This window comes from Eschscholzia californica, unplaced genomic scaffold (assembly GCF_041429995.1).
Source record: "Eschscholzia californica isolate CP2 unplaced genomic scaffold, dmEscCali1.0.p SCAF_2, whole genome shotgun sequence".
Taxonomy (NCBI): Eukaryota; Viridiplantae; Streptophyta; class Magnoliopsida; order Ranunculales; family Papaveraceae; genus Eschscholzia; species Eschscholzia californica.
Window position 1 is genome coordinate 64987463 of NW_028238309.1, and position 120159 is coordinate 65107621.

The 120159-nt window shown below is 36.6% G+C and overlaps 13 protein-coding genes, 4 long non-coding RNA genes, 2 other non-coding genes and 1 pseudogene across 22 annotated transcripts in view; 9 read left to right on the top strand and 11 right to left on the bottom strand.

Moving 5' to 3' along the window:
• LOC147560347 (cysteine-rich receptor-like protein kinase 10) overlaps window positions 1–4175 on the top strand; it is a 101518-nt gene extending 97343 nt beyond the window's left edge. For both annotated transcript variants that reach the window (XM_086662530.1, XM_086662534.1), the window contains exon 9: window positions 4136–4175. The gene's annotated coding sequence lies outside the window, so the exon portion shown is untranslated. The remainder of the gene's footprint in view (window positions 1–4135) is intronic.
• Window positions 4176–8851: 4676 nt separating this feature from the next.
• Window positions 8852–10094, bottom strand: LOC147560357 (uncharacterized). Its single transcript, XR_015234797.1, has 2 exons — window positions 9371–10094; window positions 8852–9188 (listed from the first exon to the last, which is right to left on the bottom strand). It is a non-coding gene; the product is annotated as an uncharacterized LOC147560357 (long non-coding RNA).
• A 1470-nt stretch (window positions 10095–11564) lies between these two features.
• CRR41 (potassium/sodium hyperpolarization-activated cyclic nucleotide-gated channel protein) lies at window positions 11565–14091 on the bottom strand. 2 transcript variants are annotated; one of them, XM_086662542.1, is made up of 3 exons: window positions 13366–14076; window positions 11869–11955; window positions 11565–11770 (listed from the first exon to the last, which is right to left on the bottom strand). In XM_086662542.1, the coding sequence occupies exons 1-3, from the start codon at window positions 14007–14009 to the stop codon at window positions 11764–11766; spliced, it is 738 nt and encodes a 245-aa protein (XP_086518668.1). In that variant the 5' UTR covers window positions 14010–14076; the 3' UTR covers window positions 11565–11763. The 2 variants fall into 2 exon arrangements, with proteins under 2 accessions (XP_086518668.1, XP_086518669.1); XM_086662543.1 differs by lacking the exon at window positions 11869–11955 and having other exon boundaries at window positions 13366–14091.
• Window positions 14092–14989: 898 nt separating this feature from the next.
• On the top strand, window positions 14990–22884 carry LOC147560359 (cysteine-rich receptor-like protein kinase 25). Its single transcript, XM_086659259.1, has 8 exons — window positions 14990–15872; window positions 15970–16098; window positions 16184–16305; window positions 16386–16474; window positions 21861–21931; window positions 22026–22263; window positions 22374–22524; window positions 22597–22884. The coding sequence occupies exons 1-8, from the start codon at window positions 14993–14995 to the stop codon at window positions 22882–22884; spliced, it is 1968 nt and encodes a 655-aa protein (XP_086515385.1). The 5' UTR covers window positions 14990–14992.
• Window positions 22679–25665, bottom strand: LOC147560360 (cysteine-rich receptor-like protein kinase 25). The gene is made up of 7 exons (XM_086662527.1): window positions 24747–25665; window positions 24544–24675; window positions 24323–24450; window positions 24007–24217; window positions 23665–23902; window positions 23424–23574; window positions 22679–23331 (listed from the first exon to the last, which is right to left on the bottom strand). Exons 1-7 carry the CDS (start codon window positions 25582–25584, stop codon window positions 23050–23052), a joined length of 1980 nt encoding a protein of 659 aa, XP_086518653.1. The 5' UTR covers window positions 25585–25665; the 3' UTR covers window positions 22679–23049.
• Window positions 25666–31493: 5828 nt separating this feature from the next.
• LOC147560361 (uncharacterized) lies at window positions 31494–32424 on the top strand. Its single transcript, XR_015234799.1, has 2 exons — window positions 31494–31889; window positions 32075–32424. It is a non-coding gene; the product is annotated as an uncharacterized LOC147560361 (long non-coding RNA).
• A 5522-nt stretch (window positions 32425–37946) lies between these two features.
• LOC147560362 (uncharacterized) lies at window positions 37947–38930 on the top strand. The gene is made up of 2 exons (XR_015233700.1): window positions 37947–38405; window positions 38582–38930. It is a non-coding gene; the product is annotated as an uncharacterized LOC147560362 (long non-coding RNA).
• Window positions 38931–39596: 666 nt separating this feature from the next.
• LOC147560363 (peroxidase 3-like) lies at window positions 39597–42062 on the bottom strand (annotated as a pseudogene).
• Window positions 42063–46556: 4494 nt separating this feature from the next.
• LOC147560364 (uncharacterized) lies at window positions 46557–103858 on the top strand. 2 transcript variants are annotated; one of them, XM_086662507.1, is made up of 9 exons: window positions 46557–47289; window positions 47566–47613; window positions 47705–47764; window positions 48417–48503; window positions 48581–48685; window positions 49310–49423; window positions 49567–49667; window positions 49850–49961; window positions 50089–50360. In XM_086662507.1, exons 1-9 carry the CDS (start codon window positions 46783–46785, stop codon window positions 50209–50211), a joined length of 1257 nt encoding a protein of 418 aa, XP_086518633.1. In that variant the 5' UTR covers window positions 46557–46782; the 3' UTR covers window positions 50212–50360. The 2 variants fall into 2 exon arrangements, with proteins under 2 accessions (XP_086518633.1, XP_086518632.1); XM_086662506.1 differs by lacking the exon at window positions 50089–50360 and adding an exon at window positions 103602–103858 and having other exon boundaries at window positions 46653–47289.
• On the bottom strand, window positions 51381–54902 carry LOC147560365 (putative UDP-3-O-acylglucosamine N-acyltransferase 2, mitochondrial). Its single transcript, XM_086662509.1, has 10 exons — window positions 54678–54902; window positions 54310–54508; window positions 53561–53637; window positions 53246–53295; window positions 52733–52797; window positions 52437–52488; window positions 52275–52345; window positions 52119–52185; window positions 51833–51904; window positions 51381–51753 (listed from the first exon to the last, which is right to left on the bottom strand). Exons 1-10 carry the CDS (start codon window positions 54856–54858, stop codon window positions 51685–51687), a joined length of 903 nt encoding a protein of 300 aa, XP_086518635.1. The 5' UTR covers window positions 54859–54902; the 3' UTR covers window positions 51381–51684.
• Window positions 55543–59875, top strand: LOC147560366 (glycerol-3-phosphate acyltransferase 9-like). The gene is made up of 12 exons (XM_086662508.1): window positions 55543–55925; window positions 56156–56213; window positions 57550–57668; window positions 57751–57850; window positions 57946–58041; window positions 58143–58239; window positions 58334–58421; window positions 58506–58602; window positions 58790–58875; window positions 59024–59143; window positions 59269–59367; window positions 59549–59875. The coding sequence occupies exons 1-12, from the start codon at window positions 55810–55812 to the stop codon at window positions 59595–59597; spliced, it is 1125 nt and encodes a 374-aa protein (XP_086518634.1). The 5' UTR covers window positions 55543–55809; the 3' UTR covers window positions 59598–59875.
• LOC147560367 (small nucleolar RNA snoR80) lies at window positions 60487–60618 on the bottom strand. The gene has a single exon (XR_015235484.1). It is a non-coding gene; the product is annotated as a small nucleolar RNA snoR80 (small nucleolar RNA).
• LOC147560368 (small nucleolar RNA Z157/R69/R10) lies at window positions 60790–60885 on the bottom strand. The gene has a single exon (XR_015235489.1). It is a non-coding gene; the product is annotated as a small nucleolar RNA Z157/R69/R10 (small nucleolar RNA).
• Window positions 63639–64477, bottom strand: LOC147560369 (protein NDR1-like). Its single transcript, XM_086662510.1, has one exon. It carries the CDS (start codon window positions 64351–64353, stop codon window positions 63739–63741), a length of 615 nt encoding a protein of 204 aa, XP_086518636.1. The 5' UTR covers window positions 64354–64477; the 3' UTR covers window positions 63639–63738.
• On the bottom strand, window positions 65425–66615 carry LOC147560370 (protein NDR1-like). Its single transcript, XM_086657990.1, has one exon. It carries the CDS (start codon window positions 66188–66190, stop codon window positions 65591–65593), a length of 600 nt encoding a protein of 199 aa, XP_086514116.1. The 5' UTR covers window positions 66191–66615; the 3' UTR covers window positions 65425–65590.
• LOC147560371 (NDR1/HIN1-like protein 26) lies at window positions 78645–79736 on the bottom strand. The gene has a single exon (XM_086657991.1). The coding sequence runs from the start codon at window positions 79625–79627 to the stop codon at window positions 78938–78940; it is 690 nt and encodes a 229-aa protein (XP_086514117.1). The 5' UTR covers window positions 79628–79736; the 3' UTR covers window positions 78645–78937.
• Window positions 84375–85993, top strand: LOC147560372 (peroxidase 57-like). The gene is made up of 3 exons (XM_086662504.1): window positions 84375–84783; window positions 84966–85314; window positions 85427–85993. Exons 1-3 carry the CDS (start codon window positions 84574–84576, stop codon window positions 85858–85860), a joined length of 993 nt encoding a protein of 330 aa, XP_086518630.1. The 5' UTR covers window positions 84375–84573; the 3' UTR covers window positions 85861–85993.
• LOC147560373 (peroxidase 3-like) lies at window positions 86605–88271 on the bottom strand. Its single transcript, XM_086662505.1, has 4 exons — window positions 87780–88271; window positions 87466–87654; window positions 87223–87385; window positions 86605–87141 (listed from the first exon to the last, which is right to left on the bottom strand). Exons 1-4 carry the CDS (start codon window positions 87978–87980, stop codon window positions 86726–86728), a joined length of 969 nt encoding a protein of 322 aa, XP_086518631.1. The 5' UTR covers window positions 87981–88271; the 3' UTR covers window positions 86605–86725.
• Window positions 92283–109819, top strand: LOC147560374 (uncharacterized). Its single transcript, XR_015234794.1, has 13 exons — window positions 92283–92784; window positions 92950–92999; window positions 98022–98402; window positions 98490–98560; window positions 98746–98877; window positions 99346–100953; window positions 101055–101151; window positions 101812–101982; window positions 102143–102229; window positions 102314–102417; window positions 103075–103188; window positions 103365–103476; window positions 109602–109819. It is a non-coding gene; the product is annotated as an uncharacterized LOC147560374 (long non-coding RNA).
• A 5968-nt stretch (window positions 109820–115787) lies between these two features.
• LOC147560375 (peroxidase 1-like) lies at window positions 115788–117289 on the top strand. Its single transcript, XM_086657992.1, has 4 exons — window positions 115788–116009; window positions 116107–116298; window positions 116514–116679; window positions 116845–117289. The coding sequence occupies exons 1-4, from the start codon at window positions 115791–115793 to the stop codon at window positions 117255–117257; spliced, it is 990 nt and encodes a 329-aa protein (XP_086514118.1). The 5' UTR covers window positions 115788–115790; the 3' UTR covers window positions 117258–117289.
• The last annotated feature ends 2870 nt before the right edge of the window (window positions 117290–120159 follow it).

Consider the following 120159-nt stretch of genomic DNA (forward strand, 5'->3'; position numbering starts at 1 on the left):
GCTAAATCACCTTTGATTCTCAATTCTATGTGCAAAAGGTTTTATTTTTACACATTATCATTGCAGTTTTTTTTCTTTTTTCAGATCAAGAACTTAATTGTTCCCTTCAACAAAAAAAAAACATGGGTAGTTTTTTGTTTTTTATTATCACCATTATCGTTCAGTTATGCAGTTTTACCATGACTGCACAAGATTCAGAGAAAATTATATTGATAACAGTATATCTGAGCCTAACATAAATTTCCTTCTTAGTGGTCTATCTTTAAACCAGAATCCGAGCAAACTGCAGGTAAAGGATACAACTAATTCACAACTGTAGGGCAGACGCCAGATACAACTTAAGGGTCCGTGCAGTGTAGAAGCTTTAGAATGAACGAAATGTGCAAGAATTGTGTACTGTTGAAAAATAATGTCTTTGAGATGAAAACTTTATCTTTGAAATGTATACTTTTATTCCACTCAAAACTAGTTTACAAACACTTCGCTTATATAGTTATGACTCACAACTCAAGCACTTTTTTTTTTTATTTCAACAAAAAAAAAACTCAAACACTTTTTCAAACACACTAACACGCACTCTTTATATACTCTCACTTAGACACAACTTCTCAAGTTGCTAGATCTTGTGATTTAAAATGAGAGGGGGTATATTGCTATTTGTACTAAACTTGGGATATCTTGAGTTGTAAGACTCTTTGTTAGGAATTAAGAGAAGGGTCTCTCCGATCCCCTATTCTCTTCTCTCCTTCACTCTTTGATGTATTTTCCTTCTTCCTCTATTCAATCTAAAGTTATTCCTGCTTTAGCTTGAGGGAGGATGTTAGGAATCAAGAGAAATTAAGAGTGTTAGTTGAGTGTATTCGAAGTGTAATAGGAGTGTAAGAATAACTGAGAGGAGGAGTGGTTTTTAAAGTTTGTTATAGTTGTTAAGACAGGATAACAAACTTTCCCAATCTCTTTGCCTTAACCATATTCTCACTCTCTCTCTATTCAGATAAATGGGCTATATATAGCCTTGTAATCGTGATGATCAAGTAATGAGAATACTATCACTTGATTCATTTTCTCTCTCTAGAAACATCTCTCTCGATCCCTATTTCGTTTTCTCACACAAGGCTAGATGGCCCAAAATAGGGGTCGGGCCACTTCCAGAAGCAGATGTGGGTGGCCCTTATTGGTTGAGCAACTTCCGGTTGTTAGTCAGGGTCGAACACGTTAGTCTGACGTGTCGGTCCACCACTCTTTTCGTGTCATTTAGCATTTGTTTCATGTTTACCCATGATTTGTAAGCAACCCAATAAATTCGCCAACTAGAAGAAGTTAATCCATATTCTGTACGAAGAGTCAGCATTGTCCTTCATGAGCATTAATTTTAACGGGAATGCTATGTTCACGGATAAATATGACGGATAGAAATTATGAGGTGGCATGGAAAATTTGAAAGTTTGACCACATCTTAGCCGTCAAATCCGAACGGTCCAGATTTAATTGTCATTTAGTTTTCCCACGTCACCCAATTCTTTCCCACCTCATTCAATGTTTTCCCATTCACACTTTAGAGAGAGAATACGAGAGGGAGAATACTGAGCTTCAAATTCTTCTTCTCCTTCTTCATTCGATCTAATAAGGGGGAAGACGGAAGAGTACCGAGCTTCAAATTCGGACACCATGAAAGGCTGAAGTCTTTGCAAAAGCTATAATTCCATTAAATTGAGAGAGAGAGAGAGAGAGAAAAACTCCAAACTTTAGAGAGAGACAGAGAGAGAGAGAGTACTAGCACTTGCCCTAACTCTAACTTGGGCATTTTTTTTCTCTCCTTCTTAACTCTAACTTGGGCATTTTTTTCCTCTCCTTCTTCATCAAATCAAATAGGAGAGGTTACCAAATCTGGGTGATGATTATGAGAAGGAAGACTGATTACTTTGCTAGAAGATGGATTTGATTAACATCTTAGCACTTGCCCTAATTCTAGCTTGGGTGATTATGGTGAGGCTGCATGAGGACCAGACTTCAATTTAATTTCTTTTCTAATTAAAAGTTCATAAAAACATGGAGATTCAGTCTTCTTACTAAGTTGAGATTCAATCTCTGTTGGGACTTAATTTGCTCAGCTGTGTGAACCTAATAAAGTGTGAATGGGAAGGAATTGGGTGACGTGGGAAAGCTAAATGACAATTAAATCTGGACCGTTCGGATTTGACGGCTAAGATGTGGTCAAACTTTCAAATTTTCCATGCCACCTCATTCCGTAATTTCTATCCGTCATTTTTTGTCCGTGAACATAGCATTCCCGTAATTTTAATTCATGCATCTTGTTGTTTTTCATTTTACATAGGCTTGCAGTGGATATATGGCCCCAGAGTACACAATGCACGGGCACTTCTCTGTAAAATCGGATCCTTCTAAGCTATCAATTTTACACCCACGTCAATTCCCAACGTTGCGGGGTTTTGTTCTTCACGAGGACTCCAATAGCCCACCTAAAAGGCCTCGACACCTGATAAGCATGAGCTCACATCCCACATTGTTTGGGAAAGTGTATACAGGCTGGGCTACATGTAAGAGTTCAAACTTAGTAAGTGTCGAGGCCGTCTGGGTGGGCTCGTGGAACCTTCACCCAAAATAAAACTTTGTATCCGTAGATCAAGGTGTCAACGGTGTGGACAACATCGGTAACTGCTAAAGATTGAGTAGTCCTATAATTAATTGAAATGAGTTCACAATAACAACCGCAAGCAAACAAAAAAATTATTTGCAGGCTTGGAGACATTGGGAGGAAGGGACAGCAACAGACTTGTTAGACTCAAGGCTGAGGGAGAATTGTTCGACAGTGAAAGTGATAAGGTGCATCCACATTGGGTTATTATGTGTCAATACCTTCACCACCACCTACTCTGTTTATGCATAACTCAGAGGAAGTTAACACCAATTAATCAATATTGACGAGAAACTAACCTTTCATTTCATTATTTGGGATGCACATGAAGAAAGTCGAACCCGACCACCTGTGTTAGAGGTGCCCATTTGCCAATCAGCATCACCATCTTTGTCGTCAGATTGGGACAAGATCTATTAGGAAACTACAGACGACTTATCCTTCGTTACAGTCCTGCTCATGAAACTTCTATATCACAACGGTTGCAGAAGACGAACTGGATGGTAAGAACTAAATAGTAGGAAAATTGCTAATCATTTCATTTTGTTTCATAATGATACTCCAAAACCCTCATTACTCACAAAACTCTATTGTTTTTTCTTCTACTAAAGGTGTTGATAAGATTCAAAGTGATGGATATTTGTAGCGGAACTTTGTTACATAAGAGCTGCAACAAATAACTTCTCCAACGATAATAAGCTTGGACAAGGTGGATTTGGTCTTTTGACAGCGATCGGTACTCTACCTGACCGTCAGGAAATAGCAGTGAAAAAGCTCTCTGAGAATTCCTGTCAAGGTGAACAAGAGTTCAAGATGAATCTATTTTAGTTGTGAAACTTCAGCACCGGAATCTTGTGCGGCTTTTAGGTTTTTGCTTAGAGCGAGAAGAACGATTACTGATCTACGAACTCATGCCAAACGCAAGCCTCAACCACTTCATCTCGTACCTAAGGAAACAACTAGGCCGACTAATTCTTGCAACTTGTTTCCCAAAAGAACAACTGCAGTCAGTGGATGATATATCTGGTGTGCAGAGTACTAGACCATGTACTCTTATAAGATCGTTCATTGTCCCACCTAAACTTTGATTGAACTGATTTGGGTTGCTAATGATTGTCAGATTCCACGTATAAAATTTTCTTCGTTTTCTTCAACTCCACTATACGAACACAATTCCTGCACATTTCAACCGTTATGTTGCCTCTATATTCCCGTAAATGAAATTTGGGGTCTGACCAATGCCTTCGAATGCGGTTGATGGGTATATGCCATTAATTATCTCCTAATGGGTGGTTGCGAAGCTACATTCTTAATCTAAGGAAACCCACATCACATAATTAAGTTTGAAAATGGTATCACTGAATACTAGTGCAAGTGAAAAAGAAAGCGATAACTTGACAATTCAATTAAGAAGATAATGAATTGAGTAACTTGCAAATCCAATTTCATTATTTCATAAGCTACCCCTTACATTTCAAGATTGGGAAACCCTAGAAAGAACAACAAAAAGAAGGAAAAACAATCAAAGCAAACCCTAAAACTACTAAAGAAAGACAGAAAGACTGACAGACAAATCAGTGAGCAAGTCTTGACTTCTACTTCTTCTTCCATCATTTCGGCGATGAACTCAATCGTCTGTCTTCAACTTCTGCAATAGACCTAAGAACAACAAAAAGAAGGAAAAACAATCAAAGCAAACCCTAAAACTACTAAAGAAAGACAGAAAGACTGACAGACAAATTTGTGAGCCTTGCCTTCTTCTTCTTCTTCTTCCATCATTTCTGTTAAGAACTCATCGTCCTTCTGCAAATGGTGAAAATGGTGGTGAAGGTATTGAAAATGGTGATGTTGGTGGTGAATGGTGATGTTTGTGGTGATGTTGGTGATGATGTTGGTGATGATTGTGGTGTTGGAGGTGGTGCAACTGGTGTTGGTGGTGATGTTTGTGGTGATGTTGGTGATGATGTTGGTGATGATTGTGGTGTTGGAGGTGGTGCAACTGGTGTTGGTGGTGATGTTTGTGGTGATGTTGGTGATGATGTTGGTGATGATGTTGGTGATGATGTTGGTGATGATTGTGGTGTTGGAGGTGGTGCAACTGGTGTTGGTGGTGATGGGTTCCTCCGTTGAGGGCGGGATAGCATCGGCAATGTAAAGGTTGAGGTGGGTCCATTGGTGGTGACCGTGACTACTATCTTGAGGTTGTTAACAGTAGTGGTGGCGGTGGAGGCAGTTGGGACAGCAGTGGCGGCAGTTGGGGTGGTTTGATGTGTTGTAGTGATAGTGAAGGTTGTGGTCGGTCTATTGGTGGTGATCGTGACAACTATCTTGAGGTTGTTAACAGTAGTGGTGGTGGTGATGGTGGTGGCGGGGCTTCTGAGGGGAAGGAAGCCATTGTTGTCGGTGAGGGTGATGGTGGCGGTGATGGACGTTGGGGTGGTGGTGGTGGGATTTGGAACCTGGTTGTTGTTCTCCATTTCTTTCTCTTTCTCTCTTCTTGATTTTGTTTTGAGCAAGAGAAAATGGAGGATTGAAGTAGAAAATGGATGTTATCTTTTATAGAGGAAGGAGAATTTGTAAACCTAATTTTGGTTAGTTATTTGAGTGTAGTTTCAAGAATCTCAACTGCCTCTAACTAATAACTAACTTAGTTAGTTATTTGAATTAGTTTTCAGGAATCTCAACTGCCTCTAACTAACTGTCATTATGACAACTATATGTAGGAGTATTTCTTTTTAGAGCAAAACCACGAGTCAGATATCAGATCTGACTTGTGAAAAAAACAATCATATGTGAATTTTAATGCAATTAGATGGCACTTAACTTAATTACCCTTTATAAGCTTGTACTTAGGTCTTCTCAAAGTGAAGGAATTAATTTTCTAACTAAGCCAAGTCTCAGACTTCACTAGACTTGAAAAATTCGCGTGTCTTCAATATTCAGGACCTCATTCAATTATTTGTAGAAGAGGAACCGTCTCCAACTTGCCAACACTCATCAGTCTTGACTAATGTTAGAAGACTTTGATTAAGTGACCAAAGTTAAGACATTGTCGTTATAGTTTTTACTTTCTTTTCTCAGATCAACAACTTAATCATTCATTCTAATGGGTAACTTTTTGTTTTTGATTATCACCATTATCATACAATTATGCAACTTTACCATGACTGCACAAGAAATTGTATCAACAACAAATGATAATTACTTCTGTTTCGGAAAAAATTATATCGATAACAGTTTGTCTGAGTCTAACATAAATTTACTCCTCAGTGGTCTATATCACTACAAAAATACGGCCTATTGGCGACGGGATGTGCCGCCGGCATATAAAAAACCGTCGGCGATAAGAGCAGGGCTGACGGTTTTCAAAAAAACCGTCAGCATAGGTGATCATTGCCGACGGTTTTATAATAAAACCGTCGACACATGACCCCAAGGTGGCCTCCATCCTCTTCTTTTCACCGACGACATGGCCGACGACCTTAATAACCTTCGATGGTAGGACTTCTTAAAGGCCGACAGAAAAAAAGTTTCCCATGATGGTAGGAAAAAATTCTGGAAATTCATTTGCCGACGGAAAAAGTTTTCTCGAAGGTGAGAAATGGTTTGGCGGAAATATTTTCCGCAAAACGATTTGGCCGTCGGACCATACCCCTTTTATGCCCTAGCTAACCCGTTAACTGTTGTTCCTTCTCTACTCACGTATCTCTCTTTTCCCCTCTTGCTCGATGGTGTTCCTTCATTAAACGCAAGGTATGAATGCTTAATTGTTCTTGCCCTGTCGAAATTCTTCATTACCAACTCCATTATCTACAGCATTATCTGAAATTGTTCCTCTTTCTCAGTACCCAGGAAATCGAAGGTGATGATTTTTATAGTTCTTATTAGTAATTTATCTTAATCTAATTCGTATAAGTCTGGCTTGTTTAACTAACCCAAGGGAATAATAGCTGCTTCAGAGTATTATATGTCATTTCAGTATCTTCATCCAGACTTATTTTATGTCGGACCCAGAATCAGATTGAGTATAAGCCATTTAGACGAGTCATATGCACAATCTAGAAATCCCAAAACAGAAAACAAATATTATGAAATTTGATTCGAGCCATCAAGATGTTTTTCGTAACTTTATTTTGTTGTTTGTAGTAAACTGTGACGACCGAAGCCTTAGCAATTATTGATATTTTACACGACGCCAACACCTAACATTACGGCTTTTTGTTTCAAAAAGACTCCACTAGCCCACATGATAGGGAAGCTGGTTTTCAATGCCTTTGTATCACATTTGGCTAGAGAGAAACAGGAGGATCTTCATAAGCAAAGTATTGACGCCCCAAGCCTCAGGCAGTTAACGATATTGTCCCCCCTTTTTACACCACACACGGGTAGAGGGTTTTGTTCTTCGTGAAGACTCCACGAGTCCCCCCAAAAGGCCTCGCCACTTACCAAGCTTGAGCGTACACCTATAGCCCAGGCTCCGAACACTCTCGTGAGCGATGTGGGACTATCACAATCCCCCACCCTCAGTGAAGAGCCGTCCTCGGCTCTGATACCACTTGTGACGCCCCAAGCCTCCAGGCAGTTAACGATATTGTCCCCCCTTTTTGCACCACACACGGGTAGAGGGTTTTGTTCTTGGCGAAGACTCCACGAGTCCCCCCAAAAGGCCTCGTCACTTACCAAGCTTGAGCGTACACCTATAGCCCAGGCTCCGGACACTCTCGTGAACGATATGGGACTATCACAAAAGTTGAACTTGAAAGAGAGATTCTTAAAAGAATTGTGGAAGATGTTAGAATGAGAGTTGTTGGGCTACATGTTAAGGCTAAAGATTCTTTCAGGAGCAGATGTGTTGCCAAGAATTTCAATATTCAGTTTGAGTTTAGAGCAACAAAGGTGGTCTTTTGTTCTATGCAAAAAACCAGACTTTGAGTTTGTGATGATGAATGTTGATGGTTCTTATTGTGTGAGTCAGCAGGGTATGGTTGTATCCTAAGGGATCATAGAGGGCATGCCATTGTTGCTACTAGAGGGGCTGCTAAGCCTATTTTTGTGGTGCATCATGAGATGCAAGGAATTGAAAAGGGGTCGGAGCTTTCTTTGAGGCATGGTTTTACCAAGATCATTGTTGCCATTGATTCTAAATTGGCATGCTCTTTATTATCTAGCAGTTGCACTCTTCCTCCTTGGCAATCCAAGTTTTTGTTGCTTAATATAAAGAAGTTGTTGGTGCAGTTTGCTGAATACAAGGTTATTCATGTGATCAGATAGATTAATAGATTAGTTGATCTGTTGGCAGCTACAAGACCTGTTAGTGGTGAGGAGCAGCTCGGGCCTGGAGATTTGGGTGTTGAATTTCAAAGAATCTTACATGAAGAACAGCAAGGAGTAGTTCAACAAAGGGTTAAATAGAGATTGTGTGTATGGTTTGTTGTTTTAGTTTTTTTTTGTTCTTTCTTGGGTTGTTAGGTTTTCTTAATGACATGTTGGTGTTGGGACTGGCTGTTTAGCCTTTTGTGTTCTTGTTTTTGTTGTTTTTGGGTTCGGCTCCCCTTAAACCCGTTGATTTATGCAAGAGAAAAAACGACACAACCTGTGCATATTTCATGTGTTATCGTGTCTCTGCATTACGATATCACTTCTCTGAGTTTGGTATTACTAGTATCCTTTATCTATTGGAATTCTAATGTGGTATTACGTAGAGAACTGAAAAAGGATATAAGTCAAACCTAAGAAACAACTAGGTCAAATAATTCTTGCAAATTGTTTCCCAGAACCACAAGTCGGAAATTCAGCCGTCGCCCCAGTAATATACATAGTGCAGTCCGTGGATGATATATTTGGTGTGCACAGTACTAGACCATATACTCTAGTAAGATCATTCCAAATTTTGATTAAACTGATTTGCTTTGCTAATGATTGCCAGATTCCACATATACAATCTTTCCATTGCCTTGAACTCCTATATGAACACAATTCCTGCACATTTCGAAAGTTATGTTGCCTCTATTTGATTAAACAAATTTGCATCATTAATGGTCTGCCCGTTTGATGCGGTTGATGGGTAGAAAAGCCAGGAAAGGGTCTAGGAAGCTCCTAATCGGTGGTAGCGAAGCTACATACTTGATCTAAGAAAACCCACATTACATAATTAAGTTTGAAAAGAAAAGGAAAAACAATTGAGAAGATGGTCAATTGAGTAACTTGTAATCCAATTTCGCTATTTCATAAGCTACCCCTTACATTTCAATATTTAGAATGCCCTAGAAAAGAACAACAAAACGAAGGAAAACAATCAAAGTAAACCCTAAAACTACTAAAGATAAAGAAAGAGAAAGACTGACTGACACATCAGTGACCAATTCTTTATTAGGGTATGAGTGGTAAGAGGTATAATCTTCCACCTGAGGTCGAGGGTTCGAGGCACACGCTTAACAATTAAAAAAAAATCCTTATTAGGGTATACTCAATACTCAGTCTTGCCTTCTTTTTCCATCATTTCTGCTGAGAACTCATCATCAGTCTTCAACTTCTGCAATTGACCCCAAGAACAAAATTAAACATTTCCATTAGACTATGTTAATTAACAAATAATAAATATTTAATCTTTCATCTTTTTTGTGGTTTCAGAATCAGGATTTGTTGAATTAGCAGAATCAAGATTGTCTTTGTCTACATTAGAATTGGTCAAGAATGTCTGTGGAGTAGTAGTACCTGGTGAAAATGATGGTGTTGGTGGTGAAGATGGTGGTGAAGATGGTGGTGAAGATGGTGGTGTTGAAGGTGGTGCAAGTGGTGATGTTGGTGGTGATGGTGGTGTTAGAGGAGAACCGAAGCCTTCGGAAATCATCTCATCAAAGTGAGCCGGTAATTGGTTCATCCTCCGTTGAGGAAGGGATATCATCTGAATTAATTCTTCATTATTAATGGGGAGGTTAGAATCAACCCCATTGGTGGTGGTGGTGGTGGTGGTGGTAGTAGTGGTGGTGGTGGTAGTGGTGGTGGTGGTGGTAGTGGTGGTGATGATGGTGGTGGTGGTGGTGGTGGTAGTGGTGGTGATGATGGTCGTAGTGGTGGTGGTGGTGGTGGTGGTAGTGGTGGTGGTAGTGGTGGTGGTGGTAGTGGTGGTGACAGGGCTTCTGACGGGAAGGCCGACATTGTTGGTGGTGATGGAGGCGGTGGAGGACCTTGGGGTAGTGGTGGGATTTGGAACCTGGTTGTTGTTCTCCATTTCCTTCTCTCTTTTTGATTCTTTCTTTCTCTCTCACTTCTTGATTTTGTATTGAGCAAGAGAAAATGGAGGATTGAAGTAGAAAATGGTTGTTATCTTTTATAGAAGAAGGAATTGGTACACCCTAATTTGTATTAGTTATTTGAATCGGTCCTCAACTGTCTCTAACTAACTATCTTGATTTATTCACACAAAGTGGCATGCCACATTTTCAGTATCACAACTAGATGTAGTAACTTGATTTGTTCTCTTAAGAACAGGGCTAGAAGGCCCACAAAAAAGGTAGCGGGCCACTGCCCCAAATAGATGTGGCTGGCCCTTGTTGGTTGAGCCACTTCTTTCTTAATAGTGGTTGTTAGTCGGGGTTCTTGTACAAGTTCTACAAGAACTATCTATTGGCATCACTATTTAGGAGCTAATGAATTCAAAAAATGAGATAAGTAGACACACCAAAAAATATTTCGAAAATGATGGACATATTGATTTTACATCCTTCGACATAAAAAAGTGTAAACCCTGAAATAGAAATATTTCAAAATGAATTAGCAACAAGAATGGCTTGCCTGCATCTAGCTTTAGCTTGCCCAAGTCTCTCCTCAAGAGTTTCTTCTTCCACAGAAGCTTTAACCATTGCTAAATCCATCTCCATTAATCTCAAAACCCTAAAAAGCTCAGTAATCAATCTCTCTTCCACTTCCCCATCTTCTCTTAACACTTCTGCTTCTTCTCTTGCTCTCTCTGCAACTATCTCCCCTGTTTTCGCCAATAATTCAGTCGACCCAATTATACATACACAACATTTCATCGTAATTGACATATAGACTGAATCGACGTGTGCGAGATCGTTCAATGATATGAGCTGGGTGTTGTGGTGTCAGTGGCATTCGAACAAAAAAACTACAAGCTAGTTTTCTGAGTTGATAATGAATATGGACTTACCCCAGTGCCTTTTCTGTGATGGGTAAACGGTGGTGGAGGTGGTGGTGTGTAGCTAGAAACCTAGTAAGTTTAGAAGTAACATAGAGCTGTTAAAAAAGCAAACTTAAACTGCAAAGACTAGTTGCTTGTAGTATAACATATTGCTTAAAGAATACATATTGGTTACGGTTGGGCATTGTGGTGGTAGCCGTCGTTGGTGCAGTGCAAGCTGCTGGTGGTGTAATCATGTTATTATTATAGAAAGGATGGACTAACCTCGGTACCATTTCTCAGGTGGTGGGTAAACAGGGGTGAAGGTGGTGTTGGGTACGCTAGAAACTTAGTAAGTTTACAAGTAACATAGGCGGACATGTGGTGAAATTTCCATGTAGAGCTGTTAGAAAACTGCAAAGTCTAATTACCTTGTATCTTATCGGCACCTTTGGTAGAATAACAAGCGAGAGAGTAGTATTGTGTGCTAGCCGTTGGTGGTGCAGTGCAACCCGTTGGTGGTGCAATGCTACCGTTAGTGGTATAATCATGTTATGTTATTATTATAGAAAGGATATAAGTCATACCTAAGAAACAACTAGGTCAAATAATTCTTGCAAATTGTGTATTACTGGGGCAATTCAGCCGTCGCCCCAGTAATACACAGTGCAGTCAGATTCCACATATACACTTTTTTTTTTCGTTTTCTTCAACTCATCTATACAAACACAAGTCCTGCACATTTCGACCGTTATTCTCGGGAAAAGGTTTGGGCCAATGGTCTGCCAGTTTGATGTGGTTGATGGGTAGAAAACCCACATTACATAATTGAGTTCGAAAAGAAAACGACAACTTGTTAAATTAAAAAAACAACAACTTCTTCAATTCGAAAAGAAAACGACCCTTATTCAGTCTTGACTTCTACTTCTTCTTCCATCATTTCTGCTAAGAACTCAATCGTCGGTCTTCAACTTCTGCAATAGACCCAAGAACCAAATTAAACATTGCAATTAGAATTGTTTAATGTTAATTAACAAATAATAAAGATTTAATCTTTCCTTTTTTTTCTTACCTTATCAGTATGATCATTTGTGATTTCAGAATCAGGATTTGTTCGAATTGTTCCACCAGAGTTAGACAATGATGATGTGGGTATTGCCTGATTAGCAGATTCAAGATTGTTTTCGTCGTTGACATTAGAATTGGGCAAGATCGTCGGTGGAATAGTAATAGTAGTAGTATCTGGTGAAGATGGTGGTGTTGAAGGTGGTGCAAATGGTGATGTTGGTGGTGATGGTGGTGTTAGATTAGAATCGGAGCCGCCTGAAATCAATTCATGGATGTAAGCCGGTGATGGGTTCCTCTGTCGAGGACGGGGTAGTATCTGCATTAATTCTTCACTAGAATCAACCCCATTGGTGGCAGCAGCGGTGGCGGCAGTTGGGGCAGTGGAGATGGGTTCCTGTGTTGTAGTGAGAGTGAAGGTTGTTGTGGGTACATATGCGGTGGCCCTGACTACTATCTTGCGGTTGTTAACAGTAGTGGTGGTGGTGATGGTGGCAGGGCTTCTGAGGGGAAGGCCGCCATTGTTGGTGGTGATGGAGCCGGTGGTGATGGTGGACATTGTGTTTGTGGTGGGCTTCTTTCTCTCTATCTTCTTGATTCTTTCTTTCTTTCTCTCTCTTCTTGATTGTGTCTTGAGCAAGAGAAAATGGAGGATTTAAGTAGAATGTGGTTGTTATCTTTTATGGAGGAGGGAATTGGTAAACCCTAATTTTAGTTAGTTATTTCAATCGATCCTCAAGAATCTCAACTAACTATCTTGATTTATTCACAGATAGTGGCATGCCACGTTATCAATATCACAACTAGATGTATTCCTCTTTAGAACAGGGCTACATGGCCCAAAAAAAAAAAAAGTAGTGGGCCACGGCCCGAAGCAGATGTGGTCGGCTTCCATCGATTGAGCCACTTCTCTCGAAATCAAGTTGTTCCTCACTAATGAACATGATAGGAATGTCATCTATCGCTTTTTATTTGTACAAGTACTACAAGAACTATCTATTGGCATCACTAGATGCATTTAGGAGCTAATGAAATCAAGCTATAATGATTTGCAAATAAAAAAGTGAGATAAGTAGACACACCAAAAATATTTCGAAAATGATGGACATATTGATTTTACATGGTTCGACAAAAAAAAACATTTATCTACAAACGGTTTGGCGTAAAATCTTTGAGCGCACTTGATTAAGATGAGGTACGTTTTAATGTTTTTCTTTGTGGGTCGTATGTTTACACCATTGCCCTCAAGATCAGTTTGGAAACTTCTTTTTTTGTCAAAATTCTTTGTGATTCTAGCACCTCGGAATAGAAAATTATTCAACCGCTTCTATCCTATCGCGATTCATATGATTCATCGTAATTTGTATTTTAAACACTTTTGCCAATATATTTGTTGAAATTTGCACAAGAAAAAAATGAAGATAATTCACAAGAAAAAAATGAAGATAATGTAAAGCCTGAAAAGGAAATATTTCAAAATGAATTAGCAACAAGAATGGCTTGCCTGCATCTAGCTTTAGCTTGCCCAAGTCTCTCCTCAAGAGTTTCTTCTTTCACAGAAGCTTTAACCATTGCCAAATCCATCTCCATTAATCTCAAAACCCTAAAAAGCTCAGTAATCAATCTCTCTTCCACTTCCCCATCTTCTCTTAACACTTCTGCTTCTTCTCTTGCTCTCTCTGCAACTATCTCCCCTGTTTTCGCCAATAATTCAGTAGACCCAAAACCTCCTCTCTCCATTAAACCTTCTAACTTCTCCAAGAAATCAGCAATCACATACCCTTTTGGCTTTTCCAATTTTATCTCCTTTGTTCTTTTCCATCCTATTTCAAAATTCTTCGGTTCGGGTTTTACTAAACCCACCTTGGATTTCCTGTCCCTGATTATTTCAGATTTTCGACGTTTCACTATTTCGGCAAATTCATCTGGTTGATTATTTGGTTGGGGTTCTGAGATTGGTTCTGTGAAATTGAGTTGAGGATTTGGATTTGAAGTGCAGTTAGTAGTAGTTAGTTTCAAGTGTTTTGAATGGAAATATAAATGGATGAGAGAATTTAATTGGATTGAAGAACAGGGTTTTGAGATTAGGGTTTTGGATAGATTGAGAGGTTTTGGGTGAGAGAGGAAGTGAAGAGATGTAGAAGCCATTACTTGAGAAGAAAACCTCTCAGACTAATCTTAGTTCAAAGGAAGAAGATAAGGTTTGGTAGTTGGTCCCTTCTTGTGGTTGGATTCAATCTGGTTTTGGTGTAGCTGAGCCTTTTAATGTTCGGTCCAGCCACAACGAGAACTCTCGAATTGGACCAGTCCGAAAGTATGCTTACCTTCTTGGATTGTCCAGAGTGACTATAGGTACACCGCTCCATTACAAATGCAATATTGTCTTTAGAATAATACAAGTTGTATACATATTCATGAAAAATATATAAGTTGTTGGAAAAGGAAAATGCATAAACGAAAACAAATACAAGTTGACGTTTACTTGACAAAATCTTAGGTTAGTTCAATTAAAATTTAATTTCAGTCCATGATTTATAGATTCAAATTAGAAAAGATAAATAAAAAAAATGTATAAACAAAGACAAAAAGGAATAATATGATAAGGTTAAAAAAATAAGACAATCATATAAATTTTCTGTCATCTGACATATGACCATATGTGCTTGTTGCCATAGTAGCCAGGATTAGGAACATGCTAATATTCTTTTTGAAATTCCAAGTAAACCCTAATATAACACTTAAAAACTACAAAAGTACAGGCTAAATCATGTCGGATAGTTGATTTGAACATTGAGATCCAATACGAAAAAGAACATTGAATCTGTAGTCTAAAAAGTGTTTGTTCATTATTAGAGTATCTATGATAATTCTATGTTGTTTGGGAGAACGTCATGAAGTCTAAGTTCTAATTGCTTTCTCAAATTTAGTAAGTGTCGGAGTTTCTCAGATAAACCTGTGGAGTATCTGCAAAACTTTGTATAATTTGAGTTTTGGTATCAGAAGCTGAGACAATATTGATAACTGTTAAGGCTTTGAGAGTAACACTGCGCCAGTTGATTTATTGTCAAGTTGATCGTTTAGTACTTATACTACAAAAGAATTTGATGCTCACATAAGGTAAGGAAGAATTCATGAATAACTTCTTTGATCTTCTCTCTATATTCCTTACTACTATTTTAATCACTCAAATCTACCATAACCATGGCACAACTGCACAATCCACCTCTCTTTACCATATCTGTTATGGAGAAAACTACACTTCCAACAGTCTATATCACTCCAACCTCGTCAATCTTCTTCTCCCTTCTCTCTCCTCATCCCACGAAAACACTAGTCTCTCCTCATCCGACGAAAACTATACTTATCGATATCGTAGTGTCACAGTCGGACGATACCCAAACACAATTTTCGGGGCTTTTCAGTGTAGAGGTGATATTTCATTAGAATCATGTAAAGTTTGTGTTGATAATGCAGCAAGAGATATCTTACAGTCTAGTATGTGTTTAAACTCAAAACAAGCTATTATTTGCTATGATGAGTGTATGTTAAGGTACTCAAATCTACCCTTTTTCTCAACTCTAGAACTAAATCCTGCAGTTTTTGATGTAGCAAGTTTTAACAATATTAGCAACCCAGATCAGTTTTTTCCTGTTTTGACTAAGTTGCTTAATGATCTTTCAACCAAAGCTATTGTTTCTAATGGTTTTTCGAAGAATTTTGCTACTGGGGAGAGAGATTTTATGCATCATTTGAAAGTATATGGATTAGTTCAATGCAACTCTGATATATCAATGAGTGATTGCAAGATTTGTCTTCGAAAATCGATTGAGAATTTACCAAGATGTTGTTATGGGAAACAAGGTGGAAGAGTAATCTACCCAAGTTGCTATTTTAGATATGAGATGTATCATTTCTATGAATCTAATATGACCATGATGACTACACCAAATGTTGTACCTCCTCTAGCACTATCTCATCCCGAGCCACCATTATCGAAAACAATCACAAGAAGTAAGTCCGATATATATGCAGAAGTACTAATGTTATTTGTCTAAGATATTCATATTAAGCGATATGGATTACTTATAGAAGCTCTCATTTCGTGCAGAAACAGGGAAGATTTTGTCAAAAGTTGTTATTATGGTAGTTGTTGTTATGTCGATTATCGTACTTATAATCGTAAACATTTGGTTCTTCTTTTTAACAAGAAGGAGAAAGAACTTGAGGACCTTTACGGGTAAGTAGCATCTGATTTCAGTCTTGGGTTAATACCACTTGATTGTTCAATCTTAAACTTGTTGTGTTGTTTTGTTTTGGTGAAGATGTAGAAGAGATTCAAACTGGTGATTCTATACAATTCAATTTTAGTACAATAAGAGCTGCCACAAATAACTTCTCTGATGCAAATAAGCTTGGGGAAGGTGGATTTGGTTATGTTTACAAGGTACTAAAAACATGAATTATCGAAGCAATTTGGGTTTTTTGCTAAAATAAGAGTTTAATTTTGATTTGATATGTCGATAGGGTACCCTTTCTAATGGACAAGAAATAGCGGTGAAAAGACTCTCTAAGAATTCGGGTCAAGGTGAAGAAGAATTCAAGAACGAAGTTCGGTTAATAGCAAAACTTCAACATAAAAATCTTGTGAGGCTTTTAGGGTTTTGTTTAGATGGACATGAAAGACTACTCATATACGAATTCATGTTGAACGGTGTTATAACTAAAAGTCGCGGAAGCTATCGAACCTATCCTAGAAATTGATCCGATTATGAAGATTAATCGAAAAGCTAAGCCAAAATCAAATATGCGAACAGAATTTAACGAGGTTCGGCTTTAAAGCCTACGTCCTCGGGCGAACAAGAAATCTTTATTGAAGGATAGATGAAGACGACTAACACAATCCGCAAGTTCGTCCCAAGATGGTACCGTATAGTAATAACCTTCTATACTAAATCTTCGACGACCGAGAAATTTAACACCGCTCAAAACTATGAAAAATTTCTCTCACTCTTGCTCTCTCTCTAGCTCTCTAAAGAAGAGTTGTTGTTTGTGTTGGTGTTGATTAGATTGGACCCAAGACCCCCTATTTATATTATAATATATAAGCCGGTGGGGGACAAATTTTGGAAACCTTTCAATTTTGGAAAATTGAATCCAAAACCGCCTATTGCTTAAACCGCCTATTGAGTTTTGGAAACTGCCAACTAAACCCAACTAAACCGCCTCTCACAATTCTCCACCTCGTACACAATTTGATATACTTCAAATTTTGGACGAACACCCGGATACTCCTTGTAAGATATATCTGCTTCTTGTAGCTTCATCCGACTGCACCATATGACCATGGTTGCCTACGTACCTTTTTACAGGATCAAGCCTACCGTAGTTCTACTAACCCTTCACATAAAGTTTACCTTGTCGCCATTACGCCCTTTCGGGCAACTTAACACGAGCCGATTTGTAGCAATTCCAAGCAATGCTGAAACTTGCTACACGTCACCACTTTAGTCAACATGTCTGCGGGATTCTCATCTGTGTGTACCTTCATGAGAGAAACATCACCTTCCTCTATGACATCTCGTACAAAGTGATACCTGACATCGATATGCTTAGTACGAGCATGATGGACCTGATTCTTCGCCAAGTGGATCGCACTTTGACTATCACACCATACATCCACGCACTCCTGCTTAATCCCTAGATCATCCAGAAGACCCCACAACCACAATGCTTCCTTCACACCCTCGGCCATAGCCATATACTCGGCCTCCGTAGTAGATAACGCAACTGTAGATTGTAACATCGATCGCCAACTAACTGGAGCACCATGTACCCTAAATACATAACCAGTAGTAGATCGTCTTCTATCTAGATCGCCAGCATAATCCGAGTCAACATAACCGCTTACCTGACATGTGTCTCCACCAAAGCACAAACCCGTATCAACAGTACCCTTCAAGTACCTCAAGACCCACTTCACAGCTTCCCAATGTGTCTTCCCCGGGTTTGCCATAAACCTACTAACCACACTGACCGCCTGTGAAATATCCGGACGAGTACACACCATAGCGTACATCAAACTGCCAACTGCACTAGCATACGGTATACGATCCATATGATCCTTCTCCACCGTAGTAGTGGGAGATTGTTTTCCCGAGAGCCTGAAGTGTGGTGCCAAAGGTGTTGACACCACCTTCGCATTCTGCATCCCGAACCGAGAAACTACTCGTTCGATGTAACCTTTCTGATTCAAGTACAGTTTCTTACTTGACCGATCTCTCTTAATCTCCATTCCCAGTATCTTCTTTGCAGCGCCCATGTCTTTCATCTCAAACTCTTGACTGAGTTGAGATTTCAACTTATCTATCTCCACCATGCTTCGAGAAGCAATAAGCATGTCATCCACATACAAAAGGAGATAAATAAAGTCACCTTCGCGAAGTTTCTTGATGTATACACAACAATCATAGTCACTTCTGCGAAAACCATGCTTTAGCATGAAAAAATCAAATCGTTTGTACCATTGGCGAGGGGATTGTTTCAATCCGTAAAGAGATTTCCTCAAACGACATACTTGATTTTCTTTGCCCTCAACCTTGTATCCCTCAGGTTGAGCCATATAAATTTCTTCTTCCAAATCTCCGTGCAAGAAGGCGGTTTTAACATCGAGTTGTTCCAGCTCAAGATCCCTGTGAGCAACAATACTCAATAGCACCCGAATAGAAGTATGTTTCACGACCGGTGAGAAAATCTCATTGTAGTCGACCCCTTCTTTCTGTGCATAACCCTTGGCCACTAGTCTTGCCTTATACCTTGTACCTTTGATTTCGGAAGAATCCTCTTTCTTCTTGTACACCCATTTACAACCAATAACAGACTTACCTTCGGGCAATGGGACAACCTCCCATGTCTTGTTCTTGTGAAGAGACTCCATCTCTTCTTGCATAGCAACCAACCAACTCTCTCTATCCTCCGCGGTAATAGCTTGTTTGAAGGTGACCGGCTCGTCGTCTTCCACCGAGAGTGCATATTCAACAAGATTTGCCTGCCCATAATGCCTAAGAGGTTTGTCTGACCCTAACCTCTGTACCGGCTTATATAACCGTTTCGGCCTAGTGTGTACCGAAACATCCTGCTGTTGTTGTTGTAAAACTTGTGTACCTTCCCCTTGAACCTCCTCATGATCGGGTTCATCAATTTTCTCATCCTGAGTATTATCCTGATGCTCCACCTGATCATGATTCCTAGAAACCCGTTGGTCTTCGGCTTCTACTTCCACTACTTGAGCTTTAGTAGACCCAACATCACCACAACTAGGCACCGTAGCTTTCGCCATAGCTACAATAGACGACTCATCAAAAACCACATCTCTGCTGATTACAAACTTCTTGTCTTCCGTACACCATAGCCGATAACCCTTGACTCCTGTAGCATATCCTAAGAAAATTGCCTTCTTTGCTCTATTGTCAAGTTTGTTACCTTTAACATGGTAATAGGCCGTACAACCGAAAACCTTAAGTCTCCCGTAATCTGCATGTTCGCCTGACCACACCTCGTATGGTATGCCGCCATCTAAAGAAGAATGTGGAGACCTGTTCACAATATAACAAGCTGTAGCAACAGATTCTGCCCACCATTCTACGCCTAATTCCGAATTGGAGCGCATACATCTAGCCTTCTCAAGTAGTGTACGGTTCAATCTCTCTGCGACTCCATTCTGTTGAGGTGTGTTTACTACTGTCCAGTGCCTCACAATGCCTTCCTGATTACAAAACTCCTTGAATGCCCCATCCGTGTACTCGGTCCCATTATCCGATCTTAACGTCTTCAGCTTTCGACCAGTTTTGTTCTCAACCATTGCTTTCCACACCAGGAACGTGTTGAATACCTCATTCTTATGCTTTAGAAAATAAAGCCAGACAAATCTCGAATGATCATCAACGAATGTAACAAAATACCTGGAACCACCCTTGGAAGGTAACTTTGCCGGTCCCCAGACATCGGTGTGTACGTAGTCTAACACCTCTTTGCTCCTGTGCTTGCTTGTAGAGAACGTCACCCTGTGTGCCTTCCCGAACACACAATGCTCACAAAACTCCATGCAAGGCTTCTTCATGTCCTTCAATAAGCCTTTCCCGCACATCAAAGATAGACCCTTTTCTGACATATGCCCAAGGCGCATATGCCAAAGCCTCGTACTAGCCGTTGGATCCCTTCCACTGATTCCTACTGCTACATCTCCCGTAATTGTTGTCCCCAAAAGTTTGTATAAATTACCGTAACGAGTACCTCTCATTACCACCAAAGAACCCTTAACGACTCTTATGGAGCCATTCTCTATAATTATCTTACAGCCGTTCCGCTCCAACACACCAAGGGAAATTAGATTTTTCCGCAAATCGGGTATGTGTCTTACGTCCGTCAATGTTCTCACCACTCCATCGTGCATCTTGATCCGTATTGTTCCGAGTCCCACAGTTTTACATATACTATCATCACCCAGTATAACTGTACCACCATCTATACTCCTATAGGTAGTAAACAACTCCCTATTTGGGCACATATGGTGTGACGCCCCTGAATCAAGCATCCACTTATCGAAGATCTTCTCAGACACCTCTGTCACCGAGAAACATTCGTCCGCCTCTTCTGACACATATCCCGCCTCTTGCATCTCTTGTTTCTCCTTGTAGCCTTCGTTCTTTTGCTTCAACTTTCTCTTTGGACAAGCCGCTTTAAAGTGGCCAAGCTCACCACAACTAAAGCACGTTTTCTTGAAAGAGCCTCTAGATTTGGATCTAGATTTCCCGCCCTTTCCCTTTCCTCTTTCATTACTCCTCCCCCTTGTTACAAACAACCCTTGTGCTTGTTCCTTGTCTACTCCACCCGACGCCATACTGCTAGTAGCAACCTTACGAAGGTCATCCGCTAATAGCGAATTTCTCGTCTCTTCCATGCTTAGACTATCACCAACAAGCATCAAAGTTTGAACAAGGTTTTCATAGGATTTAGGTAATGAAAGTAACAATATGAGGGCTTGGTCCTCATCCTCAACCTTAACATCAATATCCTTCAAATCTGAGATAATCCTGTCAAACCTATTCACATATTCCTGAATAGAAGAACCCTCTTCCATTCTACATGTGAATAATTTGGATTTTAAGTAGACCCGATTCGTTAAAGTTTTCGTCATGAAACTGCTTTCTAGCTTTAACCACACACCCGCCGCCGTTGTTTCTCCGTCTACTAGGAACGCCACGTCCCTCTCAAGACACAACATAATGGTAGCCCGTGCTTCGAGATCTAACTCTTCCCAATCCTCATCTGACATATCTCCTGGTTTCTTTCCCGTCAACGTCTTGTGTAATTTCTGCGAGATTAACAGATTCTTCATCTGCATCCGCCAATAAGAAAAATCGTTTTTCCCATTGAACTTCTCTATCTCATATTTCCCTGCTTTGACCGTACCACTTCTCGATCCCATCTTCTCTTCGTTCAATCTCAACAAGGCTCTGATACCAATTGTTATAACTAAAAGTCGCGGAAGCTATCGAACCTATCCTAGAAATTGATCCGATTATGAAGATTAATCGAAAAGCTAAGCCAAAATCAAATATGCGAACAGAATTTAACGAGGTTCGGCTTTAAAGCCTACGTCCTCGGGCGAACAAGAAATCTTTATTGAAGGATAGATGAAGACGACTAACACAATCCGCAAGTTCGTCCCAAGATGGTACCGTATAGTAATAACCTTCTATACTAAATCTTCGACGACCGAGAAATTTAACACCGCTCAAAACTATGAAAAATTTCTCTCACTCTTGCTCTCTCTCTAGCTCTCTAAAGAAGAGTTGTTGTTTGTGTTGGTGTTGATTAGATTGGACCCAAGACCCCCTATTTATATTATAATATATAAGCCGGTGGGGGACAAATTTTGGAAACCTTTCAATTTTGGAAAATTGAATCCAAAACCGCCTATTGCTTAAACCGCCTATTGAGTTTTGGAAACTGCCAACTAAACCCAACTAAACCGCCTCTCACAAACGGGAGCCTTGATCAATTTATATTCGGTTTGACTTTAATGCTTTATTTTTCATTATTCATTCACAGCCCACAGGTAAATCTCAGTTTCTAACATTTTCATTCGATTAATTGAATTTGTAGATCCGAGTAAACGTGTAAATATAAACTGGGAAACACTATACAATATTATCAGAGGAATTGCTCGAGGTATCTCCTATCTTCATGAGGAATCTCGACTTAAGATTATTCATCGAGATCTTAAAGCAAGCAATATACTATTGGGAGCAAATATGAACCCCAAAATATCAGATTTTGGCATTGCTAGGATTGTTATGATGGACCAAGCTCAAGCCAGTACAAATAAAATCGTCGGGACATAGTAAGCAATTAGAGATCATAAGAAGGATTACTAGTTCGTAAAAACATATCGAACAATTAGATTACTACTCGAAAAGAATCTTTTTATTTGAAACTTGTACATCTTTGCAGTGGATATATGGCTCCAGAGTATGCTATGCATGGGCACTTCTCCGTGAAGTCAGACATATTTAGTTATGGTGTCTTAGTTCTTGAGATCCTTAGCGGACGAAAAATCAATTCCTTGTATGAAGCAAACGGCGTTCATGACCTTTTAAGCTATGTGAGTATAAGATGATTTTAACTTCTTGTTTTCGTTCTTTTTTTTCTTATCGCTAAACGGTAGTTTTTGCAGGCATGGAAGCAATGGATGGAAGGGACAGCTTTAGAATTGTTAGATCCAAATTTGAAGGAGAATTGTTCGATACACGAAGTTATGAGATGCATTCATATTGGATTATTATGTGTTCAAAAAGACATAGATGATAGGCCAACAATGGAGTCTGTCATTCATGAGCTCAATAATGGTACTATAACTCTGCCATTACCTTCATCTCCACCTGCATTTTTTGTGCAAACTAGAACACAGCCCATCATGAGCCCTATGGAAGGGACTGAAACACAAGTACCCTTGATAGCATAATTTTAGACAACATTTCCATATACAGTTTCGATTAAAGAATAGAGACTATTGTTTGGTAATTATTTCTTCTATGCTTATATATATTGTCTTGCGCGTTAGTGTAGCCACGGTGTAAATATCTAGGCACGATTGATAACTTTATAAACCGTTAAAGTCATTGTTCATCTAATGTTCGTAGTGATTGTATCCTACCCTCTCCTGATGGGAAGTCGACGCGTTCTCAGTATGCTCAAAAAATGGTGGTGGCAATGATGGTGTCGCAAGAGTCAAAGAGTAGTCATTGAGCATATGAACCACTAACGTCATTGTGGGTCTCTCGGAAACATCTTCTTGAACACATAATAACCCAATGTGGATACATTTCATCACTTCACTACTCGAATAACAGTCCCTCAATACAGGATCCAAAACCTCTAAAGATGTCCCTTTCTTCCATTGTCTCCATGTCTGCAACAAAATATTCACTAGTTTGTTAGTATAAAGAATTTAACTTAGTAATTTCTTGTTTGCGAAAAGTACCCGAAAAATTGGTTACTCACATAGCTGAGAAGATCTTCAGAAAATCCCGGTCTATGGAAAGAGTTGTTCTTTTGTCCACTGAGGATCTCCAGAACTAAGACACCGAAACTAAAGACGTCTGATTTCACAGAGAAGTGTCCTTGCATTGCATACTCTGGTGCCATATATCCACTGCAGGCAAAACGAACCAATTCTTGTTAGAAAAAAAATGAAGAATCTTCGAGTTCTTATTGCTCATAGATTAAACAGACACAGACTTACTATGTTCCGACAACTTTGCTTGTACTAGCTTGAGTTTGATCGACCGTAAAAATCCTAGCCATACCAAAATCCGAGATCTTGGGATTCATATCTGTATCTAGTAATATGTTACTGGCTTTGAGGTCTCGATGAATAATCTTAAGGCGAGAATCCTCATGAAGATAAACAAGACCTCTTGCTATCCCACCTATAATGTTGTACCTTCGGTTCCAATCCAGATGTGTGTGCTCGCTTGGATCTGCACCGTTTATCCAACCAAATGGTTAGATAACTAATATGATGCATATCTTAACTCTGTCTTTGTGTGATATAAAGAAATAGAAGAGAATATAGAATACAAACTGAATATGAATCGATCGAGGCTTGCATTTGAAACAAATTCATAAATTAGTAGTTTTTCTTCTCCATGTAAGCAAAATCCAAGAAGCCTCACAAGATTCTTGTGTTGAAGTTTGACTAATAATAAGATTTCGTTCTTGAATTCTTGTTCACCTTGGCCTGAATATCTACATAGCCTCTTCACAGCTATATCTTGCCCGTCCGAAAATTTTCCCTGAGATCGAATTAAAAAGCTTTAAAATATACAACACGAATTTCTAACAATTCTAGCTCAAATATAATGAAATTTTCTGCTTTACTACCATAGTTTTTATAGTACCTTGTAAACAGGACCGAAACCACCTTGGCCGAGCTTATTATCGTCGGAGAAGTTATTTGTGGCAGCTCTTATTCTACTGAATTTGAATCGTAAAGATTCAGCACTTTGAATCTCTTGAACATCATTAGCTTCCAAAGAACAATAACAAAAGAAATGTAAATCAATTAACTAAGTCTTTCTATGTAGTATAGTACTTGGCGAATTTCAGATGTCATACTTACAATCAAATTTCTTCATTGCTTTTTTTCTTCTTTTTCGTAAGTAAAGAAACGAGATGATTAAGGTGGATAAGAATGTAGTCGTGGGAACAACAACTATAATAACGAAAACTTTTGTCGATCTCTTTCCCTTTGCTGCAATAAAAGGGTATTAGCAATGCACTTAAGTTTTCGAAAAGCAGTGCTTCAAGATCAAAATAACTTACATTTTGTTATAATAGTATTAGTCAATGGTGATTGCGGACGAGATGGTTCTAGTTCATCAATCACCTTAGATTGAAAAAATGGGTATGTTTCATACCGAAAATTACAACTCGGTCGAAGAACTCTCCCACCTTCCCTCACATCACAACATCTTGGTATAACGGCGATCGCTTTCCGGAGACACAAATTGCAATTACTCAAGGATATATCAGGAATACATTGTACTAACCCATATACCTTATCAATAGAGTTTGTTAAATTTCTTTCGCCCATTGCAAACTTAGTAGAAGAAGAACCATTAGAAATAGATTCTCTCACAAGATCATTCATTAACCCACCTAATACCTTAAGAAACTTGTCTGTGTTATTTGAGAATTTATAAATACTTGAGATATAAATTTGAGGATCTTCTTCCATGATAGAGAAATATGGTTGATTTGAATATCTTAACATACATTCATCATACCATATTATTGCTTTCTTAGAGTTTGGACATCTATAATCTTGTGTGATCTCTTTTGATGCTATTTCGACATATTCTTGACATTTTTCTTCTGTAATGTCACCTCTACACTGAAATGACCCGTAAACGGTATCTGGGCCTCGACCGGCTATGGCTTTTCCATACCCATTCTTGATAATTGTCTTGTTGTTTGATGTAGATAGAGAAGGAAGAAGGATGTTTATGAGATTGGTTTGATATGTACTGTTAGAAGTGTAATTAGCTCCATAACATGTATGATGATTGTAGATGGGCTGTCCAGTAACAGAAATACACCCGTAATTCAGTATGATCATCGATATAGTACTGAAATATAAGAAAAACCCCATACAACCCATCAATGAAGAACTTCTTTCTGCAACTTTTGGAGCTTGGTTAAGTTATTCAACATGGGTTTTTGTTGAAAATGATGCCATCTTATTGTGGAAATGAATGAAAGGTCCATTTAAAAGCAATGGGACTAGTTACTACTAATGGGGCCTAGTTGAAAGTCAATTTTAGACAACAATTTTTCGAATTTTTGCTCTGATTGTGAACTCAAATGATGGAAACATTGAAGATGACTTTTATGGGGTCAAGATTTCTAGTTTTGATATTTAGGGCAATTTTCAAAGTTAGCTCCACCACTTATAGTGTTAGAATTCAAATTTGTATGGTTGACGGTTGACTGAAGGAGATGGATGTTATATCGGCCGCTTTTTAGAAGCAAATAATTCAACTAGGATGGGCCCGTTGATATCCTTCCTACGGACCATGTAAAAAGAGAGAATAGGACGGCCCGATTAGGACGGCCCGTTCATATCCTTCCTAAAGGAGTATTATAGACCACATCCACTTGCATAATAAAACTGTAAATGGATTATTCTAAAGTTGGTCGTTTTTCTGTGTTACAATCATTTCTGTATTTTTTTTTTTTTTGTTGAGAGACAATCATTTCTGTATAATTTTCAGTAATTTTAGCCTGTTTTTATTTTTGGTCATGAGATTGTTTTCGTAGTCAGTATGACTATCCGCATGCCAGGGGTGGTCCTGGGCCAAAGCGAACAAAACGTCGTTTCGGCCCAACGGCTTTTAGGGGTCACCAAAATATTAGTGATTTCTTTATATATAAGAAGTCTAACTCTCTGAGAAAATTATAAGGCTTTATTTAACAAATGTTAAGTCAAAAGGGGCACCAAATTTGATGATCTTTAAATGAATGGCGGGCGCAACTGTTTGTTTGACTTATGGAAGTACAGTAGAAAGTGTGAAGGTTAGGTTTCAAGCTCCACAACTACGAAAAGTTTTAGAAGAATTGGTGGACACAAGTGATAATTCAAAAATAGTTCATGATGCCGAAAATATATAAAAGGTGTTGTAGCGTCTTTTACCAAATGAGATTAAAAGACCAATTGAAGTGCTAGATTTTTTGAAAGATATGAAAGGTTGTTACCCGAACGCATGGGTTTCTTATGGAATTATGTTAACGATACCAGTAACGATACCAGTTACTGTTGCCTCTGCAGAAATAAGTTTTTTTAAGTTTAAGTTGATTAAGTCATATATTCGATCTACTTAGGGGTGGGAATCAGTTCGGGTCGGTCGATACCGATATGTAACTTCATCGGATCGGTCGACTCGGACATAAAATGTTGGTGACCACCTATTTAATCTGGCGGTCCCGAGCGCTCACTTTCAAGAATTGTTTGTCTATTGACCGTCCAAGACCATTTATTTTATCGGGCTGGACACCAGACTGTCTCAGTCCGGACTTTTCAGTAAAATTTACGTAAGCTTGTAACTTTTTTTTTATTAACACAAATAAAATTACAATTGCAAATTACAAATGAAAATGAAATTGTTTAACTAAGAAAACACACTATTCATGAAAAAAATTGATCATCATTTGGCAAGATATAATGAAGACATACACTAATCATGGAATCTACCTTCATATTTCCGATAACATACATTGTCTGACACTACAAGGGCCAAGGAATAAAGTTAGCTCCACAACCATCATATGTCTACAAAATCTGACGGTCTATAACCTCTAAAAACGAAGACGGTTTATTCGGTCACTCGTACCGGTCGGTTAGCGGGCCACATTTATACGTTTTACGGTTTGATAGAAAATATTTTGCGGTACTTACAATTTTCATGTATACATTTATACGTTTTACAATTTGATAGAAAGAGCCACATTTTCAGACCTCGCTTCGGGACACCGAAAAGTCAGGGTCGGCCCTGCCTCATGCATAGGGGGTGGGGAATGGATCAGCCCCCGCCAGAGGGTACTAGTAGGTCGGGCAGGCAACAAGTTCAATTACGCATTAGGGTTATTGGGTGGGATAGGATTGAATAGAAGCTAAACCTATCCACCTATGAATACCATATTCACCGGGCTAGCCGGGATCGCTTATTGTTAGTCTGTCAAACCTACAATAACATCAGGTTTTCAATATTACACAAGAATAACTATAGTAACGGACATAGACTAAACATGCTTATTCAACATGCATCAAGACAAGCACTTAGGAGAGACTCAGATTCAGAGTTCATCACATAGCTAGTAGCTGGACAAGGTAGGGTATGCCTGAGTGCCCGACTAGGAGTTTGGTTACTCACATGTTCAGACCGGGTCTGAAATAACATGCTTTCTTCCCATGCCTACACCCCAAGTATTTCACGTGTGGGTTTAGTTTTAATACCATATTAATATTATTATTATTTTTATTGTTTTTTTTTATCGTACCACTTATCTCATTATATTATCCTTTTATTCTTAACTATACTCATCAACGAATCACATCTAATTCAATGAAAAGCAAGAAAACAAATGGAAAAAATTTACACTCTCAAAACAGCATTCGATCGAATCAGATTCTTATATGCGCAACAAACGGCCGTAGCAAGATGGAGTAGAAAGAATAATTGTAAACGGATTTGGAGTGAGGTGCTAGAGATTCAATGCGTTGTGTAATCTTTGTTTCTTTCTCAACACAAAAAAAAAAATGCTGTATAGAGCGAAATATGAAAAGTGAAGGAAAAGCGACCAAATCATTGCCAGACACGTGGCTCGTCACGTGAATCTTTTTGACAAATGCTAAACAAAGTTGCATAATTGCCTCACACAACTGTTTACTCGACACAACCTCTTTTTTTCTATTAAATTGCTAAATAAAACTAAAACGTGTTATGTTAGTTTTATTTAGCAAATACTGTCTTGAATCTCTTAAATTGCTAAAGACAGTTATCTTTTAATTCTATAAAACTATTTACTTGACATAACTTTTTATTTATTATTATTAAATTCCAAATAAAACTAAAATTTATTTTATTGGTATTTTCTAGCATATCATATTTTGATAATCTTAAAAAAATATTACTCCAAATTAAACCCGAAAAATAATAACTAAAGGGAAGATAAATATTTGTTCCACGAGCATTTGGGTGGTGATGATCAATATCGATATATTGTAGGAAGACTGAATCATTATGAAGAATAATGTTGCAAGGGTCATTGGTTCACATTATCTTATATGGGTTGTTTATTTGCTACTACTTTCGACTGTGTTTTATGCCTATTCTCAGATAAATATAATATAATTTATATACTTTTAAGAGAGTGTGTCCCAGTACAACTAAAAATTAGTCCACTTGTTGAATTTGAGAGGCCAAATCACCTTGTAAAGGAAATTTAATAGAAAATGTTCAAGTTCAACTTATATGTTGCAATCGATATTGTCAATCGTGTGCAATCGAAAGGGGCTATTGGGTTCTAGCTCTAATTACAACATTGGACGCTTATATTAGAATATAATTTGTTTCAATTTTTGTTAATATTTGGTTACCTTTTTAGCTTAACGTTCAATTAATTTTTTTTTATGAACAATTAATTGTAGCAATTTTGTTCAAAAGAGAAAATTGAATCCAAAATTATTTAGAGGAGAAATAAGGTTATGTTTGATTTTTTGCTTTTAGTGTTGGTTTAGCAATTTAAAATGTCAAATAAATTATGTTCAGTTATTTTTGTCCAGTAAATTTTTGAGTAAAATGTAGTGGTGTATAGCATGAAATAAAAACTCGGTTATACTTGATTTTTATTTTTGGTGTTGCTTAGCCATTTAGGACATTATTTTTATTAGTTTTATATAGTTATTTTTGTCCAATAGTTGTCTTTAGTAAAACCATAATTGCATATAGCAGCATCCATTTTTTTTTTACTTTCGAAAACTCTAAGTTCAGTCCGTCAAATTCAAACGTTTACAGTTAGGTCCACTGTGAAATTCATACCTGGACTGTTGCCTAAAAATCGATCAAATCCCCTCAAAACAACTTCCTCTCAACTGAAGCATCCCCCCTCTCTCTAGAAAACCTCTCCTTGCCAAAACCCACGGATCAACCATCCATACGGAAATCTGAGTGGAAAGATCATACCCAAGAAGGGCTTTTGGGTGAAGCTGATACTTCTTATCATCTTACCCAATACCCACCCAAGAAGGGTTTTTGGGTTTTTGGATTAATTCAGAGATTATTGTGAAAATCACAACGATCTTATTTACGTGAGAGAAGTAGGTCTGTATGTCTAATTTTTTTTCTCCTTATGGAAAAAAATTGGTACTTGTACGGTGGAGGAAGGGCTTTATACCACAACAAACAAATTTATTGGTACTTGTATGTCTTATTTACGTGAGAGAAGTAGGTCTGTATGTCTAATTCAAATATTGAAATTTCAGCTCGTAAAAGATTTATTGTTGCCCTAACAATGTTCTTTAAAAAATCAAGTCAAATAGATAAGTAAAACACCTAAAAATAAAAATCATTATAGCTTTTATACCACAACAAACAAATCAACAGAAGTTACAAAGAACCCAGATTAATAAACAACGATATAATGTAAAGGAGGAATTCAAGATTTGGGTTAAGCTTTGATTGGATCAAATGTCCCTTTAAAGGTTTCTAGAGAGAGAAAGAGTGTGAGGGAGATTTGTTTTGGGGGGATTTCAGAGATTATTAAATCTGGACCGTGTAAATAATAAACGGTCCAGATCTGAGTTGTTAGAGGACCTAATCGCAAACGTTTGAGTTTGACAGACTAAACTTTGAACTTCCAAAGGTCTGAATTTTTTTGCGTGATGAGCCACGTGTCCTCCACTGATTTGGTCGCTATTCCTTCGCTTTTGATATGTCGCACTATACAACACTTCTGAAATAAGTTGGTTGCGATTTACACACCTGAATAACCAGATACCACCGTCATCACCAAACCTTCCGACCAATTCTCACCAAACTCGGTTTCTCAACTCAGTAATCAATCACCAAAACCACCACAGATTCTCTACTTCTCCACAGGAAATTCAACAATTGAACAATTCAAACCTAGTAAGTTTCGAGGTCTTTTGGGAGTTCGTGGAGTCTTTGCCAAGAACAGAATCATGTACCTGTGTGAGGTGTCTAAAGCGAGGAAAGTAGCGATAAATACTAGGGTTTGGGGTGTCACAAGTGGAATCAGAGTTGAAGACTGCTCTTCGTTGAGGCTGGAGGAATTGTGATAGTCTCATATCGTTCACGAGAGTGTCCGGAGTCTGAGTTATAAGTGTACTACGTTCAAGATTAGTAACTGTCGAGGCATTTTTCGGGAGGCTCGTGGGTCTTTGTCAATAACAAAATCTCGTACCTGTGTGAGGCGTCTAAAGGGTAGACAGTATCGTTAATTGCTGGGGCTTAGAGTGTCACATAAAACGTAGAAGGATTCCTACTACCGCCAATCCTTTTCCGTAGAAAATATCTTCTTTATGAACGAAAGTGAAGATATTTCTTCATGATTCAAGTAAATCGGTTTGGAATCAAAATTAAATCAGTCAACTCAAACCGATTTAGGTTGCGATTTACACACCTGAACAACCAGATACCACCGTCATCACCAAACTTTCCGACCAATTCTCACCAAACTCAGTAATCAATCACCAAAACCACCACAGATTCTCTACTTCTCCACAGGAAATTCAACAATTGAACAATTCAATGGAGTCTGACACACTTGTAGTAAAGGCAGATCTTTTTCATAGAAATTACAATAGTACCATATAAAACTTAGTTTTAATGGGTTATTTTGTTTGCCTTAAAACTTGGAGGAATGAAAGGAAAGTGAGCCGTCAATAATTAGAAAGTTTATAAAACACAAAAAGGGAGATACTAATTAACGGCAGATTTAATTGACGGCAGAGAAAGTTTATAAATAAGGGAGATACTAATTACTCCACTAAAACACAAAAAGAAGAAAAACTAGGTCAAATATCAAACCCTAATGGACCCAATGGAAGGAATTGAGAATCAAGATGGTGATATAAACATGTCCTCGACTGGATCATGTTGCAGTGATGATGATGAAGAAGTAAACAGCACCATTAATCCTTCTCGTCCTCGAAAGAGAGTATCATGTTACACTGATGATGATGAAGAAGTAAACAGCACCATTAATCCTTCTCGTCCTCGAAAGAGACTCTTTCCGACTGGCCGGAGAGGGTTTCGACCGAAGTTGTTGATTTCGCATTCCAAGGACGATGATTTAGCCAAAGAGTACCTATTACAAGCTACTCTAGACAATACAGTATATCATCATGATCATGACCACAAAGTTCCTATTCCTTTAACTATTTCGGTGAGCTAGTTGGTCTTCACTTTCTTCTCTCTCTCTCTCTCTCTCTCTATATATATATATATATATATTTAAAACAATTATTTACAACCCTAATTTTCTCTTTATATGTTATTTACAATTATTATATATTTACAATTATTTAAATTTTGATATTAATATGACACTTTTGTATGGAAAAATTGCAGAAAAGGTCTTTTCGATGTAAACGTTGCCTGAAGAAATACATAATCGCCGAAGAAAAAGTAAAACCATACCATGTAATTATGGAAAGTTATGATTTAATGGAAGACATCATCTTTCATTGCACCACATGTGGTCTAAAATACCATTTTGAACCCTACATCAATTTTGATTCCTTACCATGTAATTATGGGTGACCCTACAAACATCTCTAGATTTCCATTTCAGTGCATACTTCTTCTACTTAATTTAATATTAGTTTTTTTTTTGTGGTCTTTTCTGCTTTGCCGTTTTTGGTATGGATTTATGTAACTCTCTATTAGAAATTTTTAATATGTCTACTTATTATCTGAAATCCAATTCTCGTTATTTGAATCATCTAACTTAGTTATTTGGCCGAGTCAGACATAAACAAACAACAACTCTAGAATTTGATTTCGAGCAAAATTTGAAACAATTACTTCTCTTTCTCTAAAACCGAAACCTCTATTCAACCTCCATTTTTGAGTCACGAAATCTGCTTCATCTTCATTAGACCAGCTGAAACGTCCATCGTTTAGTTGGATTTCCATCATCAAAGACTCGGTTCGTACCATTGTAACCACCAAAAGCTTCTTCTGAGGTTAAAGTAAGAAGTTTAATATTTCTTTTTAATGTTTTTCATCATCATCTTTAAAGATATTTATGATTTTCATTATAATTTGTTTCATCTCTTTATCATCTTTTCAAATATTCATCATTATTCATGATTTTCTCTTTCTAAGATCTTCATATTTATGATATTAATGTTAAAACGTTATTTATTAATTCATTATCTTTAATTATGTTATGTTTGTCTCCATGTATTAATTTATTTTTCATTAGATTTAGGTTACAGATGTTGATTTGTAGAACACTTCTTCATATCGGATCCAGTAACCATACCGTTTCTGAACCAGAGAAGATTTCGTACGTTTTTTTTGTAACAGAATGTAAACTATGTGTAATTTACATGAAAGTATGATTAATTTAAAAGAAATTATGTGTAATTTATTGAACATGACATATTTGAACTAGAGAAGATTCCGTACAATGTTATTGTAACAGAATGTAAACAATGTGTATTGTTCAAACAATTATATGTACTTTATTGCGCTTTACATATTTGAACCAGTGAAGATTCCGTACAATTTTATTGTAACAGAATGTAAACAATACATATACTTTTTCCTCATAACAAAAACAATAAATATACTTTATTAAACAGTATTGATAAATCTCTTGCCCTAGTGCATTACCCGAGTACATAGCCCGAAACTCGTTCCCGACTCATAAGGTCCGTTAGATTAGAGATGGATGGACATATATAGACTTCTAATCTTTGGGTTTTGTAGGTATAAAAACCTATTTTTTCCTTTTCAGTCTCAACTGGCCAAAGTGAGAAAGGAAAAGAGGAAAACCTATTTTTTTCCTTTTCAGTCTCAACTGGCTAAAGTGAGAAAGGAAAAGAGGGGCAGGCAGAGAGAGATAGAGAGAAAGAGAGAAAGAGAGAAAGAGAGAAAGAGAGAGAGAGAGAGAGAGAGAAAGAGAGGGGGAGAGAGAGAGAACTAGAGATCGAGAGAGGGAGAGAGAGAACAAGAGATCGAGAGAGGGAGAGAACAAGAGAGAGAGAGATCGAGTGAGAGAAAATGAGAGATCGATAGAAACAGGAAGAAATGAAGATTGAAGAAAGAAAATCAAAGATACTGAGTTGTTGGTTGAAAACAAGTTATGAAGAGTAAAGAGTACCATTATGGAAGATCTTCAAGAAATAGATTTTCTTTTTCTTTTTTCTGCAAATATTCTCTATATTCTTATCTTTTTCCTCCGTAAATATTTTATTTACAAGTAGATCTGTATATTTGTTTTTGGGTAAATCTAACTATCGAAGAAGAAACAACAAGTAAATTTTTTAGAAAGTTTTGACATAGATCTGTGAAAATAATTTCATGTATACAGATCTGATACATATCTATCTTGCTCTCTTTGTCTCTCTCTCTCAAGATAAAGTTGCAGAAGATTAATATCTTCGTTCATGTCTCATATGCGTTTAGATCTGTATTTTTTGTTCATGGTGATGTTAATCTATAAAATGTTTGGGATCTTCCTATGAATTAAGTTTAACAAACTTAGGGTTCATAGTGATATCTATGTTCTACCAAAAAAAATAACAATAAAAAAATTTGATATTTGAAGATGGTTAGCCCGTTACCCGGCCCGCCCGATGCCCGTTATGGGCTAGTACCCATGGTGGGCTTTGTGCAAGAATGCTTGACTTTTACCCGACCCAAGCCCGCCCGAGAAGTCAACTGTTTATTAGTATATGGTACCCGAAACGTCCGAGCCCGGAATAGAGGTGCCCACGGGTACCCGAGCCCGGCCCGTTTCCCACCCTTAGTTCTGGAGAGAGCTGAACGGATAGTCTCGCACTCACATCAAAGCCCTTCCGCCATGTGTCGTGGTTTAGTCAGTAAAGTAATGATCGAAAAAGAGAAAACCTGGTTCTTTCATATTCTTACTTATCTCTTACAGATCCATTGACCTTTTTGTTAAGTATTTGAAATAGGTACAACACAGTATAGTAATCAAATAGAGATTCATGGGTTGAAATGGTTCAATTGGTCCGTTTGTTACGTAGAAATGTCTGAGTAAGAAAATCCAACTTTTTCTAATGGGTAAGAAAATCAATTCCTTAACATGTCAAATCAAGTATTCAAGTGTTTGGTAGTGTTGGTAAGAAAACATGATACCTTTAGAAAATCGTGTTGGGTGCTTGTAGAAGGTTATATAATGTTAAGCATTTGAGGAGTGCCTTTAGAATTTCGGGTTCTTTTCTTCCCCAAATCCTATCGAATTTCAACAAATCCTAAAACCCCTTGTGTTGACAGAGATGAAGAGAGAGGGAGAGTTACGGTAGGAGAGAGAAATAGAGAGAAAGTGTGTGAGGTATCAACTTTCCCATCTAAAAGGTGGGAAAACAAAATCAGATCATTTGCACATTTTTTTTCTTAAGAAATAAAGAGAGATGGTTTGTCCCCACGCCTGGTCAGACCCACAATACGCGGGTCTGGCGCAGGCGGGGTTGGGTAGGCCGACCCACTTGCCACCACTACAGTATAGTGTTTTATAACTTTAGTTGTTAAGTAATTTTCACAATAATTTTTGGGCTTGTAGTCCAAAAAATGACCCTTAAACACACTTTTAATCCTCTCTAATCCTAAAATGGGTTTATAAACCAAAATATTAACATAAATGGAAATCTAGTCCATTTGTGTCTATCTCTAGACAAAACACAAATTCTTAGATTTCATATTAAAATATAATACCTAAACTAACCTTCTATATAAACAAAAATTTCATTTCTTTCAAAATCTCCAAATATCATATTTCTAGTTTTATCTCACACATTTTCTCTCCAATTACGATCCTATTAAGAGAAACCATTATCTTTATTCTTCTTCAAAACAGAAACAATTACTTCTCTTTCTCTAAAACCGAAACCTCTATTCAACCTCCATTTTTGAGTCACGAAATCTGCTTCATCTTCATTAGACCAGCTGAAACGTCCATCGTTTAGTTGGATTTCCATCATCAAAGACTCGGTTCGTACCATTGTAACCACCAAAAGCTTCTTCTGAGGTTAAAGTAAGAAGTTTAATATTTCTTTTTAATGTTTTTCATCATCATCTTTAAAGATATTTATGATTTTCATTATAATCTGTTTCATCTCTTTATCATCTTTTCAAATATTCATCATTATTCATGATTTTCTCTTTCTAAGATCTTCATAACCGATTTATGATATTAATGTTAAATCGTTATTTATTAATTCATTATCTTCAATTATGTTATGTTTGTCTCCATGTATTAATTTATTTTTCATTAGATTTAGGTTACAGATGTTGATTTGTAGAACACTTCTTCATATCGGATCCGGTAACCATACCGTTTATGAACCAGAGAAGATTTCGTACGTTTTTTTGTAACAAAATATAAACTATGTGTAATTTACATGAAAGTATGATTAATTTAAAAGAAATTATGTGTAATTTATTGAACATGACATATTTGAACCAGAGAAGATTCCGTACAATGTTATTGTAACAGAATGTAAACAATGTGTATTGTTCAAACAATTATATGTACTTTATTGCGCTTTACATATTTGAACCAGTGAAGATTCCGTACAATTTTATTGTAACAGAATGTAAACAATACATATACTTTTTCCTCATAAAAAAAAAACAATACATATACTTTATTAAACAGTATTGTGAAATTTATTAAACAATACATATACTTTATAACATTTTACATTGTAGTTTTTCATAAATGATACGTAATGTTGACAATTATTTACATTTTTGTTTTGTAGTTTAGCTGTTACTGACGGAAATTCCTACAGAATCATCCAACGTAGGGAAAAAGATAAAACTAAAGTATTTCGATTCGCCCTTCAACAGTATAGTATAAACACAGGACATGATTTCAAGTTTGTCAAGAATGATTTAAAGCGTGTAACTGTTGTTTGTCGAATGGTTCAGATAGTTGAGAAGATATTGTAGTGTACCTGTGCAAAAAAACATTAAGTTCTGGTACAAATAATGTGAACCATTCGATAAATTACGTTGTATACATGACAAATGATGGGTTCCTCGTCATAAATACCACATAATTTACGAACTTGTTTCATAAGTTGTATTTTGATGTGTGGTTATGTACGAGTAGAAACGAAAACAAATGTTGCTGTAATGTTCGTAAGTTGTACATAATTTAGGAACATGTTTAAATGAGAGAAAGTGATATATACGTCATGTATATTAACCCCCAAATCACGCTAAATTGATCCCAGAAAAATATACTCTTTCCAAATATGAAAGTTAAGTGAGAGAAAATGATATATACGTTTTGTATATTAACCTCCAAATTACGCTAAATTGATGCAAAAAATCGCGATACACAAATTTAATACATTTTTTTTTGAAATCTGACGGTCACGAGAGCTCGAACTCAAAAAGATATGTATGAGCTATTTGTTTGAGCTCGAGCTCATTAAATCACACCTTTCTTCTAAATAATTAGGATGCCAACCAGGGGCGGAACCAGAATTTTGACTCAGCCAGGGCAAACCTAGAGTTACAAGAAATAAACTTTACGCAGTATTTAAAATCACGATAGCTACACAGTTTCTGTTGATATAATATATAGTTAATTCCTATATGGTCCCCTACTTTGTGACCAGCTTCCTTTATGGCCCCCTTTTTTTCGTAAATTCAAATATGGCCCCCTATTTGAATTTACGAAAAAAAAAAAAAAAAAAGATAGATGGGTAAAAATAGATAAAGAAAAGAAATTTGGGGCGAAGAGACTTGAACCCTGGTCACACACGCGGCCGAGCATGTCCCAAACAAGAGAAGCTATTATACCACCATTGTTAAAGTCCATCTAATATTCTACTTAAATAAACTCCAGATCGGCCCCTGACGCCAACGGCCAAGCAATTTTATTTATAAATTTTTTTTTTATGAAATTAACCCTAAATTCAATTACTCTACTAAAAAATGTTTGGAAAAAAAAAATACTCTACTAATTAATGTAGGGATGTTTCCTAAGTGGGATGAAGGTGGGGACCAAGCCGAGGTAGTTGAAGGGTAAGCACTCGAGACCTAATAGTTAGGAAAGAGAGATAGGTTACTTGATCTCAAAGTTGGGTTGCCCTAATTATTAGGAAATAATTAGGGTATGTATAAGGAAACAGTCTTTGAAAAAATAATATTCACGTAACGAAAACCTAGGATGTAGTAGTGGTTTGGGTTTTATGGTACAAGTATATATATTTCCTAAAAAAAAACCCTAATCAGACATATAGTAATTGACGGCAGAGAAAGTTTATAAATAAGGGAGATACTAATTACTCCACTAAAACACAAAAAGAAGAAAAACTAGGTCAAATATCAAACCCTAATGGACCCAATGGAAGGAATTGAGAATCAAGATGGTGATATAAACATGTCCTCGACTGGATCATGTTGCAGTGATGATGATGAAGAAGTAAACAGCACCATTAATCCTTCTCGTCCTCGAAAGAGAGTATCATGTTACACTGATGATGATGAAGAAGTAAACAGCACCATTAATCCTTCTCGTCCTCGAAAGAGACTCTTTCCGACTGGCCGGAGAGGGCTTCGACCGAAGTTGTTGATTTCGGATCCCTTCAACGATGATTTAGCCAAAGAGTACCTATTACAAGCTACTCTAGACAATACAGTATATCATCGTGATCATGACCACAAAGATCCTATTCCTTTAACTATTTCGGTGAGCTAGTTGGTCTTCACTTTCTTCTCCCTCTCTCTCTCTCTCTCTCTATATATATATATATATATATATATATTTAAAACAATTATTTACAACCCTAATTTTCTCTTTATACGTTATTTACAATTATTTAAATTTTGATATTAATATGACACTTTTGTATGGAAAAATTGCAGAAAAGGTCTTTTCGATGTAAACGTTGCCTGAAGAAATACATAATCGCCGAAGAAAAAGTAAAACCTTACCATGTAATTATGGAAAGTTATGATTTAATGGAAGACATCATCTTTCATTGCACCATATGTGGTCTAAAATACCATTTTGAACCCTACGTCAATTTTGATTCCTTACCATGTAATTATGGGTGACGCTACAAACATCTCTAGATTTCCATTTCAGTGCATACTTCTTCTACTTAATTTAATATTAGTTTTTTTTTGTGGTCTTTTCTGCTTTGCCGTTTTTGGTATGGATTTATGTAACTCTCTTTTAGAAATTTTTAATATGTCTACTTATTATCTGAAATCCAATTCTCGTTATTTGAATCATCTAACTTAGTTATTTGGTCGAGTCAGACATAAACAAACAACAACTCCATAATTTGATTTCGAGCAAAATTTTAATGAAAGTAAAATGAGGCTCTAAGTACAGGTGTTTGGGTCGTTTGAACGCTAACAATAGAACCTGATAGTACATTGAGAACCCGATTTCTACCTCTATCTGAATCCTAGCATGTGTCTAATTCTTTGGAATGTCTAATGAATATATAGTATATTATGTCGAATGAACAATTCTTGTCATTATGAGAAAAAGTTTGGTTCTATTGTCACTTTTAACATGATCTTCCATTAAAAAATCCGCAATACATACCCTTGTGGCCAAGCAAGACTTAATTGGTTAAGAAAAATGATAGAAGAGGGCTAAAAGTTCTTTTCTAATTTGTGATGTCCCGTGCGTATGAACGATAGTCTGGGTTGTTTTTGGGCCTATGTAAGTCAGACAAAAGCAAACACCACGAAAAATAACTTTATTTGCTTTTAACCTTTGATAGATGTAAATCATTTGCTATTACAAACACCATTATATCGCCAGTGACAGTAGTGGTACAAAATATAAAAAGTAGTAGTAAAATAACTATGTTATGTACTCTTATTCGCTTCATGGTAAAAAGAAGAGAAAAAGAATCAAAATCTAGCTATTAACAATTGCACATCGCTTTCGAATCTCACCAGCCGATCCAATTTTAACCTCAATTCGACCCATTTTCTCCATGGATTTACCAAATTCTTCGATAAAGTTAGATAAATCTCCATTAACAAGTTTTTGAATGAAAGATCTTGAAGCTGAATCAGTGATTAGAGCTGCATTTGATTCGAATAAACCCCGTCTCTTAATTACTAATTTGTAGTAGCTAAGATCAAAAGTCCTAAAACTTCCAGGATCCATCTCAACTAATGTAGTATTATCACTCGGTATTTTACGCTTTCTTGCCTTCAAAATTGTATAGACGATTTGAAAACGAAGGGCAATGAGAGATCCCGATGGTATGAGCACCTTGTTTATAAATAATATGTGAAAAAGTTAGAGCTTATTATCATTCTTCGATAAACCACATGAAGTATAGTGGTTGAATTTCTTACCAGATAACAAAACAAGATCTTTCACATTTAGTCCTCTATTTGCAAAACTTGTTCTTAGGGTAGTGAAATTGTCGAATGGGGCAGGAATATCGCATAAAGCTTCGGCTAGGAGCCTAAGTTTTTCCATCTCTTCGCCCTGTAGGAACACTCCAAGATCGACCTCCCTGTTAATATTATGAAAGTAAGTACCATTTCCAATCTAAGAATCAAATGCGTTGAGTGGTTCTAGTGTTGAGGTTCTTACTGCAACGGAAACGGAGTCTCTTGATACTAAAGCAATAATATCGGCGCAAGAAATGATTCCAGGACATTCTGCTTCTACTAAGCTTTTAACTCCATCGATAAAATCGAAACCTTGGAATGATAGATTAGGAGCAGCATCTTTTTGGTGGCCAATACATGAACAATCAATTTTCTTATATGGACAACTATTTTATGTAGACAAATGAAAAAGTTACAAATCTTATATGGACAACAACTTTTAGGGGGACATTAATCTAATACGTTTCACTCCATGCTCACTAAATATTAGAGTTTTTACTTTTAGTCCTTCTCCTTTCTTCTTCCATAAACCTTACATATCCTCTTCATCCCCAACAACTAAACTTGTAGAGAAATTGTTTATCAAGTCCGAGATTATCAGAGTAAAAGTCGTCATTATAGACCAATGGATTTCTTATGTGGACAATAATTGTTGCTTTAAAAGTATTAAGGTTTTAATATGAAACCCTAACTGGTTCTTCTTCCTTGTCATCACGCCATCATTGCCTCCTGCATCTACATCCACATCCACCTTCTCCAACTACCTCCACTTTTTTGAGGCATCATATCCATCTTATATGTGTTCTCATTCTTAGGATGGTTTTTCAATATCAACAACTAAAAGATATATCAGATAAAATGGTAAAGATTGATAAAGATAATAAAATGTTCCATAATTTTTAACTGCAAAAAGATTAGAATCTAAATATGTCACACTATGGATACAGAGATGAGTATAGATAAGTAATCACTTGTGTATTGCGTATTTAATGAATTTTCAAGACCTTGACAAATTGAATATGAAATCATATTCTTAATTAGATCACCTCTGAAAGATAAACCTTAACTGAAGCTAAGAGAATGGCAGTAGATCAAACCAATTAATTGAGTTAGAGGCATTAATTTGGATGAGTAATTATGCAACAATGACATTAACACTCTGATGACCATTTTTCTCTTAACAAATTAATAGGTTCCTGATTTTGTTTTATGTTTTTGTTGTCTTAGAGAGAGAAATAAAAGAATGATATTGAATTCTGAAATTAAAGATTGAGAATGGTTGTTTGTTTGTGGTGGTCGGATAGGAGTATGTAGTGGTGAGTCTCGGGGAAGGTGAAGGTGGTGGTGGTGGTGGTGATTGATCGAAGAAGTGGTGTCTTGAAGAAGAGGAAGAAACAACTAGGGTTGGCAAACCCTAATTGTTAGGTTTTACCTATTGTATTCGTTAATGGTCCTTAGAATAATTACGGTTAATATTCAGATCCTTGTAGAGTTGTCCCCTTATTAAATTCAAGTCAATTATGTCAAACATAATTGACTTATACCGGATCCAAAAGTAGTTGTCCATATAAGAAAATTGGTTGTCCACGTATTGGCCACCATCTTTTTCTGCATTTCTTGATGTTCCATTCAAAAGAACAGAAGCATCACATCCCTTAATTAAGAAAAAAACAAGAAATATCACCAAAACAAAGCAAAAACAGAGAAAACAGAGGATAATAGGGGAACCTGGAAATCTCCATCAATTGCTATATGGAAGAAAGAAAAATTGTATCTTACCCTCACAAAACAGTCATGAAATTGCATTCTAATAAATGATCGGGGCATGAGGGACGTGTTCCTTCACGTAATCAAGAAGGATTTTCTCAGCCAATGTCGGGGCATGAGGTTCGATCATAATAGCCCATCTTTAATTCACCAAAGCAGATCCTAATGACCCAAAAACAAGCAAAATCAAAATACAAGAATAATCCATTTTATGAGAAATGAGAAGAAAACTTCAAGATGTAGTTTGAGTACAGTGTGAGCAAATGAGGGATATTGCTTTATGGTATTTGTTAAGTTTATGGACATCTAACTCAAAATCAATTGACAATGAGTGGAGGAACCTATACATTATATTCTTGGGTGTCAGAGCGCATTTCTCCCATGTGAAACTATTCTCACACACCTCCTTACGTGTGGCATTCTTTGAGCCTAACACACGTTTTATTTTTTTTCTTTTCAGATGATGTGGAGCACGTGTGGCTTTTAAACCTATCGCGTGTGGGCCTAACTCCGATATCATGTTAAGTTTGTGGTCATCAAATTCAAAACAAATTGACAATGAACAGAGATAACCTAGACATTATATTCTTCAATGCTAAACCGCCTGTCTCACAGTATTCTGAACTCTCACTCCAAAGTAAGGTGACGAAACATGAATAACTTGGGTCAAGGAGATCCGACGCAAAGATGAGGTCGTCCTCGGACATTGCACATTTTAACCAAGATTTCTTTTATTAGTGAATACAAACTATTGGATGTGGGATTGAATTATTGTGCTTGGGTATTTATTTTAATGGATTAATGTGGCATAATTAGTAGAGAATGCACCTAACTGTTTTTATTTATGAGTATGCTTCTGCCATAGAAACTATAATTCAAGTGTAAATGAGTTTCTTTTAAAATCAGGATTCAAATTTTTCTATGCTTGTGCTGCTGTGCATAATGTACATACATGTTTGTAATTTAGTAATTATATAAGAATCAGTGTTCGAAAAAAAAAAGATTGTGTTGCCAACAACCCTTGGTTGGAGTGGTAAGAAGTATAATCTTCCACCTAGAGGTCAAGGGTTCGAGGCACACGCTGGATAATTTAAAAAAAAAACAAAAAACTTTTGTGAATTTTATTTGTATAAAAATGTGAAATTACTGTATCATGTGTATTTTTGGAAATCAGTAGTGTATTAGCGTGTAGCTGTGTAGTATGTACAAAATATAGTTTTTTTTCATATTTGTGTGATTCTTTTTGGTATTTCCTCGACCTATTCCGACACCTAGACCCACATCTCCATAGTTACCAGTAGCTTACCCAAAGAAAACAAAACCTAATGGTCACTACACAAAATCTCCTATATTCTCAATCATATGGGGAAGAAAATTTCTGTATAGATCAAGTTCAATTCAGTTCATATCTTTTTAAGTTGAAAGAATTAGTAAAAATATTTCTAACCTTAAAGTAGTACTACTATATTGGTTCCATTTACATGCACTCATTTTTAATGTATAAATAATAAATTTCGTGTTCGGAAATGTAGGTGTGAATCAATGTCTACTTATCCAAGAACAGACGATCTTCTACATGCAGTCTAACATGGACTTAGTGATGCTAGAACTTCAAATTTTCAATTGACAGACAATTCAGTGGAGTCGTAATGTATTAGTTGGTTCGAGTTTTTTTTTTTTGTTGTCGCAGGTTTAGCATTTCGGATTTAGCAAGAGATGTGTTTTATTTTGTCATATATGTATTTCAGTTGTTGTATCAATTTATGTACCTTTGACACTTAAGGTCGTCATTAATACGATATTTAAAATTCAAGTTCACGAGTCATATACAGAAATAAGTAACTTGCTATCTGAATTTCCATTCAGATTATTTGTTTGTCTTTCTTTAACATATAAAAGAACCTTCCCAGTTTATTTCGGCATTGACTTTCAAACGACGTGTTTATCATATCGGAGTTATCGAGTTTATATTACCTTCGATGCAATAGAATCATGATCTCTTATAGATACCTTGCCTCCCAAAGCAACATATTCTCCAATTCTACAAACCAAAAGTACATTAGACTAACTAAATGAATAGTGAAAAGATGGATCTTTAATGATTCAGACATGGTAGGAAATTACATACGTTACTGAACCTGCAACGCCAACTTGTCTACAAAGAATGCAACATTTTCCTATAACAACATTGTGACCTATCTGAAACTCAAAGTAGTAGGTTATTATACCACCCAGTGAATCGAAAGGCAAGTGAGAAGGATAAAAACAAGACAAGGAAATCAAGTAACACACCTGAACAGAGTTATCTCTTCTTGTTTTTGTGTCAGTTATCTTTCCGTAACAACTAACTAGTTGGATAACAAAGACGTAAAAATGGTTTAAAATGTTCTACCATAAGATGTGATGATATGAATAATAAAGCTAAAACAATACACCTCTTACCTACCCTTGCATACAATACCTGCCATGGGAACACTCACCAAAATTACAACAAAACATTCAACATCACATCTTATGTTAGAACATTAGTTCATGAGATAACTCTGTCATATTGAAATAAACATTCAATAGTGAAATAAACATAATGTTAAATAGTTAGAATTTTATTTGTCAATTTTGATATCATTTGCTATCATTTTCTTATATTAGAATACTTTGTTGCAATAGAAATGCATCCATCTCATTTTGTCATGTTTTGACCCAACAAATCTCTTTAGAGATTGATGACATTGTAAATCAGATAGCTAAGGGAGAAACTCAAAATCTAAATCCTGTTCCAAAGGCAGAAAAATTGTTGAATTCAATTAAGATATTTCAGCAAGCTAATTTCACATACAAAAGTTTCAATTCGTGCAACTCAAAATGATCTTCTTCTTTTTCTTACTTGTACTCTCCGTTCCGATCTTCAAATCCCAATTGTTCGACCGTCCACGATACAAACCAATCAAGTGATTTCTTGATTTCGTTTAACAACATATTTTCTTTCCATGGACCTTTTGGCTCATTACAAACCAAGGCGCGGACCATGGTAGAGTCGGTATAGACGATTATACGTTTTAGACTTAGCTCTTTGGACCTTTTTGGCTCATTACAAACCAAGTCGCGGACCATGGTGGAGTTGGTATAGACAATTATACGTTTTAGACTTAGCTGTTTGGCTAAGGCCAACCCCATACGCACCGCCTCTAGTTGATAATGAACAACGGAATCGAGGGCTGATCTTCCTTTAGCTGCCCCTAGAACTGCCCCGTTATCGTCTCTTATAATGCACCCGAACCCAGCCGATTGAGAGAGAGGTAAATATGAACCATCTATGTTTATGTCAGCGAACCCTTGAGGTGGTTTTTGCAGCATACATAAATATCTTTAAAGATGACGATGAAAAACATTAAAAAGAAATATTAAACTTGTTACTTTAACCTCAAAAGAAGATTTTGGCGGTTACAATGGTACGAACTGAGTCTTTGATGATGGAAATCCAAATAAACGGTGGAGGTTTCAGCTGGTCTAATGAAGATGAAGCAGATTTCGAGACTCAAAAATGGAGGTTGAATAGAGGTTTCGGTTTTAGGGAGAGAGAAAAGTAATTGTTTTCGTTTTGAAGAAGAATAAAGATAATGGTTTCTGTTAATAGGATCGTGATTGGAGAGAAAATGTGTGAGATAAAAATGAAAATCTGATATTTGGAGATTTTGAAGGAAATCGAGATTTTGTTTATATAGAAGGTTAGTTTAGGTATTATGATTTAATATGAAATCTCGGGATTTGTGTTTTGTCTAGAGATGGATACAAATGGACTAAATTTTCATTTATGTTAATATTTTGGTTTATAAACCAATTTTAGGATTTGAGAGGATTAAAAGTGTGGTTAAGGGTCATTTTTTGGACTATAAGCCCAAAAATTATTATTGTAAAAATTACTTAACGGCTAAAGTTATAAAACATCATACTGTAGTCGGCCTACCCAACCCCGCCTGCGCCAGCCCCGCATACTGTGGATCTGACCATGCGTGGGGACAAACCCCAGGTGGGGCTCCCTTTGCTTGCCGCCAACGTAGGTCCCACCTATTTCAGTTCGGCCCTGCTTCGCTCGCGCAAGCGTTTACACAAGCTAGCCCGTGCTGGGTGGGTGGTTTGTGAAAGGTAGACCCAACTCCTGTTTGGGGCAGGCTCGTGTGAAGAGGTCCTCAGTGGCATCGGGGTAGTCAGACATACCAAAGTCTCCCTTTGCCCTACCCGCCTACGAAGGTCCCACTTACTTCAGTCTCCCTTTGGCTCAAACAGTTATACCACTACCGTAAAATCGTAAAACTAACTGAATGCATTTTTGGTTTATTTTTCAAACTAAGAACGCAACTCTTCCTCCCTCTGGAGTCTAGTCTAGTTAGATTTTGAATATGATAGTCTCACATCCCTCATAAGAGTGTCTGGAGCCTAGGTTATAGGTGCACACTCAAACCTAGTAAGTTTCGAGGTCTTTTGGGAGTTCGTGGAGTCTTCGCCAAGAACAGAATCATGTACTTGTATGAGGTGTCTAAAGCGAGGAAAGTAGCGATAAATACTAGGGTTTGGGGTGTCACAAGTGGAATCAGAGTTGAAGACTGCTCTTCGGTGAGGCTGGAGGAATTGTGATAGTCCCATATCGTTCACGAGATTGTCCGGAGTCTGAGTTATAAGTGTACTACGTTCAAGATTAGTAAGTGTCGAGGCATTTTCGGGAGGCTCGTAGAGTCTTTGTCAATAACAAAATCTCGTACCGGTGTGAGGCTTCTAAAGCGTAGACAATATCATTATTTGCGAGGGCTTAGAGTGTCACATAAAACGTAGAAGGAATCCTACTACCGACTGAAAAAAAATGATTCCTACTACCGTCAATCCTTTTCCGTAGAAAATATCTTCTGTATGAACGAAAGTGAAGATATTTCTTCATGATTCAAGTAAATCGGTTTGGAATCAAGATTAAATCGGTCAACTCAAACCGATTTAGGTTGCGATTTACACACCTGAACAACCAGATACCACCGTCATCACCAAACTTTCCGACCAATTCTCACCAAACTCGGTTTCTCAACTCAGTAATCAATCACCAATACCACCGATTCTCTTCTTCTCCACAGGAAATTCAACAATTGAACAATTCAATGGAATCCGACAGAAGAATTTCGCCGGAATCCGACACACTTGTAGTAAAGGCGGATCTTGTCCAAGATCATAATCATCCGGATACTGTATTTGTAAAAACGGAAGAGGTTTCGACTTCTAACCTATCTCAAAACCCTAATTCTGAAGCTGAAAATGCTAAATCTGCATCAATGGAAGGAAATAGGGTTTTGCCAGAGGAGATTTCCAGAGGAGTGGTGATCTTGGAGTGTGATTCTTCTGCTGAAGGTGGTTCGTGCACAGTTCATTTGGTCGGTACTGCTCATGTTTCAAAGGTAATTCATTTCTTGATTGTTCTTCGTTACTACAAATTTCATTTCTTGATTGTTCTTAGTTACGAATTTCGACTTTGGTAAAAACCCCTAAATAAACAAGAAATGAGATTAAAATGTTTAGAGTTTAGGGTGAGAAAATTAGGGTTCAGGGTTTATGTTTGCGCAGGAAGTAAAAAGATCGGCATGTCCTTTTAACCAAGAGGACACATGAAGTTCGGTATTCGGCCTAATTTCCATTTTAGGGGATTGTTCTGATATCTGTTTAAATGAATCCAGGCATCTTGCGAACAAGTTCAAGCCGTTGTCAGTTACTTGAAACCACAGGTGCCTGCTTTGAAGTGTTTTCTTTTGCAGTTTTGCTAACTTCTTATTTAAGATTTTGGTGATGCAACTAATGTTGAATTCAAAATGGCAGGTTGTTTTCTTGGAATTGTGCTCAAGTCGATCACCGATGTTATTCCCTCAAAATCTACGGGTGTGTAAAAAGTTAATTATAGATGTTGTTAACTTGATAAAACATTCATTTGCTTTATCTTGGGCGGCTCAAATTTTTCGCTTTTCTTACTGTGCTTCATTTGGAAATGTACTTCAATAGGTTCCTACCATGAAAGAAATGTTTGATTTGTGGAAGAAAAAGAAAAACAACACTTTTGTGTTTATTATGAGTCATGAAGTGAAGCCACAGATAGTCAAATGGATCAAAATATAAGTTCGTTTCTTTAAGATGTTGGCGTAATGGTTCGTATTCGTTAAATTCTCTCTCTTTATGTGTTTTTGTTTTTATAGGACTATTACAAAGCACGATCTTAGAGAGTGTGGGATGTATCTGGTTCAACCGTTCAGAAGCAAAATATCGTGAAATGCTAGCAAGAAAGTAATCATCTTATACTTGCATCATAGAGTAGTTCTACATGACAAGGACTATATTTTATAGTTTAACACTAAGTTTGCAGAAAGGTGCGATATCTCTTACTTCTTCCCCATTATAACTTTGATAAAAACATTTGTGATGGCATCAAATGAACTCTTATGTACAATATACATTCATGGTTTATCTTGGGCGGCTCAAATTTTTCGCCTTTCTAACTGTTCTTCATTTGCAAATGTACTCATGTTTACTTAAATAGGTTCCTACCATGAAAGAAATGTTTGATTTGTGGAAGAAAAAGAAAAACAACACTTTCGGAATAATTTACAGCTGGTTTCTTGCCAAGGTATGTTGTTTAGTCCCTAATTGGCTACCGTCACCTTTAAAATAATATGCTTCTGATATTTCACATGCGTTCCGTAGGTTGCTAGTAAGCTTGAAGTTTTTCCTGGTTCTGAGTTTCGTGTAGCATTTGAGGAAGCAAGGAAATATGGTGGGGAAGTGATATTGGGTGATCGCCCGGTTCAGGTAAGCCATAGTTTCCACCCATTTCTGCATTTTAACTATCCAAATAGATTATTAAAAGAACAAGAAAAACGCTTGAGCAAGCCTTTGGCAGTGGTTGTTTTTCTTCAAGTCAGATATGAAATCTGACTCGAGATCTGAATTGACTTTGAGTTAAATTTTAGAATGTTTGTTTATGGCTGATTCGTAATGTATGACTCGTTGGAATGAGATGGAACAAACACAACCATAGTTGTATGTTTCAATGTTCCACTGTCAACCTTCTCGAGAAATGCTGTTTCAAGTTCTGAGTATTTAACTGGCAGAAGTTGTACTTTGGACTCACAAACTTTTCGCTATCAATAGTCGCACAATAGATGCTTTAGTGATGTTTTCAATTTTTTGGGGTAAAATAGCAGACAGGAGGAGGTATATATGTATCTTTGTGTGGTTATTATCGTGATCGGTCCTACCTTTTGTTTCCCTCAATTAAAAAATGTTCTGTATATCTGTTTCTTAGGCGTCCTATCTTTCCCCAAGCTGGTTCCAGTCTTATAAGTACAGTGGCACCTTAATGTCGTATTTTTGTAACGTTTTTGCCATTTATGATTAGTTAGTTGTTCATGGTTATTCTGTTAATTGGAATAGATTACGTTACGGAGGACGTGGGCAAAAATGTCAATGTGGCACAAGGTGAAATTTATCTTCGGCATGGTTTTTCAATCGATCTTTTTGCCAAGTCCAAAGGCTTTGACTAAAATGGTAATGTTACGTACGATCATAAAGTATTCCTCTCTCTCTCTCTCTCTCTCTCTCTCTCTCTCTCTATCTATCTATATATATATATATATATGGAATTACATATGCAGTTTGGGATGACTGTAACTAAATTATACTTATTCCAGCTAAAGGACATGGATGATGCTGACATGTTAACAGTTATGACTCGAGAGATGAGCAAGAAGTTCCCTACTGTGATGGAGACCCTTGTTCATGAGAGAGATTTGTTAGTATTCCGTCTTCATTACTCTCGCCATCTTTACTTATGCATATCGAGTTTCTTACAAGAATTGATCTTTATTACTTCATCTTGTTTTGCCATAATACAAGTCCACCTTTTTCACGTTATTTCCATGTCATATTTACAAGTTTTATTTATACGCTCTTTTGTGACTCATCAATGTTCAGGTACATGACATCATGTTTACTAAGAGTTGCTAGTGAACATACTTCAGTAGTTGCAGTTGTTGGCAGGGGGCACCTTCCGGGGATTACGAAGCACTGGAAAGAACCCATCGAGGTAATTGCCTTTTGAATTCTTAGGGTTTTGAAGAACCTACTTGATTAACCCTAAATAACAAACTTCTCATTAGACTTGATTTTTTTGTTCAAATTTTTTCATACTTGTCTAATTACAACTCTTGCAGACAAAACATCTTCTAGAAATTCGGACAAAAACGCCGATGTTCTCCGTGAAGAGGGTCCTTAAGTTTGGTGTTGTAGCTGGTGTAGTTGTTGTTTCTAGCATTTACCTTGGGAGGAAAATGTAATCCCTTCAAGTTGATGTATACTTCCATAGAGAAAGCTACTGAACCACAGTTTTTAGCTCTTTAACAAAGTTTTGTACTGTTTACCCTAATACTTCACAAAATGATAGTGCTAAACAATAAGAACAGTATTTCACTGTTGTCTTTCTTAAGCTGCCTGATTGGTTTTATTTGGTGCAGACCAATTTGTTTCCTTTTCTACTTTCAGCTACCACACTTTTGTAGCACCTTTGCCAACCCTTACACTTTTAGTGGCCTTTTGAGCAATTGTACTCGACCGTTGTTAATAAAAGAACTGAGCAGAGACCCATGGGCCAATAGAAAGACCCAAAAAGAGTTGATGAAGGTCACTACTCAAAAAACTGTCGCAGAACGTGCTACAAAAATGTCACCGGATAAGGCTAGTGAGCAATACCAATAGACAGAGGAGTACTACACTAGGATCATTAGACCTAGAGTAGTAGATTTGCCAGAAATGAGAATTTTTGTTTCAACCACCCATTGTCATCCATCTACAATGATGAGTTAGAGACGAAAAAGGAACCTTGTTTTAGAGTGAGAAAGAGAGTTAAACCATCGTGAAAAGAACTTAGATTCCAAACCAACTTTGATCGATGATGGGGAGTTAGAAAGAGAAAGAACCTTGAACCCTTGGTCCAAAACCACCATTAAAAATGTTCTGAGACTAGTTAGTCCAAGACCCAAAGTACGGGCTTCGACTGGTCCGAGTTCGAAACCTTGTTTTGGGTTTCGGACGGGTCGGCTTGTGTCCTCTATGCCTGGGTTGACCTTACTCGATCTCTTCCCCTGGGTTTCGGCTTGTGTCCTCTATGCCTGGGTTGACCTTACTCAATCTCTTCCCCTGGGTTTTGGAGTGCTCTTAGCCACTCGTGTTTGTCGTTCTTCAATATTGTCTGGTCTCGACTCGTTTGAACGTAAATAGTTGAAGTCAAAAGGACCCAAAATCAACCTAAGTCAGTGACTCGGACGAGTCAAACATCACGAGTTAGACAAAAAACAAACCGTTTGAAATCTGACTCAAGTCTGGTCAGCCCTAAGTAACATTTCAGATTTGACTTGAAACAAACACAACCTAGTTGATTTTCAACAATCACTCGGAATTCACTTCAATAAACCCGTTCTTTGGGCTATGTGGATGAGATTCACTTTGCTTTCCCTTTAAAAACCTCTGTAAATCATCTCCATTAACAATCATACAACTTCGATCCACATCAGAACTTCCTTAAATATTTAGGTTTTCAGTCTTGTTTGACAAGGTAAAAGATTAATAGAAAGTTGTCCTATAAAAGTTCAGCCTTTGTCTCCTCCTGAGAGCCACTAGGGCAGCAAGAGAGTCCAGAGTATCTATTGATCTTTTTTTTTTTTTGTAAATGAGTATCTATTGATCTTTCTCCTTCCGAAATGTGCAAGTATTTGCTCGATTGGTGCAACGCCGAAAGATTGGAGTAAATGACATCACTTTTGAGATAAAATTGAATTCCTACGCAAAGTCGCTACTTGTCTGCGCCATTCATGAATTGGGACCTGTAAACCCACATTGAAAGTGCTTTTAAATGCAAAAACCTAGAAAAATAGAGCAAAGGCTAGATCATGATAAACTTACAGCAGGAAAGCCACCATAGTCACCAGGCTCTTTGATGTCTTTCGTAACACAGCTATTAGCTGCAAGTCGAACCTGTAATTGACACGAGATTATATATCTTATAATTGTAAGGAAAATTTGATTCAAGTTCACGAGTCATATACAAAAATAAGTAACTCGCTATCTGAATTTCCATGCAGATTATTCGGTTGTCTTTCTTTAACAGATAAAAGAACATTTTCAGTTTATTTCGGCATTAACTTTCAAAGGACGTGTTTATCATAGCAGAGTTATAGAGTTTATGTACCTTCGGTGCAATAGAAACATGATCTCTGATAGCTACCTTGCCTCCCAAAGTAACATATTCTCCAATTCTACAGGCCAAAAAAGTACATTAGACTAACTAAATGATTACTGAAAAGATCGATCTTTAATGATTCAGACACAATAGGAAGTTACATACGTTACTGAACCTGCAATACCAACTTGTCCGCAAAGAATGCAACATTTTCCTATAACAACATTGTGGCCTATCTGAAACTCAAAGTAGGTTATTATACCACCCAGTGAATCGAAAGGCAAGTGAGAAGAAAAAAAACAAGATACGGAGATCAAAGTAACACACCTGAACAGAGTTATCTATCTTGGTATGGTCCCCAATTGTGGTGTCTCTCCAACTGCATAACGATGCTCAGTTAGAAGATAAAATATCGGGTCATGTCATGAATAATACAGCTAAAACCTTATCAACTAACTAGTTACACATTTATACTTATACACTATCTCTTCTTTTTTGGTGTCAGTTCTCTTTCCGTAACAACTACTAGTTGGATAACAAAGACGTAAAAATGGTTTTGGATTAAAATGTTCTAATAAGATGTGATGATATGAATAATAAAGCTAAAATCATACACTTCTTACCTACCCCTGTCAATGCATGTATTGGCGCCTATCTCCACGTGGTTCCCTATCCTTGCATACAATACCTGTCATGAGAACACTCATCAAAATTACAACAAAATATTCAACATCATTACTCGGTTGAAGGATATTTTCAAAGTGTAAATTCGGAAATTAGTTCATGAGATAACTCTGTCATATTGAAATAAACATTCAATAGTGAAATAAACATAATGTTAAATAGCCAACAACCCTTGGTTGGAGTGGTAAGAGGTATAATCTTCCACCTTAAAGGTCAAGGGTTCGAGGCACACGCTGAACATTTCAAAAAAAAAACATAATGTTAAATAGGTAGAATTTTATTTGTCAATTTTGATATCATTTGCTATCATTTTCTTATATTAGAATACTTTGATGCAATGGAAATGCATCATCAACTCATTTTGTCATGTTTTGACCCAACAAATCTTTTTAGAGATTGATGACATTGTGAATCAGATAGCGGACAGGGAAAAACTCAAAAAGGTCACCAACTTGAGGCTTCTTCTTCATGTTCCCCTGCTCGTCCACGAAAAATCCAAATCCTGTTCCAAAAAGCACAAAACTTGTTGAATTCATGAAGATATTCCGCAAGCTAATTTCTCTACTACAGACTTCCAAATCTGGAAAGCAACTGCCTATTCACAAGGTAAGAGTCAGAGTCTTGACCTCATGACCAAGCCATTCCAGACAAAAAAAAAAACATTACTAAACTCATAAGCAAGAATCAATTACTATTGACATGGAAAAGTTACTAGCTATAATCACATAACAAGTCATTCAAGTTGAACCATCCACTTCCAGACATACCATCTTGACCGATGCATGCTCCATTGTGGATGATGCATGAATCGCCTATCGAGCAATTGCTGAGTGCAGTGTTATACCTGCACAAATTCAAAATCATTATGAAACAACGAAAGAAAACATATAGGAGGGGAGATCAAGGAACAAATCGAGATTATTACTTGACTAAGGCCAAAGCCATATTATGTTTGTGGGTATCCAACAAAAAAACAATTGACAATGAGTGGAGAGGCCTCAGATATTATATTCTTGGTCATGACAGTACTCTTTGTCCATGTGTGACTATTGTCACACCGCCACACGCCCCCTCATGTGTGGCATTCTTTGAGTTTAACAAGTCTTCTTTTTTTTTTGGGTTGTCGTGGATCACATGTGGCTATCGGTCCTATCACGGGTTGGCAGCTATGTCATTTTTTCCTAGACATCCAGCTTAAAACCAATGCGCTATGAGTAAAAGGGCCCCAAATATTATAGTCTTGATAGTAAAAGTACCCTTCACGTGAACTATTCCCACAACCATGTCAATTTTTCTCCCTAAGATTTGAATTTAATTTGTATGAACACCAACCAAGGCGGTGATTGTTTTTCCACTATCTGAATCTGACTCGCCCGAATCTGAATCATTTGACTCAAGTGTACCCAAATCAGTCTTTCGAGTCAAAGAAAAACAAACAATGTGAAATCTGAGTGGAGTCGATTAGGACCTAGAGTCAGTATTCTCATATAAAAAAGCTCAGGGAAAAAAAAGATACCCAATTTTTGTTGATTCCCCAATGGTAACAGCAGGACCAACAATAGCTCCGGATTGAATATGAACATTTGGACCAAGTACAGATTTTGAATGAACGATAGCACCAATTTCAATAAGTGCAGTTGGATCAATGTGAGCTGATTTGTGAAAAAACCCACCTCCATTACCCCATTTCTCAAACCCTAAACCACCACAATCCTCTGATAGATTGGAACATAAATTCTAATTAGTAGTATATCAAAACAGAATCTTATCCCAATTTTTTTATATATAACATATGAAGCTTGATCATTATATCTATGGAGATTGGTATTCTACAGTAATCAATCAAATACAAAGGGGAGTTTGGAATTCAAACAGAATACTTACCTCCATTGATGGGGGAAGCCCTAGAGCTGGTTAGATCAAAGGAGTGGGTAGATAAATACCGGGAGCAAGATTTATCCCGGAATTGTTCGATCCATGGTTTTCTTAATATGAAATTTAGAACCCCTCTTCTTGAGGAGCCAGTATTAACTAGTACTAGTAGTTTTCTTGCTGCAATTTCCATGAGTACAGTTTGAAGTTGCAGAAATTACTTGAAGTCCCCAGTCCAAAACTAAACATCATAATGCAGTGGTGTCAAGTGGGTCGGGCTACCCGACCCCAACTGGGCCAGGCTCGCGGATGGCGGGCCTAACCTAGCACGGGGACAACCCCGGGTTGGGCTCCCTTTGCCTGCCGCGCCTGCGTAAGTCCCGCCTACTTCAGTCAGGGTCCGCTTAGCCCGTGTAAGGTTTTTCAAGAGCCAACCCTTGTCTGGGAGACTGGGACAAGCTCGCGTAAGGAGGTTTGGACCAAGCATGGGGGGCAGATCCAAGTTGGGCTCCCTTCGTTCACTGCCTACACAGGTCCTACTTACTTCCGCATGGGGTTGCTTAACCTGAAAGGCTTTACATGAGCTAGCCTACCTAGTGTAGGGGGTTTCTGACTGTGTATGGATAGGTTAAATCCAGTGCGATTTGTGGCTTGCTAGGCTCGACCAGTTAGTTATATCGCAACCATAACGTCATTAACCTAGTTGTATTTTTGGATTTTTTTTTTCAAACTTAAAAATGTTACTCTTGCTCCCTCTCAAGTCTAGAATGGTCAAATTTTAGACATTTAATCTGATAAAAGTATATAGTCAAGAGGATGTCAGGTCAACAATGGAATTAGACTCTAATTTAAACCCAAACATTTCTATGCAAATAATGGAGAATACCCATGAATCAGACTCTATTTGATTGATTATATGTTGTACCAATTTTAAATAACGAAAAGTCAATGGACCTCAAAACAAATAAATAAGAATATGAATGAACCAGGTTTTTTCAATCATTACTTTACTGACTAACAACAACACATGGCGGAAGGGCTCATTGATGTGTGTGCGTGAGTGACTATCAGCTCCTCTTCCCCAAACTGTAAACAAACAATCTATCTCCCTCTCCAAAATTCTCTTCTTCTTTGGCTCAACAAAATGACACAACAAAATCCATCAACAAGTTCAGAGATGGACTTGGATCGACCCAACCCAGAAGAATACTTACCTTCTGAATCCATCCAAAAGACTCCTCCTCATGAGAACCTCTGCCTGTAAATCTCTCTCTCTCTCCCTCTCTCTTTATTTGGATTTGTTTCATTGATTTTGCTGATTTCTTCCACGATTCCAAGTAAATGGAGTTGTGGGTATCCCTAATTTTGACTTTGTGATCATTCTATTAGCTTTTTTGACCAGTAATAGGTGGTGGTGATCTTTACAAGTTACTATTAGTTTAAAGGTTCGATTTTTAAATCATCTTCTTCTTCTTTTTTGTTTGATTTAGGTGTGATTTGCTTGACATATCTCCTGCTTTAACAGAAGCTGCTGGTGCAATTGTTGATGTAAGTTTCTGCTTTAATCATCTTTGGTTTTATTGGATTTGTGTTCTTTCAATATTCTTAAGTAGCTAGCTCCCCATGAGATAAATATGAAGAAAATTGAACTAAACCTTCTATTAGCAAAACCTTAAATGTAGGAAATTAAGTGACTTAACATTGATGAACTTGTATTATGTACTTTTATCAAAGGGTTGAACTTTTTAGTGATTGATAAGAGTATTTGGAATCTTGGGTATTTGCCAAGGTGGAGAATTGTTGCTTGTTGTGACAAAGAACAAGTAACCAAGAGAAGTAATTGGAAAGTAAACAATCACATAGAACACGGAGATTTACGTGGTTCGGTTTGTTAAATTTACTCCACGGCGAACAACGGCACGATGATTTCCAATGTGATAAGAAAATAAGTTACATAAGGGATTCGGAAGAGTGAATTTAGATATCCCTAGGGTTTCAACTTATATAGCCACTAAAATCCTAATCCCAACGCCTAACCGATTCTGTCTTTCTAATTCATGAAATACACAAGGATGCCGCTACCATTGATGACCGACCGCATTAACGTAAGCCCTGCCTCTGGAGATCAGCCCTACTAAACAAGTCCAAAATTTCACGTTGGGGCTTGAAAGCGGGTCGCAAACCGGGTTAGATATCGACCGTTAGTCGAGACACTTTCAACGATTATGTTCCTTCATCAAAGGGTTTAATTTTTGAGTGATTGATAAGAGTATTTGGATGCTTGGGTATTTGCCGATTTTTATGTTTGGTTCAATATATGAGTTGACCAATAAAGTAAAATTTCGAGTTTGTTGCTAGTAGATGAGTTTTTGCACGCTTCGGGTACTATTGAGTTTTTGGTTGTTAGTCTAACGAATATCCGAATTTTTGGTTGCTCTGCATTTCTCGTCGAACAGATCTAATTTTAACCAAGTTTGTCAACTTCTTTGGATATATGCTGGTTATGTCTTGCATAAAGATACAAATACTGTTGTCACCTAAGTTGTCTTGTACAAACTCCCGACTAATTATACTTCACTTATGTTGTTAACCTACCTAGTCTGTCGACTTCCATACATGTGCAGTCCGAACTAAAATAGTGTATTTTACATTTTGTTGTTGTCGACTTCCTGCATTTTTTCATTTTATCCGCTTGTGATTCATTTCTTCTTGGTTGACAGTGGTTAGCCCGAAGTATACATTTCAGTTCCATTTAATATTGTGGAGTACCGGATCATTCATCGTTGGTCTTGTTCCTTTCCATTGTATTTGTGTAAAACGTTTAAGCTGCAGGCACAGAACAAAATGGATCATGTTTTTTCTTTCTGGTGGTTTATGTGAACAGGATTCTTTTACTCGTTGTTTCAAATCGATTCCTCCTGAACCTTGGAACTGGAATATATACTTATTTCCACTTTGGTGTTGTGGTGTGGTAGTTAGATATGGGATACTTTTCCCAATCAGGTGGGGCAATCTCTTCTATTAAATCAAAGTAGGGTATCTCTTCCTTGGGCGAAATTTTGACGTGTCTTATTCAAATTTTCAGGGTGCTTGTACTGACAATAGGGTGGATAATATTTCTTTCTGCATTTATCCCAGTGCACTTCCTATTAAAAGGGCATGACAAGTGGAGAAAGAAGGCGGAGGTACTACCTGTTTTATTTCTACATTTTTCTTCAACTCTCCGGATACCCTTCACACTTTTCCTTTTCCTCTTCCTCTGTTGGTTCTTTTTCTTCAGAGGTATTTGGTGGAGTTAATTTGCAGTTTTTTCGTTGCATCATGGACTGGAGTTGTCAAGTATCACGGACCAAGACCTAGTGTGCGGCCACGGCAGGTACAGTCCGTTCTTATAAACCGGCATTCTAATATAGGTCAATATGTTTTTTCATTGCATATTGGGCGTCACTGCCTAATTTGTTTTGATGGTTTGAGCAGGTGTTTGTGGCTAATCATACATCCATGATCGATTTCATAGTTTTGGAACAGATGACTGCATTTGCTGTTATTATGCAGAAGCATCCAGGGTGGGTTGGTAAGTTCTTAAAGTCAATATGTATTATTATGATTCGATGCTGGTTTGATGTTCTTCTTAAATTCTCTCTTCATTTGTGTTTTTGTTTTTATAGGACTATTACAAAGCACGATCTTAGAGAGTGTGGGATGTATCTGGTTCAACCGTTCAGAAGCAAAAGATCGTGAAATGCTAGCAAGAAAGTAAATATCTTATACTTCCATGATAGAGTAATTCACATGAACAAGACTATATTTTATAGTTTATACCAAGTTTGTTTTCTATAGGTTAAGGGAACACATTGAAGGAGTCGACAACAACCCTCTTCTCATATTTCCAGAAGGAACATGCGTAAATAACCATTACACCGTCATGTTCAAAAAGGTTCGTTTATTTCATTATTCATAACAATTAGCTTCAAGAGCTTCAATAACAAATTTCACTACTGAAAACATAATAATAAGACTTCACTCTTCCAAATTCCAAGTAGGCGATGTTTGAAAAGGAAGATGAGGATTGATTTAAAATTTCCCGTGTAGTTTTCTCTCTGACTATTATGGTGTATGCCTAGGGTGCTTTTGAACTTGGGTGCACCGTCTGTCCAGTTGCAATCAAGTACAACAAAATTTTCGTCGATGCTTTTTGGAACAGTAAGAAGTAAGTCATGATTTGAACGTTTCTAAACAAATATTCGAAATATGTTGTCATTTTTCTAGTATTTTAGTCATATCTGTCACTTTGTTCCATGTTTTCTTTGTTTATCGAGCTTTACGAATATACTACTCCTTATATTCTTGTTTTGCAGGCAATCATTTACGAAGCATTTGCTTCGCCTTATGACATCGTGGGCTGTTGTTTGTGATGTTTGGTATTTGGAACCACAGACTCTTAAACCAGGAGAGTCATCTATTGATTTTGCAGAAAGGTAGAATACCTCTTACTTCTTTCCCCATTATATAATCTTACGTCTAATTTGTCAAAAAAAAAAAAAATGTTTTCGTTTTCGGTCAGGTTTACCCTTTGATCTAATAGCTTGATTTTTGTTTTCAGGGTCAGGGACATAATTTCAGCTCGAGCTGGTCTTAAAAAAGTTCCTTGGGATGGATATCTAAAACACTCTCGTCCTGGTCCTAAGCATACAGAGCAAAAGTATGGGTTCTGAATTGATTCCATTATAGTTCCTTATCTATTGCTAGTGCATTTAGTCATCGTGATAATGAAAAACGAGTTCAAAGCTTGCTACTTGCTCACTTATCCCATGCCAATTCTTTTAGTCTGTTTCTATATTTTGACATTTCAGACTTGTGAGTGACTATTTTGCAATTTTCAGGCAGAGGATATTTGCTGAGTCCGTGCTTCGTCGATTAGAAGAAAAATGAAGATGAGATTGCAGTAATTTTCATTTTTTTCCCTCTCCTCTCAGCTGTGAGGAAGTTCATTAATTCATTTCATGAAGCAAATGTAGTTCCTGTGTTTTTGGTTTTTTACATTCTGAGTTTGTGATTTGACTACAATGAAAGTGACAATTTTTAGTTTATGTTTGATAGTGATCTGTCTGTAAAAATAAGTTGATTTCAATTTTGTTTGCTTCCTCCTTCATTTCAATGAAAATGTGAATGTTGACTAAAAAAAAAAATAATTTTACCATTTCAACAAATTATTAATCACTCTGTACTTCAGATTTATTAGCATTAAAATCACAAAGAATCAACAATTGAGAATAGTCCACATTCATGTCTTGCTTAAACTAGAAGAATTTAGTGCCATTGGAAGTTCTTCATTTTGGTCCACATGGGATTTAGGGATATATTTGTATTATATCTTCATAGTGTATCATACCTATGGCCTTACAAATTACAGTATTTTTAATGATTTAAGCTCTTAGGGCAAGTCCAATGTGGGGCTCGGGCTCTCAATTTATTGAGGGTATCATCCTGCTTGCATTAGGGGTTATTATCCCATTCCCATATTGTCCCTGTCAAGTCATCCGTAGAATAGGAGGGTACGTGAGAAAGAAGGGGAAAATATGAAGAGTTCAGAAAGAAACAACTAAAACTAGACACATTAGCTAGTCGAAAAACTACTGGTCATAAATCATGGGGAAAAAAGTAATTTTTGATTTTAAATGGATGAAAATAAAAAATAAATACTCCAATAAAATTTTGAAGAAAAGAAGCTTCCTTTTTTCTTTTTTTGTCGAGTTAATGGCAGAGTTTAAAACCCTAAAATTTGAAGAATGAAGATTGATAGAAACATAAATATGTATGAATATGTAAGTGGCGTTTCCACGATCAATGAAACAAATAAGAAATTCATGGATCAGGATATTTTCCACATTTTTAATTTAGCGTCCGAGCCATTACACCGTGAAGAACTGATTTTTAATCTTCCGGAATTGGTAAATGGACGCCTTTTTATATCTCTCTTTGTCCAATTGTAATCTATAAATATGAAACCCTAATTCCATACTAACACAAAACAAAAGAAAAAAGTACCCATTTTTACATCAAGGATTTATGAATGAAAATGTGAGAAATATATAGAAATCAGAAAAATTAGATTTTTATAATTTGGAAAGCTCAGACAGCCAAGGGTTTGTCTTCAATTTCTAGGTTAAACCCAGAAATCAGAAACTCTAGTCCACATACATGTCATCACCGCTATCAAAATTTAGATAACTCGAAGAAAATTGAACAAACTTGTAAATGAAATAAAACAAGGATATGGGGAAGAAAAGAAAACCCTAGTTGTAGCAGCTCTGAGGAGGTGAAGGTGAAGGTGAAGAAGAGGGAGTCACGTTTATATAGAGAAAAAAAAATCATAATTAGGGTTTCAGATTGGAGTAGTGTCGGCTGTTAACGGTAGCTGATCGGGAGGTTTTAAACGCGTCTCCTAAAAATGTCAAAGGCGCCACCTTCACTCACTAATCCAGATCCTCACTCAAATTTGCCTTCAGAGGTGTCTTTGAGACTGACAGGGGTGCCTTTAAATCTACCCCAACTTATGTTGTATCATTCGCCCCATCATTATTTGGCGTCCCATAACATGTGTATTATTTCCCTCTCATTTGGGTCTCCTATTTTATCCTGTTGGATTTCATTATTTTTTATTTCTTTTGACTCATGATGTTGTCTTTATCGACATAGGTGATTCAAGTTGATTTTCGATTAACTCGGATATATTTAGATTCAAACGGAAAAAAAATGCCAAAAATAGAAAAAAAAATAAACACTAATACTACCTTAGAGGTGGGGATAGAGTACGGTCGTCAGGAACCCAACTCACCATGCCAACAAGGTAACAACGACAAATATGGGCAGCGAAGAGTCCAACCGACGAGGCAACAACAACAAAAATTGGTAGCGAAAAGTCCAAATCGGGTTCAACTTTCTGGTTGGTTGTTGGTTTAGGTAGAAATCTCAAATGCATTCTCCGAGTGCTAAACCAACACCTATAACTTGTGTTACCCGTGCAGGAATCCAGCGTGTCTGACGCAAGTACCACGCGCATAAGTGTGAATATTGAATTAGTCATATTAACATCATCTTGTTAACTTGATCATTGGATTGCCTATAAAAACCATAACCTCCTCATATCTATCCCATTCTCTTTCCAAATTGTGTTTGGCTTGCGAGAATAAAATGTTATACTAACAGTTTCATATCAAATTACTGTTGGTACACAAAAGTGAATCCTAACTCGAAGTATGACTAAACTAAGGATGAAATCCTTGTATATGAAACCAAGGGCGGAGCCAGGACCTGAACCTAGGCTTGGCTAGCCTGTAAAAAGAAAAAATTAGAGAATAACTGTGACGCTCCGTGTCCCAAAATAGACACGACCACGCCCCGGCAATTTACAGACGAGACAAAAATCCGGCAGAGTCTCCTCTGTAAATCGAACCGGTCGCACCTGTAAACCTGTCATGCAAACCATACATTGGCATACACCAAAAATAAACTATAGAGCGGAAGCTAAACAAACTCAACTCAGTTTCGGGTCGAAACCCGAACCACAAAAAGAACTATAAAAGCCTCTTACACATCGATACAACTTATAAACATATCTAAGTGTTATATATACATATTAGAGTTTAGTCCCTGAATTTGGTTGGATTGCAAAATAACCCCTAAATTGTCCTCTTTGCTGATTTGGTCCCTCTTTTGACTTGACCCAATTGCCGAATAGTCCCTCAACTAACCTTTGACAAATTTTATGTCATTGTTCTTTTTGTGGAGATCATTTTTATCCTCGATCTCACTTTATTCTCTGCCAAACAAATCAAAACCTTCGTCTTTTATTCTTTTGAGATTAAGATCTAAGCACTAAAAATGGCGTTATTGGAGGATATCCACTTTTTTAATTCCACTCTTTATCATTTGACTGGTTTGGTGGAATGCTTTGAGTTTTATGGTTCTAGCATGGGTTGTTGTTATTTAAGATTTTGTTTAATCTACTATGAGTTATGCTCAAAGATAAAATGAAAAGAAAAGAAAGTTTCAAGATAGTCGAACCTATGACCTATGTTGCCGTAAGCCTAGGACTGGACCAACTAAGCTATCAACATTTGGTTGGAAACTACTACTTCTTAACATACATATATGAAAATCTAACCCCGACTTTTACCAACATTTGTTTGGAAAGTACTTCTTGACATACATATATAAAAATCTAACCCTCGCTGCAATCATGGTTAGTCTTCATGTGGCTCCGCCCATGTATGAAATATATTCTTAACAAACTAAATAATGTATTGGCCTTTTTTGTTGACATTGGAGTCACTATATATTTAAGGTATTGCCTACTAGGAATACCATTGCAAGACTGTTATACCTGGTGATCACATTGCATTTTTGTGCCCAAAATGACATTAGAGTTGGAACTCAAGACCTTGTTAAATTAGAGCATCTCCAATACAAAACTCAAAAAAATCTTTATTCATTCTATGTGTCAAGTTCCAATTGAGATTCTACGTGACGTCAATAGAGATCCTCAAATTTTTGGTGTCTCCAATGCAAAACTCGAAACTTATCTTATTTACTTATGTGTCATAGTTATTTTTGTAAATAAATAATTAGTTATTTTAGAAAATATAAAAGACTTGATTTCTATTGGTTGAAAATCAAATATTGATGAGGTGGACAATTAGAGATATCTCAAGAGGACACTCTAAAAATAGAGTGTCCTCTTGAGATATCTCTCTTCCACCCTCGACACGTCATCTTAGAGATCCAAATAGAGTGTTGCATTGGAGATGGTTTTTAAGAAAAAACTCTAAAAATCCTAAGTGGCACTCGAAGTTTCTAAGATTGAGTGTTGCATTGGAGATGCTCTTAGAATATTAAATTAGATCATTTCTTCTTCTCTCTTATCTTTAGCTTCTCGCCCATTGTTCAAATTTGGAATGAACACACAAAATATAAGAACTAAAGTTAGTATTAAATATTTAAAAGTCCACAAATCAATCAAAATTAAGAAAACAAACTACAAAACACTTGCCCTAATTATCAATAATAAATGTTAAAATAAGAAAAATAGACCAAAAACCAACATGGAACTCACACGAGCACAATGGTCAAGACGGACCGGTGAACCAGACAACTTCAAACCATTACTCGTTGACTTTCTTCCTTCATCGTTGACTTCAACATTGACTCCGACTTTCACGAAATGACGACGAGTTTTCCACATCGGGTACTTGTACCTTATCTTCGTTTCCAAATCCAGCCGGAAAACCACTATCCCATTTGAAACCACCACCTTCTTAGCGGTTTCCCAAGGAACTCCAACTAAATTAACAGTTTCCACACTGTAAGCTTTCTTATGAAACCCTTGATAAAACTCTGGTATTGAAATACCACCAATCGGAAAACTCATGTTCTTATCATAAAACAGAGTAATATTAAGAGAATCATAGTAAATCCCTTTATTAAAGTTTCGATTTTTAAGCTTGAGATCGAAAATTAGGGTTGAATTAGTAGTGTTTTTGATGGATTTATCAAGTGAAGGTAGATAAAAATTCTCAATTGAGTAAATGGGTTTTAATGGACGAAGGACTAACCAGAGAATCAGAGCTGAAATACCCATACTGAATAAAGATCCACAACAACAAGATTGACCTTGTGGGTTTGACATTTTTGAAGTTCAATTTGATGGGTTTGATAGATTTGGTAATGAATTTTGTTTGAGGTTTGGGTGAAGTTTTTGTGTCTTTGAAAATGAATGATTACTCTGTTAGTTGGTTAATATTTAATAGAGGATGAAGACTGACTGACTGAGAAATTTCCAACTCCCAAAGGCCCAAAGTCTTCTTTGATGCTTTTTTGTGTGTGTTTTTCCTTTCTATAGTAAATTAACAAAATTAGCCTTATAGAGTTCTATAATGACATGGGCAGTGTTTTTTTCTTCTTTCATATCTGAAATCAGATTCGAAGTTTAAATTGTCCCGAGTCGGGTTTCATAATATTTATTTTTGTCTTATTTAGTTTAATATTTGATTTAGATTGATTTTACATTTCATTTGAGTCATACCCATTAAATTTACACAATTACACAATGAAATGGTCTCTCTATAACTATGTGAAAGAGACCTTCTTCGCCCTCCACCTAAGGAAAGGTCAAAAATCAATCCTAGAAAACAGTAGCATTTTACAATGCAGATGATGCAATTCAAATACACCAAGAAAGACCTCAACTTGAATGCAGACAAGCTAGCAAAATGGGCGAGAAAGAAAAATGTGGCATAATGTTCCTTGTATTTTCTACATTTTCTAAGGCTTGTATACTTCATTGGAAGTGGGGTTATTTGAGTCTTCTTAGTCAAATTTCAGTCTGAGCATCGAGATATTTGTGAAGGGTAAATATGTCCACTAGAAAATGGTGGGGAAGATAACTAGATAAGTAGGCCAATGGTGTTTAGTGTTATCATTCTTTTAGAAAGGACCAAAGTTGGTCAAAGAATATAATTTAGCCAAGGTTGGCCACTTTGCAGGAGCTACCTTCAAGAAGAAACACCTGTGGGGTCAATCCGGCTAGATCCAGGCTCGAACTAGGCTTAGGCCAGCCCACAAAACAAATGGGATAATTTGTAGCCTCAAGTCTATTTACAAAATTCTACTCTTATTTATTTTGCAAAATTTTAATTTATTATGTAGCACTTAAAATTTTACTAATAAATGAGCAGAATCGAATGAATAGAGAGAAATGTATATCGAATCAATAGAAAGAAATATATATCACATATTATAATATACATATTTTTTCATCAAACTGCATAATATCTACCGCTAATTGAAATCCTAACAAAAAGAAGTGGTTCCCGCCTCAAAAAGTAGGCAAGTAACGAAAGAAAAAAATCAAACAAATATGTGAGCTAAGTCTGATCTCTTGCGAAATCCACCAATTTTCGATTCTTAAAAGAGTTTCTTAATCGTATTTTCTTCTTTCTATCTGATTTTTTTCCATCAGATTCAATCTTAACATAACCTTCCAGTTTCATTCCTTCACGCTTGCTCTTTACACCAGACGTTTTAAACCTAACCGAGGTCACCAAACCAACTTTAAACTCTATTGTTCCATTCAAACTCGAATTGAAAGTATCGTCTAATAATCTCCCGTCCGGATGAACACTTAGCTCGAATTCATCACTGCCACTCTTGCCTTGATAGAAGGAAGGTATTACCGTATTTCCTCCAATGTCATTATCTATTCCGTAGTATACCGTTACGTTAATATTGTCGTAGTAAATACTAGATTGTTTGTTAGGGTTTTCTATTTCGAGGGTAAATGATACTATATTAGAACTTGAATTTAATTGACTAGATGATGAGATTAAAGATGGGTCAAGATTGAACTCAACAATAGTATAAGTTGGAAATTTAGGACGTAAACTTAGCCATAATATGAATGCAAGTAGACTTGACAAGACAATTACTTGGAGAAACCATAGATAGAAGTTCTTTGTTTTGCACATATTGACATAGAATTAGAGAGAAAAGGAGAGAGTTAAGAGATAGAAAGAGAGAGTTGGAGAGAGATAAATAGGATGGGTGTTGGCTCTTTTGGTTGAGGTAGGAAGGATTAATGATAGAGGATGCTTAGGTTATGTGTGAAGGAATTTTGGATTCTAATCTTAATTAAGGGGTTTTCTTTTTTTCTTTTAGGCTTTAGTTCTTCATTGTGAAGTAGTATTCTTTTGTGGTATATTGATATTGGCTTCTTGGTCATCTAGATTAAAAGGTGGCTTTTGTAAAGAAAAAAAAAACAGACAAGAATAAAAGAGAAGGGGAATTCATTTTCATATTTCTTTTGATTGAAAGGAAGATGTTTTATGATAGACAATGGTAAAGGAACAGTCCCTAGGGGCTTGTATATTCTTTCCTCTTTCCAATTCAAAGAAAAAAAACAAAGGTAAAGGAATTGAAGTTCCATCTTTTAAGTATAAAAACTTTTTTTTCATCAAAAAAAAAAGTATAAAAACTTTCGAAAGTTTGAACCAAAACCAATAGAAACCATGACCTTGCTCCGAATCGCTATTACACCCAGTTAATGCTAGTTTGTGTACTATAAAGTATAAAAATTATACAAATATATAGGGCATAAGTTACGTGTCTGACTCCCGTCAAAGTACTTATCAATGAATCACCCCACATATAGTTTTTTGGCACTATTTTCGTTTACAATTTTGTTACTCTTTCTTTTTGTTACATTTTTTCACTCTTGGACCGGTTTGCTCCTCCTCTCTCTCACTCTAATAGCGCCATCCATTAAGAAAGATCTAATGTTTTTAGGACTTCTTTTCTGAATCTTTTTTGGGATATTTAGCGTTTGGGTCAAGGATAAGCACCGGCTTTAGTGTTTAGGTCACAAGTTTGTCCGTTATAGGGTCTGGGTCACGGACTAACAGTTGACTCCGTTGACTGTTGACGAAAGTTAACTACCGTATAATTTCAATGCCAAATTACAATTTTACCCTAAAGTTTAAATTGTATTTACGAAATACAATTGGTTAAGCAACCCCACTTTTCTTGGACCAGATAGTTGGGGCGCCTTCGAGCAAAAACTCATAGGCGCCTATAACATTAACCCATCTTCTCCACTCGATCAACACAGCAGCTCCTTAGTCTGAAATCCCCAAATCAACCAGGGAAGGGAAATGGGACGATGACGGCAACTCAATGAGAATCAGGTTGCGTAATTTCAGATATTTCGAACTAGGGTTCCCTCTCTCTCTCTCTCTAATGGCGATCCATTTGAACTACCAGGTACCCTATCTCTCCCCCTCTCTATTTCTACTCCATTCAAACTACAAAAAAAACTAGGGTTTGATTTTTCAATTACCACCCCCAAGCTGCTGATTTCATCATCTCAGAAGTTAATTCCCTTCACTTAGAATCTCCAACCCTAGAATTTGTCAAGGGTAAACCTTTGATTCTCCTCGAATGGGTTGGTTATGTTGTGCCTCAATCATATGTTGTTGTTGTTGTGGGTTATGTTGTTCTTGATTATCTTCTTGTAATTGTAGTAATGGTTGTGGTGGTTCCTGAATCATTAGCTGTTGTAGTTGATGAGTTTGAAGCCCTAATCCTAATGGTTGTGGTGGGTCTTGATTGTTTGATTTAATCTTAACTATATCTAAAAGTTTAGTTGAGGGTTTGATAGAAAAGGTGAAGAGGTTATTTAAATTTGATTTATTTAGGTATAATTGGTCTATATAAATCTGAGATTTAAGAAATTTTTATTTTTGAGAAGGTCAGTGAATCAGTCAAAAGGATCTTGTTTTTGTGAAGATTGATTGATATTTGGTGGTAGTGGTGCTGGTGATTGTGGTTTTGGTGGTGGTGGAAATGTCTACTGGTACTAGGAAGGCAATTGGAGCGGTGAAAGATCAAACGAGTATATGTATGCAAAAGTAGCTAATAATACAGCTCCAGATCTTATGAAGCTGGCTATGAAGAATTTGGGGATGAACCAGGTAATGGTGGATATGGGTCGAAACCACCACCGAGATCTCGGTCTTTCGAAGAAGTGCATACACATTCAAATTTTTTAGGTTGATCTGGTGGAAAATATGGTGCAAATACACATTCTTGGAGAGAGAGAGATGAGAGAGATTAATTAGAGAGAGAACATGAGAGAGAAGAGAGCGGAAGAAGAAGAGGAGATTTGGGTAATTTACTATGAAATTAGACGGTAGTTAACTTTCGTCAACAGTCAACGAGGTCAACTGTTAGTCCGTGACCCAGACCCTATAACGGACAAACTTGTGACCTAAACACTAAAGCCGGTGTTTATCTTTGACCCAAACACTAAATATCCCATCTTTTTTTCGAAATATCTCTAATAACAAAGAAGCAGTCAATGTAAAACAGAAGAGAGATGTTAGTGAAAATTTATGAACCCAAAAAGGGAGAGAGAGAGAAGATAAAAAATAATTGAGTAAAATCCTATCATTGTCAACAAAGAATCTTACAATACCCAATTTCCACACTATTCAATCATGTTTACAATATTAGCAAATGTAAAAAGAGTAAGGCCACTCCTATGCAGGCAAGGTATGATTTAGATGAATATTTAGGGCATCCAAAGTTCTCCCATCTAAAGCAAATGGCACATTACCATGAAAATCCAACCTATGGTGCCTTGTCTTCCAACTAAATATTTTGTACCTTAACCCTACCACCAAATCCACCCTTAAATCCACTGTCCCATTCGCAACCGCCCGGAAAACCGCTTTCGCTAACTTCTCCACTGCATCTTTAAAACTAAGCTCACTTTGTGTAATCTTCAAGTGTCCTTGATAAAAACCTTGTAAATAACTCACTCCAATATTGTCATTACCATGATATAGTACAACATTACTATCATCATAATAAATACCCATTCCTTTGTTAGGATTTGAAATTTGAAGATTCATGGTAATAGTGGTATTCCCGCGAAAACTAGTAGTATTCCGAACATCAAAATCCCTAACGGTGAATCGGACAATGGTATAACTAGGAGTCTTGGGGTGGAAACATAACCATATCAACACATTGTTAAGTGTTAGTTATAGTTATGTCATAGTTAGTTATAAGAGTGTTAAGTGTTAAGTGTTAGTTATAAGAGTGAGGGATATGCTTTGTTTTTGTCCCTTGATCAAGGGCATTCTTGTAACACTTAAACCCTATGTTTATCTCTATATATACTATGCAGCCCTACTCGAGTGGGTATCCTTGAGGTTTCAAACATTCTTCATGGTATCAAGAGCCTAAAAGATCTCAAAGTTTTCAGTGCCTCCTTCTTCTTTTTCTTCACCCTCATCTTCAACTTCTTTTCTTTTCAATGGCAGCTCCAATCGAGCAATCTAACCCACCCATTATTGAAAGTCCATCAAACCCAATCTCTATTACTCCCTCTTCCCCTGTTCCCTCCCCTACTATTTCTACTCTTCCTTCCTTGACTAATATTGCTAATCTCATTTCTATTCGTCTTGATCATTCTAACTACCTTCTTTGGAAAAGCCAGCTTCTACCCATTCTCCATTCTCAAGACCTCTTCAAATTTGTGGATGGTTCTCTTCCTCCACCATCACCCACTCTTCCCTCTTCATCTGATTCTTCCTCTATACCAAATCCTGACTATGTGTATTGGTACAGAGTCGACCAAATGCTACTCTCCTGGCTCAATGCTACTCTTACAGAGCCCATTTTAGCTCAAGTTCTTGGACTTAACTCTTCAAAAGCTGTTTGGGAATCACTTGAACAAACCTTCTCTTCCCTTAACTCTGCTAGGCTTATGAATCTCAAGCTTCAACTCCAAACATCAAAGAAAGGCTCTCTCTCTGTTTCTGATTATCTTCTTAAACTCAAAACATTATCTGATTCACTAGCTGCTATTGGTCATCCTGTAGCAGATGATGAACTTGTTCTTATTGTTCTTGCTGGTCTTGGACCTGAATATGAAAGTTTTGTGACCTCTGTCACTACTAGAGCCATTCCTCCCTCATATTCTGAACTTCACTCTCTTCTCCTCACCCAAGAGTTCAGACTTCAATTTATCTCAACCTCTTCCACCACTAACCCCACAGCTCTTCTCACTCAAACACCTTTATCTCCTTCATCTTCATCACCCCCTTTTTCTCGCTCATTCAACCCCAATCAAAATTTCAATAGGGGCTATAGGGGTCGCTCTTCTTACAGAGGTGGTGGTCGTGGAAGAAACTCCAATAGAGGGGGTTATTCAAGGCAATCTGTTCTAGGTCCACCTCCCTCTAGACAATCAATTGTCTGTCAATACTGTGGCAAGTATGGCCACACTGCTCGACAATGTTATTCTCTCAATCGAACAAATGAGCTGAATCAGTCCTTTGCTGCCTTAGGGATTGATTCCATTACTGCTGATCCACATTGGTATGTGGACTCGGGAGCCACTTCTCATATAGCTTCTGATGCAGCCTCTCAAATTTCTCGATCAGATGTTGCTCTCCCTGAAAGTGTGATGGTTGGAAATGGAAACACAGCTTCTGTCAATGGTGTTGGTAACTATCTTATCCCTTTTTCTAATATTATACTTCAAGACACTTTACTTGTTCCTTCCTTCAAGAAGAATCTTATTTCTCTCTCTAAACTTCTTGTTGATCTAAATTGTATTGCCATTTTTCATCGCCATGGTTTTCTGGTTCAGGACCTTCCCACAGGGAAGACACTCCTCGAAGGCAAGATGTCTAATGGTCTATTCCAAGTCTCTCCTCCATCCATCAGTACTCCTTCTCTCAACCTTTTTGCTCAGGCTGTTCCACCTGGTTCTCGCACCTCCTCTGAAGTTTGGCATCGTCGTCTTGCACATGTCAACAGTTCAAGCTTTAAATTTTTAGTTAATCAAAAGTTATTACCATTATCAAATTCTGTAATGACTAAGTTTAAATGTGATAGCTGTGTTTTGGGTAAACACCATCAATTTCCTTATCTTTCAGTTAATCATCAATCAAAATTTCCAAATGAGCTTATTCATTCTGATCTTTGGGGTCCATCTCCTTCTTTATCTAATTTAGGATATCGTTTTGTATTACTGTTTGTTGATGATTATACACGATATACCTGGATTTATTTTCTTAAGAACAAGTCCGAAGTCTTCTCTCACTTCAAAATTTTCAAACAAATGGTAGAAACCCAATTCTCAAAGTCTGTTCAAATTTTCCAAACTGATGGAGGTGGAGAGTACATTAGCAATGAATTCTCTGATTTTCTTACTCAAAATGGAATTATTCATCGCAGATCTTGTCCCCACACTCCCCAACAGAATGGAGTGGCTGAGCGAAAAATTCGCCACTTAGTGGAAACCGCACTCTGTCTTCTTCATCAGTCCTCTGCACCAATTAAATTTTGGCCAGATGCTTTTCAGACTGCCATTTTTACAATTAATCAGCTTCCCTCTTCGATTCATAAAGGTATCTCACCTTTTGAAAAATTGTTCCACAAGAAACCTAACTATAATTTCCTTCGAACATTTGGCTGTCTCTGTTTTCCTCTACTAACAGCTTATCGATCTTCAAAGCTTGATTTCAAATCTAAACCATGTATCTTTCTTGGTTATAGCATTAATCACAAAGGTTATCGTTGTCTGGATATCAATTCCTCTCGAATCTATATCTCAAGAAATGTAATTTTTGATGAATTTCAGTTTCCCTTTCGGTCATCTTCTTCTTCTCCTTTTCCAAACCCTAATTCCAACTTTCCCCTTTTTAAAAACCCTAATTTCCCTCCACTATCTCTGACGTGGTCAGTCCCACTCAGAGACTCAGGGCTCACTGGTCCACCTGGACCACCTCGCCCACACATCAGCCGTCCACCCAATCAACAAATCTTACGCTCTACTCACATCAGTGATCATCACCCACCTTCTAATCCAACGGCTCCGGTGGTCGGTCACTCTAACTCACCCTCACCCGCTACTTCATCACCCACTCCACCTCTCGACAATCAGTCCCCTACATCTGACGTCCATGTGGCCACCAACCCCTCTCCATCAGACCAGTCAGCCTTTTCTGAACCCACCACCAATACCCTAAATCAACGGTCGTCTTCTCCAACTACCTCAATCCTAAATAACCAGACATCATCTTCTTCACCTGTTCTTCAACCTCCATCTTCATCTCTCCCATCCAACCCTCCTTCCACAACATCTACTCACCCTATGATTACTCGAACTAAGGATGGTACTCGAAAACCAAAGGTCTTACTCAGCTCTGTTTCTCTATCTAGCTCTAGGGATTCCAATACTTTGGAGCTTGATGAACCTACTACATTTCATCAAGCTTCGAAGCATAAACATTGGATACAAGCAATGGAGGACGAAATGTCTGCACTCCATAAAAATAAAACATGGACACTTGTCCCTAAAGATCCTACTATGAATATTGTCGACTGTAAGTGGATTTTCAGAGTAAAGCAGAGAGCAAATGGTCAAATTGAGAGGTACAAGGCTCGGCTAGTGGCTAGAGGATACTCCCAACAACATGGGATAGATTATGATGAGACCTTTAGCCCTGTAGTGCGTCCAGCCACCATTAGAGCTATCCTATCACTCGCAGTTTCTGGTTCTTGGTCTATAAGGCAACTAGATGTGAAGAATGCCTTCCTAAATGGTGACTTATCTGAAGCTATATTCATGAATCAGCCCAAAGGTTTTATTGATCCTAGATTTCCTAATCATGTTTGCAAATTAAGTAAAGCTCTATATGGCCTGAAGCAGGCTCCTCGAGCTTGGCATTTCAAATTCAGTTCCTTCTTATTTCAATTGGGATTTCTCCAATCAATTTCAGATCCTTCAATGTTTTATTTTAATTCATCTTTGGGATTAACCATTTTGTTGCTTTATGTGGATGACATTATAGTGACTGGGTCCTCTTCTCTGGTACTCAATCAATTAATTCAAAAGTTGAAGACCAAATTCGATATGTCAGATATGGGTGATCTCAAATACTTTTTAGGAATGGAGGCATCTAGGGACTCAACATCAATTACTCTCACTCAATCCAAATACATCAATGATCTCTTGCACAAATTTGGTATGGCAAACTCCAAACCAGTATCCACACCTGTACTCTCTGGTAAGAAGCTTTCAAAACTAGATGGAGAGACCTTATCAGACTCCTATCCATTTAGAAGCCTTGTTGGTGCACTACAATACCTAACTCTTACTCGACCAGACATCTGCTATGCTGTAAATCAAGTGTCCAAGTTCATGTCCTCTCCTTCTTCAATTCATTTCATTGCAGCCAAGAGAATATTAAGATATCTAAAGGGTTCTATAAATGAAGGGATTTGCATTCGAAAATCAACATCACTTCCTATATTGGGGTTCTCTGATGCAGATTGGGCAGGTTCTCCAGATGATAGAAGATCTACCTCTGGTTCTTGTGTGTATCTTGGTCCTAATTTGATTTTATGGTCCTCCAAAACACAACCAACAGTGGCACGATCCTCAGCTGAGGCAGAGTATAGAGCTGTTGCTCACACAAGTGCAGATGTGATCTGGTTGAAGAATTTAATTCAAGAGCTTGGGTTTCATGTTCAAACACCTCCCATTGTTCACTGTGATAACATAAGTGCTACCTATCTTGCAGTCAATCCCATCTTGCACTCAAAAACTCGACATGCTTCCATTGATTTTCACTTTGTTAGAGAACAAGTTGTAGCCAAGAAGTTAGTGGTCAAGTTCTTACCTGGCAGTGAGCAAGTAGCCGACATATTTACAAAGGGTCTCTCTACTTCAAGGTTTAATGATCTAAGATTCAAGCTCTCTCTTGTCAAACGACGTTCGGCTTGAGGGGGGATGTTAAGTGTTAGTTATAGTTATGTCATAGTTAGTTATAAGAGTGTTAAGTGTTAAGTGTTAGTTATAAGAGTGAGGGATATGCTTTGTTTTTGTCCCTTGATCAAGGGCATTCTTGTAACACTTAAACCCTATGTTTATCTCTATATATACTATGCAGCCCTACTCGAGTGGGTATCCTTGAGGTTTCAAACATTCTTCACACATAAGTTAAGCCTAAAACAATTATAACTTGAATAAACCAAAGAAAATAACCAAACCGATATTCAGAAATTTTCTTTGGAGCAAACATTTTTGGGAAATGATAAAGTTACAAAAGATTTTGACAAAAAAAGGTGCCCAGCTGATGTGGCGGGTGTGGTTTCAAACTTTGACCAAATCTAGGCCGTTGAGAGATGAAAATCACAAACGCCACATCAGCTGGGAACTTTTTTTTGTCAAAATCTTTTGTGATTCTAGCATCTCTCAATATTTTTTTCTTTTCTTTTGAGATGATTTTGGTTGAAAAGAATAATTTGGTGTAGATTTAAGGGGCTGAATTTTGGGACTTTACAGGTAAAAACGTGACACTTTTATTGTGTCTCACGGGTGTCAGTACTGTGAAAGTGTATGTATGTCATGTCTTTGGCTGGTGTGGTTGGGTTCTTTGGGAATTTGATCGGATGGTTATTACAATTTTTGTCGAAATGGACGGTGGATGATGCATGTGACAGACTTAATGTTTTAAGTTGATTCTTTTCTTTTGGGTGCATGAACATTTTTTTAGTCACCGTCTGTTCCTAAGGTGAACCCTCTTGAACTGTAAAGGGCTAAATGAATAAGCGAAAGTCATATCTCAGTTTGACATATCCGAAGAAATGCTAGTTAGCTCGACTTGACATATTGGGAGTCATTGTGTTCGGCAAGAGAGAAGTGGTTTTCCTCTCTATTCAATTTTTAAATCCCTTGTTTCATTTCAATTTAAGAGAGATATCGACCGGACGTTATGCATTAGTATATATTTAAGAGAACATCCATTGTTAATAAAGTTTATTTACTGTAAAGATTGAAATACTAACACTAGGTTGGAAGAGGACCAACTAGGGCAAAAACAAATTTAGCAAAACAAAACTAAAAGAAAGAAAGTAATACACATATTTATACAAATTTAGCAACAGATTATTACAAAGTAAAGTAAAAAAGTGAAAATCAAATTCAATCAATAATACTAAAGCTAAATCAACTCCTACTTTGACCTTCTGCTTGACTTACATTCAGATTTTGAGAATTTGGAAGAGTAACAATTTAACACACATATCTCAAGAAAACAATGAGAAAACTAAATACAGTCTTAAGTAAGGAGTTAAAGTTGGAGTTCAGATAGCAAAGTTGTTAGGTAAATGAAACAAATTATGGTAGTGCTAGGTTCACAAAAACTTTTGGTGAGTTTTACACAAAAATGACGCGATAAGTTTCATCTGAAAGTTTGACTGAATCTCGATAGTTAAAAGATGAACTGCCCATCAGAATATTGGACCAAATACAGTCGAACTTTCAAAAGGTACTTGTCACATTAGTTTGGCATAAAATTCGTCAAATTTATGTGTGAACCTAGCATTTCCGAACAATTTAACTTCCACGTCGAAGAATTAGCTGAAATAAACTGAGCATCTTTTATCTTTCGAAGTAACTAAAATCAAACCATCCTGACCCACCTCAACAAGACAACTCGCATGCATCTGATGGTGCTTACTATCCCACGTGGACACCTTAAATCTAATCGTAGATGTTAGGTCTAATCGGAAACCCGCTTTCCCTCTCGAAAGCTCTTCACTAAACCTCTTCGATTTGTCGCCATCAACGGAGAGATTAGTTCCGCTTAAATCGACTGTAAGTGGATTTTCAGAGTAAAGCAGAGAGCAAATGGTCAAATTGAGAGGTACAAGGCTCGGCTAGTGGCTAGAGGATACTCCCAACAACATGGGATAGATTATGATGAGACCTTTAGCCCTGTAGTGCGTCCAGCCACCATTAGAGCTATCCTATCACTCGCAGTTTCTGGTTCTTGGTCTATAAGGCAACTAGATGTGAAGAATGCCTTCCTAAATGGTGACTTATCTGAAGCTATATTCATGAATCAGCCCAAAGGTTTTATTGATCCTAGATTTCCTAATCATGTTTGCAAATTAAGTAAAGCTCTATATGGCCTGAAGCAGGCTCCTCGAGCTTGGCATTTCAAATTCAGTTCCTTCTTATTTCAATTGGGATTTCTCCAATCAATTTCAGATCCTTCAATGTTTTATTTTAATTCATCTTTGGGATTAACCATTTTGTTGCTTTATGTGGATGACATTATAGTGACTGGGTCCTCTTCTCTGGTACTCAATCAATTAATTCAAAAGTTGAAGACCAAATTCGATATGTCAGATATGGGTGATCTCAAATACTTTTTAGGAATGGAGGCATCTAGGGACTCAACATCAATTACTCTCACTCAATCCAAATACATCAATGATCTCTTGCACAAATTTGGTATGGCAAACTCCAAACCAGTATCCACACCTGTACTCTCTGGTAAGAAGCTTTCAAAACTAGATGGAGAGACCTTATCAGACTCCTATCCATTTAGAAGCCTTGTTGGTGCACTACAATACCTAACTCTTACTCGACCAGACATCTGCTATGCTGTAAATCAAGTGTCCAAGTTCATGTCCTCTCCTTCTTCAATTCATTTCATTGCAGCCAAGAGAATATTAAGATATCTAAAGGGTTCTATAAATGAAGGGATTTGCATTCGAAAATCAACATCACTTCCTATATTGGGGTTCTCTGATGCAGATTGGGCAGGTTCTCCAGATGATAGAAGATCTACCTCTGGTTCTTGTGTGTATCTTGGTCCTAATTTGATTTTATGGTCCTCCAAAACACAACCAACAGTGGCACGATCCTCAGCTGAGGCAGAGTATAGAGCTGTTGCTCACACAAGTGCAGATGTGATCTGGTTGAAGAATTTAATTCAAGAGCTTGGGTTTCATGTTCAAACACCTCCCATTGTTCACTGTGATAACATAAGTGCTACCTATCTTGCAGTCAATCCCATCTTGCACTCAAAAACTCGACATGCTTCCATTGATTTTCACTTTGTTAGAGAACAAGTTGTAGCCAAGAAGTTAGTGGTCAAGTTCTTACCTGGCAGTGAGCAAGTAGCCGACATATTTACAAAGGGTCTCTCTACTTCAAGGTTTAATGATCTAAGATTCAAGCTCTCTCTTGTCAAACGACGTTCGGCTTGAGGGGGGATGTTAAGTGTTAGTTATAGTTATGTCATAGTTAGTTATAAGAGTGTTAAGTGTTAAGTGTTAGTTATAAGAGTGAGGGATATGCTTTGTTTTTGTCCCTTGATCAAGGGCATTCTTGTAACACTTAAACCCTATGTTTATCTCTATATATACTATGCAGCCCTACTCGAGTGGGTATCCTTGAGGTTTCAAACATTCTTCACACATAAGTTAAGCCTAAAACAATTATAACTTGAATAAACCAAAGAAAATAACCAAACCGATATTCAGAAATTTTCTTTGGAGCAAACATTTTTGGGAAATGATAAAGTTACAAAAGATTTTGACAAAAAAAGGTGCCCAGCTGATGTGGCGGGTGTGGTTTCAAACTTTGACCAAATCTAGGCCGTTGAGAGATGAAAATCACAAACGCCACATCAGCTGGGAACTTTTTTTTGTCAAAATCTTTTGTGATTCTAGCATCTCTCAATATTTTTTTCTTTTCTTTTGAGATGATTTTGGTTGAAAAGAATAATTTGGTGTAGATTTAAGGGGCTGAATTTTGGGACTTTACAGGTAAAAACGTGACACTTTTATTGTGTCTCACGGGTGTCAGTACTGTGAAAGTGTATGTATGTCATGTCTTTGGCTGGTGTGGTTGGGTTCTTTGGGAATTTGATCGGATGGTTATTACAATTTTTGTCGAAATGGACGGTGGATGATGCATGTGACAGACTTAATGTTTTAAGTTGATTCTTTTCTTTTGGGTGCATGAACATTTTTTTAGTCACCGTCTGTTCCTAAGGTGAACCCTCTTGAACTGTAAAGGGCTAAATGAATAAGCGAAAGTCATATCTCAGTTTGACATATCCGAAGAAATGCTAGTTAGCTCGACTTGACATATTGGGAGTCATTGTGTTCGGCAAGAGAGAAGTGGTTTTCCTCTCTATTCAATTTTTAAATCCCTTGTTTCATTTCAATTTAAGAGAGATATCGACCGGACGTTATGCATTAGTATATATTTAAGAGAACATCCATTGTTAATAAAGTTTATTTACTGTAAAGATTGAAATACTAACACTAGGTTGGAAGAGGACCAACTAGGGCAAAAACAAATTTAGCAAAACAAAACTAAAAGAAAGAAAGTAATACACATATTTATACAAATTTAGCAACAGATTATTACAAAGTAAAGTAAAAAAGTGAAAATCAAATTCAATCAATAATACTAAAGCTAAATCAACTCCTACTTTGACCTTCTGCTTGACTTACATTCAGATTTTGAGAATTTGGAAGAGTAACAATTTAACACACATATCTCAAGAAAACAATGAGAAAACTAAATACAGTCTTAAGTAAGGAGTTAAAGTTGGAGTTCAGGTAGCAAAGTTGTTAGGTAAATGAAACAAATTATGGTAGTGCTAGGTTCACAAAAACTTTTGGTGAGTTTTACACAAAAATGACGCGATAAGTTTCATCTGAAAGTTTGACTGAATCTCGATAGTTAAAAGATGAACTGCCCATCAGAATATTGGACCAAATACAGTCGAACTTTCAAAAGGTACTTGTCACATTAGTTTGGCATAAAATTCGTCAAATTTATGTGTGAACCTAGCAATTCCGAACAATTTAACTTCCACGTCGAAGAATTAGCTGAAATAAACTGAGCATCTTTTATCTTTCGAAGTAACTAAAATCAAACCATCCTGACCCACCTCAACAAGACAACTCGCATGCATCTGATGGTGCTTACTATCCCACGTGGACACCTTAAATCTAATCGTAGATGTTAGGTCTAATCGGAAACCCGCTTTCCCTCTCGAAAGCTCTTCACTAAACCTCTTCGATTTGTCGCCATCAACGGAGAGATTAGTTCCGCTTAAATCCGCATGAATCCAAGTTGTATTTTTTGAAGGCTGATAAAACGGAAATAGTAATGGTGTGACACCAATAGGTTGTTCCTGATAAAAAACTGTCCCTTTCATTTCATCATAATAAATCCCGATATTTTGGTTAGGATTCCGAGCTGTTACATCAAATGAAATTTTAGCATCCTGTAAACCGTTTTCTTGATTTAAACCCGTTACGGAAAAATTTCTCATATGAAATCTTGGCCTATGAGGACGTAAACTAAGCCAAAGAATAAAACCGATTAGTCCTATGAAGAAAAGTAAACTTAGAAAAATTGCACAGAGGAATTTCGAAATGCGAGTTGTGAGACTTTCTTTCACTCGGTGAGCATAATAACGAGCGGTGTGGTGACGTTTTAACGGGCGATTTTCGGAGTATGGGCGATTTTCTGGGTACGTTTGTATCGGAATTGTATTGTTTGATGACATTTTTACAGGGAAAATGAAAGTAGGTTATGGGCACAGTGGAATTGGAAATAGATTAATGACAGTTGAGAGAAGGAGTTTATGTAGTCCACCAGAAAAGGTTTGTGGAAGGAATATTTTTTATTTTAGGAAGTGAGAAAGAAAAGAATATGCAAAGTGGGGTGTTTGCTCAAGTTACACTCCAGAATACAGAACCTGAGACAGCAGATATTTATTTGTTTTGTGTCTCTTTTTTGTAAAGGCTGAGTTTTGAGGTTAAGGCGGAATAACTTTTTTTTCCAACAAAAATTCAAAATTCTTTAGAAAAAATTATGTGTTGAGCTTTTCTTAATGAAAATAAAAAATAATTGAGATTTTTAAGAGAGATTAGCAATTTGATGTTAGAGCACAGTGTGATAGTCCCACATCGTTCGCGAGATATTGGAATTTAGAACTATAACTGCACATTCAAACTTAGTAAGTGATGAGGCTTTCAGCGTGGAACAAAATCTCACAATGCGGTAGGTGGTGGTTAAGTAAGGAGAAAATCAAAATCGAGCATGTGAGGGGTCCATAGTGTCTATATCCCTACTTTGATGACTGGGTGAATCATTTGTTTTTGCTAATACCGAAACTTTGTGGAAGGCCGTGGCTCGTGGAACCTTAGCCAAGAATAAAATTCCACATATGTGGGCATGGAGTGGCAAAACCGTAGACGATATCCTTAACAGCCAAGGCTTGGGGCGTCATACCCAGAATAATAACTAGTCTCGTCTAAATTGTCAACAACATCAGATACCAACACAACACTAGTAGAAGCTTTGTTCCTTCAGAGATGGTTATAAGATTTCAATAGACCATATGTATATAGCTAAGAGATGAGTGGGTTTAAGATATAAATGAAATGTTCATGATGGGTCTTTATACATTACTAGTTTTTATAGATATAAGAGTTGTTAATTTGGGAAAAGATCAAAAGTGATAAGCAAATGATCATGTAAAGAGTTGATCTAGCTTTCTTCGGAGAAATACAATGATGCCAACCTTTATTACTACAATTGCCTTAATCCTCTCTGCCATTCCCTCACGAAGAAAAATTCATTTTCATGAACGAGTCATTAAATGTATTTCACGCCCCCACCTATACAACATTTTTCGAATAATGATACAACAGTGAATGTGTCAGATTTTCATATACATCATCATACTTCAGAAAGAATAAAGCTATTGGTAGTATAAATCACCGACGATATTCTACGCCTAAGTAGATCGTTTTTGCACATAAAACAAGTATACTTTGACCCAATTTAATAAGTAAGATTTGATTAATTTGAATTGGGATCATATTAGGGCACTGAGAACTCTCTATGCTTAGTAGCACCATTCCCCATAATCTTAATTTCTTTGCACCTTCCCCTAGTTGATTATTTATTCAATAGATACTCGAGGAGTACTAACTTCTAACACATTGACAACGTAGATGGTAGAATATTGTCACAATGCTAGAATCTGGATCACTCGATACATTTGGTTTAGATTTCAAAGTTCTGAAATCTGAATCATATTTGTAAGGCTAATTAATATATTTAAACACTAATATCTCTTGTTTTTTTTTTTTTGTTGAAAGATCTATCATCTTGTTGCCTACATTATTTGTCTATTGGACAATACAGTCAAAGAAAAATTTCACATTTTTTTAGGGTTTTTTGAGACATTGAAGGGAAGGGCCAAGGAGGCAAGTCCTTAGAAAGTGGGGTAATTAATGGCTAAGCTCTTTGACTTTCTCCAAATTCTAGGGACCACCCAGCTGGTGACAACAAACTGGATCTATTGGGGCTCTATGTACTGGTTGACTTCTTTAGTCCACTCTTCATAAGTCAACACAGGAAAATTTAAGGGTCCAAAGGTATATAGACCAAAATAATGTTCAAAAAAGGTATATGATCCAATCTTCTCAAAATATGTATATTTAGTCCTTTTACATTATGGACAGAAATAACACACTTTATGAAATTATACCGTCCATGTCCCTCCCAAAAAAAATCGCGGGATTTTTAATTTTCTGGGTGAATCCGGAAAGTTTCTAATGTGAGCGGCATGATTTGGGGGATTTAAAGCTGGCAACAGTAGCAAGAGCAAAATTGATTTTTCTCTCTCTTCTAAACCGTTTTGGAAATCAAATATTTTCCCAAATCATTATTACTCTCTCCTCTAAACAGATTTGGAAATCAAATTTTCTCTTTCCTATTATCCTTTTCTCTCACTTAACTTTCAGATTTGGAAAGAGTATATTTTCTGGGATCAATTTAGCGTGATTTGGGATTTACTATACAACGTATATATCACTTTCTCTCACTTAACTTTTAGATTTAGAAATAGTATATTTTTCTGGGAACATTACAACAGTATTTATTTCGTTTTTACTCATACATAAATACACATCGAATACAAATAATGAAACAAATACGTAAATTATATGTTATTTATGACGAGGAAACCATCATTTGTCATGTATACAACGTAATTTATCAAATGTATGTGGGTCATGTTCAATAAATTACACATAAATTCTTTTACATTACACATCGTTTACATTCCGTTGCAAAAAAAACGTACAAAATCTTCTCTGATTCAAAAATGGTGCCCATCCATGTACTCTCCATTTGTAGTCTTGAGCAGGACAAACAACGGTTACACTATATTGTCGAAGAGCATATCTAAATGTTTTTGCACCACCAAGAAACAACTGACCAACTTCAGTAAATATTTTGTCCCAGCCATCAGATTTTAGTTTCGTTGACTTACTTTGATTTGATGATTCTGTTTGAAATTCCATCTGTTATATCAAATCTACACACATAAATACACATACATTAAACAAAAAATCATATATTGTATTATAAACTACATTTACAGTCCCGTAAATTATGTATAATGTTTGTCAAATTTTGACAATATTTGAAGGTTTTGCGTAATTTGGTAAGCTTAACAAGGCTACTGTTTTGGGTGAAAAGTACGCGTAATGGTAAATAAATACTACATATTTTATGTGCACTTATACGATGTTTTAGAATTTATTATAAATTATATATAATGTATAACAAATTAAGCGTATTTTAGATTCTCTTATAAAAACATGATACGGAAGATGTTTGCGTAATGTACTAGAAAAGTATGAAAATTTACAGTAAATTACCTATATTGTATATTCTGTTATGATAAACGTACGGAATAACACCTGGTTCATAAAATTGTACGAAACCAAAGATCAGAGGTGAAGAAATATCAGAAAATCAAGAAGCTTATACCTAAATCTAATGAAAAATGATATGATAATCGGATGAAAACAAAACATAATCGATTTGAAGGAATCAGTAAAGAAGGATTAAACATCAAGATCATAAACAGTTATGAATATCTTAGAGAGAGAAAATAAACCTCACAAATACAAAGTTAATGAATTAGTAAACAAACATTTGAAAACAAAATCAAAATCAAAATCTGATATGTTTAATGTTAGAGAGATAGGGAGAATATGATTCTTTAACCTGAGAAGCAATATTGGATATTATCAATGGTTTGAACAAAGAGTTTCACAGTTTTAAACCTGATAAACAATGGAGATTTTTACTGCTGCTGTAATGAAGATGAACAATAGAGGTTTGTACTGCTGCTGGTGAGATTAATGGAGGTTTATTGGAGCTTCCGTTTTTAGAGAGAGAGAATGTTTCCAGATTTCAGTTACTGAAGATATTAAAGATAATGGTAACTTTGAATTTAAACGTAATTGGAGAGAGAATGTGGAGATAAAAATGGAAAAAAGATATTTTAGATTTTAGAATGTAAATCAGATTTTATATATAAAGAAGTTACGGAAGATATTAAAGATAATGGTAACTTTGAATTACGTGATTGGAGAGAAAATGTGGAGATAAAAATGGAAAAAAGATATTTTAGAATCTAAATCAGATTTTAAATATAAAAAAGGTTAGTATAGGTATTATAAATAAATATGTTTTCTAGGGATTTGTGTGTTTCTCTCTAGATGAGACCAAATGGACTAGATATCCATTTATATTATTTTTTTGGTTTTAAAACCTTTTATAGGTTTAGAGAGGACTATATTTGTTATTAAGACCCGTTTTTTGGGCTATAAGCCCAAAAATTTAGCCCAAAAATTCAAAATTTAATGCTTATTTTGTGAACTTTTGGCTTTCATATATACATACATATACATACATATATCTAACGAGGGGTTGGTTATTTTATCATCATGGCATTTTATTGTCTATCACATCCTACATTTGTGCTATGACTTGGAGTACGTGTGACTATAGAGGTCTGTCTGGGGAGACCAATCCAGTTTTGGACTTCCTCGCAACAATCTTATGTGCTTGATGCTTATTAAACATTAATGGAACACTCAGTTTGACTTTCACTAATAACACGGAAAAATCCTGGACGGGTCTAGTGATTATCTATAAAATCATAAATTACTGTAGAAGTGGAAATAATATATTATTCGAAGAAACTTGAGGAACTCCACGTGTTATACATATATCAAACTCTAAGATTATCTGGACGAGGAGAATTGGAAATCCAAATCTATCAAATTATATCAATTCGGGTACAAATAAACAATTGAGCTTTAAAAAGTGGAAGGGGGACATCATTAATATCATCAACATGAAATTATAATTAATTAAGTTAATCCATGCACTCCGGCTTAAATTCATGCATGTGAAAATGTGATGAAAACAATAAAAAAATAGTTGAGAAATGTTAGAAATTCAAGAAACAGCAAATTTCAAACCCTAGTTAGAGCTACTAGATCTACAAGGTAGTGAGTTTCCACAGTTCACACATACATTTCGAAGAATCTCGATCGAAAAATAATGAGAATAAAGAGACTTCACTGACTTAGAACAGAAGATGCTTCAATTTTTTCAGAGATATTTGAGGCTTCTCTAATGGCTTCACTTCTTCGTCTAAAGCTTACATTTTTAACATTCTTTTTACTTTTTACCACAGTTTTTTCGGGTCTTCAACAAGGGTTTTATAAACAAACTTGTCCACAAGCAGAATTTCTTATCAAACAAATCGTTAAGAAGCATTTCAACCTAGATCCGTCAATCCCCGCCGGTTTACTTCGCTTACATTTCCATGATTGTTTCATCAGAGTAAGAAGTTTTTCCATTTTCTGGTTACTCAGTAAAGAGTTATTGGCCACACATTTAAACATAAAATATCAGTAGCAACAGTATTTCCCTTGAAACCGTCGCCAAAACAAATGTATAATGTGAGTTTATATATTTTTATTTCCTTGTTTCACTTAAAAATGGTATTTGTGGTGCTGGTGCAGGGTTGTGATGCTTCTGTTTTAATTGATAGTGATGGAGAAAATATAGCAGAGAAAGAAGCTCCTCCAAATCTAAGTCTAAGAGGATTCGAGATCATTGATGAGATAAAACAAGTATTGGAGAAAAAATGTAAAGGAATTGTTTCTTGTGCAGATATATTAACTTTAGCCACACGAGATGGTGTAGCTTTATCTGGAGGATCGTCATATAAATTACCAACAGGGAGAAGAGATGGAACAATTTCAATCATGTCTTCGGTTCATATTCCTGGTCCTTCTTTCTCAGTCGATGCAGCTTTAGATGCTTTTACCAAAATAGGTCTTGATTTGGATGATCTCACTACATTACTAGGTATTTTCATTTCCTTTCTTTTTCTTTTGTTTCCCTCTAACTATATTTTATTAGTTTTCACAACGTTTGTGAAACCGTTGCTAAAACTTTATACACAATATTTCATGTTTAGGAGCTCATTCTATTGGATTTTGTCACTGTGGGTTCTTTGTGGATCGGTTATACAACTTTAGAGGCATGAACCGACCCGATCCAAATATGGATTCCGATTTAGTAGCCCAACTTCAGAAGAAATGTCCACGGCCCAAAACTCAAATTTTCAACATAAGTCAAGATCCTACGGTTTTCATGAACCCAACGAGTGATACGAATTTTAAGTTAGACAGTTCGTTTTACAATGGAGTACTCAGTGGAGCTTCGCTTCTTCAATTAGATCAAGGTCTAGCTTTTACTGATCTTACTAGATCTTTATCATGGGACTACTTGAATAATCCTAAAAAATTTCGAAAAAAATTCGCCCGTGCCATGGTTAAGTTAGGCAATGTTGGTGTGCTGACAGGAAATCAAGGGCAGGTTCGAAAAAACTGCAGAGTAGTAAATCCATAGATGATTCAGTATTCCATAGAGAAATCTCTTAGGCATTTGAGATATGCATATGGTGGGTTTCGATAGAGGAATCTTGTTGTAAACATATATTTGTTTTGTTCTTGTTAAATTAGTACTAATCTTCACTACTTCATATGATTTCATTTCATTTTTCTTTACAAGCTTTTAGGGAATTAGGGTTATATTATATGTTGCTTATTTTTTTACTAAGCTTTTGAGTTCTTCTTTGAAATAAAAGAAAGTAATAAGCGAGATGATTCTTTACTACTGGTATGAAAGTGTCTTTCTGTGTGAACTTGATAGGAAAATAATAGGAGAAGTTACTTCTTGGAAATACTAGTTTTTATTGAAACTAGGTTAACGTAGTGTTACGTATGACATGTCTAAATTCTGGCTCGAGGTTTGAATTGATTCGAGTCAGATTTCAAAATGTTTATTTTTGTCTAATATGTGATGTCTGACTCGTATGAATGACTAATTTGAATTTATTTTGGGTCCGTCTATAAGTTTTTTTTTTTTGTCGAAAAGTCCACCTATAAGTGAGATGAGTCAATCATGAATTAGAAAAAGCAAACACCATGTAAGATAACCATTCTCAACCCTATTTGCGTCTTAACTCTTACCCTTTACTGTTATTTTCCGTTATATTCACCCTTTATAGATGTAAATCATTTGCTATTACAAATATCGTTATATCCCTAGTGACAGTAGTGGTACAATAGTATAAAATAACAATCCCAAAAGTAGTAAACAAATAAAACTATGTTATATCCTCTTACTAGCTTCATGGCTCAAGAAAGAAACAACAAAATGAAAACAACATAAAGATGGGAGTAGGTAAAAAGAAGAGAAAAAGAATCAAAATCTAGCTATTAACAACTGCACATCGCTTTCGAATCTCACCAGCCGATCCAATTTTAACCTCAATTCGACCCATTTTCTCCATGGATTTACCAAATTCTTCGAAAAAGTTAGATAAATCTCCACTAACAAGTTTTTGAATGAAAGATCTTGAAGCTGAATCAGTGATTAGAGCTGCATCTGATTCGAATAAACCCCGTCTCTTAAGTACTAATTTGTAGTAGCTAAGATCAAAAGTCCTAAAACTTCCAGGATCCATCTCAACTAATGTAGTATTATCAGTCGCTATTTTACACTTTCTTGCCTTCAAATTAGCTGCATATTGACTATCAAGAGAAGGATCTTGATCACCTCTACCCGTAAAATTGTATAAACGATTCGAAAACGAAGGGCAATGAGAGATCCCGATTGTATGAGCACCTGTTCATAATTATGTGAAAAGGTTAGAGCTTATTATGATTTTTTGATAAACCATATGAAGTATCTTGGCGAGTTTCTTACCAGATAACAAAACAAGATCTTTCACATTTAGTCCTCTATTCGCGAAACTTGTTCTTAGGGTAGTGAAATTGTCGAATGGAGCAGGAATATCACGTAAAGCTTCTGCTAGGAGCGAGGTTTTTCCGTCTCTTCGCCCAGTAGGAACACTCCAAGATGGACCTCCCTATTAATATAATGAAACTGATTACCATTTCCAAACTAAGAATAAAATGAGTTGAGTGGTTCTAGTGTTAAGTTTCTTACTGCAACGGAGACGGAGTCTCTTGATACTAAAGCAATAATATCTGCACAAGAAACGATTCCAGGACATTCTGCTTCTACTAAGCTTTTAACTCTGTCGATGAAATCAAAACCTTGGAGTGATAGATTAGGAGCAGCATCTTTTTCTGCATTTCTTGATGTTCCATTCAAAAGAACAGAAGCATCACATCCCTTAATCAAGAAAAAAACAAGAAATATCACCAAAACAAAGCAAAAACAGAGAAAACAGAGGATAATAGGGGAAACTGGAAATCTCCATCAATTGCTATATGGAAGAAAGAAAAATTGTATCTTACCCTCACAAAACAGTCATGAAATTGCATTCTAATAAATGAAGCAGCCAGCGTTGGGGCGTGAGGGACGTGTTCCTTCACATAATCAAGAACGATTTTCTCAGCTTTCGGACAAGTTCGATCATAATAACCCATCTTTAATTGACCAAAAGCAGATCCTAATGACCCAAAAACAAGCAAAATCAAAATACAAGAATAATCCATTTTATGAAAATGAGAAGAAAACTTCAAGATGTAGTTTGAGTACAGTGTGATCTAATGAGTGATATTATTTTTGAATTTATAGTACTTCAATTAGATAGAATTTACACACAAATTTGAAAAAAAAAAAGCCAAGATTTGGTATTATATTATGATAAAGCGAAATTATTAAATTCAAATTAGATATTAAAAAGAAAGGAGTAGCTAGAGAGTAGTTTGGGGTTCGGATAATATATTATTAGAAAGAATTTTAGTTTTAGATTCTTTCTCCTTTGAGTAATGACAGAGTTCAGTAAGTGGCACATACCACTTTAAAAATGAACTATAAGCTCATATGATCCATCGGTTGAACTCCTAAGCAAGTACATATGATCCATCCGAGTTTAAACCACAAAAAAACAACGAAACTATAAGCTCTCGCTTGTTAGGGTTGAGACATTTAATGCTTATGTGGCCTTGTTTAAATCATGTTAATGATGTAAAGTTCGAATTTCAGAATTGTGACACAGACTAGTCAATTGGTTTTGAGTTGGATGACCACAAACTTAACATGGTATCAAAGCTAGAACCACACGTGATAGGATTAAAGCCACACGTGCTCCACGCCACCCAAAGAAATACACGTGTTAGGCTCAAAGAACGTCACCCGTGAAAGGGCGTGTAAGAATACTCCCACATGGGAGAATGGATATCTAGCAACCAAAAATATAAGGTCTACGTCCTCTCTTGCCAAATTAATTTTGAATTGAATGACCACAAACTTAACAGATATATCTTTTCGCTAGATAGGGTTGAGGCTACTTGTCAAGATTAAATGTCCAAAGACACATAACTTTTTTTTAGTACTTTAACTGTTTCTATAGTAATTATTGCCGGATGCTCACGCTGCTTCAAACATTATTTTTCACTTTTCTTTCCCATCATTATTTTCATAGAGCTCAAAAACCGAAAACTAATTTTCAAATTAAAGTATATTCTAGTGAAATGTTTTGTGCAACTCAAAATAGACTAATAAAATAAGAAATTTTATGGGTTCAACGTTATATTACGTTGTCAAAGTATATACTTCAACCAATTATTTAACTAAAAAGATCAATTAGGTTTAGGAATATCTAAGTAAGCATAGGATGATAATATCCTCACTATTCCTTTAAATAAAACTTTAACTGACAGTAGGCGTTGGATTCTTACTAAGTCAGAGGACTATTCCGTTTCCTCTGATCCTCTCTCTATAAAAAGTTTAATGCTAGTCCTAATGTATCTCAAGATGAGGTTTCTTTCTAGAAGCACCTTTGACATTTACACACTTTGCCGCGTATTCAGATTTTTCTTTGAAAATGTTGTGTTAATGTTTTACCTCTTAGTACCAAGCTTTGTTATATTATTAAATGTAGTGATATCTGCCCTGTCTGCCATATATCTACTGAAACTGACGCGCACTTATTTTTACATTGTTCATTGGCTCGTTGCGTATGGTTTCACTTCGGCATTAGAACTGAATTAATCACTTACATCATACCAAATAGACACCACCATGTACTCTTTTATCTTATGGCACATATGGAAACATCGATGCACAATCCTCTTTGACACCAAACAACAAACTCCAGATCAACTCATCCGTGAAATTACTTACTCCTATAATCATTTTAGGTCTAATGTTACTCAGCAAGTTACTACTTTTAATGGTCACTCAATTCCTTCTCACGATATATGTTGGAAGCCTCCTGTTTTTAGTATGATCAAGATAAATGTTGATGCTTCTTTTATATCGGCGGATAAGCCGGCATCTATTTGTTGCATTGCTCATGATTATAAAGCTACTTTTCTTCTAGCCAAAGCAGATATTATTAGATGCCGAAACAGCGAAGAAGGAGAGTGCCGAGCACTCTTGCTAGCCCTCGAATGGGCGTTGCAGCTCCGTTTTTTGAAGGTCATTATCGAATCAGACTCTTCCAATGTCATTGATGCAGTTTCATTTGGCAAGAGCACGTGTAGTTGGATCTCCAGAGCTACTATTGAAGAAATCAAGGAGCTGAAAAGTAAGTTTCAGGAAGTTACTTTTGTTAAGGTTGCTAGAAAGGTTAATATTTTGTCTGATATTATAGCTCGAACAGCCCGAGTCTCTTCATTGTCTTGTGTGTGGGACACTGTTACATCTTTTTTGTTTAAATACTACAAGAACAATATCTATGTTAATACTAATTGATATATATGATATTCCAGCAACTTTATCAAAAAAAAAAAAAAAGGGATGATAAGTCCAAATTGGTGGAGCCATAGATGTGTGGCCTTAGGAAGGCATCCCCCCATGTTATTTATTCACTTTATCTAATAATATGTTGCTCTCTCTAAAGAAAAAATAATATGTTGCTCATTGGTTCAACTTTTCTTTTATACATTATTGTTTCAAAAAGAAAAAGATTTAGGCCCAGCCAGCTATAAATTAACTTTTTTCAACAAAAAAAAAAAAAAAAAAGCTATAAACTAACTTCGAGTGGCGACAATAGCTTCTGGTACCCACAAGATTTATTTTTATTGGAAAAAAGCTAAAGTTCTATACATGTCATTTGCTTCTTAACCTGTGTAAATCATTTGTTATTACAAATACCATTATATCGCCAGGGACAGTCATGGTACAAAATATAAAATAACAATCTGAAAGTAGTAGTAAAATCGAACTATTTTTTTTTTTTTTTTTTTTTGTTAAGAGGAGTAAAATCGAACTATGTTATATACTCTTACTCGCTTCATGGCTCAAGAAAGCAAAAACAAAATAAAAACAACAAAAAGATGGGAGTGGGTAAAAAGAACAGGAAATTAGGCCAAAGGCCCAATTTTCAGGTTTTTTTTATTAAAAAGACATCATAAGTTTTTATAAAGTTAGGGCCCAAATAACTTTCTAAAATGTTCCTCAAGGACAATTTTGAAGACACCCACATTTTCAAGGTCAAACTTGCCCTTTGTCTAATAAACAATACCCAAACAACCAATTTGAAATCAAAACCGCATTCCCCGAGCTCATAGCTTGGCTCAATTTATAAGTTAAAAGTTGAGTTCATAGCTTCTAGCTGAGTTTTTGCACACTTCGAGTACTATCGAATATTGCGTTTACCGCATTCCCCGAGCTCTGGTTCTTTTGCTTTCTTCTTCGAATTGATATAATTTTTGAGGGGCCTCTTTAGCTATATGCATGTCACGTCTTCGCGTTATGTTTTACAAACTCCCCATGTTACACTTTGTTATTTTTTTTAGCCTAGTCTCTCGACTTCTGTAAGTGTAGCGTAATTTACTTTTTGTTATTGCTTTATATCCTCAATAAAAATGGCGCTTTCTTTCTTCCGCACCAGCGTATAATATCCTGCATTTTCCACTTGATCCTCTTTTGATTCAGTTTTCAAAACATTGGAGTACCGGATCATCCAATTCTTTGATACTAGTGATGTTTCCTTGTCCCTTTCCATTGTGTTTGCTTAAAACGTTTATGCTGCAGGCGCAGTAACAAATTGAATTGTGTTTCTTTTCCTGCTGGTGTATGTGAACAGGATTCTTTTACTCGTTGTTTCAAATCGTTTCCACCTGAACCTTGGAACTGGAATATATACTTATTTCCACTTTGGTGTTGCGGTGTGGTAGTTAGATATGGATTACATTTCCCAATCAGGTCATACAATTGTAGGGGACGATATTTGAGAGAAAATATCTAGATAAGATTTATAATAAATTTAGACATATAATATTATATTTAACTATATTAAAATTTGGAGATGAACGGGCTAGAAGCCCGTACAGAGCTCCTTCAACTCTTACAACTTACTTTATAAGTTCTTCAATTCAATCTCTAATTTGCTTCTCTTGTGCTTCTTATGCTTCATGTCCTTCATACCCACATCTTACATCTATCTATATAACAAAACAGGGAAGGTTTTTGATGACTAGGACAAAATAAATGCTCCTAGGTGTTGAGTTGGACGCTGACTTGGATGTTGACTTGGACAACCACGTATATCTTTTTCCTTTAATCTAGGCCCTTCAAATCAATCTCACTTATAAGGGACTTCAGACCTCACCCTCGATCCTATTTCACTTGGTCACGGGAATGGCTACATAGAAACGTTCAAATCTCTTCATCTTCTGTCCCTTCCTTACCTTAACTCCTGTCTCTATACAATCTCATGTGAAATCAAACAGTATCTGTACCATCTCTCCAAGCGTTTCATTTACCTCTCATATTTCCGTAAGTCTCTCTCTCTCCCCATTCTCTCTCTCTCTCTCTCTCTCTCTCTCTCTCTCTCTCTCTCTCTTGTTTTCTTTCGTGCACTCAAAGGATTCATTCTTCCACCAGTTCCAAATCCAGTTCCCCCATCTTCATCTTATATGTGTTTGATTTTGTGTATTAACAAAAGACAAACCCAATCGAAGTACTTGAGTTCAACAAAATAAGTTTTTGTGGTTTTTTTTTTTGTTTCTTTTCTAATCTAAATAGTGAGCAGATTTATTAATTTTGTTATCTGACATTGGATCTTATGTTTTGTAATCTTGGATGAGGTTGTTTTCATGATTCTACCCAAGATCAGAGTGATATTTTGATGGATTAAATGAGTCTAAGTTTCAGTTTTTCTATCTGATTCATTTGTTTCTTTTACTTTGTTTTTGTGATTCAGTTATTTCAACTACTCAGACAGTTACTGCACTAAAGATGCTGAGAGAAAAAAGAACAACTGTGATCTCGGTAACGACGTTCATATGCCACACATGGATGAATTCAAACTTCTTAACCTTTTTAGGTGTTGAAATGGACCTTCATGTAAGTAAGACAAACAATACTCTTCATTTGGTATCCAATATAACTATCTTTTTCCCATGATTGACCATGTAATCATCAAACTCCTATCAAAGGTTAATTTCGGTAGTATTTAATCTTGATTAGCTTCTTTGTTTGACATAGATTCGGGTTGTTTTGTCGTTTCAGTGATTCCAATTGTTTTGGTTGGATAGCTAGGTACATCCTGTTAAGTGATAGTGTTTAGTATAGTGTGGGAGTGTACACTTATGTAGTTTATCTTTTGTGTGAGGTTATTCATGTAATTCTTCATAAGTACATTTCTCCTATAAATACAAATGGCTACCCTACTGTTGAGGGGGTCTTGACTCAAACTTCTACATGGTATCAAGAGCCTCTAAACCTTAGTTTTTTTTAGTGCCATTCTTCTTCTTCTTCTTCTTCTTCACCTTGCTTTCAGTGCTTTCTTTCTTCTCGAAATGGATACTCCAACAGCTCAACAACCAATGGAACCCACTCTTATCTCCTCTCCTTCTTCTTCTACCATCACTACCCTCCCCACTCTCACAAACATAGCTAATCTCATCTCAATCCGTCTGGATAACACTAACTATCTACTCTGGAAAAGCCAACTACTCCCCATTCTTCACTCACAAGACCTTTACAAATTTGTTGATGGCTCTCTTCCTCCTCCTCCTCCAACTATTTCTACCTCCTCCTCTGATTCTTCTTCTTCTTCCATACCAAACCCTGAATATGTCTATTGGTATAGAGTAGATCAAATGCTACTCTCATGGCTAAATGCAACTTTAACAGAGCCTATTTTAACTCAAGTTCTTGGTCTCACATCATCAAGAGCAGTATGGGAATCTCTTGAAAGAACCTTCTCCTCTCTCAACTCAGCTAGGCTAATGAACTTAAAGCTTCAGCTTCAAACATCAAAGAAAGGCTCTCTCTCTATCTCTGAATACTTTCTAAAACTCAAAACCTTGTCTGACTCCCTAGCTGCCATTGGACATCCAGTTGCAGATGATGAACTGGTCCTTATTGTGCTTGCTGGTCTTGGTAATGAATATGAAGGATTTGTCACCTCCATTACTACTCGAACCTTACCTCCCACCTCATCTGAACTTCATTCTCTCTTGTTAACTCATGAATTCAGACTTCAGTTTGTAGCAAGCTCTGTTCCCACTCCCTCTGCTCTTATCACTCAATCACCTTCACCCCCTGTCTCTCGATCTTACAATCCAAATCAAAACTTCAATAGAGGCACAAGGGGAAGATCCTACAATAGAGGTGGTGGTCGAGGTCGAAATTTCAGTAGAGGTGGCTACCAAAGACAATCAGTTCTTGGGCCACCACCATCTCGACCACCACTCATATGTCAATACTGTGGGAAATATGGACACACTGCTCGTCAATGCTATTATCTCAATCGAACCACTGATCTTAATCAGTCCTTTGCTGCTCTTGGTATTGATTCAATAGCCTCTGATCCAAATTGGTATATGGACTCAGGTGCGACATCACACATAGCTTCAGATGCTTCTTCTATCATATCTCGAGCAGATACTTCTGTACCTGAAAGTGTCATGGTTGGAAATGGAAATGTTGCATCTGTGTCTGGAGCTGGTAATCTTCTTCTACCCTTCTCAAATATCATTCTTAAACATACATTAGTAGTTCCTTCTTTTAAGAAAAACCTCATCTCTCTATCTCGACTTCTTCATGATCTAAATTGTATTGCTATATTTCATCGAAATGGTTTTATGGTTAGGATCTTCCCACAGGGAAGACACTACTCGTAGGAACGATGTCTGATGGTTTGTTTCGTCTATCATCTTCTCCAATCTGCCACAAAGCTCAGCCTCTCACCTTGTTTGCTCAATCTCTGCCTCCTGGTTCTCGAACCTCTTCAGAAGTCTGGCATCGCCGTCTTGCTCATGTTAATCTTTCTAATTTCAAGTTATTAGTTAATCAAAAGTTGTTACTATTGTCCAATGCTGTAATGACAAAACTTAAATGTGATAGTTGTGTTTTGGGTAAACATCATCAATTTCCATTTCATTCTGTTAATCATCAAACAAAATTTCCAAATGAGCTCATTCATTCTGACTTATGGGGTCCTTCCCCTGAGTTATCTAACTTAGGCTTTCGATTTGTGCTTTTATTTGTTGATGATTATAGCCGATTTACCTGGCTTTACTTTTTAAAACACAAATCAGAAGTCTTTCATCATTTCAAACTGTTCAAAACCATGGTTGAAAACCAATTTTCAAAACCCATTAAAACTCTGCAAACAGATGGGGGTGGAGAGTACATCAGCAATGAATTCTCTACTTTTCTTACTCAAAATGGCATTCTCCATCGCAGAACCTGTCCCCACACGCCACAGCAAAACGGCGTGGCCGAGCGTAAAATACGCCATTTAGTTGAGTCTGCACTTTGTCTTCTTCATCAATCTTCTGCACCAATGAAATATTGGCCAGATGCTTTTCAGACAGCTATCTTTACCATTAATCAACTTCCATCGTCTGTTCATAAAGGAATCTCTCCCTTTGAAAAATTGTTTCACAAGAAACCAGATTACAATCTTCTTCGTACCTTCGGTTGCCTCTGTTTTCCATTACTAACACCATATAGATCTTCTAAGCTCGATTTCAAATCGAAACCATGTATCTTCATTGGTTATAGTAACAATCACAAGGGTTATAGATGTCTGGATATAAATTCATCTCGAATTTACATTTCCAGAAGCGTAATTTTTGATGAAGATAAATTCCCTTTCTCATCTTCTTCTTCAACGCCATCTTTGAAAAATCCCCAAATTAAAAACCCTAATTTCCCACCTCTCTCGCTGACATGGACAGTACCACAACAAGCTGCTCCACCTGTCCCTATCCACGCCGGTCGTTGTCCAGCTATACAAAATCCTTCTTCTAATCTCAATAGCTCGCCTAACAATCCAACGGCTCAAAACCATGGTCAGCGTCACTCACCATTTCGCACGTCACCTTCACATGATTTGTCTCCACCCGACCAATCTGCTCCACTTCAACAGACTGATGTCCATTTGGACACTCCACCTCTTGTGGTCCCACCTTCACAAACTACCAATAACGACCGTCTTCTTCCTTCTTCACCTGCACTACATTTTCAGACTGCAACTCAACCAACAATTTCAGAACAGAGCATCATACCTGCTGCCCCCTCCATTCTTCCCCCTTCTTCTTCCAACACCTCCACTCATCCTATGATAACGAGAAGTAAAGTTGGCACTAGGAAACCTAAAATATTTCTCACCTCTGTTTCCCCCAAATCACCTACACCTGCCACTGATTTTGAGCTTGAAGAACCATCATCATTTCTTCAAGCTTCAAAACACAAACAGTGGTTACAAGCAATGGATGCAGAAATGAATGCTATCCACAAAAACAAAACTTGGTCTCTTGTTCCAAGAGATTCAACAATGAATGTGGTGGACTGTAAGTGGATTTTTCGAATTAAAAAGCATGCTGATGGTTCGATTGCAAGATACAAAGCTAGATTAGTTGCAAGAGGCTACTCCCAACAACAAGGCATTGACTATGAGGAAACATTTAGTCCTGTGGTAAGACCTGCTACCATTAGAACTGTTTTATCATTAGCTATGGCTGGAAATTGGAATGTTAGACAATTAGATGTTAAGAATGCATTTTTAAATGGGGATTTATCTGAGTGTGTATTCATGAATCAGCCCAAAGGTTTCATTGATCCCAAGTTTCCTAATCATGTTTGCAAGTTACATAAAGCTCTATATGGCCTCAAACAGGCTCCTAGAGCATGGTATTCAAAGTTCACCTCTTTCCTAACCACCATGGGATTCAAACAATCAATATCTGATCCTTCTATGTTTTATCACAATTCTCATTTGGGCTCCATCATTCTTCTCCTATATGTTGATGACATTATAGTCACTGGTGCTTCTTCCTCTGGGTTACAAAAGTTAATTTATAACTTAAAAGTCAAATTTGATATGTCTGATTTGGGGGATCTCAAATATTTCCTAGGAATGGAAGCCTTTCGTGATACCACATCAATTCTCTTAACTCAACAGAAATACATCAAGGACCTATTAAACAAATTTGGTATGACACACTCAAAACCAGTTACAACACCTGTTTTATCAGGAAAGAAGTTATCAAAACATGATGGAATCCCACTATCTGATCCACATATTTTCAGGAGTCTTGTTGGTGCACTTCAATACTTAACCATGACAAGACCTGATATCTGTTATGCTGTCAACCAAGTTTCCAAATTCATGAACTCTCCGACTTCGATTCATCTTATAGCTGCAAAGAGAATCTTGAGATACTTAAAAGGATCACTCACTGAAGGAATTTGCATCAGAAAGTCTCTATCACTTCCCATCTTAGGCTTCTCTGATGCAGATTGGGCAGGATCTCCTGATGACAGAAGATCAACATCAGGCTCCTGTGTTTTTCTTGGTCCAAATCTGATCTTATGGTCTTCAAAGACTCAACAAACTGTGGCAAGATCATCAGCTGAAGCAGAATACAGAGCAGTTTCCCATACAAGTGCAGATGTCATTTGGTTAAAGAATCTACTTCAAGAATTAGGAATTCCAATCCCATCAACTCCAATTGTGCACTGTGACAACATTAGTGCCACATACCTTGCTGTCAATCCAATTCTACACTCAAAGACAAGACATGCTTCCATTGATTTTCATTTTGTAAGGGAACAAGTAGCTACAAGGAAGTTGGTGGTCAAATATCTACCTGGAAGTGAACAAGTTGCTGACATTTTAACAAAGGGACTCTCGACCTCAAGGTTCAATGAACTAAAATTCAAGCTCTCACTTCTAAAGAGATGCTCGGCTTGAGGGGGGATGTTAAGTGATAGTGTTTAGTATAGTGTGGGAGTGTACACTTATGTAGTTTATCTTTTGTGTGAGGTTATTCATGTAATTCTTCATAAGTACATTTCTCCTATAAATACAAATGGCTACCCTACTGTTGAGGGGGTCTTGACTCAAACTTCTACACATCCGACCAATGAAGAACAAAGGTATGTTACTTACACTCCTTTGAGACCTCGAAAAATGGACAAATTTACTTACTTAGGAACACATACAAAATTGGTCACTACAAAAAAAGAATTAACTTCATAATAATGGGAATTTCCAAAAGAAAAGAAGAAGATGAGATGAATATAGTTTGTCCGAGATTTTGGTTTTGTTATTTGAATGATGGTAGTGTTGTCGAAAAATGGCGACTAGAGACTTGTGAAGAAATGGGATTTCTCATGGTGCTTGGAACTACTTGTTGAACCTCTTCAAATCGTTGAGAACATATTGCATCACTTAATTTGGAAAAAGGAGGTAGAGTTGAAGGGCCAAAATAGTTATGAGAATTCTTTAACTCAAGGAATGGGAGAAAGTGGGAAAGGGCTTGTACTAAGTGGAAAACTTAACAGAAAAATGAAGGAGCAAAAATGAAGAAGATAATGATGATTGTGGTGAGAATGAGAATGACGATCCATCAGCCGAAAAGATGCCTCAGAGTGTTTGGTTTGTGGAACTTCACTAAAAATTTGTGACAGCTTAGAATTGACAATATGTCTCTCTTCCTTTATAAGTAAGAGTGTAAGACTTCAAAATTTTCTTTATGTAGCTTTTCATGTGTTATTTCTAATTTATTTTGCTTGTGTTGTTTTTGTTACAGAGGTCGTACTTATATATACTAGAATGAAGGCCGACATGCTTCCAAGAGAAAATGTTGCTAGCCATCTTTAGGCATGAATACTTCCCTTTTCTTTCTTGCTTTCATAGTTTCGTTAGTGGCATTTGGTTTCTGAAAAAGAATTCAACATATCCATAATAAATGTCAATTGATGATTCGTTGATATTTTCACGAACACCAAGATTCGTTTATATTTAGTTATAGTTTTTAGGGATTTGATAAAAACTTTATTTTGCAGAGTTGACTTGTCCGACAAGGGTCAATTCGACGATTAGCAGGGTCGACCCAACTAAAATTATTATGTTATAGTGGCGTAAGACAAGGATCGACAAAATGATTCTTCCGCTGACAATTTCAAGCACGAAAAGAAGTAAGGTGCTTTATTCTTTGACATATCGGTTATCTTAATAATATTGGGCCACAACTATTGATGTAACAAATCATTTGCATAAGTTAAATGTTTGATTACAACTACTAAATCAGGGATAAAGGGTAAAAATTTAAAGCTCGGTCACAGTTAATTGTGTTTTATGTTTCCATTAAATGCACCTTATTCTTCAATTGACACAGACAACAACTCCTACTATGTAGCCAGATTTATCTTTATGAGGCACTTTTCTCATATCAATGCACTAGGAGTACTTCGTGATACTTTTCAAAGTCGAACTCTTTCAGTTTTACTACACGACTATTCTCTTATGCATTTTCACTACCACTTTTCTCATATCAATGCTCTAGGTCTTGTAATTTGTGGTAATTACTTTGACTCTTTAGTCTTTTTTTAATCTATGCATTTACCGAGTTCTTATTCTCTTTTACAATTGTGTCTTATCTGCAGATCTTCTGTGTGGTTACATATAGTTAAAGAGTGAAAAATAAATTAGTCGATGGACCTAGAATTTTGGTATACAATGCTTAAAACCCCGAGCGCCTTTTGTTCTTCTGCATGCAGCTCATCTAACAGGTTGATTATCAGAGGTTGAAATTTGTAAGGTACCTAATTACCATTCTTGATGTGAAGACCATATTTTCTTCAAAACGTATAGGAAAAAATATTTACAAATAGACTTAACACCAACGTTTTGAAGCTGTCCAATTTTCCGTGGTAATATATTGATGTTAAAAGTAGGAGTATCAAGTATTTATATCATGTTACAACATTCAATAATTAATTCATACTTTTGATGTAAAGAAATTACCCGCAATGTTTATTGTTGTAACTTATGATGCAAAAGTATGTGAAACTGGGTGCTTCGGAACGCAACCCATAAAATTCTTGGAGCATAGGATCATAAACTGCTTTAGCATGAAGATGACTTTCACAATTGTTTCTCTATCGGTCAAAGCAAGTCCATACAAATTTCTACATAGTTCTCTTCGGATGTTTAAGTACATTTGTTAAACTCTTCACTAATGCATCGGATCACTCTAATGATGAATGCAAAGAACCAATCAATCATATGAGGGCACTATGGCAGATCATCTTATAAACTTAAATTCTTTAATCATTTATTATGTACTGGCTAAATGGTGACTTAAAAGGCCGATGAATGCATATTGTTCGATTTATTTTGTGAAGATGGTTAGGTTTAGCTGATATAGTGATATGTTTTTGTTTTTTGAAAACTTTGGCCCTTGGCTTATTACTTAATCACATTCACACAGTTTGAGTTTCAGGGTTCCTCGAGGAATGTCATTCTCGAAGTAGAACCATACTATCCACTTAAGTCTGATTATTTCATATAATATCTATTGGGCGGGCAAGCCATTAGTTACCACTATTTATCTTGTGACCTGGTTTTTTATTGATTTATTACCGTTTGTCTATAATAGGTTGAATGAGACTTTCAGGATTGATGAGACCAGGATCTTTTGATCAATTGTAATCTACAATAGGACATTTTTCGGTTCTTTTCTTATGTTATTTCTCATGCCCTTGTTGTGATTCCTCAGCTTTATGATCTATCAATACTTATGTGTGTTTATAATTTCCAATGAATTATTGTTGATTGATAAAGACAGACATAATAGACACAAAACAAAAATTGTAAAAAATAATTTCGAATTTAGAACTTGAAAGTAGTATACAGACTTCAAATCATATTAAAAGGTATGCTATACCCTCATACTTGTTAAATACAAAATATATCAAATAAGTTTTTCCGTGCCGGAGGCACGGGCAATACCTAGTTTATACTAAAGATAGAGCATACTAGTAAAGACTAGAGAATTCCACGTTGGAACTTACAAAGAGTAAATATAGTTTCTAGACTAATCTTTTAGTCAAACTTCAACACTCCGTATACCCTTCACACTTTTCCTTCTCCTCTGTTGCCTCTTTTTCTTCGGAGGTTATTTGGTGGAGTTAATTTGCAGTTTTTTCTTCGCATCATGGACTGGAGTTGTCAAGTATCATGGACCAAGACCTAGTGTGCGGCCACGGAAGGTACCGTCCGTTCTCATGAACCGGCAATCTAATATAGGTCAATATGTTTTTTCGCCGCATATTGGGTGCCACTGCCTAATTTGTTTTGATGGTTTGAGCAGGTGTTTGTGGCTAATCATACATCCATGATCGATTTCATAGTTTTGGAACAGATGACTGCATTTGCTGTTATTATGCAGAAGCATCCAGGGTGGGTTGGTAAGTGCTTAAAGTCAATATGTATATTATGAGTCATGAAGTGAAGCCACAGATAGTCAAATGGATCAAAATATAAGTTCGTTTCTTTAAGATGTTGGCGTAATGGTTCGTATTCGTTAAATTCTCTCTCTTTTGTGAAAAGGTTAAACCTTTGAACGATAAACACACTCGAATATAACCGAGTGGAGGTGAAGAAGATGATCGTCTCGTTGATAACCGAGAGAGATGGAGAAGGGATGATGGTCTCGGGTATAACCGAGATGATATGTGACGACTCTCGGGTGAAGCCGAGTGTGATAGTATGAATACCCGGGTATAACCGAGAGAGAGAAGAATGGAGCTCTCGGTTGTAACCGAGGATGATTGATGATGATTAGTGAACAGTTGATCGTGAGAGAGGGAGAGGTAAAAACCTTGTTTATTAACACTTACAACTTGATTGATTACATTGTCTATGGAGATACATATTTATAGGTTTATAACTTAGGAGTCTTATAAAAACTAAAAACTAAAACTCTATCTTTATCTAATGTAATCCTAATAGAATTAGGATTATCTAATGTAATCCTAATAGAATTAGGATTAATGAAGACCAACCCACTCGGTTGTGACCAAGTGGAATTGACTCTCTAACATCTTTATGTGTTTTTGTTTTTATAGGACTATTACAAAGCACGATCTTAGAGAGTGTGGGATGTATCTGGTTCAACCGTTCAGAAGCAAAATATCGTGAAATGCTAGCAAGAAAGTAATCATCTTATACTTGCATCATAGAGTAGTTCTACATGACAAGGACTATATTTTATAGTTTAACACTAAGTTTGCAGAAAGGTGCGATATCTCCCCATTATAACTTTGATAAAAACATTTGTGATGGCATCAAATGAACTCTTATGTACAATATACATTCATGGTTTATCTTGGGCGGCTCAAATTTTTCGCCTTTCTAACTGTTCTTCATTTGCAAATGTACTCATGTTTACTTAAATAGGTTCCTACCATGAAAGAAATGTTTGATTTGTGGAAGAAAAAGAAAAACAACACTTTCGGAATAATTTACAGCTGGTTTCTTGCCAAGGTATGTTGTTTAGTCCCTAATAAATAATAATCTACCATCACCTTCAAAATAATATGCTTCTGTTACGTCACATGCATCCTGTAGGTTGCTAGTAAGCCTGAAGTTTTTCCTGGTTCTGAGTTTCGTGTCGCATTTGAGGAAGCAAGGAAATATGGTGGGGAAGTGATATTGGGTGATCGCCGGTTCAGGTAAGTAACTATCCAGATAGACTATTAAAAGAACAAGAAGATCACTTGAGCAAGCCTTTGGTCGTTGTTTTTTCCCCTAGTCAGATATGAAATCTGACTCGATATCTAAATGGACTTCGAGTCAAGTTTCAGAATGTTTGTTTATGGCTGATTCATAATATCTGACTCGTTGGAATGACTGATTTTGGGTCCGTTTGAGTAAGACAAGTTAGTTCATACAATGAGATCTAACAAACGCGACCAAAGTTGCATGTTTCAATGCTCCTTCCACTGTCAACCTTCTCAAGAAATGCTGTTTCAAGTTCTGAGTATTTAACTGGCAGAAGTTATAGTTTGGATTCACAAACTTTTGGCTATCCATAGTCCCACAATAGACGCTTTAGTGATGTTTTCATTTTTTTGGGGGTAAAAAAGCAGAGAAGAGGTATATATGTATCTCTGTGTGGTTATTATCGCAATCGGGTCCTACCTTTTGTTTCCCTTAATTAACAATTGTTCTGTAACTCTGTTTCTTATCGCAACCTATCTGTCGTATATTTCCCCAAGCTGGTTCCAGTCTTATAAGTACAGTGGCACCTTAATGTCGTAATTTTGTACTCCAAAATGAGGTGCCTGTGATTAGTTACTTGTTCATGGTTATTCTGTTAATTGGAATAGGTTACGCTACGGAGGACATGGGCAAAAATGTCGATGTGGCACAAGGTGAAATTTATCTTCGGCATGGTTTTTCAATCGATCTTTTTGCCAAGCCCAAAGGCTTTGACTAAAATGGTAATGTTACGATCATAAAGTATTCCTCTCTCTCTCTATTAGTATATATATATTTATCAAGAAGTTCCCTACTGTGATGGAGACCCTTGCTCATGATCAAGAATTGATCGTACTTCATCTTGTTTTGCCATAATACAAGCTTTATATAAGCTCTTTTATGACTTTTCAACGTTCAGGTACATGACATCATCTTTACTGAGAGTTGCTAGTAAACATACTTCAGCAGTTGCAGTTGTTGGAAGGGGGCACCTTCCGGGGATTACGAAGCACTGCAAAGAACCAATCGAGGTATTTGCCTTTTAATTCTTAGGGTTTTAAAGAACCTACTTGGTTAACCCTAAAAGACAAACTTCTCATTGGACTTGATTTTTTGTTCAAATTAATTCATACCTATCTAATTACAACTCTTGCAGACAAAACATCTTCTAGAAATTCCAACAAAAACGCCGAAGTTCTCCGTTAAGAGGATCGTTAAGTTTGGTGTCGTAACCGTTGTTTCTAGCATTTACCTTGGTAGGAAGATATAGTAATCCCTTCAAGTTGATATATACTTCGATAGAGAAAGCTACTGAACCACAGATTTTAGCTCTTTAATGAAGTTTTGTACTGTTTACCCTAATACTACTTCACAAAATGATAGTGCTAAACAATAAAAAACAGTATTTCACTCTATCTTTCTTAAGCTGTCTGATTGGTTACATGTGGTGCAGGCCGATTTTTTTCCTTTTCTACTTTCAGCTGACGCTTTTGTAGCACCTTTGCCAACGCTTACACTTTTAGTTGCGCTTTTAGCACGTTGAGCAATTCTAACCACTGAGCAAGATACCCACGGGCCAACAGAAAAACCCAAAGAAGTGTTGACGAAGGTGGCTACTCAAAAGATTGTCGGAGAAAGAGCCACAAAAATGTCACTGGATAAGGCTAGCAAGCAATATCGACAGACAGAAAAGTACTACACTAGGACCATTAGACAAAAAGTAGTAGATTTAGCATTTCCTATAGCCTTCCGTGGCAGTCCCATGTATCTTCTCGGTCCGAAAGAACCAAAGAACTGAACCCATCTGAAGTACCCTGCGGAATCTTATTAGTCAAAATGATGGAGATGATGATTATGATAGGTATTAGACAAAAAAGAACCATTTGAAATCTGACTTGAGTCTAGTTAGCCCCAAGTAAGATTTCAGTTCTGACTTAAAAAAATCTGTGTAAATCATCCCAATGAAAGATCATACAACTTCGATCCACAACTGAACCAAAATTACAACAAAACACAACATCACATCTTATGTTCAGACATCAGAAGACAAGACTAGACCATCTCCACCATGAAAGAATCAGAAGCTAACCTCTTACCTACTTTTTCATCCTTATTCTTAATTACCACACCTTTAGCATCGTCAAGAGCGATGCTAGCTAGTTCATCAGGCAGGTCCGAAACATCTAATTCTTGTACCCCACCGTCAGGTTTGACCCTCGAGAGATAATCGACTGCTTTGTTGAGCTCTCTGAATACGTGTTTAAATTGATATTCTTCAAACTTCTTCAATTGGCTTTTGATTGCATTGTAGATCGGCTGTATGGTAGAGTCGAAGAGAGAACACACTGTGGTGGAGTCAGTGCCCACAATGACTTTGACTCCACCCGCTTTTAAAGCCAATCTCAACCCTAGTTCAACCCCTCGAGCTCGTGTAGAAGGACAGAACGTGGTGGAGATGATCCGGCAGCGGCGGCACGGATGGTGCCGTCACTCGACCGGACCAATGCCTCGTAGCCGGCGGAAACATTGGACATGGAACCGTCGGAGCTAACCAACAAAAAACCCTTGTCAGGTGGACGCCACGTTAGTTCACGTTTCTTCTCAATCTGCATAGAATACCTCAGAAATGATAAAAAAAAAATTAACACAGAGTAGTGAAAGAAAAAAAAAAGAAAAAACTACAAAAGTGAGACATCTAATTTCGAACTTAGGTTTAGTGGGTGGGAGGTTGAATCTAATACCAATAAAGCTACATTAGTAGTTTGATAAATATATCAAAGTAGCTAGTCATGAATTACTTGGAAACTAAAACAAAATTAAATTGAAAGAAAACTAATAAATTCCACAAGAACCAAGTAGGACGTCATTTTGAGAATCCAGTCTTTTAACATTGTTGTGATTTTGGCATGAAGGGCATATCAACGTGATTGATTGCAAACCTTCATGTGCCTTTATGCTTACAAGTTTAGTAGATGAAATAGTGGTATTTGGAATGGGTTGATTATGATGAATAGTGGTGGTGGGTGGGGGGTGGTGGAGGAGGAGGCCAGAGATGAAATAGGGTTAATAACATTTCTGTTTTGATTTAATAGCTTCTCTTTTCCCTTTAAACTAGTGGGGGTGGCTGAAATAGTATTAGGGTCTGTTAATTTTGGACGGTACATTAATTTGGAGCTCTTTTGATGATCTGTTGATCTGTCACGGCCTTTTTGTCCCGTTAGGTCGACCCGACATATTATGCTCAAAACACACGGGCCGATAGTGCGGCATAGTATGCTTCCAAACATACCACATGTTCTTATGCATATCTTCTTGCTTATCCCCTCAAGCTCCCAAAACACATTCATTTGCCACTAGCACTAGGCTCTTGGAACATATCTCGTAAGCTATCAATCTCTAAATCCATCCATCACTAGGATCAGAGCAACATACACATTAGCCTTGATATCAATTGTTAAATGGGATCAAAGCGTAATACTCTTCTTGCCTATCACATAGGCTCTGATACCAATTTGTCAAATTGGTATCAGAGTATACCAATTGTTAAATGGTTATCAGGATGTAATACGTTTTCGTCTTGTAGCTCAGGCTCTGATATCCATTTCTCATATGGGATCAGAGCACCATAGTCTATAGCCTGATATCCAGGCTTTGATACCAATTGTCACGAACTTTTTGTCCCGTTAGGTCGACCCGGCATATTATGCTCAAAACACACGGGCCGATAGTGCAGAATATCAAATCCTAACGTGTCGTGCGGCGTCAAATTGGTATCAGAGCCTAGATGAAAGACTAAAGATATATTACACTCTGATACCCATTTGACATGATCTTGATGTATTTGGAATGGGTTGATTATGATGAATAGTGGCGGTTGGGGGTGGTGGTGGAGGAGGATGGCAGAGATGAAACTAATACAGAGTAGTGAAAGAAAAAAAAGAAAAAACTACAAAAGTGGGACATCTAATTTCGAACTCAGGTTCAGTGAGTGGGAGGTTGAATCTAATACCAATAAAGCTACATTAGTAGTTTGATAAATATATCAAAGTAGCTAGTCATGAATTACTTGGAAACTAAAACAAAAATTGAAAGTATAAAAATACAGAATGACTCATACCTTAGGAATGTGATCTTCAAGAAAAGAAAACTCATAAATTCCACAAGAACCAATTAGGACGTCATTTTTAGAATCCAGTCTTTCAACATTGTTATGATTTTGGCATGAAGGGCATATCATTGCAAACTTTCAGGTGCCTTTATGCTTACAAGTTTAGAAGTAGAGATGAAGAGGAAGATTGATTAAGGAATAAAATGGACCTTGAATTGATCAATTGAGTAGTGATATATAGAGAGAGACAATCGAAGAAGAGGAAATTGTGAATGAAAACCTTGATCAATTCACTGATATATAGAGAGAGAGAGACGAAGTAGAGGAAATTGTGAATGCAAAAAAAGTGACCGTTTGAAACAAGAATTGTTTTAGGTAGTTTGAGTTGAGTTAAAAAATGGGTTAATTCTATTTTGGCCCCCTAAATATGACCAAGTCACCAAAATGACCCCCTAAAGATGACCAGCTTCCAATTTGACCCCCTTCTTTTTATTTCCGTCAGTCAACTTTAACTGTTGAGTTTTCTTTTCCTTTTTTACCCCACTTCAAAACTCTTTCCTTCCCCATCCTTCGTCATTTTCTTCTTGTCGGCCGCTGGAGGTCGGCCGGTCACCGGTCGGCGACCATCACTAAAAAAAAACTTCTTTCTTTTCACTTGTCAACATCTCTCTCCCTCTCTCTCAACACTTTTTTCTCTCTACTGTCTTCTCCTAATTCAGTAGGGAGAGGAAAAAACCTCAAAACTTTGATCGGAAAAAAAACAGAACAACCCATTCAACCACCTCCACCGCCGCCAACTCCAGCAGCAGAACCGCCAGAACTATTTTTCGTAAAGATACGATTTTGCTATGTGAATCAAGTCAGCTCCATCATAAGAAAAATGTTACCAGATTGTCAACAAAAAATGTTAACAAGAAAAAAAATATTGTCAACCAAATAAAAACTCCACACAAATAACTTACAAACATTGATTGGTTAGATATTTAAATTTGGTTTTAGGAATATTTATTTAATAGTTTTGAAATAAAAAAATTTGTATTACAAATATAATATGTATTAAATTTGTGTATCGCGATTTTAACGTCTATAATTTTAAGACGTTTCAAATATATTTTATTTTCTTTCTCAATATTATATATCTCCTAATTATTACTTTTTTTTAGATAAATTTTAAAGGCAATGTGTTTTTTATTAAATGCAATGCGTTTTACTCCCAAAGACTTGGTCAAAAAAATTGTTAAATAGTATCAAAGCTATCAAGTTCTAAATCCATCCATCACTAGGATCAGAGCAACATACACATTAGCCTTGATATCAATTGTTAAATAGTATCAAAGCATAATACTCTTCTTGCCTATCACATAGGCTGTGATACCAATTTGTCAAATTGGTATCAGAGTATACCAATTGTTAAATGGGTATCAGGATGTAATACGTTTTCATCCTGTAGCTCAGGCTCTGATACCAATTCTCATATGGGATCAGAGCACCATAGTCTATAGTCTGATATCCAGGCTTTGATACCAATTGTCACGGCCTTTTGTCCCGTTATGTCGACCCGACATATTATGCTCAAAACACACGGACCGATAGTGCGGAATATCAAATCCTAACGTGTCGTGCGGTGTCAAATTGGTATCAGAACCTAGATGAAAGGTTAAAGATATATTAAACTCTGATACCCATTTGACATGATCTTGATGTATTTGGAATGGGTTGATTATGATGAATAGTGGCGGTTGGGGGTGGTGGTGGAGGAGGAGGGCAGAGATGAAATAGGGTTAATAATATTTCTGTTTTGATTGGGGGTGGTGGCCGTGGCCATTGGGGTGGTAGCATCTTCTTAATCAGTTTTAGGGTTTCTATGGTTTTTATCAAACTTATTGAATTTAGGATTTGGAGTCATTCTTGATCAATGAAGTAGAGATGAAGAAGAAGAAGAAGATTCAATGAAGAAAGTAGACATTGATCAATTGAGTGATAGAGAGAGAGACGAAGAAGAGGAAATTGAATGAAGAAAGTAGACCTTGATCAATTGATTGATAGAGAGAGACGAAGAAGAGGAAATTGAATGAAAAGTGACCGTTTGAAAGAACGTAGTAGTGGAATTGTTTCAGTCTGCCACGAAAGATCTTTTCTACTCCACTCCTATGGGGCCACCTCATCCCAAATAGTATGGTGCCACCTCATCCCAAATAGTATGGTGCCACTCTATTTACCAACCCTTTGTTACCAGATTGTCAACAAAAAATGTTAACAAGAAAAAAAAGATTGTCAACCAAATAAAAACTCCACACAAATAACTTACAAACATTGATTGGTTAGATATTTAAATTTGGTTTTAGGAATATTTATTTAATAGTTTTGAAATAAAAAAAATTTGTATCACAAATATAATATGTATTAAATTTGTGTATCGCGATTTTAACGTCTATAATTTTAAGACGTTTCAAATATATTTTATTTTCTTTCTCAATATTATATATCTCCTAATTATTACTATTTTTTAGATAAATTTTAAAGGCAATGTGTTTTTTATTAAATACAATGCGTTTTACTCCCAAAGACTTGGTCAAAAAAAGTTGACCAAATATGGTTAAAGGCGATATCCCTTTCCTTCTTCTCTAATAAGAGTCAGCTACCAACACATTTTTTTTATCGGAGACCTTAACTACAAAAATTAAAAACTGTACCTTCTTCTCGCTCTCTCCTTCGTCGGAAAAGTTTGTTTTCCATACGAATCTGAACTTAAAGCAAAAGAAAAAGTCTCAAAGTTTTATCTCGTTCTGATTTCCAACTTTCAAACTCTATTTATTTTCAAGTTTCAAGCTCTGGTTTAATTTCCTAAGAACTTCTTGAAGCAAAAGAAAAAACCCCAACGTCTGATCGAATAGAAAAAAGTAGAGAGGGAAAAAATATTAGCGTGGTTTGATCAAAACATATCAGAATTAGTAAAAATATTTCTAAACTTAAAGTACGTAGTACTATATATATTGGTTCCATTTACATGCACTCATTTTTAATGTATAAATTTGTTCGGAAATGTAGGTGTGAAGCAACGTCTACTTATCCAATAACAGACGATCTTACACATGCGGTCTAACATGGACTTCGTGATGCTAGAACTTCAAATTTTCAATTGAGAGACAATTCAGTGGAGTCGTAATGTAGTAGTTGGTTCAATTTTTTTTGTTGTTGTTGCAGGTTTAGCATTTCGGATGTAGCAAGAGATGTGTTTCAGTTGTTGTATCAATTTATGTACCTTCGACACTTAAGGTGGTCATTAATACGATATTTAACATTCAAGATTAATCGAGTTTTGTTTTTATCTTTGGGAGCCCTTCGTTTGTGTATTTGCAGATTGTAATGGATTGAAGCATTTTTGTGTTGCACCGATGCAGTATTTTGGCTGCATTTTGGTGTTGTTATTTTCTCTAAAGCTTTGGTTTTGAACCCAAATGGTTTTGAACCCATATGGTTTTGCTCCAATTCCCCTTGGAAATGTTCTCATGTACTCATCCACATTTAGAATCTCATAAGAGCCATCGCAGCTTAGAACCCACAATGGCTCTCCCAAATGAACCATATTCATCAGTTCTTCCATTGATGCAACCGCTAGCTCGAGGATCTTGTCTTTGTCAGCAAACCCATTTAAGGATCTACAGAGATTACCCCCGTCATAAATCTCGCCTTCGGGGATTGTTTGAACAACTTCATCCCCTAGTTCAATGCCGCCATGCCGGCCGGAGAAATTGGAGAAGAAGGAGGGTTGAGTACCATGGGTTGTCCAACTCCTACATGTTTTGCAAGCTGCAACCGAAAAATAAAAGGATCAAAGTTGGTCAGAGTGAACATCACCCACACATCTTAAGAAGACCTCTTGTTCATGTGATATACCTCTTCTCTTAGTAGAGCAATTTCGACCCTCAATTTGTTCTCTTAAGATAAGGCTTCGCCCTTAGAAGTTTGGTTCAAAGTTCAAACTATTGAGACACAACGAGTTGTTGAGTGCTTATGTGAGCCTCTTAACCTCGCTTTTAAGTCTTTCATTATCTAATCGCAACTGTGTGGTCTCCGATCGCTCATTATGGACTTGTTATAAAATGTTGACAACATATATAATTATGTTTTTAACAACATATATAATGCATTAGTCAAAATATTATTTGTTCGTTAATGGATTTGTCAAATATAAAGGATAATATGCATAACATTTTAATTTTTGCAAAGGACAAATCAAAAAATGCTTTAGTCTAAATATTTATGTCGAAAGTAAAACAAAAAATGCGAAAACCATTTCTTTTTTCACAAGACAAATCGAAGAATGCTTTGGCCAAAACGTTTGTGTCAGTTTGTGTATGTGAAATGCGAAAGAAAAAAAATGCGAAATATTTTTGCAAAACAATGTTTGAGCAAAAACGAATTTGTTCATAAATTTACAAAATAATTGAGACAAACTAAGATTTGTTTAGAAATTTGCAAAATTGTTGAGAGCAAACCATTTTTGAATTCAAAAACGTTTTTGGCGTTGATTTGGGCGGAAAAATTTCACTTTGGAGGATAAAACTGTAATTTTACAAAATGGATTTTTTGTACAATATTATTCAGTTTTGAGCCTAATTTCCTATTATTTCCCTAATTTTGGGTTTTATAATAATCATCCCCACATAACCGCATGTTCTATGTAGCTAATGAGAAAAGGGGCAAATGAACTTTTATTACTATACACTAAGAAATAAGAATATTTTTCAGTATCCTACTAATCTTATTATTACTATACACTAAGAAATAAGAATATTTTTCAGTATCCTACTAATCTTATTATGTGAAGAAGTTTTCATTAAAATTTTATATTGAATTATTTGACCAGTTTTCTCAATTTTGGAATGAGATAAATGGTCAAAAGGATTCTTTCACGAAAAGTCTTTTTTCTCCTACCAAATATATATGCATACCATTTCGCTGTAATTGACATACAGACCCTACTGATGTGCTAGAGACGATTCAATAATCTGAGCTGGGTTTGTGATGCCAGTGACATTCGAACGAAAAAGTTAGTAAGTTTTACAAGTAACATAGGCTACGTGGGGGCTATTGCCCATTACTTCGAATCTTATCGACACCTTCTGTAGTGCTAGTCGTTGGCGGTAGAGTGCTATACGTTAGTAGTGCAGTGGTAGCCATTGGTAATGCAATCAAGTTATAATTATAGAAAGGATATAAGCCATACCTAAGAAAACAGTTAGGTCGAATAATTCAGCCATCGCCCCAGTAAGACACATGGTGCAGTCAGTGGACGATATATCTGGTTTGCACAGTGCCAGACCATAAAAAATCCACAATAGATACCCTTCTAGCCAAGGAAGACTTATTTGGTAAAGAAAAATGATAGAAGGGGCATATGAAAATTATTTTATTTATTTTTGTTTAAAATCAATAATGAAGTTCGTGGGAATTCTTATATGAACCCACAATTATTTTATTTAGAGTTAATTCTTATTTCGCCCCGTACTTTGTGACCAGCTTCCTTTATGGCCGTTTAAATTCAAATATGGTCCCTTTTTATGTAAATGTCCTAACTACACTTCCTATAAATATTTTTTCAAAATAAAATTAAAAGTAAAACCTTAATTCCACCTCATTTTCCTCTCCACCACGTATCTCTCTCCACGTCACCTCTCTCTCTCTCCACGTCACCTCTCTCTCTCCACCTCACCTCTCTTCCCAACTCACGTCTCTCTCTCCCCAACTCACATTACCTTCACCGACGAAGGTAATGTGAGTTGGAGAGAGAGAGAGAGGTGAGTTGGGAAGAGAGGTGAGGTGGAGAGAGAGAGAGAGGTGACGTGGAGAGAGATGTGTGGTGGAGAGGGAAATGAGGTGGAATTAAGGTTTTACGTTTAATTTTATTTTGAAAAAGTATTTTAAAGGAAGGGTAGTTAGGACATTTACATAAAAAAAAAGGGGAGTCATATTTGAATTTACAGAAATTTGAGAGTAATAAAGGATGCTGGTTACAAAGTAGGGGGTCAAATAAGTATTAACTCTTTTATTTATTTTGTTTAAAATAAGTACCACAATTTTTGCTAAAACGAAACATATCTAGGGTTTTCTGTGTCTAAGTAAAGGAAGGTGCATGTGTGTATAACAAAAATGACGTGTGCATATGAAAATTTCCCAAATTTGGCAACTAACCCGTTCTCTTTTTCAAAAAACCCGTGCTCATTTGCCTCTACCAAAGGGTGCCAATAGAACTCTCAAGACCTTTTCTTTTGGAAAAGGGACTAAGAAAGTCATTATGGTACCAACAACCCTCGGTTGGAGTGGTAAGAGGTATAATCTTCCACTTAAAAATCAAGTTTCGAGTCACATGCTGAACAATTCAAAAAAAAGTCATTATAGTGACATTTGATACATCAAACATGTGATTAGCACGATAACCACCGAACTAAACCTCGAAAGAAACATGTCCATAGGCCAACTAAACTTATGACCTAAAACCCATCTAAGTACATTATTTATGCTTTTAATACCCCAAGTTCAATAAACCATGTATTTCACTTCTTCTGGGAATTGAACTCTATAATAAGGCAAGCTTAAGTTTGATATTTTGTACTATTATATAATTGATTGACGAACATAGGTCATAGAGAGAGTTACATACTTAAATCGCAATTAGAAAAATTATTTGTATATTTCGAACAGGAAGTCAAGGGTTAATCATTATCTCCCATCATATTAGAGATGGAATTATGAAGGGTTGAGGGTCCGTGCAAAAGCACGAGTGTGATGATTGAAAATCTCGACTATTTTTCGTATTTTCTTCTTTGCCACACAACTGGGACTTGACTGCTCATTGTCGAAAACAAACTATCTTTTATCAAAAAAAAAAAAACTGAATTTCTAAGCTTGTCACTTAAAAAAATACTTTGACTTGGACACTAAACATAGATATTAACATAATTAAGTTAAGTAGTTCAACAAAAAAAAAAAAAAAAACATAATTAAGTTAAGGCCAAATTGCATGGGTCAAAGTATTTGAATTTCTCCAACTTGTTAAATTGGTAAAGCATCTCCCTTTAAAAGGTAAGTATCCGAGAGAGTAGTGCTAGGGAGTAGGGAGCAAGCAACTCCAAGGCACTAGGGTTGATCAAGTATATAAATCATTGGTGACCCATTTTCTAAATTTTTTTCCCCTTTAACCACAACAAAATCATAACTTTTTTTTTTTGCCTAGATTAGGTTTTAATCTAGCATAGACTCATATATTGAGTTCTTGCTAAAATAGATCCAGTCTAGAGTCGGCCCTGGCCCAAAGCGAGGCTTTGAGTCGGCCCTGGCCCAAAGCGAGCAAAGTCTCGCTTTGGGCCACATAATTTTGAGGGCCACATTGTCAGTTCGTCACAGAGGAACAAAGGGGTGCCTATAAGAGAATTTGTTTAATTACGTCACTGTTTACTCTCCACCGCGGGCCCACCAATGTACTCTTGAGGTTCACGTGGTCATCATTCTTCAATTTCTTTTTGAAATGCTTAATTAGGATTTGACCCCAATTGTACTTCAGAATTTGGCCCTATATTTACTTGTTACTCAAATTTGGCACTATGACTACATCAAAGCTTTTGTTTTTTCTTTTCTTTTTTACCCTTCTTTTTAGAGTATTTTCCTCCTTATTCTTTCTATATATATTCAAAACTATTTTAATGTCTAAAAAAATGCTTCGCACGACAAAGAAGTCTAAGTCGACCAGTTGTAAGTGTCTTACGAACACACATCTCTCACATCATTCTTTTTTCTTTTTGTCACCACATCATCTTTATGTTTCTCTCCTCCTCCTTCTTTCTTTCGCTCTCGGAAATTTGTGGAAAAAATCATCGATAAAGCTCTTAAGATTTAAGTCAATAAGAAAGACTCTATCTCTGATTTTTTTTTCCGTAGAGAATGATACTTATGATTTAAAAAGAATATATTTTGACGAGATTCTTAAGATTTTTTAATCAATATATTTTTGATACCTATATATACACAAGAAATTGACACGATTTTTGTTTTCGTATTGGTTAAAAACCATGTGAATACGTTCCAGACTTAAGCTACTTAGTCGAACTATACAACCATGTGTTAACTTGTGCAAACCACATAATGTGCAAATCCATCCAAACTTACCTACAAAGGTCATGCTAAAAAATTGATAAATCTTCTATGGAACAAAAACTTTTGGCAAAAGGAATTTATAACATACATATATATATATATATTATATAATGGGGCCACACTTAAGTAATTCGCTTCGGGCCTCATAAAAATCAGGGCCGGCAATAACAAGTAGAAAGGTACATGTTAGATGAATATTGTGAGGATAGTTCCATATGCGAGAATGTGTATCTAGCAACCAAGAATATAAGGTCTAGGTCCTCTCCACTCATTGCCAATTGGTTTTGAGTTGAATAACCACAAACTTAACAAATATTTTGTTATATAAGAATTTTGTTGCATAAGTGTTATAAATTTTGGGTCTATGGGTTTTAAGTCCAAAATAAAGTTCAAAAAAAGTTTAAGGTCCAATCTTCCCAGAAAATAGGTTTTTAGTCCTTTTCGTTTTGGAAGAAACATTGTTGATAAATAACGTGTTATGTATGACACATATAAAAAAAATGAAATAAAGTATGAAAAACATAAAATAAAGTATGAAACTTTAACAATAAATAACAGGTAATTTATGAAACAAAACAAGAATTTTTCAACAGAAAAACATTGTAACTTTGAAGTCTAGATATATTTTAAATAATTTGGATTAAATATCCATTATAATTATTATTTTGGCTTAAAATCCTATATTAATATTAGGGGGGACTAAATGTGTGTTTAGGGGTAGATTTTTGGACTGGGGGACTAAATGTGTGTTTAGGGGTAGATTTTTGGACTAGAAACCCAAAAATTCATAAATTTTTCATCTTGGTAAAAATTTATCTCATTATATGGTAATGTGACAATTTCTTATGGGTTTTAATCGACACCCAGTAAGTACATAAAAATTAAGAAGTGAAGCAAGAAAAGAGTGACAAATTCAACTCAATGAATTAGAATTTAACATTAATTAAAACTCCAGCATCAATATAACAAAGACTATTTCACAGGGCTAGTGTGGACTGTGGAGGCATCATGTATATATAGATACATATTGTTAGTATTGTCACAAATAATTAGTCATTTGATCGATAACTATTGCTTTTGGTCATGGCTATCCTAAGAGTTCTCTCACTTTTGCTTCTTGTTCTTCTTGTTGTGAATTTAGAAACAACAAATGTTGGCCCGTACTTGACATTAGGTTTCTACGAGAAGACATGTCCTCATGCAGTACAAATCGTTTACAAGACGACCTATAATTTCATGTCGGAAGATCAAACTCTTGCTCCTGCATTGTTGAGGATGAACTTTCACGATTGTTTTGTTAGGGTACGTACGTAGTTCTTCATATTGATTAGTTATAAATTGATATCTTTTGCATATTATGGTTTGCTTATTTTCTTAATAATTTTATGTGCCTTTTCAGGGTTGTGATGCTTCTGTTCTTTTGAAATCTACAAGCAAGAAGAACCCAGCTGAGAAAGATGCAATTCCCAATTTAACCTCAAGAGGGTTCGAAGTGATCGATGCCATTAAGAAAGCCCTAGAGAAAGAGTGCCCCGGAGTAGTTTCATGTGCAGATATCATAGCATTATCTTCAAGGGATTCTGTAGGAATGGTAAGACATAATCAGCTACTACGTGAGTTTGTGACCATCCAACTCAAAACTAACTGGTAACTAGTTGGAAACCCTATACACTGTCATCGGGCGTTTATAATTAACGGCCAACGAGTGGAGAATTCCTAGTTATTGTTACCTTGGTTATGAGTCATTATTCCCTTTCTCTGCGTTGGACTATTTTCGCAGACATAATATATTTGTTTTGTTATTAGATATATGGACCATACTGGAATGTACCAACAGGCAGAAGAGACGGGCGAGTATCACGAGCACCCGATGTCTTTGCAACTCTACCAGGACCTTTCCATAATATCACTACATTGAAGGCATTCTTTCTAGCACAGGGTCTAAGTGTTAAAGACCTTGTAGTCCTCTCAGGTATATAACCATATATATGTAAATACATTTCACATATCTTCCTATGTTCAAGTACCCAAGTATATATTAACCATTCATGCAAGTATGAACTAATGCATGCATTTATCTAGGTCTTAATTTGAAACCCTAGAAATGATTTTCGATACATCAATATAAAAAATGCAGGTAGCCACACTATAGGTATATCACATTGCATTGGAGTCACAAATCGGCTATACAACTTCACGGGTAAAGGCGATACAGACCCGTCCCTTGACCCAAGCTACATTGTGCTGTTAAAGAAACAATGTAAACCAGGAGATCTAATAAAGGCGACAATCGAAATGGATCCAGGAAGCTCTAAAAAGTTCGATGAAAAATACTTTACTGCTGTGAGTAAGAAAAGAGGACTATTTATATCTGATGAAGCTCTCCTCCATGATCCAGAAACTAGGGCTTATGTTTACCAACAAACATCACCTAAAGCTTTTTGTAGTTTTTTCCATGATTTTATGGTGTCAATGCAGAAGATGAATAATATTGGAGTTCTTAGTGGGAAAGCTGGTGAAATTAGGAAACATTGTGCTTTTGTGAACTAATTATTCTTTTGATTAAGAGTTTGGGGTTCTGATTTTTTTGTATTTGAATTTGTTTAATTTCAAAATTGTGATAATAAATTGTTGTATCTTGGGCTGCCTTCCAACACTAAGAAAAATGTTTTGTTGGGTTTGGATCATCCTAAGCTAAGTAAACCCAATGGTGGTACAATGTTTTTGCTGGGCTGGGCTTGATTGGATTGGGTTTCCACTTTTGAATTATTCTACTTTTTGGTTGGTGAAACTAGACGTATGTCATTCTTTGAAGTTTATTGAGATATAACACTCACTTAACTTTAGCATGTGTTACATGTATGCGATATAGGACTATTAAATTACTCTGCGTTCAGAGACGAGTCGTCCTCGCTTCTGCAACCACTTTTGATAACCCAACAATCAAGCCTCATGTACAAGAATTGTCCTTACAGAAGGCTCGAGGAGCCACCTAAAATGTTCTTAGAGAAGGCTCGTGGAAAAGTGCGAACGTAAATCTCAAACTCTAACGAATTATTGGTAAAGCATGTACGCAGAAAAAGCTCCTTTATCCCATGTAAAAAAAATTATTATGGAAGACCTTTGGACTTGGCACCAGAGCCCAAGGACACCAAAGTGAGGTGGGCGTCCTAGCCTAGCCTATGATGCTGAGATTGACTACTGAAATAATGATTGTAACCAACCAATTGCCAACCAAATTAGGATATATACCTGTGGCATGTGGGGCTCTACTAACCTGACATTATTCAATTTAATTAACACAAAATAGGTGATTATTTGATTAATAATTACCATCTAATATACTAATTAAATTTAAGTCCAAGGAAACCGTTCATCACTTCTATGTTACCATCTAATATCCTGCACATGAGTTGACTCTCCATCTGTCCCCAAGGAGGACAGATGTGGCAAACTGGCATGGCCACTTACAAACTTGGGCCAAGCTGGGGTTATGTAATCAGGCAAGACAGGATCTCTGTTAATTAAGATCTTCAACTTGGAGACTGAGAGGAACCGCCGGATACTTGTAGGGCTTAAACAACGAGTTGGTCACAAATTAAGGGTCAAAACAGAATCAATCCTATACTAGAACTTTAAAAATCCTAAAACTTCAAAGTTCTCTAAACTTTTTAGAGATCTAAAACAAAAATATTACTATAGAACTTCAAGGTTGTGGAACGTGAAAGTTTTGAAAGATGAAAGTTCTGAAACTTTAAATAAATAGAATATTAAAGTTTAAAAGATGAAAGTTGGCGAAGATTAAAACAAAAGTCAAATTCCGCCGTTTTGGGGAAAGCAGAAAAAATTTCGGGGAAGACGGTGGAAAACCAAAAAAACTCGAACCAAACGCACCTCATAAGTCATCGGCAGAAAGTCGTCGGCCGAATGTTGCCGGCGACGGCGGGCGACTTCATCATCTTCTACTCTCTTCTACTCTCTTTTCTCTCTCTTCTGTTTCTCATTTTTCTCTCTCTTCTGTTTCTCTTTCTTCTCTCTCTTCTCTTTTTCTCTCTCTTCTCTTTTTCTCTCTGTCTCCGGCGAAGGGGAGGAGCCCCTTCACCAGAGCTCGTCTAGTTGCAAAACAGACGAGATCTGGTTTCTTCAAACCAGATCTCGTCTGGAAACCAGAGCTCCGGCGAAGGGGTTCCTCCCGTTCGCTGGAGAGGAGAAAAAAAATGTCGCCAGATTTGATGGAAGTCACCGGAAATGGTGCAAGTCGCCGGAGATGGTAGTGGTAGGTGAAAGGAAGAAGAAATTAAAAAGTATAAAGATTTGGTTGTTTGAGGGAAACAAAAAAGTTCTAATTTTTTTTGTTTCCACCCAAAACTTCACACCCAAGAAAGTTTCTTTATTTTCCCGCAACACCGACCATTAAGAACTAAAATTTAAATTATCTGATATCCTCATTGGTGTCTGGTTTCCATATCTGATTTTGTCAAAGTCTATGACTCAAATGAACCAGACTTTCAAGATCTAATTTCTAAACGAAACAAATTTTGATTTCTGAAGGTGTGGGTTTCGAGCAAACCAGACCTTCCAACGAAGGGTCACCTCCTCCCCTCCGCCCGAAAGAGAGAAGAAGAAAATAGAGAAAAGAGAAGAGGAAGACATAGAATAGAGAACAATAAGGGTGAAAGGGAGAGAAGGTGAAATTAGGTGGAGGAAACATGGATGAAGTGAAAGGTTCAGAAAGAATTTAGTTGAGACTTGACCAAATAGGACAATTAGGTTTTTTTGTTTTTTCGCAGTTTTGTGTTGGAGATGTTCTAAGTCAAATCCGCGTATAGCGTGGCAACAACGAACGACTTCAAAGAGAGTTCTTTGGGATTGATCGTACCATTCTCTCTTGAATAAGGCCTAAACAACCACGTTAGCAACATATCAGCCGTGGACTTGAGGCAGACCTTCTAATTAATACAATTTGAGATAAAATAATACAAAAAAATGATAAATTTGTAAAAAGTTTAGGCTAAAAATTTAGATGGACAGTCAGATCGCGCCTCTTGTTTCTCTTTTGATTATTTAAGCGTAATTTTATCGCCAACTTCAGTTTTTGGTGGATTCAACCATAATTTTGATTTTTGTATCATAGTATGGAATAATAAGCAATAAGGGGAAATAAATGTTGAGATAATTAGTAAAAATAATTGAAATTATTCTCTGCATTTGTCGGGTTGGTTAATGGCCTAATGAGCTAATAGTTTCACATGAAAAAGATCGAGTAACCTAATAGGCAAAAATGTACTCTCGTGATAGTTAATTTGTTTTGAGTTTGGTCACAAAATCAACAAGGTGGTATCAGATATAGAACAATTCCACATTACCCAAAAAAAGACATTTGTTAAGCGAGCATATGTGTGAGAATAGTCTCACGTACAAAAAAATGATAATAAATAAAAAAAATGAGGTA

Coding starts and splice junctions, on each gene's coding strand:
- CRR41 (XM_086662542.1), bottom strand. CDS start 14,009: ATGGCTTCTACATCTCTTCACTTCCTCTCTCACCCAAAACCTCTCAAT. Junction 11,956..13,365: donor CAAGCTAAAGCTAGATGCAG/GCAAGCCATTCT, acceptor TCTGCTAATCAG/GCAATACCCACATCATCATT.
- LOC147560359 (XM_086659259.1), top strand. CDS start 14,993: ATGAATAACTTCTTTGATCTTCTCTCTATATTCCTTACTACTATTTTA. Junction 16,306..16,385: donor GATTTGGTTATGTTTACAAG/GTACTAAAAACA, acceptor ATATGTCGATAG/GGTACCCTTTCTAATGGACA. Junction 22,264..22,373: donor AATAAAATCGTCGGGACATA/GTAAGCAATTAG, acceptor ACATCTTTGCAG/TGGATATATGGCTCCAGAGT.
- LOC147560360 (XM_086662527.1), bottom strand. CDS start 25,584: ATGGGTTGTATGGGGTTTTTCTTATATTTCAGTACTATATCGATGATC. Junction 24,218..24,322: donor GTTTCGGTCCTGTTTACAAG/GTACTATAAAAA, acceptor ATTCGATCTCAG/GGAAAATTTTCGGACGGGCA. Junction 23,575..23,664: donor AGCAAAGTTGTCGGAACATA/GTAAGTCTGTGT, acceptor TTTTGCCTGCAG/TGGATATATGGCACCAGAGT.
- LOC147560364 (XM_086662507.1), top strand. CDS start 46,783: ATGATTCAAGTAAATCGGTTTGGAATCAAGATTAAATCGGTCAACTCA. Junction 47,290..47,565: donor GTACTGCTCATGTTTCAAAG/GTAATTCATTTC, acceptor AAATGAATCCAG/GCATCTTGCGAACAAGTTCA. Junction 47,614..47,704: donor TCAGTTACTTGAAACCACAG/GTGCCTGCTTTG, acceptor TCAAAATGGCAG/GTTGTTTTCTTGGAATTGTG.
- LOC147560365 (XM_086662509.1), bottom strand. CDS start 54,858: ATGGAAATTGCAGCAAGAAAACTACTAGTACTAGTTAATACTGGCTCC. Junction 52,798..53,245: donor ACATGAAGAAGAAGCCTCAA/GTTGGTGACCTT, acceptor TTCTCATGACAG/GTATTGTATGCAAGGATAGG. Junction 51,754..51,832: donor ACTATGGTGGCTTTCCTGCT/GTAAGTTTATCA, acceptor GTGGGTTTACAG/GTCCCAATTCATGAATGGCG.
- LOC147560366 (XM_086662508.1), top strand. CDS start 55,810: ATGACACAACAAAATCCATCAACAAGTTCAGAGATGGACTTGGATCGA. Junction 57,851..57,945: donor AGTGGAGAAAGAAGGCGGAG/GTACTACCTGTT, acceptor CTTTTTCTTCAG/AGGTATTTGGTGGAGTTAAT. Junction 58,240..58,333: donor GAAGCATCCAGGGTGGGTTG/GTAAGTTCTTAA, acceptor TTGTTTTTATAG/GACTATTACAAAGCACGATC.
- LOC147560369 (XM_086662510.1), bottom strand. CDS start 64,353: ATGTCAAACCCACAAGGTCAATCTTGTTGTTGTGGATCTTTATTCAGT.
- LOC147560370 (XM_086657990.1), bottom strand. CDS start 66,190: ATGTGCAAAACAAAGAACTTCTATCTATGGTTTCTCCAAGTAATTGTC.
- LOC147560371 (XM_086657991.1), bottom strand. CDS start 79,627: ATGTCATCAAACAATACAATTCCGATACAAACGTACCCAGAAAATCGC.
- LOC147560372 (XM_086662504.1), top strand. CDS start 84,574: ATGGCTTCACTTCTTCGTCTAAAGCTTACATTTTTAACATTCTTTTTA. Junction 84,784..84,965: donor TCCATGATTGTTTCATCAGA/GTAAGAAGTTTT, acceptor GTGCTGGTGCAG/GGTTGTGATGCTTCTGTTTT. Junction 85,315..85,426: donor TGATCTCACTACATTACTAG/GTATTTTCATTT, acceptor TTTCATGTTTAG/GAGCTCATTCTATTGGATTT.
- LOC147560373 (XM_086662505.1), bottom strand. CDS start 87,980: ATGGATTATTCTTGTATTTTGATTTTGCTTGTTTTTGGGTCATTAGGA. Junction 87,655..87,779: donor TTCATGACTGTTTTGTGAGG/GTAAGATACAAT, acceptor TTCTTGATTAAG/GGATGTGATGCTTCTGTTCT. Junction 87,142..87,222: donor AGATCTTGTTTTGTTATCTG/GTAAGAAACTCG, acceptor AATTATGAACAG/GTGCTCATACAATCGGGATC.
- LOC147560375 (XM_086657992.1), top strand. CDS start 115,791: ATGGCTATCCTAAGAGTTCTCTCACTTTTGCTTCTTGTTCTTCTTGTT. Junction 116,299..116,513: donor CAAGGGATTCTGTAGGAATG/GTAAGACATAAT, acceptor TTTTGTTATTAG/ATATATGGACCATACTGGAA. Junction 116,680..116,844: donor AGACCTTGTAGTCCTCTCAG/GTATATAACCAT, acceptor TAAAAAATGCAG/GTAGCCACACTATAGGTATA.